Here is a 144179-nt window from a genome sequence, read left to right as displayed (position 1 = left end):
ACATTTAAACCACATCACATACAAGATTGAATGAATCTCTAACTGATATTTAAACCTAAATGTTAATGTAATGAAGTAGTGAAAGCTTAATATTCCAGGCATGCTTAGTAAAGACCAGAAATGGTTCTCAAAATGGGGTCAGTAACGCATAGCCAGAGGGACTGTGTTTTGTTACAGTGGTCACAAAATCACAACCCACATAAATATATACTAATGCTGGGAATATTTGGGTACACTGTTGGACCAGTCACTTGAGTTGAATAGATTTAATCAAAATCTCAATAACCAAGCAACTCTTAAGTAGTATTATGGATTATAATTGATTATTATTGAAAAAAACAACAACTGGTGTGTAAACTGATGTGTCAAGAGACTAGCAAGATGATTTCACCGTAACTCTGATACTTATAATAATAATTCTTCACTACTTCATCATCATTTGTGAATTAACAGCAGGCTTACCCCAGATTCTGAACAAAGTTGGTCACATCATTTGGAGGCCACTAAATTGAATCACATCGTGATGTATCCTATTGTAGCAGATTCAGTGGTATCATCAAATTTCCATATCGTATCGTGTCTTGTGGAAGCCTGAGGTTTACACACCTGATATGTTCTGTCAGTGGAAAGTTCAGGAATAGAAAACTTTGTGGCTGTAATGAATAAGCAAATTATTATTGTACACATTGAAACAATGAGTCTAATATCTTAGTTGGATTAAGTTCAGATGTGGGCCATGGAATTTATTTTATACTTAAAAGGGCTTCAGCTGGCTGCAAAAAGTTTGAGACTAGAGAAACTATCTTTGTGCTCTCATCCATGCTTCTTCTTCTTCTTCTCTCTCTCTCTCTCTCTCTTTCTCTCTCTCTCTGCAGAGATCTCTATGACGTGCAAGATATAACCCAACCAAATTTGTCTTTATTTCCTTCTCTCCACAGGATTTCCTTGCACTAGCTTCAGTGGCTGGAACACCCAGGAAGCAGGAAGCTGGTTTGTCATTTTTCACTCAGGTTTTTGTCTTGATCTCTAGAAAACCAGGCAGTCAATGATGTGCACCATAACACAGACTTCATTTCATGTATTTTTTAATATTTGCGGATGATGCATGAGATGAGATGAGATGAGATGAGATGCTTCTCTTCTAATCAACACATGGGAAATGTGATGCTGTGCTGTGGAGGCGGCTCAAAGGGAATCACTGTAGCGCCCTGTGCCGGTGGGCGTGGCTAAGCCAATGGAGTTCCGTTTCAGCCAAGCGGCAGGCGCCAGTCAGCAGAGCGATACTCGGACACGGTAAGGGTAGCGCTTGTCTTTTTCAGGTTTTAACACTATTAACATGAGAAATCAGTGCTTTTGGATCAGTGTGGGTTTGTGTGGGACCTTTGTGAGATGTAGGGCTAAGCTTCGTGACTACAGCAGCGTCAGGGATGTCGAGGGTGAGATTTAAGCTCACATAGGCGACTTCTTCTTCTTTATTTAGAATTACAGTTCTCAATTACAGGCGAATAGAACAGAAAGGATGTTTATGTTTATGGTCACGTGGTCACCCTCTGAAACATGGTGTGCTTCCAGTCAGAATGAATGAACACATTATGGGTATTGAGCTTTTTTTTTTTTTTCCTGGAGATTGTGGCTATTAATGTAACTGCTCAGAGAAATAGATGGCATGGTGCTCTCTGGAATATAGTATGAAGTCTGTTCTAATTGTATTTCAAGGCAAAGATCACTGTATATAGGCTACATCATAAATGATTAATATCACTGTCATATTTTAGCAGATTAATTCAGGCCCCAGTACTATTTCCAGAGGTGCTTATAGTCAGTCATTAAAATCAAACGCGTGAAATCTTTTTTCTTCTCCTTTAATTCGCTATTTATATTTGCTTTGCCTGCTGTCAGTCTCTAGTGCTGCCTTTTTAAGCTACAAGGATGAGGACACTCGTCCAATTATTTTCCAATTACTGAGGAATACCGGGAGACCACGAGACTCTTATGCCATAGTGACGTCAGCAACTTTGATCCGTCACCGACCGATTTCCCTCTTCATCACCGTCCGTGTCGCCACATGACGTCATACCGCATATGAGGAGGTTACAGTCAGAGCTGGGAGAGAACTATATCCTGCTAACACTGGCAGAGTTTGTCACGATTTGCTTAAGACCCCTGATTTGCTTGTGAGATTCACCAATCAGAATGCAATTCACTGCTAGTTTCAGATTAGATTGAGGCATGCACAGATCCCAAAAAACTGATATCAAGGCTCGGAGTAGTGGATGATACTTGGTACTGATCTGATCCTGACATCTTTACAGTAACCAAGCTGACTTTCTGCATGGTTTTGTTGCCAAGTTATGCAAAACATAAGAGGAGTGATGACAGCAGGCTTTAAGCCAATTTGTTTCCAGAGTTCTGTGTTAGATGTGTGTCAGTCAGCACCTCAGACATGCAGCTTAAATTATGTCAGTGGATCAGTGAATATGTCAAATCCAATCTGCCTGCCACCATTCCACCATTTCAAGCTAGTATCAGACTTGGTATTGGATCGATGCATTCTTAATTAGACTGACAGCTTAGAAACTCAGAAACATTGGCTGCCTGACAACACTATTTCAGCATCATGGATTAACATTTAATAAGGCTGAGCCCCGATTTTAGGTAACCTGTCCTAAAAACTTCTCAAATTTGACAGAATATTGATATAAAAGACCCTTACCTGTGACTTTAAAGCTGCAAAATCATTGATCAGAGTAAAAATTCAAAATGACCATGATTGTTGTTCAAGGTAGGTGTAATCTGTTAAGTGACTAATTTCATAATCTACAATCATTGATGCTCTGTTGAACCCAAACTTTGTCCAACTTGTGATCTTCTAAAATAAAAAAAATGCTTTCTTATTTATTTCTTATTTAATGGTGCTGGTGGGAATCCTGTGATGCATATTGCTTCATATATTGCTTTTTTTTTTTTTTTTGACAGTCATTTATATTCAGTACAGCATTTGGTTTAAGGCTAACCTGTCCTTCCCATTGCTTCCCAGTAGGAAAGGCTGGTTCTTGAAGGACATTATCACTCTAAGCCATGGGAAAGGATTACTACAAGATCCTGGGCATTCAGTCTGGTGCCAATGAGGAGGAGATCAAAAAGGCCTACAGGAGGATGGCCCTCAAGTTCCATCCAGATAAAAACAAGGATCCTAATGCAGAAGAAAAATTCAAAGAAATAGCAGAGGCATATGAAGTCCTGAGTGACCCAAAGAAGAAGGCTATTTATGACCAGTATGGAGAGGATGGTAAGTGGCACAAGATTTGTAAAAAAGGTTTATGTGGGTTTGAAAGACATTTATCATCCTGGTTTTTTGGAGGTCTAAGCAGCAGTAATAATATTATATATCTTTTTTTTTTTTTTTTTTTTTTTTAAATGTTATACATATTATTTTAAAGCATTTGAGGCCTGCATATAAAGGCAAGAGATCTATGATATATACATATATGCGTATGTCCTGTGGCCTACAATGCTGTGTCTTTCCCTGGTTGTATACATACTAGGCCTCCTGCCAGAATGACTCATCTATTTTTAGAGAGCTATATATTCTTGCTTTTCAGATGTGTACTGTGAGTTTTAGATCTGGTAGGCATACAATGATGTTTGTTCTACTGGATCCTATATGGTATATACTATTACATCAAGCTGTGAGAAATTTGCAGACTGTTCCTTTTTTTGTTGTTGTTGTTCTTGTATAGTCTTCAAAGTTTCCCAGACATTCCTCAGGCATTGAGTATTTAGTATGTAGCGGCAGATAACATCCCACAGTTTGATATTACATAGCTCTCTGGGGACCCAGCATTAGATTTGAGACTCTTCAGCTCTGCATATCATTGCAACTGAAGGGACATTAAATGAGACACTGTGCTAAATGCAACCACCCATAAACAGCAACCTGAAATACAATTTAATTAGATTAATTTCTAAACAGATATAGATGTTTCAATGCTTTGTTTGTCTCTTCTTTTTTTTATTTGGCCTGAGGAGTCTGTTCCAAGGTAATGTCAAGGAGGATGCATATCCACTAACTGAATTAAATGTTTTTAATTTAAGAAAAATAAAAGAAAAGCTCAAGAGTTACAGAGGATGGAAAAAAAAGAAAGCTCAAGAGTTACAGAGGATGGAAGTTAGAGGATATTAACTGTGTGGACCTTACAGAAGCTATATTATTTGTAATACAAACATGTAATGCCATCTATAAAGGTGAAAGGACATAACACTGCTCAGACCAGGGGGAGCTTCCATGCTAACGTGATGTAGTTGTATTCTGTTTCCTCTGATTCAGGTTACATTTTGACATGTAAGTGCACAATGACCACTTTATGCTCACTAAAGGATAAGAATAGAAGTAAGGTAGGCTGTTTATGACAGATAATGTCTGTGTACTGTACCCATCTGTCCAAATGTGTGTTGTCTTTTCTCAGTATCCAAAATAGAAAGAGAGTGACACACACTCTTGGCAGGCTCCTTGCTGGAGAAGTATGAGCAGTTGCAACCAAATCAAATTTAGTTGCAGAGTTAACTGACATTTGCTAATTGGTGCTCTGAAATAGCTTGTCTACAAAATTATCATCTATAAGATGTGCATATACCCCGCTTTACAGAGCACAAGTATGTTATATAGCCAAAAATATATTTGTGTTAAGAAAAAAAGCCAAGTGAGTATTTTTTTGTCTTGTAAAATTTCTAAACCTATAAACACATGGACAAAATTTTAACTCTATGCCTCAAATCACTGTTCATACTGAGAAATTCAACAACATGGGGTGTGTTATTAATACTCAGATGATGTAGAACTCCTGAAAAATGAAGTGTGGAAAGATTGACATTTTTGCACTCAGTGGTTACAGTGGTCTATGCAGCAGTAGGTGAGAAACCATCAGAGGCTGCTGCAGACTGAATTTTTCTTAAGGGCTGACACATTATTTGAGAACAAAAATATTTGTCTTTTACTCACTATGGCTGATATGAGTTCTCAGAACCAGTATAGGTGTTTTGCAGGATACAGTGGTTTGCCGTATTAGTGAATAACATTGGACCAAAGATTGAACCCTTTGATACCCAGTTAATGAAATGTTACTGGCTCATTGCCTATGCATTCCCTTCAAGGGATGGCAATTTATTTATATATTATAATATATACAGACAAATAATGTACATAAGATATAGACGGGTGACAAATTAAAGGAAAAAAAAAACAAAACAAAAAGTGTCTTACTAAGGTGTCAGTCTATGACGAGCCACCAGAGCAGCTTCAATGCTTCAACCTACATTCTACAAGTCTCTGGAATTGGAGGGATGAACACTACTCTTCCAAAAGATTTTCCATCACTGTTTAACATGTCTCTCAGAAATCTCTTAATTGAGATCTGGTGACTGTGAAGACCATAGCAAATGATTTATATCATTTTTATACTAATCAATGCATTCATTGAGCCCTCATGCCCTGTGGATGGAGTCATCCTAGTAGAGACCACTCCCATTAGGATAGAAATATTTCATCATAAGGGTTAATAAGAATAACTTTGTATTGATTTGCAGTGACCCTTCGTAAAATATGTGATCAAAACGCCCCATAGCATAACAGTGTGTTAAAGAGTGCTTAGAAGACATCTGAAGACATCTGAGGTACTTGACTAGTTTTGAGGAAGACGAACATTCAAATTTTGTTTGTCTCTCTGAAGTGTTAGAATAACTCCTAAGATCCTAAAGAAGATAATCAAACAGCTCATATGCAGAATAGGAGTGAGAAATTGTATTTGGGTAAACAAATCTAAAACCATATTTATATTTCTAGACACAGAGACGCTTTTATTTCCAAACATCTAAACATATTATTATTATTATTATTATTATTATTATATCTTCTCAGGACTCAAAAGTGGAGGAACTGGCTCATCTAGTGGACCAGGGACTACATATCACTACACCTTCCATGGAGATCCACACGCCACATTTGCATCTTTCTTTGGTGGCTCTAACCCCTTTGATATTTTCTTTGGCTCTGGACGTCATTGGAACACCAGCAATGGTGCTGGAGACCATGATATGGACATTGACATGGATGGAGATGATGACCCATTCAGCTCCTTCAGCCACTTTGGCTTCAATGGTCTCAATGGGTTCCATCGTGGGGTAGGTCGAAGACCTCGTAATGAATCTTTGCACAGCAGCAGCAACACCAGGAGGAAGGTACAGGATCCTCCTGTGGTACACGAGCTGCGGGTATCTCTGGAGGAAATCTTCCATGGATGTACTAAACGCATGCGCATTACTCGCCGCCGCCTCAACCCAGATGGAAGAACAATGCGGACAGAAGACAAGATCCTTAATATTGTCATCAAGAGAGGCTGGAAAGAAGGGACCAAGATCACCTTCCCTAAGGAGGGCGATGAGACACCTGAGAACATTCCGGCCGATATTGTGTTTGTGCTCAAAGACAAGGGGCATCCGCACTTCAAGAGGGATGGCTCCAACATCATATACTCTGCCAACGTCAGTCTTAAGGAGGTGAGTACTTTTTTTTCACTTTCTTGCAGACGTATCAAAGGTGACTTTGATGCAGTTCCCTTGAGGTCTTACTTTTTTCAACAGAAAGTGTTTTTGTTTTACAGTAATGAAAAAATGTGTTTTAAGACATTTTCTGAGCCACATTTCAAATAATATTAGTATAGACCAAACAGATAAGTGTAATTGTGCATAGTCAATGAATCAGTGAAAGTCAATGAAGGGATTTTATAAAAGGAGAACATTAGGGGCCTAAACATAACCTTGTTGGGCTTCATAATCACACTTTTTCTGGCTCTGAGGAATTTCCACCAGTAATGGTCTGCCAAGTGAGATCTAAATCATGCAAGACCGTCTATTAAAATATGAGTTGATAGTGCCAAACGCTGTATACAAGTAGATAACTGACCTGATTCTGTAAGAAGATAGTTCCAGAAACATAGAAAACTCATCAGGCTGGTTATTTCTACTTAAAAAAGAACATAGCCTTTGGACTTTCTCCAAAATTGTAGATAAAAAGGTGTGTTGGAGAGGAAAACTTTGAGAGGTCAGAAAGGTAGCTTCTTAAGCAGAGGCTTAACAACAACTAGTTCAAGAAACTTGCACAGGCAGCCAAGCTCACTGACCATTTTAGTAAAGTGTTTGTGAAGGCTCCATAACCACTGATAATCATAACTTATACTGCTAGCAAGTTATAAATTTGACTTGAGTAGTACTCAAGTAGTTGGTCTAGAGTAGAGTACTAAGGGTTTAAGTATTAAGTATTAAGTGCTTGTTATACCAAACAGGACCGAAGTCATTAAAATGTTACTGGATTATGACACCTCTTGTCTGATTATCATTAGAAGACTTAGGAGCACAGCTACTTCTAGCAGCCTTCTGCTCTCTATTTTTGTATTGAAATAGTCTAAAAACCTTTGCTACCAGGTATCTTCTGTTGTTCTGATCCAGCACACTGGATGTTTTTGCTAGGACCAAGTTTAATTTAGACCAGATGTGTGTGAAAACTGGACAAAAACTGCAATATTTCACCAGATCTTTGACCATTCATAATGAGCCAACTGTTCATATTGCTAACAGTCCTATTTAAGGTGGTAAGGATCTGCAAACAAGATGGCATGAGTAAGTTAGTGAAGACCAAAAAAGGTGTTGAGCAGCACCCTGTCACCCAAAACAGACTGGTTTCTTTCCCATAATATATTATGTATCTGGGATGTTCATCTGTAAACACATACGCTGATACTTTTAGTACTACACTGTCTAGCTAAGATAATGCTCCTTTCAGTCCATTGTATGTTATCAAGTGTATTTTCAATACATAGAATTTGGGTATATGCGGTGAAAATAGTGCAGAGAAGGTTTCGCATGTTGATGATAAATTTATTCAATCCATACAAATTTTTGCCATACTCTCTGAGTGTGATATTGGCTTTTTTTTAAATTGCATGCTCGCTTTAATATTTTATTTGACAGACTCAAATGTGGATTACAAGACACACACTCTGAAATGTATTCATCCTCCAAATGCATCATCTTATATTTGCTCCAACCTTTTACAGTTAAAGGAGCTTGTGAGTGTCTTCAAAACATAACTCATTCGATGGGATTTACACTGTAGTGTGAAAAGAAATCTGTATTTAAACTTTGATTTACACGTGTCTGATAGGATGCAAAACATATACTAATTACCCAATTTATGAATTATACCACAAAAATCTCGCAAAGAGTGTATTCAAAAAGCATTTCCAACATTCCTTAGGCTCCTGTGCATTCAGATACAATGAGCTTGGTTGTTTGATCAGTTGGCTTCTGTGACTTGTTGAGGCCCAGACGTAGATTAGACAGATTTACTGTGGTCTTATTACTGGCGACTGTCTCCTCATTTTTCTCCTCTTATAGGATGAAATGGAAGGCTTAGCTCACAGCATGCCAGTTGTGTCCAGATTAAGTATTGACCTTGTTAACCTCACTAAATTTATGTAGAGTGTGGAGACTAAGGACATCCTAGACATAGTTTTAACCAAACAGGACAGTGCATGTGAAATAGTATTTTCACAAACAATCACCATTTAGTGAAGTTCAAGCTCTCCCCTATGAACACATTAGAAGTTTTTTCCTCAATAATTTGATTTCAGGAACAAGCACAGATAATCTATTCCTGTCCTGTGCTGTGGTGCCTCAGATAAAACTTGATGTATGAGGGCTTGAAAGCTCCATGCTTTAGAATGGTGCTAAATGGAGTCAGCTTTTCTGCCTGGTCAGGACCCTTACTTAGTTTATCCTCTCCCACTAAAGTGTGAGCACAGAAGAATGTCATGTTGCAGTGTCATGCGCCACAGCACACTGTCCTCGCTCTGAGAAGGTCTAGCCAGCAAACCAAGCGGATATAATTGTCATGCAAGTGTGTAACAGTCGTGCATTGTGTATTTTTGGCAGCTGGTTTAATTGTAAGGGCTACTTTGAAAGAAAAAATTCAGGGTAAGATATTTGTGAGCAAAGGTACCAGGTAGACACGAATAGGGTTTCTGGATAGTTATATATTGTTAGCTTGCTGAAGAGGTTCTGCTTGGAACGTTCGTTGAAAGGAAACACTCTGCCTTTGGGTTTTACATAGAAGCTTTGATATTCCCTGTAGTGTGACTCAGTGAAGCTTTTTTAGTGCATTGAAGACATGCCTTCAGACTGTTTAACTCTTAACTAACTCCTAATTAATCATCAAATCTTGGTGAAAAATAATAAGAAAATGGGTAATACATTCTTACTAAAAATAGGTGGTCTAACTCATCACTAACACTTTCAGCCTCTCACTTAATTATTTCAAAATAGCTTTAATGGAATCTTGAGTCACCACAGAGTGTTTCAGAGCATCACCATAATCACTTGTAATGCTAAAAGAAGTGGGTGTTTTTCCTCACCTGGCTGTCTGAAAGCTTTATCATTTCAGCAGTCAAGGGAAATACAATTATGTCTCCACTTCACTCATGACAGCAGGGTTCCTGTGCCAGCAAATTCAAACTCATTTCAAGGAAATGTCTCAAGGGCCTGCAAGCCTATAAGAACATAGCCTACTTTTCTCAAAATAGACCAGACTGCATTTAGTTTAGTAGCATGTCTTGAGCAGTTCAATTGTCCATTACTTCATAGCCGGGGTGCCATGAAAACATGTTTTCATTTTCTGGATCCTCTAATCTGGGACAGCGTTTAATATCTTTTCTGGAGGATGGCATTAGATATGCCTCTGCTCCTCATCGTACTCATTAGAGGCCCACATTGAAACTTGATGAGAAGTTAACATAGCTCTAATATCACAGAGGCAATAAATTGGTCTGCCATCTGTCTCATGGTGTCTCATGGGAATGCCAACTTGCCCGTAAATCTTAGTCAGCCAGTTTATGATAATCACATTTGCAGATAAAGAGGCGAGTTTACCCCTCAGAGTCCCAGCTAATTATTCAGCTTATCATTCAGTAGCTACTGTGAATTATTCAGTAAATATAGTGAAACTTATAAGAGTGTTAAATGGAGTTAGGAGAGTACTCGACAGATCGCATGGTTTTAGGGGTTAAAATCTTTCCAGAAATTTGGTCTACATTTAAGGAGCGTATTGAGTGTACTCAAGAGCTTTGTTTTGAGTAAACTTCAGAGCCTCCTTGGTAACTTGGCACGAATGACCATGTATCACCAAGATAAGTTTAGGCCGAATGTGATCCTTAGTGAACACAGATGAAGACTCATATCATATTAAAGATTGCTTAGTCTTAATTAAACTGTATTTATGTTGATTTGTTTTAGGGAGCTATCCCATAGTTGCTATTTGGCCCTTTATGTCAAAACTTACCTCCTCAGCCATTGTTCCACATTAGGACAGTCATGAAAATGCAAGGCATGCTGGCAAGGCCAAATGTTTGTGTGAGCTTCAGCCATGGCCTGTTTAACACGAATTCCCCTTTGCTGCTGCCCTGAAAGAAAGCGCTGATGTCATTGCTAACACATCTCCTTATCTCTTGGGACAGCTGCTCCGTAGTTCATTCAGGCTGTGTTGCTCCTCTATAATCTGAAATGAGTAATATTTATAGAAAGCCCATTCCTGAAAAGCTGAATTTAAGTTTCCGAATGTACCCTTAAGAACCTGCAACAGAAAGGTAATGGAGAGGTCTGAGGTTTGACAAAATGTGCTGGGTCTTGGATTTAAACTGTGAAAATCTAAGAACAAGCCCTTTAATTTGAGTTCATTTTGTATATGCCAAACAAAGATTAGTGGAAATGGCTGGTTCCCAACTCTAGAAGATTCTTTGTAGTCATGGAAGGATTTGACCTCTCTGACAAACCTGCCAAGTATTTACAACCTCAACTGATTCTTCAGTTGCTCCATTAGGACTGCAAAATGAGAACAGCAGCTAAAATTAACTTTGCACCACTGACCCCCCTCTACTATAGCATCCGGCACACTCACTCAGATACCAGACTGTCACTAATTCACATTTACGCAACCCTCGAATGTTTCAAAGATTAAAACAATACATTCTTTACAGATGAGTCACCATAAAGCATGGTCTCTGAATTCTGGCCTTTTTTGTTGGTTCAGAACGTGCTTTTTATGAGCCTGCTTTCACAGACTTGGGGACAAATTTTGTGGACATAAATGGTTGAGGACAGATGAGGACAAAGCAATTGAAGAAGTTCATAAATCAGTTCCAGGCATCAAATGAACATGTGTTCATTACCAGTGACAGCTGGTCGTGATATTATATGGGAGCCTAATATCTATCAGTAGCTTGAGAATGAAACTATTAGGGGGTAAGTGATGCATTATATCACAAGGTCTCATTGATGGCATTATGTGGGACAAACTATTACACACACTTAAAGGCAGGTAGGCAGCTGCATTAGTGATTTCTAATTTATTGTTTCTAATCCATATTGCCCTGCTGCTGTGATTCCAAACATGGCAAACTGAAAAGTTGTAACCCTTTAATTCAAATCAAAAAACACTAAATTTACGGTTCTGTTGCCTGTCGTCCTTTCTTGTCATTTTTAACTTTGATTAGACGACTACTTTCAGTTTCTCCTCCAAAGGCATTTTGGGGAAAATAAAAGTAAATAATCCACCTCATCTACCTTCATTACACCCATGACTGTATTTCACATGCTCCTTCTCAGACATATGGACGAATTTTCCTGATTATGTATCAGCATCATAAGTATCATATAATCCATCAAGTATAATCAAATACTTATAAATGATGAGAGATTTAGTACATGTAGTACATTAGTACATTTAGTATATTTTACTCATGAAGAGAGTGACTTTATGTATATGATTTTACAAGAATATCTCTGTGTGAAGAATACTTGTGTATGTGATTCATGAAACCTAAAACAAACTGGTGTGACCTTGCAGGTGGACTGTGCTTTTGGGAAAAACAATAAGCACACAGTTCTCATTCATAAACTGTATCTTTTTCAGTCCAGATGGGAGGGTGTTTTTCACTTTACCAGATGACTGAAGTGCATTGGTGAAGTTGTGATGAAGGTTAACTTTTTAAAAAAAAATAAATTGACTGAACTCTCACCACAGTTAAAACTAAGATAAAGGGACAGTGAAATAATTGTGGTGAAAAGGAGGTGTGTGATTAAAAGAAAAAAGAAAACTCCATCTCATGAGATCATTGTTTTAGAAATGTACAAAAGCATGAGCCACGACTATGTAAATCAGATGATCATCTCGGCTTTGTTGGTTGATTCAATAATGTCTGATTTTTGGCATCTGAAACCCTTTGACTTTTGAAAGTTATTTTTTTTATTCTGAACTGAAGAGTTTTGCCACGATAGTCACTACTGATGATGTGTTAGGAATGTGCCAGGGAAGCAGGCTGGAAAAATAAAATATCAGTTCAAATGGAGAGCAAATCTAGGCTGCATAAATCTTCAGTTTGGGCTAGAAAGAAATCAGCCCCACCCTCGCTTCGTCATACCGTTCTGTGCATTTTTCTTATGAAGATTTGTGGTGCTGTTGTGCAAACTCAAAGTGCCTCAAAGTGCCTAAAAACTCTCTTGTAGCAGAAAACTTTCTGACTGTCACAAAATGCTGACACTGCAGACTCCTTCCATAAATACCAATTCAGTGTCTCTTCCCTGAAAGGGTCACCATATCAATGATAATGTTTTTCTTTGTTAGATAACATGTATTTGTGTGTAATCTGATTATTATTATGCTTAGAGCAGGTTAATCTGTCGAGGTCTGCCATACAAGGTCCTGTGAATGAGTTATTATGAAGTTGGTAAGAATGGGAGCATTAAAATAAACCTTCTAACCAATCAAAATACAGAATTCAACAATGTGGTGGTATAAAAAAAAGACAGTACATACATAGTTATTTTTACTGTAAGTAGGAATGTATATTATGGTGGTTTTAAAATTATTGGGATCATTTTTTGCTAATGTTATAACATTTGTCTAACAAGATTCCCTCTAAATTTTCCTTTGCCAGGCCCTGTGTGGTTGCACGGTGAACATTCCTACCCTAGAGAACAAGGTTATTACGCTGCCCTGCAACGACATCATTAAACCAGGAATCATAAAGAGACTTCGGGGTGAGGGTTTGCCTTTACCTAAGAGTCCATCCCAGCGCGGGGACATGATAGTGGAATTCAAGGTGCGCTTTCCGGACAGGATACCTCCTCAGTCCAAAGAAATCATCAAACAGCACTTACCCCAGTCTTAAAGCCATTTAATCGGATTTATCATCATTTCTATTTTAAGATAAACATTACCTTTCACAAACATTAATAACGATCCAGATGAATGGAAAATGTGCAAGAAGGACCGCAAGTCAACTTCATATTTTGTTACCCTTTTTATCATATTTTGCCCTTTTGAGAGCAGGTGGAAAAAATGACTTTCTGAAGAAAAAAAGAAGATTTTCTAAGCAGTTTGCTACCTTGAAGCCTATGGCTTTCATCCATGACCTTTTTCATATTCTACACAATTTTTTCACTCCATTACTTTGAGGCAAAAGGGAAAGAATAAATTCCTACTATATTTAAAGAAAGCTTAATGTGGATGATGGATGCTATGCTTGTTTCGCAGACAGTACTGCTTATTTGTTTTACCTCTTACATGTTTTCCCTTCTTTAGTCTAGTTTAAATTTGAATTTTGGATAAAGCAGAATTTAGGACAACCCTTTAGGTCCTTTAGAGTGATGGGCTGCCTTTAGCACCAGCAAGTTCGATAGAAACCATTTGATACATTTTTACTCTCAGAACCAACCCAGCAGTCTAAAGGTGCTTTGTTCTCTGTGACCAGATTATTAGGTGCTGTCGCTCATTGCAAGTCTTTAATGGTGTGATCACAGAATCTTGAGTGCCTTAATATGGCTCCAACTAGCTAGATTTTAGCGCCAGGTGATGTAATGAAAAGACCAGTGTTTTCACCTCAACCAAGGCCTATTATGGTACTGTATACACCACTGAATAAGCAATTATTATTATGTCATTGCCTGCTCTGGCAGTCCTTTAGAGCCCTGTTTTTATTTGCTCATGTGCTGATTTCATGTACTGTGATTGGTAGATTTTGACTTTGACATTCTGTTGATTGTGTTACACTATTTAAACATTATTTCAGGAGTCCCTTATAAGCATTTATAAAGGCTTTATTACTCTGACCCCATGCCAGACATTTCTTTAAAATACATCCCTGATAGACTTTGTTAGACAATCATAAAGCTTTCATGGTAGGTTAAAGAAAGATTTGAAAGTGAACATTAAGCAGTGTACAGAGTTGAAATTAACTTGTTAAGGATTCATTGTAGCTGTATATAAAAGCTTCCTTGAAACTCACAAGAGCACTTTCAGAAAACTGTGAAGTCAGAAGATGATGTTTAAGGTTAAGGTAAGTTGTAAACATGTATCACATACTGTATGTATACTGTTCAGTGCACACAACTGTGGTTAAAAAAATATTAGTTGCAAATAAGTATATGCACATGATAAAGTGGATGGAGACATTTTTTAAGTTTTAGTATGACTGATGACACTTTACTATTTTAGATGTGCACAATTTATAGCTACAGTTTTCTCTTGTTACAGCAAAGATTTCTATACATTTGTATCCCTCTAAAGGAATTTTTGATGTATTGCCTTTTAGCAATATAGCCAACATTTGAGTGACAGTGTTTTTTTTTTTTCTATGAACAATCAAGCGTGAACCCACATGTCTCTCTTATAGAATCAGAACTTATTCTCAAACAACATGAAACATTTGAAATGTGCCAAGAATTTTGGGCCTGCCAAAGAACGCACAGTTACCACAGAAGGCTCCTGGCATGAGTTTACCTCTTCATGTCTGACACTAGGATTCTTGCTTGATATGTTTTATTTTAGGTCATTTTTACACCTATGTTATTTATGTATTCTTTAATGTAATGATGTTGCATTGAACATTTGGCCGCTGTCTTTATACTCTATTAAAGTAAATCCAGCTTGCTAACTGGGATGGTAAAAGGGCTTAGCAAGTGAAACTCAGTACGAGTGAAACAGTGTGTTAGTGTACTGTGATTTTAAACAGTGTTGAGGCCTTTTGGACTGATGCTTTGGCAGGGCTGAAGCTTGTTCTGAATGTGCTGTTTTTTATTTTTAGTAGTAAGGCTAAACTATGTACCTTTTTGTTGTAAAGGCAAGAAATAAACCACAAATCATGACTTTATGGGCTTTTTTTGTTAATTTTCCCCATGTTTTTTTTGTAACACTTGCTTACATTACAGTAAGTACATAGTATTTTATAGGTAAGTAACTGCAAGTCTGATACATGTTTATCATTAGATTTTAAATACATAGAAATTTCTGTAAAATCTACCAGATGTGTACAGCGAAATTTGGTGCTACAATGCAGTTATTATGTACAGTACTAATGAGTACTAAGGTGCATATTTTTCAAGTACACATATGTACAAGGGTGAGTCAAATGAGAACCTTATGTGCCGCATAAATTGAGAAACAGTACATTAAATTTCGGGCTGCAAAAGTAAAAATGTACTAATGGCCCATTGTTCTCAATAGCCCCTTCTACTGTTACCTTAAACCTGATACAATTTTGTGATCCCTAATTGTAATAAACAATGCAAAATAAAAAAAGGTTTCATTTGACTCACCCTCATGATTACATCAAAATATAAATAATTAATACTGCTCGAAACATTATAAAGTCATTCAGATTTCACCTGAAGGGTAAATCAAAAAATTTATTCAGATATAGAAATATGGAGCGCTGCTGTATACCTTACATTTTTAACATTACTTTTTCATATGTACTTACATTTCCAACATAGAATATATTCATTATTTTCATTATTCTAATACCATTATTATGGTATTAGAAAATACCATTTTTATTTACCAATTAAAGTAATTATTTATTATTACTTGCACTTCAGCTTCAACCCTCCTAACCACCAGGGGCAGTGAAAATAACCTGGATACCTTCTTCCTGAAACTTTCCAGCAAAGTCAAAAAGTGATGTATGACACAGTGTTTGCAATAACTCTCTGACAGCCAACTTTCTCCTTCTTCTTTTCGCCTCATACGCATGCATGCCTGGCTGGCATATTTATACCCAAACACCACAGAATAAACAGCTCACGTGTTGCAAACACCTACATGCTGAGGCCCAGAGCACAATCTGACTCACTTTCTAAACAAATTAGCTAATAAGACATGGCTCAACTGAAACTGATGATTCAGGAGCTGAGATCTCACATCGCAGAGGTTAACGGCCTCCTGATAGTCCAATTACTCGTCATTCCCCCTGTTGCTCATTGGAGAAGCGCAAGGATGTTACACCTACAGAAACCCCTGCATCTCTGTTGGAATTAGATATGTATGACTGAAACTCTACAGAAAATATTGAGCTTTTTTAGAGAAGGAGGAGAAGAAGAATATAATAGAATTTATGCCAAAATTTCACAGACGGTCGTTCGTCAAATCCAGTTAGATGTCAGTCACAGTGTGTGACAAATTCACATAAATGCTTTGTTTCCCTTCATTAGACATAGTGGGATAACTGACAAATTAGCAGTGTCACTGTATTAATTACCTCTTCTATATCTGACACAAAAAATATCTTCTATATCTGTCATAAAAATGTACTGTACACCTTTAAAGTCTGCAACAGACTACAATGAAAGACTGAAACTTCAGTTGTTGAGAGCAAAACAGGAATATTGTCTTAAATTACTAACTGACATTCTTTCTAACTTCATTTTCAGGGTTATATAAAAGCAAATAGATCTTGCAATATTTCTGATAGTGTTTTAAAATAGTCAGAAAATATTTGTAATGATTTAAAATAGAAGTAGCTAGAAAAATGTCATATCGAGTCAAACATCTAGAGGATCACATCTAGATGTTCACATTCATCCCTTCAATCTCTTATTGAATGTCCATTGTTAAAAGCACTATATACATAAATTGCATTGAAATGAACCCATTAAATATTAAACTATGCATATAATAATAAGTTTTATGGCAACCTGTATAATCTTTTAACAATGTATGTTTGCATTCTTAAAGGTCTTATAACATACTTAATGTCATATCTTTCACTAGCAACCTGAGAATCGTGAGATTATATGAATTTCCAAGAGCAAATTTCCCGTGAGTGAAAATAAGTGAGAAAACACACCAGGAAGAACCCGAAGGCGAATTCTGAGCTAAGAAGAATTCCAATAACCTTGACCAATATGGTTGTGGCAGAAAGCCTTGGTTTTGCCTCTGAAGAGGAGACCTCCAGCACAGTTCTGGGTATAGTCCAATTATTCAAGGTTGTTCACTCTATGGCTGTCAACACTCGAGAAAATTCCTACCTTGCAGTGAAAGTGCAGCGTTGGAATCTCCTGGTGAACAGACACCTTATTTAAAACTGGATGACAGTTTGCAGTATTACACCATTATGTGGCTGAGGGCACAGTGTTGCCAGGATTTCAATGCTATATGACATTCGGGACTGCAATTTCACTGAATTATTTGACATGTCTGTTATAGAAGAGTTCACATGTCAGCTTTTAATTAAATCATATTCATTCTAGCTGTTGAAATCTGAATGCACAGCTGCACACTGGTGCACATGCTCTGCTCTACTTGTCTTGGGCATAATCTGTACTAGCTAGGTTAAAGAAGTTCATTAATCAGTATCTTGTGAACATATTAGAGAGCAAAAAGACATGCATGGTGATACTGAACCCTCATTTATGCAAGGTTTGCAAGTGGATATAAAGTGTATAGCAAGGTTTTCTTTGGTTACGTTCAACTGAAACCAGGACCCTGGAGGATCTTTGTGTGGATGCAGTAACCACTTGAATCTGCTTATTTACTCTGGCATATTTTGCTAATTTTTTTATTTATTTATTTATTTTTTACAGTAATTGAGTCTAAAACGTTGTTTAGAGAACATTCAAAATTTAATTCCATTTAACCTAAAACTCAGGTTACATTTTAAGTTCACTACACTCAAATAAATCACTTGTACTTAAAAAACTATTTAACTATTAAACTATTAAACTACAAAACTATTTAAAAGCATTTTGTTTGATTAACTCAAATATTGTCAAGCTAGGACTTAAACGTGTTATTGTTTACTTAAAACTTTTCAGGAAACTGATTACCTCAATTTTATTGAGTAAAATTAACAGCATTTGTACAATCACAAACATGTGGACGTAAATCAAGCAAACTTTCAATATAAGCAGAAATGGGCATTTTATTTTTACAATTCAATAACCATAGGATTCTGATCTTAGTCTTAACTCTTAGAACACAGCATGTTCATGTAATATTAACTGGATTCCATTACCAGACCTGAAAACCATGTACTCTATGCTTATACACCAGTCCAGTGTGTGGTTCAGTCTCATCATGTTGCACTGTGTGTTAAATATTTTCAATTCTATTTTATTTGTATAGCACTTTTCACAGCTTTTTGAGCAAGCCAGAGGTGCCCGTGGCAAGGACAAATCTCCCTGAGATGACATGAGGAAGAAGAAGCCTTGAGAGGAACCAGACTGAAAAGGGAACCCATCTTTTTCTGGGTAAATCATTAGACTACTACAACTAAAAAACTAAAAAATACACTATATGGACAAATGTATATGGAAACATGACCTTTACACCCATATATGGCTCTTCCCCAAACTGTTGCCATAAAGTTTGGAGCACACAACTGTATAGAATGTCTTTGTATGTTGCAGCATTAAGAATTTCCCTTCACTGGAACTAAGAGGCCCAAACCTGTTCCAGCATGACAATGCCCATGTGCACAAAGCGAGCTGCATGAAGACATGGTTTGTGAAGGTTGGAGTGGAAGAACTTGAACAGCCTGCACAAAGCCTCAGCCTTTGTGATGAATTGGAATGCATTATTAAAACATTAAAAGGTTATTAAAAGGTTATTAAAACACCAAAGGGGGACTAAATCTATAATGGGATGTTCAAAAAGTACATATGATGGGTGTGATGGTCAGGTGTCCACATGCTTTTTGGCTATATAATGTATTTCAAGTGTGATAGTTTCATTCCCAACAATGATCAAGAAGCTGAAACCACTCAATCAGTCAAACAGAAAAAGGAATGAATATCCTGCTTTTAAATCCAATAAAAATCAATTATTTATATATTCGTTTGAATTATTAAATGGAATATATTCAGTTACTCATATTATGTGAAATGCATATTAAGTGAAATGAATAGGAAAGGTATGTAGATATGAGAGTGAAGAATAGGAGTCCTGGGAGGTTGAGGGGTTAAATGAGTCAAGACCTATGAAAATATCCTATTTAAAATAAACAATATACGTTCCTCAAGGAAACATTAAATATTAATACCAGTAAACATTAATTAATATTCACTCTTGGTAAAAGCTGATCCTGGTCATACAGCAGGATATTTACAGATGCAGCATGTTATAAATATGATTGGATTGTTAATCTTTTACCTGACATATAAACTTAAACAGTTCTCTCAAATGTTCCAGCAGAGATTTTCCCCTTGTGTGGGATGGATGACTAAGACAGTGAGTTTGCCTGACCACATAAGGCAAGTGGGCCTCTGTAAGCTGCTGTGTCACAGCTCTCTTGTTGTAGTTATGAGAATGACAGTGTGTCTGTGTGTTTGGATGGAGAGCTGTGTGATTGTACATTTACCTCTGTTGTGATATGCAACATTATGTTCTAAATATGGCTGTGTGATCTAGAAGCAAAGAGGCCGTTCACCACACAGTTAAAATGGCTTTAAATAATATATTTTAAGAGTTTAAAATTGATCTTTTGCCGCTTTCAACAACTTAAATAGATTTTTTTGTGCACTTGAAGCAAAACAAATTGATCTTTTTGAATTCATGACTATTTCATTTCATTAACTGCCCAATATTAGTGACCTGATAGGTTGCCGGTGCTTATAAAACCGTGACCTGTTGACTCCAGAATTATTGGCACCCTTCATGAAAATAAGTAAGTTTTATTGTATAAAATAAACAATCCAAATTTTCAATTTAAACAACTTACTCTTCCTTACAAATTACTATCAAAACTTCCTTTTTAAAGAAAACAATATTTTCTCTCATAATGAAATGAAGGTTTTGGTGGTGGTCCCATAACCACATACATTTTCTATTATCATAGCAGTTACTGAATAATATGATTTAGGATGAAAAAAATTAAAAATGCAAACTTTTTTTTGTCTGTGTTAAAAATAAGTGTAACACCTGTAAAACAACAACAACAACATTAACAACAACAACTGTACAACACCCCAAATATTTAAAGTATCACCTACTTTGTGTTAATTTGATACATATCACATAATTTGATATGAATTTAGCTTGATTTCTATAATTGAATTCTATAATATATATATATAAAGCTGACTATTTAAAGTTGGCTGTTTACATTGTCTTTTTATTTAAAGTTGACTTTTTATTTAAAGTTGACTTCTTTATAAAAGTTGTGTTCTTTTAAAAGTTGACTTTTTCTTTAAAGTTGACTATGTTTTTAGGTTAACCATTTATTTTTAGGTGTCTTGCCCATCCTAGGCAGATACAGCATGGATAAATATGGATTTGAGAGAACAGGAGGCTTAGGTGTGTATGTAGTAGCTGTTGTGGCGCTGCTCAGCGCCCCCTGCTGGCGGGTTTCTTTCACATCAGGTACATTTTGTCACTCAATCCGTGAGGAATATTGATGTTTCTTGTCCACCGTGATGCACACAAGTCTGTACAGGGGACTGCATAATCCTTTAAGACAGGGTTAGTGTCTAAAACTACAAACCAAAAACTACACAGGATGGTATAAAACAACACAAAGCAGACTGGATGTAATGTCTAAAGACCTGAGTAGACTTAGGCCTAGCACATGCTCTCCATAAGAACTTCTCATTTAATTATCCTGATCCAGCAAGTCCATAGTATTAAATGAAAAGGAAGTAGACAAAGGTCCATTACAAACTGCCTCTCAGCTTTAAAAATCCATTACATCCATGAAAAATTCATGAAACTGGATACACTGAATTAAAGTGACAAATAATATTGCAGGTAAAGTGATGTTATGTAAGTAATAAAACACAGCAGGGCAAGCTGTTATGGAAAAATAATCAGTGATGGGGTGGTGAGATACATCCTGATGCAAAGTTAGAGTGTTACAAAGTGCTGATACAGGAGACTCCTTCCAACACTAAAATAATCATCTCACAGAAAACTTCACCAATTACACAATTATCCAAAAAAAAAAAAAAAAAAAATCAACATTTACAGATGTTTAAATCTGTTTATGTGGAGCATCTGCCATACAAGGTCCTGTGTAAATTGTCACTATAATATATTAGAACGAGTGCGTTATTAAAAATCCTGTGATTTGTCTTGCATTCAGAACTACTGTCAGAGCTACTGTTACAGAAAATTAATCAACACCCCCTGACCAATCAGAATCAAGAAAGAGTGCTGTTGTAAGATGCAGATAAGTTATATTATATTTTTAACCTTTCCTGGTTGGATGAAAATGGTTGTAGCTTCACGGTTCATTCCTTTCTAGATAACAGCTATGTTTCTGAATCCTTTCAGTCTGGCACTGGGACCACATTTATATGTGTCTGAAATGACAAGGACTCTACTACATCCCTGCCACCACCTTCTCTACAGCATGTATTCATGACGTAAAACTGTGGATGAATATCAGTTTCCTAAAACTCAACACCAGCAAGTTTTTAAATTATTTTTTAAAAGTTATAATTAAATTTAAACCATTCTCTGTAGCGCAAAATAACCTCTGACCCCTCCCATTTTGAGTCTCATATCAGCACGCACCAAAATTGCCTTTTCACCATCTTAGCAATATTGTTCGCCTCCAGTACTTGCTGAGCACAAAAAAAAAGCTGAAACCTTGGTCCAAAATTTTACAACCACTGGATCAGTGTCATTCCCTTTAGACTGGACTTTGAGCTAAAACCTTGCAGTAGCTAAAATATATACATACAATTAAAAATCTAGATAACAAGGTGGACAGCACAAGTAGTGTTCAGTTTAATTCCAAAAAGTGTGTTCACCTGACCAAAATACTACTGACCAGATTGAGGAAAAACAACATTTAACTGGCATGCCATCACTGCAGTTTCATTTATTACGCTAAAACAGAAAGCACTTGCAAATAATTAACAGCAAACCTGCCACATAATTGGAACAGGGTTGCTGGTTTTAGGTCCATCTCCAAATATCCTAGGCATAACCTCTCCCAAATTTAGCCCTCTCCAATTCCTAGTGCCCACAAGTAAACCTATTTTAAGATGTGCACCGAGTGAACTTGTACTGTACATTCATATAAGAACATGGATTATGAAGCATGTGCGAGATCATGCTTTCTACTGCTACAAATTCTCAGTTATCTAACTACAAATTTATTCATTTGTCTATTTAATTTACTCTCTTGGCTGACCCTGTCCATTTTAAACATAATCTATCATGGCATAGTAAAAGGTCATTAATCATGATCATGCTTGAAGATCTTTGATGGGAGATAAAAGATGGAAAAATATGATGGACTAAAATTACCTATGGATCATTAAGTTGTAATTCAGCCCTAAGGATTTCATCATTTGTTTAATAACCATTTAAACAAATTAATTACAATGTATTAATTGTGGTAGAACACAATATACACATACTCTGTAGACATGTGACAGTTGGGGCCATTTTGTGAACTTTATTTATTTTTTTAACATTTTCAAACTTGTAATACATATGCTACATTCATAAAAAATGAAGTAATTAGCAATTACTTTCCCCCATTTTGTAATCTTTCAACAGGCTAGCATCCTGTTGCTAAAGCTGCTTGTAGAGATCGTGAAGTTAAGAATGAATGAAGCCGGTCTAACAGGTGTATTTATTCATTTCAACTGGCCCCCACCAACAGTACAGTAGGATCAAGATTCTGCAGTAATAATCCTTTCACAAACCAGAGCAAAATACAAGCAGCTACATGCTTTTTTTTTTTCCAACAGGGAGAAGAGAGAAGAGGAGGAGGATAATATATAAAAAAGGAAAAAACATCAAAGAAGCACAAAGTCCTAAAAATGTGGAATTTATCAGTTGGGTTTCATTTTTGTACATGGTGGCCTGCACTGAAGAGATCAGCCATGTGGTCACATTTATCCAAATTATCCGTAAAGGTCATCATCGTTGTCCTCGTTGAAGATGTTCCCTCCACTGCCACCTGCAGAACCTTGGCTTGGTCCACCTCCTGCCTGATTACTAGAAGGGAATCTAAGAGAGGACAAAAGAGAGGTCTGCTAATTAACTAGAACAGCGCCATATTAATCAGACTGCAGCTAAATATTTCAAGGGAAGAACTAAAAAGCACTTAATATCATTGCCTGTTCCTATACCAATTACTTTCTATACTCATGACCCCCACTATGAAATGATTTACTGTTTCCAATATAGTGACGTGTTCTTGCTATGAAAGGGTTTTACCTGAAGCTGCCGAAGCCTCTGCTTTGCTGCAGGGTCTGTGCAAACATCTCGTATTTGCGGATGTCGTTGTCGCTGACGGAGCGACGGGCGAAACGCATGGCCTCCTCAAAGTGGTCCTTCCTGATCTCAGGCACTGGGTCGTCCTCCTCCACCTCCTGAATATAAAGACAGAAAAATGCGCGTAACTGCTAAAAGCCCAAGCAGCTCACTGAATTGAAGTCACGGTTTAAAAATAAATAAATAAATAAATAAAAAATAAAAAAAGTGACCCACCATGGCTGATGGGTTTGTCTGCCTCTCACGTTCCCTCCTGATCTCATTCTCAATGGACTCACGAATAGCCAGTTTGCAGGCTCTCTGGCAAATTTCTGTTAAGTCAGCGCCGGAGAAGCCATTGGTCATCTTGGCCAGGAAGTCCAGGTCTACATCCTGGAGTCAGAGAATGCATGGTTACAAAAACATACATGCAAAGACTCACAACCTGACTATGCTTTTAAGACTATACTTTTAAGTGACTGCACAGTCACTGCTACATTCAGCATAACATCTTTTAATCGCTTGTATTTTTAAAATCACGCATGATGACTAAAGCTCTGAATAATCCTTGTTGTTTTCTTAACCTTGGCGATTGGAGACTTCCTGAGGTTAGCTTTAAGGATGGCCATGCGGGATTTCTCATCGGGCAGTGGGATATAGATAAGCTGGTCCAGACGACCAGGCCTGAGGATGGCAGGGTCGATGATATCCGGTCTGTTGGTGGCGCCGATGATGAAGACATTCTTCTTGCTGGACATGCCATCCATCTCTGTCAGGATCTGGTTAATGACACGGTCGGCTGCTCCACCGCCATCACCCACGCTTCCACCACGGGCTTTAGCAATGGAGTCCAGCTCATCAAAGAAGAGCACACAGGGGGCAGCTTGACGAGCCTGGGGAAGAAATAATATACGATAATATAAATATAATATATATTTTATACAAGATAAATCACTCCACCATTCACTAAGGATAAAGGAATCTAGGAAAACCTGAATATCGTGTCAGGAAAAACATTTACTCTCTAGATGCAAGTCTCTCTCACCTTATCAAAGATCTCACGAACATTAGCTTCAGACTCTCCAAACCACATGGTTAGCAGTTCAGGGCCTTTGATGGAAATGAAGTTGGCCTGGCACTCATTGGCAATGGCCTTGGCCAGGAGGGTTTTACCACAACCTGGCGGCCCATAGAACAACACACCCTTGGATGGAGTCATACCAAATTTCAGGAATTTGTCTGGATGCTCCACTGGGTACTGAAAGGAACAAGAGATACGTTAACACTCACAGACAATGCAGACAAGGCTACAAGTCTTATGAGTCCCAAGAACCTGCATGGAGTACGAGGTAAGTTGGAGGTACACTGGATTACCTGCACCAGTTCCTGCAGTTCTCTCTTGACATCATCCAGTCCACCAATGTCCTCCCAGGTGATGTTGGGCACCTCAACCACAGTCTCACGCAGAGCTGATGGGTTGCTCTGGCTCAGGGCCCACTGCAAAGCAACAGCAAGGACTTAATTGGAGCTTCCATATTATTAAACCCAATTTTTAATGGGCTAGATGATCATTTCTTGATCATAGTACAGATTACAGTACACACTCAATTGTAAAAAACAGTCTTCATACCCTAAAGTCATCCATGGTGACAGCCAGGGAGTTCATGACCTCTGCGTCGATTGTCTCATCCTCCAGGTCAATGAGGTCCATCTTCTTGCGGATGGCCTGCAGTGCAGCCTCTGAGCAGAGGGCAGCCAAATCAGCACCCACATGACCATGGGTCTCGTTGGCAACCTGAATACCGCACATCATTGATTAGCAGTGAAATAGAAGTTGCACAACTGGCTGGTTTTTACCACAAAAAAAAAAATGAAATCAAGCTCTTGGCTTAGATAAACTCCTTTAAAAGCATTCTGGTGCATCAAAGTCATATTAAAAATGGAATTCTCTGTACCTGTCTTACTACTAAATCCAAACGACTACCCAAAATATTCACTCTGATAGGACAAGACACAAACCTGCTCCAGGTCAACATCATCAGCCAGCTTCATGTTCTTAGTGTGGATCTGCAGGATTTCCAGTCTTCCTGTAGCATCAGGAATGCCGATGTCCACCTCTCTGTCAAAGCGCCCTGTAAGAGGAGTGAATAAATCGTTGACATCCTATAATAAAATTACAGTGTTCTAAATAAAAAAGGCTATTCGAACTTGAAATCATTGTAACGTCAGGTTTGTAACTTTAGTCACACTTAACTTCAGTAACTTCATTCCTTTAAAACACTCAACAATTTATTTGAACGACAGGGCTTGGAATTCAGTCAGAGAGGCATGAACATAACACAGGATTGGCGATGGCATGAGGGGAGTATCATCAAGTTACACAGAACTATCGACAACTTAAATGATAATTATTTCCTTTAGACTCCTTTTATAGAAAATATCCAAGCCTAGAGATCAACAATTAACCATAATAAATGTAAAATATCAACAAATCACATCCAACATTTACTTTGTAAATTACTAACTATAGCCCATCCCGTATAATGTAAAATTTGTCAGCCTCCGGTTACCTCATCCATCAGTGCAAAGGCACCACCATAAGACTATTAAGCAGAAATTATTTGGGTGGTGGTCCATGGCACACAAGTTGATTCAATTCAATTCAGTTTTATTTGTATAGCGCTTTTAACAAAGGACACTGTTGAAGAAATTATCTTTAAAAATCTTCTAGCAAGCTCACCGAATCTCCTGAGAGCTGGGTCAATGCTGTTGGGTCTGTTGGTGGCAGCCATGACGATGACGTGAGCCCGCTGCTTCAGTCCGTCCATCAGGGTGAGCAGCTGAGACACGATGCGCCTCTCTACTTCACCGTGAGTCTGAGGAGACAGGGACAGATCAGATTACTGCACCACAGAAACATCCACTGCTCAATACAGGAGCACAAAACCCAGCCCTTTATAGCAACTCAAAGCCAAAAGGCCATGAAATTGTAACAAAAAGTACACATTAAATAAAATATAAATCCAACATTAATGTTAATTTGCTTATCCATATACCACTAGTGAAAGGAAGTCAATAGTCCAGAAATTTATTTCATCACCAATGAGGGCAATAACTATAACAATGAGGGCAATAACGTTACAGTGTCTCACCTTCTCTCTCTTGGGTGCAATAGCATCCAGTTCATCAATGAAGATGATGGCAGGAGCGTTCTTCTCAGCTTCTTCAAAAGCTTTACGCAGGTTGCTCTCAGACTCACCAGCCAGTTTACTCATGATTTCAGGGCCTATAGAGGTGAGAACATAGGAACATAGCAATATCTACAAAGATTAAGTTCCTTTAAATTAGGACTTCAAGGTTCATAAATATTTTACCATTGATCAGGAAGAAGAATGCTCCAGTTTCGTTTGCAACAGCACGAGCGATCAGAGTTTTTCCAGTTCCAGGGGGTCCGTACAGAAGAATACCACGGGGAGGCTGAGCCACAAAATAAATCAATTAATAAATCACTCAAACCTGAGATCAAAACTATGTCTTAAAATGCTCGATGACTTACTTTCACACCGATGGCCTTGAAGAGTGCTGGGTGCCTGAGTGGCAGCTCCACCATTTCTTTGATCTGAGCCAGCTGCTTCCTCACACCTCCAATGTCATCGTAGCCTACTTCATTCAGAGATTCTTCCTCATCCTGTTGACACAAATCACATTTATGTTTAATGCGGCTTTTATACATTTTCAAATATCATCTCAAATACACTATCAAATTCCATCACTGCCAACACCTTACAATACATAACGCCCTAAGAAAGCAAAGAATGCCCCAGGAAAAAAAGTTTTCAAAAAAGAAGTAGGGCCTAGCAGTGTGGCTTTATGGCAACGAGGAGGCCCAAAAGATCCAGAGGGTTTAAAAACTGATGCCAGATTGTTTTGTTTTTGGTAGACATTTTTATTTTGCTTAGTACTAAAGTAATGAGGCAGTATAACAGACATGACTAGATAAACCACAAAACACGCTGACAGAGTTTACCTGTGATTGCTTTTATATATATATATATATATATATATATATATATATATATATATATATATATATATATATATATAAAAAAAAAAAAAAGTGTATGTGCAGACCTTTGAACCAGTGCCTACTGAGATTTATGATCTTGTAGGTGTGTAACCAGTTGCTTTGAACAAAAGCCTTCATCCACAAGGCTGCTTTCTGAATTATGATGTTAAATAGTGAAAAAATTCATTTGTGCTTAAGATGGGTATTAGTTAGAGATTCTGATTGGATGGCCCTAGACTACTGCCATTAAAATACTGGTACCTACTTTGTACTTTCAGTACAATTAATGCGTTCATGCAGCGCTACAAAATCTACTGTGCTATTATTACTCTGACATGTTGCAACGGTACCAAAAAAAAAAAAAAAAAAAAAAGGATGTTCCTGCACAGCATAATGACCTTAGGGATAATTTGTCATTTCCACTTAATGCAAAATGTTCCAAGTTCTAGACAGTCAAGTACCTGGGGTGCAGCCTAAAAATAGAGCAGCAGTATCAGCATTACAGCAGTCTTCAAGCACGAGAATGCCCACACAACAACTGCAACTGACCAGCATCGTCACAGCATTTTTTTTGGACCTATTACACAATAATATTGCCCAACCTGCATATGTATTAATGGTAATATCGACAACAGGAACCTATCAAATGCCTTTTGTTCTAATTAAATGTTAGAATACATGGCTCCCTGCATCTTTCCTAGAGACCACAGGCTTTGGTTCCAGTACACATGGCTCTAATTATCAGCAAAGATTAGCTGGATCTGTGCAGGGAGCTATGTTTCGAAAACTACGGTCAAGAAGCTATGCTTTAATGTGGTGTGGATGTGCAGATCCTGAACTTGTACACTACCCTTACCTCACGCTTAATAGGTTCTCCTTCACAGTGAATGACAGTGTCAGGAGCCACTATACAGTAAGGGCTTGGGTCAGTCTCCACCACTTTAAACTCAACAGCACGCATGCCTCCTCTCACCAGGAAGATATCGCCTATTGGGGGGGAAATCAGCAAAATCAGACCATCACAAAACATGCAATTATGTGTGTTCTATTAAGACAACAAAATTTATTTCTTTAAATGTATAAAATAAAAACAAACATATCTAACATTTACCTTTACGGATTGGCCGGTAAGCCTCTAGGAAGTAAGGCTTCAGGTACACCTCAAATAAGTTGCCAGTGATTCCCTCCACTGTGTCATCAATGGGCAGAACATGGATGCGTTTCCCATACTTCACATCTGGACATGGCTGAATGCTAACAAAAGAAATCATAAAAAAAGGTTAAAGTCCTGGGATGTTTAGCCACAAAGGATATCTTTACATATACGTCCTGATCGCAAGACTAAGGGCTTCAACTGTAGTATTGAAAAACACTAAAACTTACTGAAGAATATTTAACAACAGTGTTACCTGATGACATCTCCGAGGCGAACCCTGAGGTTATTGCGCACCACCCTGTTCATGCGCACTTTCTCGTCAGAGCAGCTATCGTCAGACAGTACGATGCAAACGGTCTCCCTCCTTTTCTTGCCCTTCAGCAGCACAGTGTCTCCCCTGAAAAGCTGAAGCTCGTCCATCTTGGCCTGCAATTGTGACACATTGCATCAATATCAGAGGCCCGGTTAACACTTCGGACGAACATCCATCTCTGGTGATCTGATCACAAGTGGAAAAGGCTTGCTGTTTACATTCTTCACTTTCATCCAGTCTCCAGTGACTGACTGATCAGATTTCGTGACAAAGCATTCCTTTATTTTGTCTGTTAAGGTGGGCAGTAACTTCAGTAAATTTTGGAATAAATCATACTTGCAAGTAGGGTTTTTTAGGGGATTTTTTTTTTTACTCTTAAGGAAATCTGTAAAGGCAAAATGCACTTTTACTTCATTACTTTCAGACAAGATACATTATTGCTACGTGGCTGAATCCCAAATGACGTTCTATTGGGAATATAGCTCAGGTTCGGCAACACCATCATAGGATACCATAGTGAGTGAGCTTATATTATTGAGTGAAATTTTAAGCCATTTGGGATTCTGCCTAACTAGGTGTTTGAGGTGCTTAAAATAAATATTTCTCCATGAAGCTAGCAGATTACCATGAGCAAACAAACTACTATATTAAATTGCTATTAGTATAATTACATCCTTGTAGTTTTTCATATTAGTGAAGTAGCACTACAGCCTTTGTTTGTTCTGTGTGGTGGTAAAAAAAAATTTCAAAAAGGCTCATTAATATTCAAACTGATTTAAATACTAAACATTTTAATTCTATAACAAGCAATGCATTTCTAGAGTACCGGTAGGAAAGGATCTAATAAAAGGATTGTCACACTGTCAATAATTTTCCGTTTAGTGGACAAGTAGCACTTTTAGTGGAGAAAGGTTTTTGGTTGCATCAGGGTGCACTAGTGGTAATGTTACATAACCAAGCTTCTCCAAGAAGCATCTGACACACATGCACTTTGCGCTGTACACCTGTGACTGGATCACCCAAGACAGGTGTTAATACCAGGTCTGAATGGTGTAGAATTTAAAACCAAAACAGAAGATTGAGTTGGACAAGGGCATACCTGAGAGAGGGAGACCACACTATTATCTTCATTGATGGATTCATCAACAATCAACCTGTTGGGTCTGTTCTTTTGTTTTAGAATGGCAGTAGAAAGATCATCATTTTTAGATCTGTGGGGAAGAAAAGGTGGAGGATAAAATAATATTCACATACTAGCCAACAAACAAGGATATAAATGAACAAGTTCAAATATATGAACAGATCAGAACTTGGCATGATCAACATATTTCACTGAAACCGAAAATGAAAGACACGACTATTTATATATATTAAAAATAATAATAAAGAAAAAGAAGAAAAAAAAAACCGAGACAGTTTCATTTGTCAATTCAGTCAAATTCACAAACTTATGTTTTTCATTTGAAACGAAAACCGCTGTGTGAAATCCACATGTGGCACGAACAGCTGCTTTATGGAGATCGTGTTCGTCTCTAGACGTTTCTACTCGCGAAATCCGAATCTTTTCAGTGAATCAGATCCTTTGGCTCGGTTCACCGACAAGAGCCGACTTCCAAACGGATCATTATCATATTATCGCCTTAACCGGAAAGTTTGCGGTATTATGACCATTGATTGTTGTTCTTTGCCTAATTATTGCTGTTGCTCTACAGTCAGATCATTCTCTACCTTTCATTAAATATTACCACTTTGCATTGCCTTTTATAAAGATCCATCGTATGATCCTCTTTGTCATGCTGTCTCATTCACACAGCTGAAACTCAAACATACATCTATCCGTTTACAGTAACCAACCTCTCAGATGTTGAAGTAATTATTGATTAAATTACACTGCAAGAGTACACATTTGGAAACAAAAACAGCTTATACACGTCTAGGAGAACGGCTTCTGTACAAACTCCCGATGAGTCGTTCAGGAGGGAGTCGACTCTTTTAAGCGAGCGTTGAGAGTCGACTCGTTAGTGAACGACACATGAGTAGTTTGTACAGAAGCCGAGCTCCTACACACCGGGCTGAGTGGCGCAGTAAACCTGCTCGGCCGACATGTACACCGCCGCAATAATCACCAACACACTCGCTATTGGGCTGGCTAATAAAGAAACAGACCTGTAATGTGTGGAAAAACGTGTTAGCTTGTGCTCTACCACACAGACTTTACTAGACATATTCAGTACCGGACCTAGAGGTTTCGAGGCCGTTCTGTGTGAGCAACACTGTCAACAGCTAGCAAGTGTTAGCATTAGCTTTAACGATATCGAGCCAATTCAGAACGCAGGAATTAGTAATAAATAACGTGATATCAGGGCAATATGAAAGTGTAAATCCTATTACAAGATGGCCATCTATACTGAACACTAGCTATGAGCTACTTTGTCTCTACAAGCTGTATTAGTTACACTAGCCGTGTCTGATGTCCGAATGACACAGCAAATGCTTCGGCTTTAACCTAAAGCGAGCTACAGCAGCTAACAATAACCACAGTGAGGCAGAAAAACAGTGAGGTTTAGTTTGAAAATAAAGCAGGTTAAGCTGTTTCAGTGAACGGAATTATTGCGGTAATTTATGCAATAAACTTGACGCTAAGGTTCAGCTTTTAACGCGGATCTAGCCAAGCGAGCTCCTTGTTGGTTTGTTGAATTAAAATAATAAAAAACGCGTTCACGCGAGCGAGCTAGTGAAGGTACAAAAACACAGCTAGTCAGTGTAAATCAAATATATTTATAAGAAATAATCTAAATTTATGTTCTGTTGTTAGCACATTTGGAGAGACGGTCAAACAATGACTTCTCGGTTGACATAAACATGCTTAATGCCGGTAGGCCAAAGCCTTACCCAGAGAATGACTCAGTATGGTCTGCTAGCTAAAAAAAGCTAATCAAGCTAGCGCATTAACGGGCCGTCTTGGCTAGCAGGCTGTGTTTACAGAGAAAAGCGGGGTCGCAAGCATGAAAAATGAAAACGATTATCTATATATAAAGCTCAGTTAGAGGCCATATTATATGCAAATCAGCTAGCTGTTTTAACTGATCAGTCCTCGCCATCACCAGCTCCGCTAGCTAGCTCCGGGTTAGAGGCTAAACTGCGACGGTTGCTAACGAACTTGCTAAATAACTCTTAATATACGCACACAATGACAAACTGCCTTAGTTTTACTTACTCTCCGCCCGAAGCCATCCTCCCTATGAGACGCTATAAATAATATGTAGAAAAATTAGCTTCTTAAAGCGCCAACTCTAAGCTGACCAACAGCACTTTGCCCCTACACTGAATTTCAAAACGTCAGCTTAGCTTGCTAACATCATCTGCGGAAAGTCATTTACACGCCCACCGATTGATGAGCCAATCAGAGACCGGGAGTAAGGGTCAAGTGGAAAAATCAGCCAATCAGTGGACGCCGATTACAGCGCTAAGCCATCACTGGGCCAAGTGAAGAGTAAGATAGAGTAATTCCTGTATGGAAGGCTGACGGCTTCAGGGTCGGGTTTTAAACATGTAAACATCACCGCTGCTGTAACTCCAACGACCTAGCACGAGAAATATATCTATATAGTACCGGAAATATGCGGATTTAAATGCAGCTCATGCACTTTTTTTTTTTTTTTAGCTAATCTGTTGTTTTCAGCTCACCATTAATCGACTGAACCTTTTGAAGCTGCCTGTTTTTGTACGTCTTCGTTTCTTCATAGAAAGTACACTATATGAATGTGTGGACACCTGACCATCACACCCATATATGGCTCTTCCCCAAACTGTTGCCACAAAGTTTGAAGCTCACAATTGTATTGGATGACTTTGTATGCTGTAGTTTTACAAACTTCCCTTCACTGGAACTAAGAGGCCCAAACCTGTTCCAGCATGACAATGCCCCTGTGCACAAAGCAATCTCCATGAAGACATGGTTTGTGAAGGTTGGAGTGGAAGAACTTGGGTGTCCTGCACAGAGCCCTGACCTCAACAGCACTGATCACTTTTAGGATGAACTGGAACACCGACTGCACTCCAGGCCCCTTCATTTAACATCAGTGCCTGATCTCACTAATGCTCTTGTGGCTGAATGTGCAAATCCGCACAGCCACACTCCAAAATCTAGTGGGAAGCCTTCCCAGAAGAGTGGAGCTTATTATAACAGTAAAAGGGACTAAATCTGGAATGGGATGTTCATCAAGCATATATGGGTGTGATGGTCAGGTGTCCAATGTCAAATGGCTCCCTTTACCAAACTTACACTGGCTATTGAAGTTATTTCATAATAAAGGCACATTGTACACATATGATAAATAGTAACAAATAATCTTTAAACAGAGAATGAAGCATGCACAGATTCTACTTTTTCCATATATCAAAGTTATTGAGATATCAAAGATATCAAAGTTCTGGGTATCAGGTGATGCCCAAAACTAAATTCCTATCTGCTTAGTAACAGAGTAAGCCATTATAAACTCTTATGATGATACATTCTCTGGCAATATAGCATGATCTTTATTCTAACCCCAAAAACATGTATTTCAAAGTATTTACAATTTTGAAAATAATCTCAAATAATCTTAAAAATGTTTATTTTCTAGGTATACATTGTATACAATTCCACATGTCGAGGAAAAAAAAGGGCAGCAGGTGGTGCAGCAAGTAGCGCTGATGCCTTGTAGTGCCCGAATCCAGGGTTTGATCCTGAGCCCCTGAGTCTGTGTGGTTTTGCATGTTATTCCCACATACCCATAAGTTACATTTATGTACTCCAGTTTCCTGCCACCTACCCAAATATTGCTGGTAGGTGGCTCAGCTGTGCGTGTGTGATGTCCTGTGATGGATGACCAGGATAATCAAGATAATCAAGCAAAAGTCATTATGTAAATGCTCAGAGGAGAATGATGCAATGTTACTAAGCTGTTACAAAACTATTCTGTATAAATTCCTCCATTTTCCTCTTCAGGCTGCTCTGGTCAAAAGATGTTGGATCCTCATTCCATGTTTGCAGATACAAAGGCAGATCTCTGAAATACAGATCAAAAAGTAGTAACGCATTGCCTAACACGTACATACAGTACATACATGCAAAAAATGACGGATTCATTAGCTTACATTGGTGTTGATGATTGTGTGGAATTAAGGATTTGCGTCCACATGGCCGCTGCCTCCTGCTTGCGGTCCAGCCTCCACATCATCTCCACCAGCCACATTTCAATGTTTCTGCATCCTGGTAAAATAAGAACCAAGGCATAATTTGGTTGAGAACATTATTCCTAGTGATGATGTAATTCAAAAGCAGAAGAGCTGAATTTGCAGTAGTAGATCAATGTTAGATCAAACATTAAGATTATTTAATAAAAATATGCACATTTATATTAAGGGGAATGTTAAGCCACAAATATATAATGTAAGAAATTTTCTATTGAATTATTATGACTTATTCATGTATAAACAATAAAGTTACATAACCTGCTTATCACAAAATGAAAGTGAATGTAACATCAGTGGAATGACAGGTGATTCAGTGGCGGAAGAAGTATCTTTTTGCTCACCTGGCGTGGCCTGAAGACTGAGCTGAAAGTCCCTTAAAGCCTCCTTCAACTGGTCTCTCTCTACAAAACACACAGCTCTAAATGCAAGCACCTTTCCTTTCAGAGCTTCCAGGAACATCACTGTGTGATCAGCAGCTCCTCTCTCAGCTCCTCGATCTTTCACTGCAAGGAACATATTTATTTTTAAAAAAGTGACTGCAATGTTATTAGAAGAAATCCAAGGAAACAGATTCATCAGTCACATTACATACTATACACACAGGATACATGTTATAAGAAACAGATGATTTAGATCACTATTTATTGGGCACTCATAAAACTGAGATTGTCTGATAAGCTGTGTGAGAGTTTATTTCATACTGTAAGATAAGGAAATATTCTGCTTACCTTTCTGTTTAATGCATACTTTCACCAACTGATTGATAGCTCTGCAAAGTGGATACACAAAATGCATCATGAGTAAGAGAATCGAAACAAATGACTTGAAAACTCATCCCATTCAGACAGCTTCAAGATATGCTTTACCTAGTAAAATTGGTCAATGCTTCTTTTGTATCTTTGAGCTGGAAATGCGCCTGCCCTTGGAGGGAGTAAGCAGCTCCAGACCAGAGCACACACTCCAGCTTCTCCTCCAGAGCATCAGCTTCCAACATCGGAGGTACGAGTTCTCTGGAAGCTGCCGATGGCGTAATCAACAATTTGTCTGGGAGGATGTCAACAGTTTTAGCAATGACCTCATCACAAATGGCAAGGGCATCCCAAACACGTTTGGCTTTTAAAAGGGCAAAGGCTGCTTCAAGGTAGATCACTGGAATTCTTGGAAATGACAAGCCATCATCCACAGGTATCTGCATTGTATCAGATATGCAAGCCATTTTATATATATATATATATATATATATATATATATATATATATATATATATATATATATACACACACAGTATATACATACACACACATATATATATATATATATATATATATATATATATATATATATATATATATATCATATTCAGAAAATCATAACCTCTCTGAAATAATTAACTTACTTGTTTTGAGTCTGACTGTAAAGAAGCCAAGAGGTCGAGATAATATTCAGCTCCTTCTGAAGTCCTGATGAAAAATTATACATACATATTTGAGAATAACAATTTTTTTTTTTTAAAAGTTCACGAGAACACAGAACTGTGCGTACTCATTTCTGAGAAATTTAAAGAAGGATTCCTTCCCACCCTCTGGTCTTAATTTTAGTGCACTTGCCTGTCATTTAGCACACATCTATGCCCCAGAGTGTGTAATATATGAAGAGGAGATGGAATTTGGCAGATGAAGCCGATTTGTTTACTACCAAGCAGTATATCAGGAGATATCAATGGCACTGATGTACTTGATGGATCACTCTCAGCATGCAACATTACAGCCTGTAAAAAGCATAAATAAATAAATACAAACCACAGGTTTATTTTTATACTGAATTCAGAAATATAACAAGGAATGTATTAAAAAATAATCAAAAAAGAGCCAAAAGAACCAAAGTCACTTGTATAGATTATAGTACATCTGTAGTAAGATCACTTACAGAGTGCAGGAGATACAAGGCCTCTATTTCTGCATTAGTGTTACCCAGCTGTCTGTATACTAGTGAGCTCTGATAAAGGGCCCTGTGGCAATGAAAATCCACTTCCAAGGCCTTTCTGTAACACTGAAGGGCACTCTGGGGCTGTTGCTGAAAACACACATAAATATTTCTACCCAGATGTTTCACAAATGTTAAGCAAATCTATGAAAAGATGGCAAACAAAGACGTTCAAGTTGTATAATTGCAATATTCTGAACAGCACTATTCAAACGCAGTGTCCAGTTGTCATGGTAACAAGGAAGGATTTGTGGCTGATATAAATCCTTAACTGGCTAACCAGCAATGCTTGCTAAAATAAATGTATCACAGATAACACTTTTTTGTTGTACTAATTAGCACTGTACTGTATCATGTATTCACAAAATAAAATCTCCCACTGCTGTAACCAGAAGCTAGATAACATCCCTCCAGGGGAGACTGTATACAGATGAGAGTAGAGAACTTTGTGGAGATTTGGCAGTGCAGTAACTTCTTACCAACTTGGCATAGCAAATGCCTGTGAGCATGTGAACATGAGCCAAGAGAGCTCTGGGTGAGGGCTGAGTGCTGGCTTCCTGCAAAGCCACGAGAGCCTCCATATATTTCTCTTCCTTCATCTGCTCCACTCCTAAGGCACATATACATTATTACATACCCATATGAACAGCTTACAATTTCATCTCAGATTTTCAGTATGGCCACACAGCGCTTAGTCAACATACCATTAGAAATAAAAGTGCACACATGCAAAAGCTCCTTGAGGTCCTTGGTTGCTAAAGCAGTGAGCAGGGAGGCGTCTTCTTCGATAGAGAAGGTAAGGTTTCGGGTTTCTGCAAGCAGATCCCCTGATGGTGTGCTCTGTTTGTGGAAGAAGAAGCAAGATGGTTAAAATATTGCAAAAAAACAACTAAACTTAAACTAATGTATAAAAAAAAATCTCTGTCCTAGGTAAGGTTAATCATAATTATAATAAGTATAAAGAAATACAGCCTAGTCCATAGGTAACTAGAGAGGGATACAATTTTTGTCATTTTTACCCATCATTTGAAATGATGACATGTAAAGTCACATTCCTTTCAATCATCATAATTCCACACAATCATCATCACATCATGTGTGGAACACATGGCAGGATATTTAAGGGTTATTGATAAATTTAGGGATGACAATTTCCTGAAACACCCCACCATGTAGCTACATTCACTGGTCATTCTATTAGATCCACCTACCATTTACTCCATTACCATTTAGGGACAGTTTCCCCCTTAAAGAATAGAGAAAAAAAGAAAACTATCCAGGATTGTTAACATGGCAGAGAAATTTATAGGGAAACCACAGAGACAGCTATCTGAGATTAATGTGGTTTTTAACCACAGCAGGTTTTCAGCGAGCCTTCCTATTCCCTTTTCAGTGAATTTGACAATCTTCTCTCCGGGAGGCGATATAGGGAACGTATAGCTCAAAAGAATATTTTTAGGAATGCTTTTATTCCACAAGCTGTTGCTTTGATGCATTCTCAAGTCAGATTTTTTAAAACAATATATGTATTCATACCCTAATAGCTCACTGCACCTAATGACGAGCTTAAAGCGCCTTTATTTTTTTATTTTTTAAAATGTTCTTATGTTTTTTATATCTCACATTTTCTGTTCAGACTACTGAATCATGTCTCCATGTGTGTGGGTGTATGTAAGTGGTCTTTTTGGGGTAGTTGTTTTGTTTTTGGCATAGTTGTAAAGCCAACCAGAAAAGGTACAATAAAGTTATTAATCAGTTTGTAGGCTATTGTCTGAAGTATTTTAAATGTTAGATATGAATAAAGTGATGTATATGTTATAATGGCTAATGGGCATACAATCTTATTAAACAGTGACCTTTTAACACTGTCCACTGCCATGTGACTGGCAATGTCTTTCTTTCTTGCACTAATGCCATAAGATGGTCATCTTTAACATTACATACTTTGTGATTAACCTGCAGAAGCAAATGCAGGATTCCTTCATAGCGGCGTTCGGAGAGCCAGACTGCCCACTGAATCAGCAGAAGTTTATGGATCCACGGCTCATATACCGTACCACCGAAAGTCTTCAGCACAACTTGCCATAATTGAACCAAATCATAACTGGGCACCTGCTTATGTACAGCCTCTAATGCTAAAAAACACAGGAAAGAACACAACAAAGTATTCAGAAACATAACTCCCATCTGCACATTATTTTCCTACTACAATAAATATGAGGCTTTACCTCTTACTAGGATATTGGTGATGCAATCCTTTGTCTCGTCTGGTGTGCCGCAACTCAGCGAAAATAGCAAAGCATTGTATGTAACGGCGATCTCAAGCTTAAGGTGCCCTGTTTGGGCTGGCACACCTGTTGGAGGAATAAAATAATATGTCCGGTTTTAGACATGCTTAGTATGGTAGTGTTAGTGTGATTAAAGAGTGTGGCCACATGGGTGGCAAAGAGGGAGCAGCTGCCACCCTTGAAGTAAGGTTTGGCAGCCTAATTTTGACCTCAGATTACATCTCTGTGTAGTTTACTACTCCTTTGCAATTTGTGCAGACATAATGAATCAACTCTAACTCACACTGATTTAAATCATTGTATTACTGTAGGTATTTTGTGCAAATTCCTTGTGTATTAAGAACTAAAGGTAACTATTGTCAATTTAATAGCAGCTTATTGTCATTAGGTGACCATTATGTTAACACTGTATTAACACTGCATTGATCAAGAAACAAGTCAGACATTTTGTAAATACAATCTTACAGTCCTTCATGTGCTATGGGAATGATCCTACTTCCCACTTCTGAAGTGGTAATTACGAGTATGTCGTGTTCACATGCTTCGTCGTTCGGAAAGAACATGAAACATAGACGACGCCAGGTTCATTCACACATATTTATGTCTTTCTTTTACTTTTAGTTTGACACCATGACACATATTACTCAGTGAGCTAGCTTGCTGACGATGAAATTTTGGTCAAATACAAGCTACATTGGTCAAATACAAGCTATTTTCACGGTACAGAAAATGGATGCTGATATGGTACATACATGAATATGACCAAAACAGCAAGTGCTAACAATTAGCTGCATTTAGAAAAATGAACAAAACCTGTCATTCAGTACAGAAACTGGACTCTCCTCCCATCTCGGAAACTCGGGTATCAGAATTATCAAAATTATTTCCGAGTTTCCCAGTCGTAATTACCAACCTGAAGGGCCATTCTTGTGCAACTTCCTAGTGGGAAACTCGTCTTGACAATAATTCCGGTAGCACGTGAAGGCAGCATATATCTCCCTACAGGAGATAACATGATGGCTATTTTCTCTTACACAACACTGAAGAGTATAAAATATAACTCGCACCTTGAACTTTTTGTTGCAGTTTGAGACACTCAGTATAACAGTGTTTTCTTATGTCCCGAAGAGGCTGTCGGCGAGTTTCATATTCCTGAAATTAAACAACATTATAGAGCTCCTTATGAAATTAAGACTCCAACTAGCAAGTAAATAAAGGTAATTGTCTACGGCGGAATCCAAAATGGCTCCCTAACAGACACCCAGTGCACTCTATAAGGTGGAGAAGCCATTGTTTTATGATCACTGTAGTGCGCTGATGTAGGGAGTCTGGAGCAATTTGAGATTCACCCTAATGCAGTTAGCTGAAAGAGCTAATGATACCTTCCACTTTTTAGCGATGTTATTATTCTCCTCGACCCATCTGTCAACCAGATTCGGAGGCATATCTTAGCAGAATTAACATAAACCAACCACAGACTGTTATGTTAAAATGCGAGAGGAACTGAAATCATTTTAGCTCCTGATTTGAACTTTCCCTCCACTCCCAGTGTAAACAGGATGCTGTGGTTACTGTTCCGCGTCCCCCGCCTGAGCTCTACCACGCATGCGTTAACGGTTTACGACTCGAGGCAACCCATCGCGCATGCGCAAAGTCATCACGCGGTTATGACATACAGACGCGAAACACTGCAATATGAGCTTTATCCTCGCACAAACTGCATGCTGTTTACAAGTCTATTATTATGAATAATATCGAGTATGGTGGTATAAACGCCCTCCTTTTTTGCTTCCTTGAAAAACACATAAAATTAACGGATTTAAATATTTTTTCTAACACTTGCTTAATTTGGATTTTTAAAAAGTTTAACATTAACATAATAAGCCTTACAGTTAATTATTTTCCCTTTATGATCACAAGAAAACTGTGCAGCAACAAACATAAAAATAACATCAAAAACAACAACAATAATAGCAAAATAAAGACAATAAATCAACTATGAGTAATTAAGAGAACAAAAATAACTCAATAGATACATAAAATATATAAATGTTAAAAACAAAACAAAAACCCAAAAACAAACAAACAAACAAAAAACATGAAAAGGATCAATTTTCAGGGGACACTTTCAATAATTTGGGAATGTTTCAAATCAAGGATGGTCTTTAAAAAGCCTGCATTTATGAATATATTTTGTTAAAAAACAGCTTTCTTATTATTTTCCCTTCCTTATTTCTTCTTTTATCTCCCCCCAGCAAGTACTGTCCGCAGGAAAGTGCTGGGCATTCAAGGGTGACAAGGGTTTTGTCACCATCCCTCTGGCGCATCCTTTATGCATCACTCATGTGAGCCTGGAACATCTGCCCAAAGAGCTCTCAGCTGACACAGACATCAACGATGCTCCCAAAGAGCATTACTCCAGCAAATGCACACACATATTGGTGTTATACATGGATAAATAGACAGATGAATAGATAAAACCAAACTTGTATCTAATGAAAGATCAGAGCACTCAACAAAAAATCAGTAGAACATGGTGAAATGATTTTATTAGCATGATGAGATTTTAACACCACATATGGCTTTAAAACGAGTATATTGGGCAGGTAACATTGCCGCCTTACAGCTACAGCGTCCGTGGTTTAATCCTGAGCTTGGGTTACTTCTCTGTGTGGAGTTTTGCAATTTCTCCATGTGTCTGTAGAATTTACTCTGGGCTCTCCGGTTTCCTCCTGCTTCCCGAAAAATGTATCCTTAGGTGAATTGGCTAGTAGCTACACTAAAAGAATGTATGTTTGCATGGTGCCTTATGATGGACTGGAGTCCCATTCAGGGTGCATTCCTGCCTCACACCCAGTGTTCCCGGGATCCACCGCAACCCTGACCAGGATAAAGAGTGAGGATACTGTCCTAGGCTGCAGATTATACTGGAGTGCATTTGGGCTGCTGTGACCTGAACTGGGTTTTCAGGGAATTATGAACACACAACACTGACTGATGACTGATGCCTAGCATTACATATAAGCACATACAGTATACATGCCCAAAAAATTTAGGATTAGGTGCCAGTCATGCAAAATTCCACCAGTGGGTGGCTGTAACGCTCATAAAGAGTAACCTGCATTTAAACCAAAGAAGAAGAATCTGTTCAGGAAGTAGGTCCTGAGCAATGGACTGTATCAGTGGTCCTGATCCAGATCAATGACTCTACAGTACTGTGCAAAAGTCTTAGGCACATGCAAAGAAATGCTGTAGAGCAAAGATGCCTTCAAAAAATAATGAAACTAAATGTTTCTACATTTAAAATAATACTATAAAGAGCAGTAAACAGTAATAAATGAAACAAATTCAATATTAGGTGTGACGATCCTTTGCTAAATAGTAGTCTCATGTATAACTGGTGCAGTTTTATAAGGAAATGAGCTGTAAGTTTTACTGAGAATCTTGCAGAATCAGCCACAGCTCTTCTGGAGACTTTGACTGTCGACTCGCTTCTTATTTTTACAGCAAAACCCAGCAGCCTTCATTATGGCTTTTGTCTGAAAAGTGGTCTGTTACATAATACGCTGCTTTCTTTACTGACATACAAACATTTTTCTGTAACATTAAATTTTGTGCTGGAAAACTAATATTTGGAAATGTAAAATGTTTTTGTAATAAAAATCTATAACAAAGTTTGTACTAAAAAAAATAGGGTGCCTAAGACTTTTGCACAGTACTATATATACTCATATATACATGATCCTGATCCATGCCCCCATCCCTTATTTTGAACAGGTTATGCATTAGAACACACTGATTACTAAACTATACAATTTATAACTTTAAAATAGAATAAGACATTATTATTATATTTAGTATTATTATAATTATTATTATAATTAGTAAAGGGCCTTATAATAATGATTAAAAATAACCATAAATTAAACTTATTGATAAATAATATACAGCATCAGAAATTAATAGTAAGCAGTACTATTTCAAATAATCCATAATATTAGATGAGGGATGTCTTGTTCTGTTATTGGCCGCCAGTTATCTGTTGAACAAATGCAATGGCACAAATATCAGAGTTCTCTTTGCTAATCTTGTGATTAGGGGTGTACTTTATCAAAATAGACCACTGATATAGAGAGAAGAGATTTTTATTTTTCACCACGTTTTTTCTCCAAATTAAAGAAGTAAGACGAGATCTTCTCACCTAGCTCAATCCATTTGGCTCGGGATCTTATGAATGCGCCTTTCTCCTTCTCAGTAAATAATGCCTCTAATTCTGTTGGCAGAGTATGTAAACTTTTCTCTGGTTTGGTGAGCTTAATATAGAATTATTATAGAATTTCCTTTAGGATGATGAAATAGTTAGAATGCTTCATTTTCAAAACATGTTTACTATATATATATATATATATATATATATATATATATATATATATATATATATATTTATTCACCAGAAAACTGGTGATGTTCAAACATAACCACTCTTTACAACCGTGGTGAGCAGAAAAGCATCTCAGAAAGCACATTGAGGTGAATGGGCTACAGCAGAAGAAGTCCACATGGGGTTCCAGTTCTGTCTGCCAAGAACAGGAATCTGAGGCTACAGTCAACACAGACTCACTGAAACTGGACTGTTCAAGATTGAAGAAACACACACACACACACACACACACACACACACACATATATCCCCTGGTCTGAGCAGGTGTACAGGTATAAAATTTCAGACATTTCAAACATCTTTTTAGATAGTTCTGAACAGAACAGAGGTCTCTTTTTGTATTTTCTTTTTTCCCCTTCAAAATTATCTTCACCATTTGAGGGTGAAGATAATTTTGAAGGGAAAAATGCAAAAAGATTGTGTTAAAATAACTTACACAGTGTCCTCACACATTTAGGGCTCAAAATAGCACTCATTCATGTGCTGTTTATTTTCCCAGTTGGATCATTTTATGAAGGGTGTCAATAATTCTGGAGCTGGGAAACACTGCGCCATCATCTCCGGTCCATATGACTCTCTCCACATGACCGAGTGAATGTGTGTGTGTGTGTGTGTGTGCGTGCGTGCGCGCGCGTGTGTGTGTGTGTGCCGCAGCATAAACTCCCATCCAGCGTCATCTTCTCCCTTTTTCCCCCCTCGAGTGCAGAAGCGGAGGAGCGCAGATCCCCAGCCCAGGCGTCTCACACCGGACAGCCCTTCGCCACAATGGTACGGTCATTTTACTGCGGGAAACGGACACGGCGAATAGACTTTCTATAGAACTGAGCTAGAAATGCGTGCTGTTTAGCTGTGTCACGCTTTGATCCACCGCTCCTGCTGTCTGGTCTATTATTTATTATTTGATTTATTCCAATGACGCAATGACAACCTGCTAGGGAGACTGGTTTAATCTTATTTAGGTCGGTGCTGAGTTTCATGGCCATCGCACCGCGTCCTGTGACGCAGATAGACTACATCTCAGGAGAAAGCTTTCTGGAGTTTTCTAGAATCGTTTATTAATCTGTCATTACATGTGGCGATTCATGGTAAATAAGGCCCCGAGAGGACGACTGTTACCCCAGCTGAATGGCTCCTTTCGGATTGATTGCGCTGTTATTTTTGTGATATGGCCTTCTACCCACATTAAGCGGCATAACGTTACTTAGCGGCGTTATAAATAACGCGTTCACGCCCACGGCTCACTGCGGCGCGCGCGTTCGAGTTTCATTGGCACACAGCCCGCGAGGACTCAGTGATGGGCAACTCGCAAACGAGTCTTTCTTTCTGAACGACTCTTTAAAATGAATCGATTCTTAAGCATAAAGAACAGAATATTCTGGAACCTTGGGTGTCAGAAGGGGGGCGGGGGGGGGGGGGGGCAAGAATTAGAGCAGCATAGCTAATATTTCGTTTTTATTTCTATAATGCTATGGCCAAGAGCTCACTTTTGGAAGATTAACAAAACCTGACGTAAATTTGAGGGGTCCAGAATATCAGCAGTTCTTAAAGTAGAGTTAGGGGAGCACAGGGGCGATCAATGGAGCATAGTCATCAGGGACACAGGAAGATGATTTACACTGGGAGTGCTGGAATTTTAAGCACTATGTATATATGATGATGATGATGATTTGATGATGATTTATGATTATTATTATTATTTTAGCACAATTCCTGAAATGTGGGGTGCAGCACCCATAGTACCCCCACTTTGTGTCACTGATGGCCATGTTTTTTTTCCCCCCATCTTCTATTATGTTACGGCCAAGATCCATTTTTTTGAAGCTTAGCAACATGGGCAAATGAACAAAACCTGACAAAGTTTAGAGGTCCAGAATATTTTAGAACCATGGTTCTTAAAATGGGGTCCACAGACCCCTAAGGATCACTGCAGGATAGGTTTTTAAACCTATTTATTAATTTTTAATTTTCTATAATGTTCTGGTCGAGATCCCCCTTTATTGAAGAGTAACAAAGTAGGCAGCTGGATCAACCCTGACAAAGTTGAAGCATCCAGAATTGTTTATAGTCTAGGGCCAGTGGAGAATAGCTATGTTTTTTTTTGTTTTGTTTTTTTTTACATTTAAATTTCTGTAACATTGTGGCTGAGATCCCCTTTTTGAATATGAACAAAACCTGGCATAAAGAGGGGTCAAGAACTGCCTATACTCTAGAACCTCTTTCTTTTTTTTTTTTTTTTTTTTTTTTTTTAAGAAAAGTAAGAAAACACATTACAGTAAGTTTTTATATCATTTGAGTTATTATTAAGGTATTATACTTGTAATTATCTAGTCATTAGTTGATAAACAAGTAGCCTATAAACAATGTCAACTTAAGAGTTACTGCAATTTTAAGAAATCTTGGAAAAGTGCCCGTAATACTATGTAAAATGTTTTGATTCTACATTTTACCACAGCGTAACTGGTTTTGCGGTCATGAATAAAGAGACCTAATGAATCCAATAAATACATATAATGATATATACAATGGATATTAAAAATACTGTGGCTTTGACTGATCTGTTCCAAAATGTTGATCTTCTGAAGCAATTCCTTTGTTGACTCGTGATGGAAGGTGACTTTTTTCTTCATCTTCAGCTGTCTAACAGAGGCCAACAGGTTTTGTGCCAAAATAGACTGGTATATGGAGCTATCCATGTGTCCCTTTCTCTTGACTAGAGCTCCAGTATCAGCTGAAAAGAAGCAAAAGCTCCAAAATGTGATGCTTCCACCACCATGCTTCACTGTGGATATGGGGTTCTTTGAGTGATAAGCTGTCTTGTTTTTGTACCAAACATCTTTTAGAATTAGGCCCAAAATGTTCTACCTTGGTCTCATCAGACCTTAATACATTTTGCAATATGGTTAGGCAAAATTTAGGCTGGCTTGGACTTTTGTTTTGGTGAGAAAGGACTGCTATGTATTTTTAATTTTCTATAACGTTCTGGCCTACCCCATATCCTGGACGTGAAGAATATGAGAGATTGTTGTAACATGCAGGGAGTAACCAGCACTTGCCAGATATTCTTGCATTTTTTTAATGTTGCTGTAGCTCTCAGCCTCCCTGATAGCTTGTCAGGGATAGTTTCATGTCGTCCTTATATCAATTTTAGAGGGACATCCTCTTCTTGGTAATATATCTGTGGTGCCCCATTTTCTCCACTTGTTAATGATGGCCTTTGCGGTGTTCTAATGTACCCCTCTCCTGATCGATGTCTTTCAACAGTGAGATCCTGTACATGCTTTGTAAGCTCTTTGTAGACCATGGCTTCAGCAGTTGGCTGAAACCAAGAACTCTGTTTCCTAAAGAAACAGCTGATCTTTAATAGGCGTTAATCAGAATAACTTCACTGATTACAGGCGTACAATGATTACTTTTGAACATGAGTTTGACTGTGATTGGTTTATGCTGAGCACAGTCACATGCCCCATTATAAAAAGGTGTGCACACTGAAGCAACCAGGTCATTGTACGTTTTTTCTTTTTCTTGTTTTTCACCAAAATTTTCTTGGTTGCTGTATCAGGTTAAAGGTGAAAAAAAGTTCTGACATGATTTATCTTGGTTTAATTTTTTACATCAGAAAAACCTACCAATATTAACAGGGATGTATAGACTTTGTATACTCACTGTATTGGCCCTAATGTGTCTAGTATTTGAATAGTTGGTTTATTTTCATAAAATATATATCTGTGGTGCAAAACATTTAAGAATACCGGACCTAGCCTGCACACTAAAAAAACAAAATAAGATAAACCTGTTTTCCTGAAGCCGTGAATATAGGTTAGTGTAGGGGTAGGTGCTCAATATTGTAGCCTGTAGGCCTGCAGTGTTTTTAGATTTACTTTAATTAAGAGTTTGGGAATATCGAATCACAACAGTTAGTCTTAATGCCCATCACTACCTGGGTGTCTCAAGGAGGGGGTGATTGGTATGGAGTGACAGTAATGAAGTGTGTATATGTGTTGGGTGTGTGTTTGTGTTGCTTCAGGAGTGAAAGTGTTCTTATCAGACAAACAAGTAATTGGCACAAGTGGTAAGAGTGTGGCAAAGGAAGATAGCAGGGCACAAAATGGCAGACTGCCAAAATAGTGCACTATGTAGTCAATAGCATGTGGTTTGACTAAATTGTGCTGATACTGACCCTTTTGGACCTTAGTTATATCTAGTTTCAGTGTGTTCATTTGCATAATATGTTAGGTTTTTGCTACCAGGTCAAAACATGCATTACAACCTTCAACATTCTGGAGTTTGTGCCCAGAAGAGTGTACAAAAAGGAGATACTACTGAGAGGCTGATTCAGTTTAACATTACTATCTCTACTTACTTACTAGCACTAGCTCTAGCTGCAGGTAGCATTGCCATCTCACAGGACCTCCAGTGTGTGAATGTGTGTGTGTGTATGCATGGTGCCCTGCGATGAACTGGTGTCCCATTTAGGGTGTGATAAAGTGGTTACTGTAGAATGAAAAATGTTACTGAAGTAAATGTCAGGAAAAATACGATAAAAACAGACATCATATGAATAAGTTTGGAGTTACAATGCAATGCAAAGTTACATTTTACATTCAGAAAAGGGGATAGCTTTTGAACTGATATCATTGTGATTTAGTTATTGTGATTTGATTATTTACCATTCATGTCTGAAGATACGCTAATTGATGATATTTTTTTTTGTTTGTTTGTGATAATGAAGGAACATTTTGCTTAGATATTACATTTAAGATTAAGATTAAGATATTACATTTAAGATTTTTGCACTTTATTTGTTTTTATTATCTAAAAAGTAGAATTGGTAATCATGTTGAGTTCCTGTCATTGTCATGAGTTCCTTCAACGGTCACATGGAAAGCAATTATCTTTTAATATTCCAAAAATCGATGTGCTCTCTTTCTCTCAGGTGAACTTCACAGTAGACCAGATCCGTGAGATCATGGACAAAAAGTCCAACATTAGGAACATGTCCGTGATCGCCCATGTGGACCATGGCAAATCCACTCTCACTGACTCTCTAGTGTGCAAGGCAGGTATCATTGCCTCTGCACGAGCTGGTGAGACCAGGTTCACGGACACGAGGAAGGATGAACAGGAGAGGTGCATCACCATCAAGTCAACGTAGGTATTCATAGTTGTGGCTTAAAGATCCACAGCATCCAGCGACTTTACCACATCTCAGTGTAATCTATTGACACTGTAAAAAAAGAAGTCTCTCACCATGTGTACAAAATTGGCAAAAGGATTCCAAACTGAATCCTCTCCCAGATGTCATAAATATCTACTATTCCTACTTCTTCAGAAACAATCATGTACTGGCAGCTAATAAATTGTTCATTAACAGCTTCCATATTTATATTTAAATATGGAAGCTGTTAATGAATATTTAACATCCAAGTCATTAAACAAAAGTAGCGCAAGTCTATACATTTTAAAAGGACCTGTGTATTATCTTCAATGCAGAGCTATCTCTCTGTACTACGAGCTCAGCGACAATGACTTGGCCTTCATCAAGCAGTGCAAGGACGGATCTGGTTTTCTCATAAACCTGATTGACTCTCCAGGTCACGTGGACTTCTCGTCCGAGGTGACGGCAGCTCTGAGAGTTACTGATGGAGCTCTCGTAGTAGTAGACTGTGTATCAGGTATGATGGTGCTGGACTTCAGCAGGTCAAATTGAAAGGGTCATTTGCAGTTTTGACTTCGGAAATTCCCTGAAAATCTCAAAAAAAAAAAAAAAAAAAAAAAAAAAAAAAAATTCCCTGGCTCACTGACTGTTTTTTATGTACGATAAGAAAGATTAACTGCAGTCAAGTGGAAATTGCTGGAATATCAATATTATTTAAGAATGTAATAAAAAACAGTCTCGTAATGTAAGATCTAAAAACTCTCCAAAATTCTAAACAGCATTTCCTCCAAATGTGAAAAAGTCAATCTGTGCTTGGTAGCTTCCATGTAACATATCTTGAATGGCGAAGCAATAAAACGATTAAAGCCATTACATTTTGTCCTTCTGGGATGTTAGTTCTTCATATTATAACTGTAATTATGTGTATTCTCCAGGTGTGTGTGTGCAGACCGAGACCGTTTTGAGGCAGGCTATTGCCGAACGCATCAAACCAGTCTTGATGATGAACAAGATGGACCGTGCCTTGCTTGAGCTGCAGCTGGATCCGGATGAGCTGTTCCAGACCTTCCAGCGCATCGTAGAGAACGTCAATGTCATCATCTCCACTTATGGCGAAGGAGAACATGGACCAATGGGCAACATTATGGTAGTCAGCCAGTTTAATCTGGATTTAAGCATTCCTTGTTCTCATCAGCTGTCATCAGTTCTCATCAGTTTTATTTTGCTATTTTGCTTTTGGTGTCTTTTTCATATCTTGTGCATCTACTACTCTTTGTAAAGAATCCTTGGGATTTAGAACGACACTACATATATTATTCTTATTTACTCAAGTTAATTTGTGCGTACACGTTTTAACATATCTTGTTTTTCAACTAATTCCAGGTGGACCCTGTTGTTGGTACAGTTGGATTTGGTTCAGGCCTCCATGGTTGGGCTTTTACCCTGAAGCAGTTTGCTGAGATGTACGTAGCCAAATTTGCTGCCAAAGGTGAAAAGAAAAAAGGAGATGTACCACCTGAAGAGCGCTGCAAAAAGGTGGAGGAGATGATGAAGAAACTCTGGGGAGACAAGTAAGTGAAGCAAACGTATCTGTTCTGTTCTTTTTAATATTTGGACAGTAGAAAGGGATCCAAGGATGAAATTATCCAAAAAGAACTCAAAGAATTGAGATGTAATAGTAGAAGTAATATTCTGTAAGAGATGTATAAAATAAATGAAGAAAAGTTTAAGATCCAGGGTGTCAGGGTTGGGGATTTTAAATATATTAATCTTTCTATGATATTGTTTTTGATTCCTCAGGTATTTTGATCCTTCCTGTGGAAAATTCAGCAAAACAGCAACCAGTGCAGAGGGGAAAAAACTCCCACGCACATTCTGCCAACTTGTGCTGGATCCAATTTTTAAGGTGCACATTAAAAGAATCAAAAAATTATATCATAAAGAAGCTTAGATAGCAGTAGAGACATCTGGCATTGGACACTGTGATGCTTTTGGCAAACACAGCCTTAAAATGTACTTACAGCCTTACAACGAGGACTCACTTTTCTGGCCACTGACTTACTGCATGAAAAAAATGCTTCAGCTTTCTTTATCAGACAAACTGATATTTAAAGTACTACAATACCTATATACAATGCAGGTTAGAAAATATAAAACAAGATAGCTGTTGACATAGACAGACAAAAATTCCCATGGTTTTATCTTGTTGACTGGGAAGAAACAGTGCCACAAAAGATACCTAAAGTTCACTTTAAAATCTAATACAGTTGTTTTAAATATTGTTTGGAAAGGTGTTCGATGCCATCATGAACTTCAAGAAGGAGGAGACCCAGAAATTGATTGAAAAACTGAACATTAAGCTTGATGCTGAAGATAAGGAGAAAGAAGGAAAACCACTGCTTAAGGTGAGATCATTTATGAATACTTACATAATAAGTTGAATATTTTCACCTGTATAGGTATGTTTTCAGTGTGCTTTCCTGCCATGTACAGGCTGTGATGCGCCGCTGGTTGCCTGCAGGTGATGCATTGCTCCAGATGATTACCATCCATCTACCTTCACCGGTCACGGCCCAGAGATATCGCTGCGAGCTGCTGTATGAAGGCCCAGGAGATGATGAATCAGCCATGGGTAAGTAGGAAATCACTATAACGACAAATGTAAAGTTATAAACTCACAATGATAACTGACAACCAAATTTGGAGCAACTGGTAACCATTTTTTTCTGCCATGAACTCCTTAGGTATCAAGAACTGTGATCCTAAAGCTCCACTGATGATGTATGTCTCCAAAATGGTACCAACTAGCGACAAGGGCAGATTCTATGCTTTTGGTCGTGTTTTCTCTGGTGTTGTTGCCACGGGGCAGAAGGTGCGCATTATGGGCCCAAACTATACCCCAGGAAAGAAGGAGGACTTGTACTTGAAACCCATTCAAAGGTTTGTTTCCAGGTTATATATCAAATTATCCACCCAAAAAACAGACTTTTGGCTCCCAAGTGACGCAACAGAAAAGTGTTTGGCCTATCGTTGAGAGATCGTGAGTTTGAATCCTGATGATGGGAATGTAGGGTCTAAAAATGGCCATGCTCTCTGGGTCAGAGAGATAGCGTACTCTCTTTCCCTTTTCAGTCAGGGACACTAAGCTGTTGCAGGCATTTGTGAGCTCAGGTATGTGGAAGAGGGCAGATAGCGCTTTCCTCTGAAGGTGTTACACTGCCCTGTGTTGTAGCACGAGCAGCAGTTAGGAAAAAAAAAATGTGGTGGCTGACTTCATGTGTCTCGAAAGGAAGCACATGTTAGCCTCCCCAGATGATCACTGCCATGTGATGTGGAGAGCTGGCTGGTGGGTGGGAATTAGCAGATGACCAGGAGCAGGAGAAGATAGCGTGATAACTTTTACCAGTGATCTTTTTGACTGCAGAACCATCCTGATGATGGGCCGATATGTTGAGCCCATTGAAGATGTGCCATGCGGGAACATTGTTGGACTGGTTGGAGTTGATCAGTTTTTGGTGAAGACTGGTACCATTACCACCTATGAGCAATCTCACAACATGCGAGTGATGAAGTTCAGCGTTAGTCCTGTAGTGAGAGTGGCCGTGGAGGCCAAGAACCCAGCTGACCTTCCAAAGCTGGTAGAAGGTCTTAAACGTCTGGCCAAGTCTGACCCTATGGTTCAGGTGAGTTTTGAGAAGTTTTGAATTTGAATCCTGGTGAGACTGGGAGTCTGAGAACAAAATTAGCCCTGGTTTTTAGGTGGGGTGGATTGCAGTCTTTTCCCCTGTTGATCACAGTGACAATAGCCCTCTTATAACCACATTTAACTGTCCAATGATGTTGTAGCAGAGGTTCAAAAAACTGAGGAAACATGTTAGTTTCCACCCCCTGGAGAGGTAGATGTTGTAGAACAGGTGAGAACTAGCCCTTAAAAACTAACCGACCAAAAAAAAAAAAAAAAAAAGACCTGGGCCAGTATGGCCATTCTCGAAACAGAAACTATGGCAGTTCTACAGCTTATGTTTCTTTATGTCCTCCAGTGTATCATTGAAGAGTCTGGTGAGCACATTGTGGCTGGCGCAGGAGAGCTACATCTGGAAATTTGCTTAAAAGATCTTGAGGAAGATCATGCCTGTATCCCCCTGAAGGTAACGTGACAAGAATGCAAATATTATACAAATAAACAGACATAAAATCTGTACCTCATCTGACTACTAATGTACTATTGATGTATTATATCCTGGCTTCACTTTTATACTACCTCCCTAACCTAATCCTAAAGCTCAACACCATTACATCTATCTGTAGCACCAACATACTTTCATATCAGATAATGATAACTGACTGTTGGCTGGCTTTCCTTCCAGAAATCAGACCCAGTGGTGTCATATCGTGAAACAGTGAGCGACGATTCTGACCAAGTGTGCTTGTCCAAATCTCCTAACAAGCACAACCGTCTGTACATGAAGGCTCGTCCCTTCCCAGACGGCTTGGCTGAGGATGTTGATAAGGGAGAAGTGACAGCTAGGCAAGAACTTAAACAGAGAGCTCGCTACCTGGCTGAAAAGTATGAGTGGGAGGTCACAGAGGCTCGTAAGATATGGTGCTTTGGACCAGATGGTAGCGGACCTAACATTCTTGTGGACATAACGAAGGGAGTACAATATCTGAATGAGATCAAGGATAGCGTGGTGGCTGGTTTCCAGTGGGCAACCAAGGAGGTGAGTTAAGCCCAGAAACAACATCTGCAGATGATATGGGGATGGATTCACAGAATACAAATGGTGCCAGTGCAATTTATATAGTAAACAGTCAGACAATACTTCATATCTCAGGCCCCTTAGTATTAGTATTATTACAGTTAGGACAATTTGCATTTCTTTGTATTTCTTTAGGGGGCACTTTGCGAGGAGAACATGAGGGGAGTGCGATTTGACATCCACGATGTCACCCTGCATGCTGATGCGATACACAGAGGAGGTGGCCAGATCATCCCTACAGCCCGTAGAGTCCTGTACGCCTCTGTGTTGACCGCACAACCACGATTAATGGAGCCCATTTACCTGGTGGAGATTCAGGTAAATTCAACATGTAATGGCTGCTAGCAAGAACTCTTATCTAACTATTACTAATAATTTTAACATTTAATAATAGTGAAATCACATCCTTGAAAGGGTAGCACTTCTTCTTAACAATTGCTAACAGCTAGACTATCAACATTTTAATACCATCATACCTTAAAGTATCAATTAAAATTTGTCATGTCAAACTAATTTCAACCAAAAATACAAGCACATTACAATGCAACTTAATATAAACAAAATATCTATCAGTAACAATGTTTTAACATTCAAATCCTAGATAAAGACAGCAAAATGCTGCACGTTTCCGGTAATACTGAGCACTTCTGTAAAAATGAGTTCGTTCTCTATCATTCTTAAAAGAATGACTGTTTCACTTGGCAGAAATGACCGGTTTTCATGAGACACGACGCTTAAACAGCTCACCCACTTCACATACACACAATTAGTAAGCCAAATTAGTGAGCCAAAATCCTTCTCGATTTTGAAAAGAAGCGAAATGAAAAGTGGTGAAATTATTACTTAAACACTCCAGAAAACACTCAAACATTTGCTCACCCATGTTCCCTGTAGTGTCCGGAGCAAGTTGTCGGTGGTATCTATGGTGTCCTGAACAGGAAAAGAGGCCACGTCTTTGAGGAGTCTCAAGTGGCAGGAACACCTATATTTGTTGTGAAGGCATATCTTCCTGTAAACGAATCATTTGGTATGTTTATCTTAAAAATAAATATACATTTATATTAATTAATTAATTAATATACATTATACATTAAATGCAGTATCCCATAGATTTTAAATGGGTTTGTAAAGTGCTTCTCTTGCAAACCCTTTATCTAAAATATCATGGTTGATTCCTCTGCAGGTTTCACAGCAGATCTGAGGTCCAACACAGGTGGCCAGGCCTTCCCTCAGTGCGTGTTTGACCACTGGCAGATCCTTCCAGGAGACCCATATGATGCCAACAGCAGGCCCTCGCAGGTCGTAGCCGAGACCCGCAAGCGTAAAGGCCTGAAGGAGGGCATCCCGGCTTTAGATAACTTCCTGGACAAACTGTAATTTCTCTAAGACTAAAGGCTAAAAGAGCATTTAGTGGTTTGTTAGACCTCATTCTTTCAGTGTTGCATATCTACAAGCATAAGTATATGGAAATATACATGTACATTAATATTAATAAGTGTTACTTGAGATTTCCACACTGTTGATGTTCACAGCAAATAAAAACTGAGCACCTTAACGCTGTGTCAAGTGTCTGAAGGCTGAGGCTGAATTTTGCTTTACATTTTTTTAAATATTAAAAAAGAAACACAACAGCATGTAGGTATTCAGATAGACATAATAGACATCATTTACTGCCTTTTGCTGCATATGTTTAAATGGCACAATTTGAGTCAAAAATAAGCATTTGGAGTACAATCATTGTAAATCAGTACATAATATCATAAATAACTATATGGACTTGCACCCATCTGTTTCTTCATCCACACCATCCAAGACTTACAAGACTTAAGTACTAATATCAGTTACTATAATCTCTAATACAATAACCATATAAGCAGTCATTTAATTAGTTACAAAGGCGCAAATCTTGTAAAAATGAACAAAAGTTTACTAGATATAAAAATGTTGTTACATAAAACGGGGCTGAAGCCTGTGGATTGCAGAGCTAAACCCTCAAATGCTTCAAATTAAATAAAATAATATATGGCTTATAGGGTAGAATTTAGTCAGTTTTGGACATTAATATACTTTAGAATGAGATTAATTCAGATATCTATGAATTGCTATTAAAAGAACATCCTGAATATTTTCACATTTTCAAACCAATAGGTATTTAATGCTTTCCAAACATTGTATCATCTTACATTCTAAAACCAGATTTTTTTTGTTCAGACTTGTAAATCAGGTGGCACAATTCCCCTAATATTACCACTGGCTTAGATTCAAAATCTTGGACACTAAGGATTATGTTGGAAAATCAGAAGGTTTACATAGCAAAGGTGGAACTGCTTTGTACTCAAGAGCTTCCTGGCATTTGAATGGGGAGCATCTTAAACATATATAAACAACTAGGCAAATAACTTGCTACAGTTGTGCTTATTGTACAGTTTCTATTAAATTTTACAGTTTGGTGATTCAATTTTTTTTAAGTGAAATGTTACTGCTGATGTTTTGGTGGACATCCACATCTACAGCACATACAAGCAAATTTCAGTGTGCTTCAATTCTTTTAAAGCTACACCTGACCTAGCGAATCATTTAAATTAATTATGTAAAAGAATTTTCATAAAATTAACACATTGTGAAAAATCTGCCCCCTTAGTGTTCAGATTGGCACACTATCGCTTGTTTGACTAAAGTTCAGCATTTTGGTCAAGCTACAATGCAGTGCCCTAAAAAAGTGATCATGTGCTTTATTACATATTTGAAAGTATACATAATTTAATCTGTAAGAAGACATAGGATCTGTCAACATTGTTGTTATTCTCTACGAGAGCGACAGCATGTAGGCATTATATAAAGTGAATTGTACGTTAAATCCAAGTGAATTAAAAATGGTAGACGAAACCACGACCAGCTATTACATTGGAGCTGGTGCCACAAATTGCTGTATTTATTGAGACCTGGGCTGTTAGTCCTTCATATGTTGGGGTACACCTCAGAACAAGCCCAAATTCCAACTAAATGAAAGCTGAATTCAGAAAACCCACATCAACAGCATAAAGGTGGATAACAATTAGCAATTTGGTGGCAAGCGTCATGTTGGAGTTTAACCCAACCAGGAAACCTGTTTCACAGTGTACCCCCTGTGGGCTATGAGCCTGTTTTGACTATTTTGACTTTCAGGTCTAAGCATTGCTGTGAAACCAGCGTCTGCAGCACCTTTTTAAAAATGCAAATGTTGAAGTGATACAAAACAGCAAAACAGTACAGAAGTTTCACAAAACTCAGGACCCAAGAAAAAAAAAAAAAAAAAAAAAAAAACATATAAAAGATGTCGTTGCATCATGGCTTGATTATGTCTCCACCAACCTGAACGGCCCAAAATAAATGACTCTAAAAATGCAGCTACTAACTGCAGCATGAAATTGTGACCCATACATTATGCAGTAAAACAGGTTCATTTAGACAGATACTGATTTGCATGTTATACCACTCAATACAAAACAAATTATGTACACTCCTGATTTTTTTCAAATATAAAGGTCATCGTTGAGGTTTTGAGGTGATTATTCAAAAAACATGTGGTTTAAATAGTAAAAAGAGGAAAAAGTTCACATACAAATACACGCCGGTCCACAAACTAGTCCCAATGTGCCTAAAGTTCCAAGTCGCTCTGCTCAATGTATTGTTTGTTGAGTTCTCCCAGGCAAGAAGGCAATGGGTATCAGTCACTGTTAAAATTAATTCCTCAGAAATTGAGAGACACACTCCTGGGTTTCTGAAAACAACTAGATGCAATCAACCTTATTATCCATGTGCATATCAGCTACCATATTAGTAAATAATATTAAATTGCAATTAAAGTCAGATATATCAGTTTTTCAGAAGCACGGTCCGTAGCAGTTTGATGATTGGGGAGACTGAAACCATGACTCAATCTAGTGAGATAATGTCTGAAAGAGTTGAGGATCCTCCGGTGATGACACCCGTTTCATGGCTGGAGCTACCTCGATGTGAAGTTGAATCGTATTGGACAGATGAGGCCATGAGACTGGAGCTGCTGGTGCCACTCTGAATGCTGCTGGACAGATTCTCCAGGAACACAGGGGTCCGGTAATGCTAAAAGAGAACAGCAAGCATGATAGACCTAGTGTTTCTGTCTAATAATCAAATCACGATTCCTATAAAAGGAAAGATTTAAAGATTTCACATTTCGTCTGTTTTGAAATTTAACTCTAATGGTTGTCAGTCAATAATGACAAAAACCTGATACAGACTCTATATATGCAAAATTTTTTGAATAATATTAGTGAAAAATAATACAATGTAGCAATTAAACTATTTAACCAATTAAATAAGAACAGTTCTTACTAGTGGACTTACGGATTCTAATAGATTTGAAACACATACCTGAGAATCTGCTTGAAGTAACGAAAATAAGTCAAGACCTGTATGAGGGAAAAATAAAGCTATAGTGAGCCAACAGTTTCCAACAAACTGCTACACTTGGAAATATATCTGACTGGATCACAGAGACAACAGCATACCTTGCATATCGGTGGGAATCGTGGACAGTGTTGAATGGTGGAATGGAACTGCATAGTCTGCAATGGAAGAAGTCAAGTACGAAGTGTCCAGCGGCTGGACATTTGGCACCCGAACCGTTGATGGCTGATAGGTCAAAACCCTAAGAAATGAGGGGAAAAAATTATAGACACCCTCTTCCTGCTTCTTCTTCTTATTATTATGCAAAATCATATTTAGTTTCATCATACAAATCAAATATTATGTGCTTGAAAAATCTACGTTTAAAGAGCAACAACCTTTTGAGTTACCGACCACTGGACTCATTGGTAATTATGTCTGGGTGGGAAACACCATATTATTTGTTTGATGTGATGTAAATTTTGGTCATTTTCTTAGTTCAAAATACTCAAGAGTCAAATTGAGAGATTCTTAATTCCTGGGAGCTGATCACTTCTTACACACAAAACCTGTTGTGTTTATGCCCTCAACAAAAATTAACAGCAACAAACCCTTTGGCTGTTCTGCATAACACAGCTTGTGTTCTCTCTATCTTGCAAATTCATTTTATTAACTCACTCTGCATGCATTTAAATGGAAGGTGTCTGCGCTCAGTACTCCTGGAATTATGGTTATAACTGGTGACACTTTCATAAACACAAATTTCGTTCTGCTCCAGGCTCCAGTGAATGAAACATTTTACAGATATTGACTGAACTGCTATGAAAATTCACTGCTACGGTTTACATAAACGTACATTAAATTTTTTTTGGTGTTATTATTATTATTATATAATTCCTGCTGAATCATACAATGGGTATATAATAGATATATAATGGGTATCTTGTTACTATTCAGTATTTGTTAGCTTTTTTGGACATTCACAATGGGGACTGCATCTCTTTTTGGACTTAGCACAGCAATAAATAAAAATATTTCTGTTTTACATCTAAGAAGGGTGAAAACTACAACTAACCCTTTGCTGCTATGCACCTCCTCGGGTTTGGACATGTAGACACAGCGCTTTTTCAGGGGAGGGTCTGGCTCTGCTTCTTCATCTGATGAGCTTTCAAGTGTCAGGTCAATCACATCAGCTTTTTTCGTACTGCTGGGCTCTGAGTGAGAAACAACCGCGCTCGGACGCACAGGGGCAGCGCCTGAAAAATAAAACAGATAGAGGTTAACCTAGTGATCAAAGATTATGCTAGAACATAGAGAATTAAATCAGAAAATAAGAAAAGGGAAAGGCAAGAAACAGAGTTAGCAGTCGGGCCAAATAGTAAAAAATAATTGATAAATAAAGAGTACAAAGTATTATAGTCAGATTTAATTCTCTATGTTCTAGCATAATCTTTGATCACTAGATTAACCTCTAAACCACTAGGTTAAGTAGGATCGCCTACTTGCTTTTTTCCCCCTTTCTCCTCTCAGTATAAATCTGTAACAGCCAACCATAAAACAAAACACAAAAGTAAATGACAAGATCATGATTATTAACTCTTGTAAAAGAAATCCTGCTTGACTCTATTTATTTGTCAGGTATAAATAGATTCAATATGCTTTCATAAACTTATTTCATAAAATTTCTAGTTGCTGATTTTCAATGCCAGCCAAGAACACACAGGACTAACTGGAAACTACACTTTTATTAATGCAATTAATAAAATGACTTTACATACTGCCTCTAAAGACGTTACTGGTAATTGCTATTGCCTCAGAATACAAAATTCAAAAACAAAGAACGTAAACAATGGTTAAACTATACCTGTTAATAGATTAGATGTTTGAAGAACTGGTGTTTTAAACCATCTGGTTACATAAAACATGTGTAAACAGGTAAATAAGAAGCTCATTTCTGAAAGAACTTACACTCAATTTTGGGTAAACATGGAGATGACACTTTCAACGTCTCCTTCTTTGGTCTCATTGGGCACCAGGTCCCGTCTTCTTGGAACTTGATTTCGTCCACATCTGTGCAGTCATTTAATATTTCCATAAAGAGCCTAATAAAGAGTGCATAAATTAAATAGTAAAATTAAATAAGCTGAAACGATCTCAAGTGAGGTGTAAACATTATATTGCCAGGCGAGGTATAATGGAGAGTTACTTACCCATCTATGATCAGACTCTCATATGCAGCTTTCTTGTCACACACAGGGCAGATCCAGGTGGGCTTCTTCTCATTCATTTGCAGGTATAGTGCAGCATCGAAACACTGGAGATGAGAGCAGGTCACTGCTCGACAGGGCACTGTTAGCCGCATTTTTCCAAGCTGAGTGAACCCGGAATAGATTTAGTAAAAGACACATGTGACAAGACACTTTTAAACGTACTATAAATAAAACGTTTTCAGGGCTTACTGGGCACATGAGTGAGACTCGCAAGCTGGTTGTGGCTATTTCACTGTCGGGGTCTGCTGTGAGCTTTTCTTTTACTGACATAGAAAAGGAAAATATATCATCATCATAAATAATTAAATCATTTTAATCAATAATCATACAGCTACAAGAGAACAATGTTTATACATAACAACAACAGAAATCCAAACTAGTTCTTTCATGATTATTATTTTTTTGAAACCAAAGACTACTGAAGATTTCCAACAGAAGAAGCAGATCTCACTGAGTGCTCTTGAGTGGTCAGGGTTTCTGATTCCCTTCATTCTTAATCTCTGTAGTAACAACGGTGAGGTCAGCTGCCGTACCAAATACACAGACATGGAGTATGTCTGGAAAATAAAGGCAGATGTGTTACAAGACTGGTAAAATGTTATTGGCATGGTGAGAATAGTGCTAAAGCTGAGGGGAAACTAACCTTTCCAATTTCAGGTGCCCATGTGACTGATATTTGATTGGGGACGGCAGATGATAATCTGACGAGAGAGGTGATGTTCAAAGGTCTGCCTGGTCTCTTCTGCTCTACACCATTCTTAGGAGGCGGTGCATAGCCCTGGTACAAAAATAAGCACCTTATAAACACTTTTGCACATAATATGTAATACCATGTCATCCTCATCAAACATTACAGTAAAAAAACTATTTGGATATTAAATGTCTTACACTGCAACAGTATGTTGAAATTCACAACCATGTAATTACTCACTGGGAGAGGAAAGAGCTTCCCATTGACTTTGATGCAAAGACTATTGGGATAGTTGTCCTCTTGAGGGCAGCTAGTCTCTGAAAGGCAGAATCTAACAACGAACACAAACAGTTATTCCCCTGTTACTTGATAAATTTATTCAGAGCTAGTAACAATGAGCAATATTATACCCGACAACTTACCGGAGTTGTATTTGAACCATATAATCTCTTCTGCCACCAGGAAGAAAATCCCTTTCAACAATGAATAAAAGAGAATGAGAAACACATGCTGTATAACACATCAGGACAAAAGATTTATTCAAATCAGGTCCTTACCGTGAAATGCAAACTTCACGCACTTGCTGTGGAGTCAAGGCAAAAATAAAGTATTTTTCTTGATGAAATCTCTGAACTGTACTGGCTCCTGCATGTAAAATATAAGGAAAAACACATTTTGTGAATTCTAATACATCTTGCATACAGTGAACACATTTTGTTTTTAAATTACTCCAAGAATTAACCTGAGTTAATGTTCTTTAACCATTGTATATAAAACCTTAAGTTTTATAGTGATTGAAAAACTCTTTTATATATAGTCTTTTATATAAGTAATGAATGCACTGGATGTATATAAAAGAATAATCTAAATAACCAAAAATTATATCTTCTTAACCAGTAGTAAATCCAAACATCTGTTAGTTGAAAAACATTTGCAAATGTTGATGAGCTATGCAAAATCTGCTCCAGTTCTTACCAAAAAAAAAAAAAAAAAAAGCCAACCACAACTACCTAAACTTGATGGTTTGATCAAAACGTCCAACACGTCGTAAAATGGAAGGGACTTCATCTGGACGTCCGGGTGGACGGGAGGCATGAGCGGTGTCGGCTGCTGCATGTTCATCCTGGGCTTTGAGTCATGAAACACTGCTGGTTTAATGGGCACCACGTGCTGTTGAGCTGAGTCTGACGGACTAGCACCAAGAGAAAGGTCCGGACTCACAACTGTAGATCTCTCTTCAGACTGTAGGTACGAATTTATGCTTGACTTTAGAGCAGACAATTCTGCAAGACTGTCTAATGTCCTCGGGTATCTCCGGCGATACAGGTCCTTGATTCTGAGCTGCACGGCAGGGCTACAGTCACTCTTTAGCAAATGCAAAGCCCTCAGCAGGAGTTCATGCTTGCGACCACTCTTGTTCCTTCCGGCAAAACCTAGCAGTACCTGGAGCTCCGAGACGCGGAAACTTGATATCATATTCTGAGAAACAAAACACAAAGCGCATGCAAATCAATGTGACAAAGCCAGATGGAAAAAAGAGGGGAAATGTCAGTTCCTGTAACATGTCTGTACACAGTGAAACTGAAAGTCAGGACTAAAAGGAGGATGGACACTGGACATTCAATATCTGATTACCAGCACCGTGAATTTAAACCAACACTGATTAATTTACAGTTTAAGGCTATTAAAAAAAATAGTTGTTTTAATTTTGATGTTAAATCAAAGTGTGTTGCACTTTAAACATGGCTTCAGAAATCAGTGAATAAATCTTAACCTAGATTCATTGTAACTTTATCAGTCTAAACAAGTACACAACGATTCTTTCTGACCGAAAACTAGAAATCTAAGAGACAGACATTAATTAAATCCAGGTTTAAGCTCAACCTGTGTATCTGCAACATAATTTTAAAGACTTCAAGTAAACAGGCTCAACTGACCCTTCGGTATTTATGGTCCATGCTTCAATTACTTATTCTTTTTTCTTATTAAAAAAAAAAAAAAAAAAGATCCCAATCTAAACATATAACATCTAAAATGTTAATGTTAATATTTCAAAGACCAATGGAATAACCACTGAAACATTGCAAAAACCACACATGAATTTTTTTAAAATTATTTTAAAACCTAACTGGAAGCATGTTAGTCAGAAAAAAGCCTTAGCTTATTGATCTATATAAATATACATGGTTAGATTTAAAGAAAAAAAAAGAAAAAAAAGAGATTTGAAATAATGGCAAGGAAGATCTTTTGTCAGATTTCTGAACATGTCAAGTTGATTCTAATGTGATATTAGACACAGAACTCACTTTAAGCAGAAAAACATACAGGCTATAAGCAGGAAGGTTAACCTTGATAATAATAATAATAATAATAATAATAATAATAACACCACTGTTAGCTAGACACTGTACAAGTTAGATAGCTACAGCCAACATTTGCCTTTATTATGGTCTCGTATTTACTTCTAGAGTAACATGCGTTAAAAAAAAACATAAGTTAACTTACTATATAAAGCTTGCGATAGACAGTTACACATCTCTGAAGAAATAGTGTTAGTTAGCTATCGAGCTAAATGACAATGCTAACAGACAATAACAAAAGATTAACCACAACATTCACGTACACAGACTAAGTTGTACAGCTTTTCTTGAATGTTAAAATCTATTTAACATTAACTGACATACTTCCCACTCAATGCATAATGAGAAGTGAGCACTAATATCCCAAACGCAGACTGATAAAGACAGGTAGCTGAAGCCCAAGCACCTTGATAGCTAGCGAAGCAGCTGGTAGCTAGCAGGCTAGATGGCTAGTGCTAGCAGTTTAGAACAGGTCCGGGCTTCAGAGTGTCGCCTCTCTGGCCTACGACTGGGAAAAACATATCGACGCTCTTTTGACTACAAAACGAAAAGAACCGACTGTTTAGTTTTTTTTTTAAGAAATAAAACGATAACATCTAAAGCCTAGCAAAAAACTTTTTAAACTCCGACAAGTGCAAAGCAGCGGCCAGCTATCATAACACTTTCTCCTACCCGTAACTCCTCAATATCCGCCATTTTCTGGCTGTGTTCATCCTGGCCGAGCGAGATGTTGACCCACGTGACCTGGTCAAGGCTGAGCTCTTTAATGACCAGGGCCGAGCTACAAACCGCCCGTGACTCCTTATGGAAGTGCACTAAAGTAATAACTTCTGTACCTTACATCCTAAACCACCTCCATTCCACCTTTAAAGGAAAGTCCATACTGAAACACACTAAGTATATTTATATTGAAATATTTGTGATGCGGTAGGGCAGTGGTAGCTCAGTGGTTAAGAGGTTGGACTATTTTAGCACAACCAAGCTGCCACTGTTGGGCCCTTGATCAAGGCCCTTAACCCTCAACTGCTCAGTTATGAAAAAAAAGGGGGATAAATGTAAGCTGTTCTGGATAAGGGTGTCTGCCAAATACCATAAATGATGTGGTTGGTCCTGTATTTTCATTATTCTTGTGAGAAGTTAGAGGTTGTGTCACAGGGGGAACATTGCTAGCGCAGTTGCAATGGTATTTAACTGGAGAAAAAAAATTCACTGAAAACCCTAAACAATAAAAATCTGACTTTTCTCTTAATGGCTTCACACCTTTTTAAAGTGATGTTCAATGCCATAGTAATGAGAAATCCAACGCAGAAGTAGTGGAGAGAGTAAGCGTCCAGAACAAAATGCAGCACAGATACTCAACTTGGCTGGTTAGTGATCTATGAGATGACAAGCATGATGGTGTTGATGGCATTATTAGCATGAAAGTTGAAGCTTAGGAACCTGATTGGCTTGCACACAGTGTATGGATGAGGAGGTGAGACAACTGGACAGACTAAAGGACTAAAGCGCTGCTGCACAAGTGTCTTTAGGGAGAGATGAATTCCCTCTATCAGCAGGTAGTCGAACAGCATTGTAACACTGGTAATGTAGGAAACCATGGTGAAAAGCCAAACAGAAAATAGACCAGCTTGTCAATGAAAGGATTTAAAATCTTTTGCACAATTGAAAATCAAATATTGTTTCTAAATATTAATATGCAAGTCAGTAAGGAGGAGTTTTACCTTTAAAACCCTATAATCAGTTGACCACAGGTTTCTAATGGGGTTGAGGTCCAGAGCGTAAGATGGTCATAAATAAACATTGATTTTGTGTTCCTGCAACCATTTCTCTGTCTAGTTTTGGCCAAGTTGTAACCTCCTGGCAGAGTAGCCACAAAATAGCCACAAAGCATCAATGATATATGTTCATATGTAAAATTGCTTTTCAGCTGTTCAGTATATATTTTAAAAAAAAGGGCTCTGATTGAATGTAATGGTGTTATCAACTGCTTATGAACGGTTTTAAATATTTTTCCATTACTAACTTCACCAAGTCAACAACAATCTGTCATATTTATATTGAAAGCGCTTTGGTTTTCACAGTGTGGATGAATGATAGTGATTTTACATGTGTGCAACCTCATATTTTTACAATTTTACATTTTAAAAAGAAAATTGCTTAAAATTGCAAGTAACATTTCTGTTTTTTTTTTTTGTTTGTTTGTTTCTAGCACCAGGGACAAGGACCCATAGTTTCTAAAGGCCAGAGTTTTAGTTTGAAAAACAGTGGACAAAACTATGGCCCTAACCTAGTTGGTAAATCACATGTGCCAAACCAAATACGGCTCACTGACTCATTTGTTTTGGCCCATGTGAATATGAAAAAAAAAAAAAACACCTGCAGTGCTATCTGTCCTATCCTATCCATGTTTTCACACTATCTAAAATTCTCACTGTAGTGTATCGACTGTGAGAGCTGTCTGTTAGCTGTTCTTTTTCCTAGAAACATCCTATTCTAATTTTAGAGCCTAGGTTATTGGTGTTAATCTATAGATTATATTATATGGCCAAAAGTATGTAGACACCTGACCTTCACACCTATATATAGGTCTTCCCCAAACTGTTGCCACAAAGTTGGAAGCTCACAATTGTCTAGAATGTCTTTGTATGCTGTAGTTTTAAGATTTCCCTTTACTAGAACTAAGGCGTCCAAACCTGTTTCAGCATGACGTTGCCCCTGTGCACAAAGTGAGGTCCATAAATACATGAAGGTCGGTGTGGAAGAATTCGAGTGGCCTGCACAGATCCCCACAGCCACGCTCCAAAATCTAGTGGAAAGCCTTCCCAGAAGAGTAGAGGTGGTTATAGGAGCAATGGTGGACTAAATCTGGAATGGGATGTTCAAAAAGCACCGTTGGCCACATAGTGTATGTTAAATAGCACCTGCATAACTGTACCAGTAAATTACAGTGCAATGTTTGGTACAAAGCAACGTTTTTTCAGAAACCGTTTGGGCTTGATTATTTAGATAATATCATTTTGATACCATAAACTATATACAAACATTTAAATGAATTAAGTAAATTATTAAAAATTATTATTAATTAAAAATGATTATTAAAAACAATCTCACATTCCAACATGTAGCCTAATGCCTGTCCGGCTTCTTTGCAAACACTACATTTGTCCAGCAGAGGGAAGTATAAGAAAGTGTGTGTGAGACCCACAAGCTTCTCTACTTGCGCTTCTCTGCTTAGACATTCCAATTAGCTTTCCTTAAAAGAGATGTCAAGTCAGTACAATCAAAACATTTACATGTAAAAAAAGAAAGAAAGAAAAAAAAAAACCTATGTTTTTCTCCACTAGCCAATTTAAAAGAATTCAGAGGTCTGCATCTTTAAGGAAAGGAATATTTATACCTCAGACCTTGCATAAACCAACTGCTTCTCAATGTTTAAACAAGATATAAAACCATTTTTGTAAGGCAATTTTATCATTACATGTACATTAACGGTTACTCAAGAACTGGGCTTCTGTTTTTGCCCACTTTCTTGCATGTTTATAAGTGCAAAACTCTCCCTTCATAACCTCTGTCTGTTTATCAGCACTGGGCCCAACATTGTTTTTGTAGTGGTCAAAGGGCAAAATCCCTCATCCATCATTGTACAATGAACTTGAGATGTTTGCTGGTGGTGTTAGAAACAAGATCTCGACCTACCGCACAGGTTACAAGAAAGAGAGTTCAACTTGTACTTAAAAAAAGTGTAATAATAATAAATGTAATAATTAAAAAAGAACTCCTTCCATTTACAATAGATTACTATTAGATTAGCTTATTTGTGGAAATTATACCTAAAATACAATTCCTAAGAGTGGATTTTAATGATCAAACAACAATAAAAATGCCTGGACCCCATCTTAAAATGATGAGTTTAATCTTTCCCACTTCACTGACACTGAACAATATGAACTATATGAAATAAAATCCTGTATTAATGTCATCAGTTCCCAAAAGATAGATCATTTCATAGATCATGACGTACAGGATGTTACACATGACATTACACAGTCCTGTTACACAGACATTACAACATAAAGACCCACTGTAATACATAAAGCTTAAAAGACAAATAGGCACTAATTCCATTCTCTATTGCTAGAAAAAGATGATTAACGAGCTAGTTTAATCTTTGGAAAATTAACGTTTACTATGCCACAAGAGTGAAAGTCTGTTTTAGGGCAAAAGCAAAGGATTTTTGAATATCTCTGTAAATGTATTTATAATAACATGTCTGTTTTCTTTATTACATGAATAATTTAATAAGCAATATCTGTTCAACATGATTACTACTTACAAACCTATCACCCAGGTTTCAGCTCGATTATCCAATCAAATTCGCTGTACATTGTATTCTTTAATGTGTTAATTGCTGTATTAATCATTTGAATTAATAATTTTAATGCTATTATCCATTGCAACCTTGTTGCTCTGTCTTTTTAAAGTCATTATTCAATAAAGTGATCTTAAATGATGTAATTCAGTAAGTCATGTTACTAATGACGTTAATGCAATAATAAGAATCATTAGTTTCAAATATTAATACAAGACAATTAGCGATATATTTTTATTAAAAAAAAATTTAAATAAATAAAAACAAGTGAGTTTTGTAATTTCTCTTGAATGTTAAATTAGGAATTGATAGCATTTTATATCATTTACTAAAAAAAAAAAGAATGAATTCACTTCAGACAAGCTTTTAAACACTATTCAGAGATTTCCCAAGTTTTGGTTGCAAAAAGTCCAGTCCATGTTGAATAAAACAGCTCATACTGCATGCAAATTGGCAGCCTGAGGTAGAAATATTACTTTCTGAAGGTGAAGCACATTCTTTTACTATGTTTTGTTGAAAAAACAGAAAAGAATGGGTTAATTTCTGAAGAGTTTCAGGTTCTATATGAACTCATGGAACTCAAGTGCCTCCTAATGCAAGCAACAATTGCAAGGCCCAAAAGCCATATAGTGATTTGTGGCATTTCTTTATTGAGAAAACCACAGATGTGAAAGATTGCAAATCCTATTAAGGTTCAAAAGCATTAAAGCTAGTGATGAAGCTCAGGACAGAAACAAATCCCACTGTGCAATGGAAAGTGTATATTGTGCGTAATGGAACTTTGAAACATTACCATGCAGGTTAGTGGATGCTGCTCTAACCATTAAACAGTGCCAGTGTGCTTTCTCATAAATATCTGTAAGCTTTTTAAAAGAAATAAAGTATCAGTGTATTGTATCATACTGTATTATACTGTATTGCATTGTATTGTACTGTATTGTATTGTACAGCATTATTGTAGACTACATTTATTATTTTTACATTTTTTATTCACAGCTTCAGCTTTTTGCCATAGGGATAAAATCTCTGTCATAGAGAGAAATCTCAAGTGTTTTTGGTATTGCAAAACTATGTATCCTAACAAAACATCAGCAATTGAAGACAAAAAGCCAAATGGTGATTTGACATGTTAAGAAATATTGCGTTCAGTGGGCAGGTTTTTATGAGACTTTATTCAGATAATCCTCCTTTGTTTAATGTAATATAAAAGAATGTTCAAAAGGCATATAATGTGATCATGTGATCATTCAGATGTAATTAACACATCATCTGCCCCATAATTTGAGATTAGCCCAGCCTATTACACAATTATTTAATTTCACTGAAAATCTCTATCAGCACAATGTTGGTTTATATCTATGTAATTCATGTATGTTTCATACATCATTTTACAGAGCTAATAATAAGTTATGGATAAGATATACTGTAGCTACATAAATTTAATTTCAATGCATCCCTAAAATGTAGTCTATGTTTAAACAATCTTGTTCAAACACCATTTTGGTCTATATTTTATCAAAATGTAGGGCCATATGTTTAATTTATAACATAATTAATTAAATTTATAACACATGTACCCTCCTAATGCACAGCATTCACTGTTGTCATATTTTAATTATATACATTAAACATGTAACAGTTAGTATGATACTGCATCTCTGCTTTCAGTAAAGTATTATTTTTTAGTTTGAGAATTACAAATTGAATTTTTTTGATAGATGATAAAATCTATACTTGTACTTGTACTGCACTCAGATTTTCAGATCTGACTGTAAGCGACTAACAGTGAAGTGCCTGAAAGTGTAAAAACTGACCTCTGGTTGTCTTCTTTTTTCAAGTTATGGTACAATGATTGATAAGGGCACCCACTATAGCCATTTAGGTCCACAGCCTGGCCAAAGTGCCAATGGCAACTAATTACACAACCTCTCCTACCTGAAAAATCTGCTAAAGAAACACACACACCTGAGGCTTTGCCTTTATTAACCTTGACTCCTGTTATTGGCAGCATTTTGACAGAAACAAGACCCCAATTATTGTTAGAATCAAAGCTGCTGCTGCTAAGCTCAGGAGTGAGTGTATAGAAATCCGTGGCCTTAAAGTGGCTTGTTAGGCCGCTTAGTGCTAACTCTGCCGGGACTCTGTCAAATACCTGTCTCTTCTGGCATTGTTATTCGAACATAAAATCGAAAGTAAAGTCAAATATGGTGGTTGTTGCATCGGGCATTTTTGTTCAGTATCAGCAACAACAAAGTATTAGTGGTGATTTTGTGGTGCATTTGGTTCACAAAGTTCATTTATTGTTAGCGTTGACACATTGAAAGTTTGAAGTGAAGTGCATTATCAGTCACTAATTAAATTAATGATAGATACAGTTGACTTTACTTTGACTGACTTAACAGTTTTCTGTTAAACTCATCTGTTCAGCAGCTTTCTTTATGGAAATTTTTGGAAATGGCATTAAAACCCAATATAGAATTACATAGAAATAAGCACACATACTGAAAGTTTAGGAACCATATTACTTAAAATTGATAGTCAAGTAGCAAAGTTTACATACTCTAAGGATGAAATAAATAAGACATTTCAGAGTGTGATATACTGTACACATACTATAATAGATTCAATAGGTTTACTGTATGTATTCAAGTTTTAAAATAGCTTTATTGGCCATTTGTAACAAGTGCACTGGAATTCTTATTTGTTTTAACATACTGGGTTAGAGACTGTACAATACAGACAGTACAACACAAAATGTAGTTCAAATAAGTCAAGATTCAAGTATCATATATATAAACTCTACGAAATAACAATATAAATCAAATGTTAAATAAGGTAATGTCTTATACCGAGAAGCAGCATAATTAGTAAACAGTGTGTGCAATATTAAGTGTAGCAGCATAAGTGTGCAGTATAATGTGCAAAATGGAGCTGTATAACACAACAGTATACATGTAGTGCTGTTTATGTGTTCTTCGTGTATGTACAGTATTTAGCACTGTTAGTCACTGTGTCACTCATCCTCTCATCTGACATTGTTTCATATTAAGTGTAGGACCATGATTCTAGGGGAACTATACTTTGTTCCTAACATCACATCTTTCTGTGATGAGAGGAATAACAATAAAGCGTACTAAACTTGAATAACTCATATGCCCACCCTTTGTCTTTAAAACCTTCGTATCCTCTGAACAACTTTTTCTAAAGAAATTATACAATAATGCTATATTCTTGTGTTCTCCATTCAGAATACATGGGAGATGCAAACCACTTGACTGTATTGATAGTTAAATGGTTTTAACTATGTGTGTAATAGCTATATTTAACAGATCTCGTTTTCTTATTCAAATATTTACTTCTATGTCCAAATGAGATTTTGAAATGTTTGACAAGTATCAAAGTAAATATGTTATGTATGTTTATATGTACACTTCAGCTTGTACTCTAATATTGGAACTATACTATAAATATTAGAGAGATAATGAGCAATGAGCTTTTTATTATATGTTATTTGCAGTACCTACTGTAAAGCTCTTTGGTAAGAGAACATGCTATATACCTCACATACTGTATGTTTCAATATTTCAGGATATTGAGTCTTAGAGCAATCTAATCACATAGCCAAAACATCACCAAATATATATTTTTTATTTCAAATCTTAGCATGTTTTAAATTGATTGGTTAGAAGTGGACTGTAGGCTGCTGATCAAACCACTATTATGTGGTGGAACCACATCCCATTGTGATGTGGGAAAAGCAGTGACCATGAACAAGGGCCTCTATTTGTAAGGCAAAACAGACACATAAGCAAAGCTTAACATGGGGGCAGCTGTGTTTGTTATGATGTCAGCATGTCTGTAGCAATGCATTCATCACCTAGCTTCGTACCTATGGTCTGGCTTTGTGTGCTTTGGTGAATCTGCATTTTAAATGTTTCATGTCATCCAGACAATGGCAAGTACTGACCTAGTCTAGGTTTCGGATGCCTGGTCTGAAAAAATACACTGACCTCAAGTAAGACATTGTGAAGTGTTTGTTGATTTTATCAGTGCTTCAAATTGATAGATATTTGTCAACTTATAATCAGGGGCTTTATTTTTGGTTATAATGACAAGTACTTTCTGATACATTGCATATAAAAGGCAGCCTGAAGCAATCGCGCAACATTTTTTTTTTTGTCCAATAGGCATAGAGGCACATCATTAAAAAAGACTTAACTATTAACATTCCATACGGACAGAAGCCCTTATGGTGAGGTAAGTTCGATTTATGAATGGTCGATGAAGAGACAAGAGACAATTTATAGTGAATGTGAAGAGATCAATGCCTTTGACTACATATTCTGTTACTATGGTATTTGTCACCATAGCAATTGAAGACGATCATGGTGATGGAGTAAAGAAAAAAACAAAAGAAGAAGGCTTATTATTCATCTTAAAGTGTGTGTGCGTGTATATATATATATATATATATATATATATATATATATATATATATATATATATATATATATATATTTATATATATATATATATATATATATATATATATATATATATACACACAAACCTAGATGCCTACATGAACTATTATTAATTATTGAGTAATACAGCGAAATTATAGGAAAGGTAGGTATTTACGAGAGTGAGGTGTGTAATACTGGACCTGCCAGTGGGGTTAAATGATCAATAAACCTAATAACAGATGATAAGCACATAAAATGGGAACGTTATATATTGGAAAATTGCAGATTTACAAAAAATTGGTCTGATGCACAAACTATACAAATCAAAATATTTGTTTCTTTCTTCCTGAAAAAAACAGGAAGGTTTTTTTTCCAGAGGAAGAAGAAACATCAGAAGCCACAAATTGCTCATGTCCAATAATAATGTTGAAATTTCATGTTTCCCCAGAAAAAAAACAGCAATTACAACCATTATTCTGACCTCTCATACAGAAGGTCCTAGAGATTATTCAGTGTATATAATGAACACACTAATTTTAGAAGTCAGGTCACGGACTGTGACCTAGATAGCCACCAGAAGAAAATAATTCCTTCACTTCATTGTAACTTCAAGTTAATAACATCAACACACATCTCTTCCCCCTTCTCCACTCAGACATCTTTCATGCTCAGTGTCAATGGGGCAAATGGATCAAGCGCATATCATCAATGCTTGTTTGGGTCCTTCAATCTGATAAACTATATATATATATAAATATACATAAATAAATATATATATGTATATATATATAGTCAGTGTGTTGACTATATACATCAGTGTGTTGACTGAGACAACACATATCATGCAGATGAACACAGACTTGAGGCATGTCACCATTTTGATTAGTCAGATTGGTCAATGTGAGGATGTCATTATAGCCAATATATCAGCTTAGTATTGAATCAGATGTCACCCAGAATCTGATGTCAGTATCATATCAAACATGGAAAAAGTGTCATTGGTGTATCTGCAAAAATGTCCAATGGCTATACATATTTCACATAGATTTCACACAATGAATGTTGGCTGATTTTTATTTTTTTCCCAAAAGGACTAAACCATGTATCTAGAAATAGAGTCACTCTATTCAACACTTGGTACATGTTTGTAGGGTTGTAGAAATAGTAGACAGTGTGTGCTGTGAGAAATTAGTGGCCTTTTGTGAAGCAGATACTTCTCTTGGGTTTCACCTTACAATAAATATTTGCATATGGACGTCGCAATGATGTTGCTTAGCACACAATAAGATAAAAGCCATGCCAGCTGTGGATGTTATCACCTCTTAAGAGCTAAATGTCTGGGGCCCAAATTATTAACCCTAACCTTAACCTCAGGTACCAAAAGGAAACCAAAAGGAAGCTCTTTTACCAAAAGGAAGCTCTGTTAGATTTTCAAATAAAACCTATCCTGCCAAAAATGTCCCCACAAGGTCAAAACTGTCATATATTCCTGTCCTTGTGGGAGCATTTGCCCCACACATTTTTACATATTTTTAAATACATTTTCCTTCACAAATGACAAAAAAATTTAAATATTTCTGAAGACAGGCCAAAAACATGCAACACATGGTCTTTAGACTGATATACACCATACTCATTAACTAATATGTAACATACATGCACACACACATATACAAATAACACACACACATATATATATATATATATATATATATATATATATATATATATATATATATATATATATATATATAAATGTACAAATAATGTACTGATAAAGTACCTTGAAATGGAATTTAATTGCTCTAGTGGTCACCTCTAGTGGTCAATAGCAGTACTTCAGGGCTGCTTGTCAATATACTTTACCTGTTAACAAACGGAGAAAAAAAAAAAGAATCCAGACTTAAAGAGCATAATTAAAAAGATGAAAGGATTTTTCAATTCATAAAGACTTGTTAATGGATATAAAAATCTAGCTTAGAGATTTTTGTTGCCATTATAGAATAGGGCGCGTTCCCCAGGGACAAGGTTATACAGCAACAGATGTATCAGAAATTTTAAAAACTTACTTCAACTTTCTATCATCTTAAAAATGTAAGTGTTTAGTACATTCTTGTACATCAATTTTACAACCAACTGCCTCATTTTAGTTTACCCTTAATAATGCATTTTTTTTTACAAGCCACAATACTCTTATGTCTTTGCCCTTTAAATGGTAAATGTAGTAAACTAAAGAATTTAGTGTATGGACCATGATGAATTGTGCTCTCGGGTTGCCTTTGAAGTGTTGCTTCCTTTTGCCATTACAATAAATCTCATTGGTGACTTCATCTGACCGTGCGCCCAAGGCAGGGCCAATGGCATGTAAAAGTGACTTGATCCAGGCTGGCTTACTTCTAACCTTTTCTTAGGAAAGTTTTTTTTTTTTTAAGGTATATGGAAGACATACGAACAAAAGTTTAGGATATAAGAGAAATGTGTGTGGTCCACAGACTAATTTGTTTAGGCCCATCAGGTGACAATGGCACGTTTTCCTCTTTGTTCAACTCTGCTTTACAGACACAGATCAAGAATATTTAAAAGCTTCTGACAGCTTCCTGAGAATTTTAGAGGCAAGAAAACATATTGTAACAGCAAAGGTAATTTTTTGAGACTGTTATACACACTGACGTAGTATTATAGAACCTTTAAAGGTTCCCCCGTAACAAATGAAGAGCCCTTAAGGGTTCTAAGTGTACAGCACAAAACAGAATATGCAATAAAATTGTGGGATTCTTTCTGTGATTTTCTTGCTCTAACACAGAAAGCAACATAAATATCAAGCCACTCATGCAGAATTTTATTAATCCAATCCTTATATATCACCACATATTACCTCCCATTACCATTATTTTCTAGCACTTAATACTGCCTGGGTCTTAATCACTGGAAGTCCCGGTAAACAAAACAATGCTATATGTTGCATCCATAATGAACTCAGAGGCCAATTAATTGCTATGGCTGGCTTATTGCAGCACAGATATATGCTGAAGTTGCTAATTGGTATTGACGGAACATGATCCAGTCTTTTCAGATCAGCTGAGCTAATCACCCCTGACAGCTATGAGGTGATTTTGGTGTAGAATTTTACTCCTGGGGTGAAAGTTCATCATCTAATCGATGGCTATAAGAAAACAGAGAGAGGAGACAAAACATTTGTGGTACTTTTTATTAAGGATTCAGGGATTAATATATACAGACATAAATTTATACAGTATATACAATTAAAACATATATATAATTTAGAAGGAAAACCATTGTACCTTTCAGAATATACATAGAATAATAAAATAAATATAAAATGAAATAAAATTGTATTATTTCTACATAGTTGTGTTTTAAGGAGCACTAGCAGAATTATTGTATCTAACAAATTCACAGTTTACTTGTAAATGTGCATTAAGATTAGCAGCTCTAAAATGACCCCAGGCATGAGTAATCTGACCCTGAATCACATGATCACTTTAATGCACTGGAGGTCTATTTGGGATGCATGATGGATGTACTGAGCTACAACCTGAGGTCACTTAGCTATCAGATCCTATACACCAAGCTATAAATGAATACTGATGGTCTCACTTGCCTCTTATCTTTAATTAATTGATATCTAGGTGATGCGTTAATGGTGTTTTATAATAGAAAAATAAAGAATTAAGGTTGCAGCGTTATATATTCTTGGTATTTTCATGACTACTGGAGTGGACTGTAACTTGGTGAATGGTGCTGATGTTGTAAAAATGGGTAGGGTTACAAATAATACATTATCAAAAGGTTAGTGGTTAGTCAATCAAATCACCTTGCTCATATTTTTTATGAACTGAGGGCCAGATGTACATAGGTCAGGAGGCACAGCTGAACTTCTGGTGATGTATTGACATTGATGAATGTGTTCCTGATGTATGTGCTATGACCAGGGTTTCCAGTTCTGCTACAAAAGCAGCCAAACTGACATGCAATATTAAAAGATGCAGCTTCCCTGGATAGTTTTTTAAGTGCAACCTAAAAGGTTCTCTTATTACACATTTTCACTTCAAAATTAGCTCAAATTTTTGAAAAAAGAATGCACATATTTAGTTTTACAGTTTGCTATATCATCGTGTGTGGTATTCTAAGAAAATATTTACAGATTATACAGTATAAAACACTGTAAACTTACTAAAACACTGTGACCATATTGTAAACACACGATAAAACATACAGCGTCAATAATGCTACTGTAAAACTAGGCACCAAAAGCACTGAAGCAGCAAAGGACCATTTCATTTTCTTTTCATTTTACCCATTATATTGTCTTTTCCATTTTGATTAAAATTAAGCAAAGCTTCAGTTATTTTAGTGAAGCACAGTAAGTGTAACAAGTGTAAACTGGAAGTAAAATTAGGCAGTGCTAGGTAATGTTACCCTATCTAGGTAGCCAGTGTTTGCTAGCAAGCCTGATATTTTAAATAGATAACCCACATAGCTTTCTTTCTTTCTTTCTTTTTTACTGTGATATTCAGGACTTTGAACCACTGTCACTGTTCTCATTATTCTTCCCTCCATATCCTCCCCAGTTTGCTCATCTGCCATTTCCAATCCACTAGTTAGATCTCCCCTATCACACAACAGATACCAGCCTGGGAGGGCGAAGGCTATCACGTGCTTTCTCTAAGACACGTGAAGCAAGCTTCCAAATCTTTTCAAACTGCTGCTCATGCTGCATCACAGGGCAACGTAACATACTTGGAGGAAAGTTCTAGCCACCCTCCTCTGTATACACGAGCTCTCAGACACCCACGATTGGCTAGTGTCTCTGTGATTGACAGGAGAGAGTGAGTACGATATCTCTCCCACTCAGAGAGCACAGCCCTTGGCTCCTGGCTCAGTGTTCATTTTAACAAATTCTCATTGTGTAATTTAAAATCTTATGCCTGTATAATCATACTCTATTAAGATTCATTTTTATTTCAGTATTTATTGTTATTAACATTTAAATATTATAAATAGAGCAATATTCTAACACATTCTTCCAGAATGTTTTTTTGTGAACGGGGATGAAATGATTGCTTTAGTACACACATTTTTGTCAGATTCTTTTGACAGGATTGACTTTGTTTTGCCATAAAAGAGTTAAAACAACAGTATAGCTGTCAAATTGTCCCTTTGGTGTTATCAGTAAGATGCTGTTATCAATATGTATTCATGAAAAAAACAGTTTTGCACTATTTTTAAAAACAGTACAATGTGCCATTATTGTAAAGAAATATTAATGAAAGAATGTTGTAAATTTGATTTACAGTAACTCTGCTTCCAGGAAGATATAGTATATTATTAGGTATATTTTTACAGTGTATTTACTGTGTGTTATTGGAACTGTTGGATGATGAATAAAATAAATAATATATATGATATAACTCATAAAACATATTCTTGACTATTTATACATTATAAACTTTTTCTCACAGCCCGCCAGAGCAGAGATTGATATCACTGCCACCTTGGTGCTTTAGTGCTTTAGTTAGGAGTAAACTCTCTTCTAGAAGATAATGTGCTAATTGTAAACTCTACAAACACAGCACCAAAGCAAGAAAAATCTCCTCCTCTGCCTGTCCTCAACATGGATTGATGGCCTCCTTACTTTATAGTAGCTATATTGATTGTGACGGTGCTCGTCAGTGGTGCATAAAATTAACACTGTGTTATAGGGCATGGATTTCTGTCAGGGTCTGACAAGATAACCCATTATCGGGCCGACGCTGCTAATTTGTTTTTGTTTATTCCGAAACGTAATGTAACACTGCTTGAGCCCTCCTCTTCCACCCATCTTCCCCCATGATAACTCTATTACCTGCAAAACTCAGGCAAGATCATTGACAGCCACTAATCTTGGCCCGGCTCCTAATTACATCAGGTTCTCAACCCTTAATTAACCAATCTTTACTCCATTTTAGCTGCTTAATGCTGCACACACGCCTGGCATCATTAGTTTAATTACCAGTGTTTGCAGAGTAGGATTTTGACCTTTGTCCTGACAAGTCATCTCTTTCCCCCCTTTGCTTTTCCCTTTTCAGTAGTAATTGCTGATTTTCCTGCCTTAATGCTCAACACATGTGCTTATGTTTTGACCATTTGCCATTTCCAGGTGATCAAATTGTGATTTTTGAATGTAATGAGATAAAAAACAGGATTTTATTGTTTATTAAGCTTACTAAACAAATGAGGCTGTGTGCACCTGGGTTAAATAAGAAATATGTATAATTTCCACCATAAGTCTTTAAAAACATCACATTTTTAAAAGTTTTTAAGCATTACAAAGCATGGTGCTGTGTTTAGCTGCCTAGTTTTGCTAATGTTCCTCTCCAGCCGAAGTTATTTACATAGCCAGGCTAGCCAGGTTTGCTAACAAATGAATGTTAGGTATGCTAGGTATTACATAACGTAATTAGTATTCATCCTAACAAGCAAACTAAATTAGGTTATTGTGTAAACCAGCAGCAAGTCTGATAGTTAGATATCATTATTGTGTAAACTAGGAGCCAGGGTTGGTAGCATACTAGCTAACAGCTAAAGTAGGCGGCTAAACCTGGCACTGTGCTAAAAATTGCAAGTAGTTAGCTTAGCTAATTTTTTTGTGGTGTTTAAAAGTAAATATAACTGTAACCCTGACCAAGGTAAAGCTGTTACTGAAGAAGAATGAATGAATAAATTAATGAAAAAGTGCAAATAGCTGTATTGTGTGGTCAATGCTGTTTTTATTCCAATATAAAAAGACAATATAATACACTAGACCTGTGGATAAATTGAGTGGAGATTTTCACATTATGGTCACATAATAGAAACATTGAAGTTACTTTCATACCTCTATTTCAACTTGCTAAGACTTTTTACATTTTGAATCGTGTCAAAAAAATAATTCATTGCCTTTACAGGCATTGGTTTAGTATTAAGATAAGGAATAATGAACATGGGATTGATTATCTGGCATTATAAGGTGCCCTAAATTATAGCGGTGTGTAATTAATTGATACTTATATTACAGTGCTATTAAATGCTTGATTCTGATTGATCAGAAGGTGTTGGACAGTACTGCAACTACAACGGAAATCATAGTTGCACTTTGTTGCACTTACGTTCTAATATGGTTTCTATAACAACATACAATGGAACATGCTACACATAAGTGAATTAAGAACATGAAATCATCTGTGAGGAGGATTATGTAGCATTGTTGGAAGGAGTCTCCAGTGTCAGTGCTTTGTAACAGTGAGAGGTATTGCTGCAATTTTAAGTTTTCAGCCATGGGAAAGTCTTTAGGACGGTGAGCTTTCCGCTTTCTTGGTAACATGACAAGCTGCATTTTCTTTCTTATTAACTTCAAGAGAGAAAAGAAAACGAGGCAGGGGAGCAAACAGCTGTTTATAGCTGTTCTAATATAAGTGGTAAATAGTATGTTTTAAGATGAATATAACCATTCACTTACACTTCAAAATCATTTTATTATATTTTTATTCTTTTCAAGTAATGACTATAACACTCGGTTGCTTGGTAAAGTTGAAAGTAGTACTTTATTTCTAATTATGCTACAAGTTAATGGCAAAACAAACAAACAAAATCTTTCACCTGTTTTTTTTTTTGTACTTTTTTAACCCCTGAGCACCACAATCCAGCTTTCCCATAATGCACTGGATTATCCAAATAAAATAAAAAGAGGAATAAAAGAAATGTTTTGAAGCTTCATACACAGCGAAAAAGAATCTAAAATCTACCATCATAGCATTGTGTACATATTTAACAAAGTAAACATAGTTTTGTAAGCACATGAGTGAACCTTTTTTTTTCTTTTTAACATTCAACCAAATGATTTTATCTTTGTTAACAAGCTTTCTGATGGTGAACAGTTTCTTTAGAAAAAGCTTTGGTTTTACAAGAATCACACTGACTCATGTTCTCGTTTCACAGTCGACAAATACTCCAGAGTTGCACAGACATCTCTGCAGTTTAGAGATGAGATGTGAAGTGGCAGCTATGTGGAAAGTTTTAAACTGTGCCATTGCTGAGGAATAAAAATAAGAGAACGTCTGTTAGAGCACATCACATTGTGACAGCTGTGTGTCGACTGTGCCCCATTCAGTGTTCCACATATTTCCTTCAGTTTTTGTTTCTATACAACGATTTTAAAAATATGGTCATGATCTAATGTGATGTTGTGCTAAATTCAGGACACATTTTTACATTCTTACGGTTATCATTTGTCAACCAAGGCCTGAACCGAACATATAATCATGTTTTACTCAAAATATTTTCTGAGCTATTTTCACAGCAAAATGTATATTCAATTAAAGGTGGCAAAACTAATGTGAGGATCAATGTAAAAATTATATTTAGTTGCAGATGATGTAATTGCAATCTTCAGTCTTTAGTAAAATTTTAGTAAAATTTAAAGTTTCTAAAGCACTTTTAAGCATTCAGATTTCAAGTCCCAAAAGTCTCAAAGTCTTTCCAAAAAGATAAACAAGCTTTTTGGGTTTGCTGGGTTTTTGTGGGGCCAGAATTACTGCAGCCATTTGCAAGCATATAAAACCTAGCTAATGCAAAATCCAACCAAATTTAATGCAAAGTATACTGGAATTATAGAGATCAAGGCCAGTGTTGTTTCATTTCATATGAAAGAAGTCGTTAGACAGCCATTGCTGTCCTTGCATTTAGGCTTAATCTTGACCATCTTAACATTTCATACAACATGGCCCAGGTGAATCATTTTAACTTCGTGTTATGTGACCAGTCATACCACCTGCATTTGGAAACCACACCTTTGTCATCTTTAAAGCCAACGTAATGTTGTGTATGCAAACAGTGATTCAGGTAAACACTGGAATTTAACAATTATAAGAACTCTGCCAAAACCACTGTGCATATATAGACACTTAAAATCCAAATAACATTGTTGTTACTGGTTGTAGCTTTTCTTATGAAGCTGTAGCAACAGCATTTGGCGCAGAATAAAACCATTTGTGGTACATCAATGATTCAGATCATTCATATCGTTTACAAACCCGTCACTATTAAATAGCTCAGAATAGACTGTGTACGTATAATAAAATCCTTCTGGCATTTCTTTTTCCACACATAAAAATGCCACAGACAAAATTCAACAAGCAATGCAAATTACACTGTGTCAAAGCCCTGCATTGTTCGCAGACCTGTCTTTCTATATGTATCATGTTTGATGTAGAGCCTTAAACGTTACACTTAAAAACGGGTGATTGTGGTCATGTTTGTTGGCACAGTCTACAACAAATGAGGTAGATGCGTATTAATATAATTCCCTTCTTTGGTATAATAATAATACAAAATAGGAAAAAAAAAAAATCCAGTGATCTGTTGAAACAAAAGCTTTGATTTTCAAGTGGCTTCACAAGAAATAGAAATGAAATAAAATGAGGTATACCTTGTAATTCATAATCTATTACACGTATGTACAGGTACAATTGTGAGGTATCTGGCTGCATTTAAAATAAACTTTTCTTTCTTTCTTTCTTTTTTTTAAATTGAACCATGGAGCTGCTGCAACGATGCAGCCCAGGACTAAAAAAACAGTAAAAATGAAAATTATTATAATAATAAATAGAATTTGAAATTATATGCTTTACAAACTTCTGAAAAAGAATAACAAAAAAAAAAAAAAAGAATATCCTCAAATTCTCCTTAAAGACAAAAATAAAAATGGAGCAAAAGCAAAGGTAACAAGAAAAGAAATCAGAAATCAGACTCAACTCACAATAAAAGATATATTCTCATCAACTACTGTTTGGGGTGAGTTTTTTTTTTTTTTACTAACCACATATGTATACGTTTTCCTCATATCAGGGAGTTGCATTGAAGTGCTCAGCCATTTTTCATAATTAGTTCCTAACTACACAATCCCGACACACATGACATGATGACTAATGTAGCTATGAGAAACCTATATTGACAAGAATGACCATTTTTAATTATATAAAATTGCATTTAATGAACACTTATGAACCTTTGTATTAAACTGAGGCAGAGGAGGTGTGAAAGTGTTTGTCAGCTGAGGTAACAGAATATTACCAAATACTACTGTATCTGTTTCAGATATAACTGACACTTATGATTGTCCCAATATTTGGATTATGAGGCGTTCAAGGGGATATTCATGTCCATTCATGTCTAATCTATTTCCTTTTTTTTTTAACTCCAAAGAAAGAAGTTAAAGCTAGAATATGACACAGAAAGTACATTTATCTCCCTGACTATCTGATGTGTTAAGCGGAATGTGCTTTGTCTACCACTGATATATTCATTTGTACTTTAGTTTGATAATCCTTACCATTGCATATTTTATTTCTGCGCAGGCATCATCTAAACATGATGATACTGGGAGAATATGCATGTGCACAATATCACAATGTTATTCATATGCTCTTTGGTATTTTGGTATTAAAGCTAGTCTGAGTCACATGGAAAGATAAAAGAATGATAAAGAAGGACAAGGTGTATTTTCATGTTTAACAGCAGATAAATCTTCGTTCAAGCGTTCTGTCCATGGAATATCATCTCCCTTGTCCTTTTTGTTATCTTACAACTTCTTGTCTTCTTGGCACTGTTTTCTGGTAAGCCTTCCAAAGAAGTGTTACTCAATAGTGAGTCCTCAAAGCCTGCACCATATGTATGTATGCTGAACATGCTTCATATATGCTGCCAGGATGACACAGTCACGTTTGATTCTCTTTCTCATGGAAGTACTGTTTAGGAGATTGACTTTGCATGGATCGGAGGAGGATGTGTAGAAAAGAAAGAGTGGGAAGTCACCATCAGAGGATACAAAAAAACATACAGTCTGGAGAGTTTAGCAGCCTGCCTTGCGTCTTTTGGGGAAAGGGAGCAGGGTTTGGTAGGGGTTGGCGGCTTAAGGCGAGGCAGCCGGTCCGTGCGAGGAGGAAGAGGAGGAAGAGGAGGAGGAGGAAGAGGACGGCTTGCTGTGGCTCATGAGACTGGGGCTGCTGCTCTTTCCCTGAGAGCTGGCATGAAGAGGAGCTCGCTGGCTAGCTGGCATCACAGAGATGGCCGGCTTACGGGCAAACAGGATCCCTGGAGGCAGTACGATAAAGCGTCATCAAGTTGCTTTCATTTCAAATTTTCAAATTCACATTTACTTATAAATTTACATTTATACATGTCATTGTTCGGTAAATTTCTAACATTTATTTGACCCCAAAAACCTATTCAATTATCATTAAATAGCCTTTAACTTCACCTCAACTGGCAGATCTAATTATAATAATTTTTTAAAAATACTTTTTAATTGTAATAAATCTCTTTCAACAATTAATGTAAGTCATGTAAGCTTCAGCTCAAGTGTCAGATCTAAAGTTAATAAATATAAGATTAATAAAAATCCTCATTTTCAATTCTTATTGTCAATTCTTTTCAAGTAAAGTGGTAGATTAATGTAATGTGACTATTTTTTACTTTTAAATATCTGTTAATAATCTACCATAACTAACCATAATCCCTAACCCCAGGCTTAACCTTTCCCTCATTTCATATGAACTGAGTTGTGTAAATTATGAAATTATGTCTGAAGCCATGTTGACAAAAATATATAACTAAATTAAAATAAAACTTCTACTATCAGTAAGAATATCTTCTTTTTATATTTTTTTGGATTATTTTTAGCTTGCACATAAGTATATTTTTACTTTTAATTGCGTAAAGTTTGGACACAGTGTAATTTTTCTGTACTTTTTCAAACCTTTTGACAAATTTTTGAATTTTGACAAAATCGTTTACTTTCCAGAATAATCAGACAAAATAGTCGCATCGTAAAATATATTGGAGTAGCCTCTGCTGCCTTCTATCATTTGCTACATTTTGACGTCCATTACTTCCACAATGGGTTGGACAGCATGACATTTGATGAGAAACAGTAATTGATTCGCAAAGAAAGAACATTTAGCTGTGGTCTTTGGCTTCAATTGAAAAAAGCCCACTTTAACTCGATGTCCTTTCTGGCAAAAGTTTCCCAGCACTTACAGAGTGCACTCCAATGGGCCATCTCCAGGTAATTACAGTCACTTGTTTGCAAGGCACAAGCACTGTATCCACCTTAAGCAGGGGCTTCTTCCTTTCAGGCACGAAAGACAATAAGCCCCATCGACCTGGCAGCAGCTGGACGCCAATTTCTAGATATTTAACTTTTTTAACTCTATTGGACTTGCCACTTCATTACGATAGATTTTATAGCAAAGACATCAAATTGTGTGGAGGACTAAACGCACGGGGGTGCTGCTATAACTTATTGAATTTCCTGCCCGCAATTACATCAGCAAACGGCCGCTCTATTTACCTGTGTAGACAACTCCATTTATTTCTATTGACATGTTGATGCTGCTAATGCCGTTGGTAGACAGGTTCAATGCAGTCTCTTGTCTGTCATCTGTCAAGAGAGGAGCTGGAGAGAGCAAGGGTGAGAAAAACTCAATATGAGCATTTATAAAAGGAACACAAGAAGCAAGAGGAGCGCGCCGCCAACTATTGGCGATAACTCATGAGTGACAGGATAAGGAGCAGTTTATTAAAAGAGTTCAGAGGGAAGGAGGGGGAGGAAAAAAATACTCAAAAGCATGTCACATCCATTTGAACTTTTCAGTTATCTCAGGAAAAGGTACTACACTGCGGGTCTATATTATAAAACACAGCCCCTTTTGAACGCTGTCTTACTTTGCCCACTCATTAACAACATTAAAACATCCATTATGTTTCTGATTGCAACCCTGACCGAAGCTAAATTATTTGTTCCGTCATTTTTTTGGACGCTGCAGCTACATTAAAGCAGGTTTTAATGTCTATCATTTCTCTCTCGTGTGTCATTATGGGGGACTCCTAAATGTATTTTCAGACATGGTTTGAGCAAATAACATTTAACAATAATCTTTAAATTGCAGAGTGTTTGACTGCATTACATCAAGCTCTACACTGTGCTATAGAATTACATTCTATTTTCCCCATCATACGGTATATAAATCGCAGTCTGTCATAATGATACAAAAGGAACAGTTGTGCAGAAATAACGTATTACTCATGAGAGAGAAAGATGCCGCAATCTCATCACAGACTCTGTCATTATGAAATGAGTTGCAGTCAAATCTTCCTTGTAGCTAGACATCAGCATTTAGCTGTTAGTATTTGACTTGATTTTGTGTAAACGTCTAAAAAACAATGTCGAATTAACTGTTTTGTGCGTTGTAATATTATGTCATTATTATCATTTCACTTCACGATTCGCTATCCTTTAGTCTGTGGAGTCAAAGAAGTAATTCATGCACCACAGCAACTCAGTAGAGGAAAATGTTAGATGAATAATATTACAGTAAACCTATGTACGTATATTTTCTGTTAGAAACAGCTACTTTATTTTAAACTCCTTTGTTCCCTCCAGCTAATGACTCATTCCAAATACAGCATGTGACTTAAAAGGAGATTACATTCAAAACGTATATTTAAACATTTTACTCATTCACTGAATGGTGCTGTAACATTTATAGGCCTATATCTAAAAAAATCTATAAACAGATAAACATTTCCCCCTTTTTCTTTTTTTCAAGATTTCCTCTCAGCTAAGTCATAACTGATATCCGTCTCTAGCTACATCACAGGGGTGTCAAACTCAATTTCAGCCAGGGCCACGTTAGCATTTTTGTAAGTGGTTGAGAGGCCAGAAACTAAGGCGACTATGCTTTTTAACATATTATTATGAGTGTATCTACTCTCTAATTATGGTCATGAGTCAGGTTACCATATTTATTTTTGTTTCATAATGATGACATGAATTGTATTAATTCATACCACAGCTTTTTTACTGTAGCAGTAAGGATGAAATTATACAGGCGTATCTTTGCTAAGAACATACGCGTCCTCAATCTCCCACATGTCTTCTCTTCAGTCGCCATTATTTCCTTTTTTTCCCCATTTTTGTAGATCACTACACTGGGTGATACATGTCCGTATTTGGAGTCAATCATTATATTAAAGGCTGTTAACACCGCATGCGGCTCTGAAGCACTTTTCGACACTTGTCAAATGCAGCACATATGCATTCATTTTAAAAAATGTTTCAATCCACAAGAGCTTTGTAAGATGGTTTTAAAACCCGAATCCACTCACCCTGTTTAGTTTGTTTTACTCTTCATCTCTATTTAAGTCCACAAGGTGTACAATAATAATATTTTTGATCATTATGGATAATCAGTATAAACAGAAATATGTTGTTTATTAACTGTCCAACTGTCTTCGGTCTGGTTTTTAAGTGAACCGTATTGCAAATACAACTGACAACATCCACTGTCCCTGTCCCTCATGTATCAATGACACTGTTGTTCTACACACACTGTTTGCATGTTAACTGTCTTGATAATTGTGCTGTCAAGCTGGTTGCAAGAATAGAACCTCCAGTGTGATTTCTATTTGATGCAGCTCCCATGTGAAAATGCTGGGTAGTAGTGTACAACAAGCCAATTCAATATTTTTTTGCAAGTTCACATGGGCTGAATGGAATGAGGGTGTGTTGGAGGTCCCCTACATTTAAAGATTTTTCATGTCTCTCTTTTTAAAGATTCAATAGCTTTAAAAGCTCTATTATGCATCCAGCAGGTGGGGAAAACTGAGATATGATTTGATTTTCATCTTTAAGTTTTGAGTCCACATCATATATGTTACACATAGAGTACTTTACAATTAATATAATTATTGTGATATATGTACATTTGATTTTCATGCATTTTCACTATCATCTTTAAAGAAAATTTAAATTTTATATATATTTTATATATAATTTAATTTAATATGTAATAATATGTAATAATAATTCTTTCCATACTGAACTAGACATTCCTTCCACACACCCATACACACACACACATACACACCTATGTTGTTGAGCTTGATATTCATCGGCAGCTGGCTGGCCATGGCGAAGAGGTTATGCTGAAGCGCGTGCTGCATAATCCTCTGCTGCTCCTCAGCCATCAGCATCACCTTCTTCTCTGGGGGCTCTCCAGCCTCCAGCTTCTCTCTGAGCTGCTCAAGGGCAGCCGCCTGCACAACCGCTGCAGCCTGGGCGGCCTGGGCAGCTTGGGCGGCCTGTGCAGCTGCAGCTGTGCCATGGTGCCCACCCAGGGGCATCGGGATGCCCACCCGGTTAGTCAGGCAGCTGGAAAGTATGGAGTCTTCTGTGGAACAGAGTGAAAAGCTATAGTCAAATCTACTGAAGACTTGGGTTTGTCAGGGTTTAAAGAATTCAAAAGATAAGTGACAGAAATACAGATATGCAATATCAAAACTTGATTACTTCATAATTCTATAAATAAATAAAGAAATACACCAAAATGTGTTTCCTGTCTTGAGGGTCAATAAGAAAATCAAAGGGTGCCAGTCTGCGTGAGCATCTTAGGGTTATTAGATTTTTACAGGCAAGTAAATTCAAAAATGTTCAACAATCATACCTCTTGTACAAGTACAAAAGAAACATACACGTTCTGATTCCTTTAAAGAAGGAGAATAAAATGTTTAAAGATGCAAGCACATTAAATGTTGCCTTATTAATAGAAATTGCTAATTGTATGTATTTTCTTACAATGTTACACTGGATAAAATATTATATATTGTCTATTATGTAAATCTGTTTGAAGCATGTAGTATGTAATATGCAACACGCGGTTACATAAAGTGTTTGCTCTGTAAAAAGAAGTAGTATCATGTGGTCATGGGAGTCAAACACAAAAATCATGCTCTGTTCTATTTTAACCCTTGTGGTGACAAGCCTATAAATACTGACAGAGCTTAAAAAAAAAGCCTTTGATCCTTTGAGGAATCTGTGCGTGTTTGTGTCTTTTTCCATATGGCCACATTACTGAATCACGTCTTTCTGCCTTCAAATGCTCCCACCGGTGCAATGCGGAAACTGGCAGCTTGGGCAAGAGGAAGTACTGCAAGCTGTTTCCTGTCTGTACTGATGACCACCCAGGCCACAAGGCACAACAAGCGTGAGTACAAGAAGGACACTACTGCTGGGAAGAAATTAGTTTTCCTTAATTAATTTTTGATAGGATTCAATTGCAACATGGACCAAATTACATTTTATTAAGAAGCATATATAAATAGACACCTAAGCCACACGTGGGTTTACAAGATATTTTTTTCTTTGCAGTGCTCATAACCAGCCAGAACTAACTGAATTTAATTGTTTCATAAGAGACACTCGAGTCTAATTAATTTATTTACACTAATAAACAGTGAAAATCCACTGTTGTAAATATTTAGATTGTAAAACATAATTGGCATGTAAAGCATGATTCTATTATATTTGATAAAAATAGATTAGAGCTGCAAAATTCATATTAAATAAAGCACTCATAAAGCCTCCTGGGACATCATTTGCTGCCATTGACAGTAAATAATTAAAAGAGTTTTTTTTAAATGAATGTAATCAGTGTATTTTGCCTTGCACCAGCTGTAAACAATCTTCTACTGTAGAGATTACAACATGCCATGTATGAGAAACATTTCACTTTCTTTTTAGTACAAATGGTTGTTCTGTGAATTTATGCTATGTACAATAGTGCTAATTTATTTTTTTTAGTAAGCCATGAAATGTTAACTTTATTTTTTGTATAATTTGTGTATCATTTTTTAAAATTTATAATTTGTAATACTGTTTAGTTAATTTTTGTCCTTATTTTTAATTGAATTCTTCTTCTTCTTCTTTTTACCTAATATTCTCTATTGCATTGGCTATATAAATCCTAAATTCATGATTTTTTTCTTTTTCTGCAAGAACACCCATGTAACATATTTGTTCAGTACAAAGGCAACTCTCACCTTTCTTGATGACGGGTGTGTGGGCCATTTGGCCTCCGTTGGGGGTTCCTATGCTGATGTGGGAGATGGGGAGTTTGGGTGAGGGCAGCAGGGTGGGGGTTCCCACAGGCGAGTAGTTGAAAAGGGCTGAGCCGTAACTCTGTCTGCGGCCCTCGCGCCGGTTGCTGTCGATGGCTGCCTGCAGCTCCCCAGGTGAGCTCAGCCCCCGCTTTTCACATTCATATGGGTAGAGGTACTTCATATACCTGAGCAGAACAGGAAGATGCAATAGTAATGCTTTGGAAGATCATCTGAAAGGACAGCTTTTATTCTATGAGGGGAGTTCATGATCAGGTGAATCTAATGACATTTGAGTTCCTAGAATATTCCTCATGTTTGTTTATATTAGGCTATATTGGAATATAATGAAATTTGTTGATGTAACGCTGATGTAATGCTTTTTGAGATGGTCAGAATTACAGAGTATGAACAAGCTCTAATTCACCCAGTCACTATTTATTACAGTATATAGACTGTTCTGTATAAAGAGCAGTGAGGGAGAAAATGGGCAGAATTAAAAGAATTTACTGGAGAGTCCTCCAGAAACACATCACTTTAACCTGCTATTTTATAAATATATCTATTTAACATTTTATCTGAATGCTAAAAGTTACATGGTGAATAAAAAAAAAAACAAGGATTAAAGGTGATTTTCGGTATTAAACACGCAAGTGCCTGTTTTTTACTTATATTTATACACAAAGTAAATTCTGAGGTGGAAGAAATCACTTCATATTGTGGTATTAGGGAGGAAGTAGTGTACATTTTTGTACACTGAATTTAAGGGAATAATATAGTAAACTGACCAAGGAGGATGATTTGTCCACTGGAAATTTGGAAATGGCTGACACACAAGTATTACCACATATAGTAAATAGGGAAGTAATTCAGACATATCCCTGGACACATATTTTAATAAAAAACTACAATAATTTGCGTATTATTATTATTATTGCTATTATTATTATCAATTAAATATGAAGAGTGGCTAGAGTACAAATTAAAATGGAAAATGCTGAAAAAGTATGAACCTTTGGTCATGATATCTTTGTCTCTGTGTTATTTTATCCCCTCAAATAATGTCAGATATACACCTCTCTGTACTGTAATGGCAGATAATTGAATCAGACTCTATGTTCAAGAACTGACTCGTGGTCATCAGTAGATAGAAGATGTAGGAGGTTATCACACTCACTGGGTCCGGAGAGTGAAAGCTGCACTGGTAATCGAGGTAGGGAGGTTTAGACCTCTGGTAATCTCACGCCATATTTTCTTATTGATGACTTCCACTAAGCCACCTTTTTCGGTGACAAGCTTGTAGAGAGTGTAGAGATCCAACACCTGCTTGGCCATGATAGGAATCCGATTCACTGGAGTCCCTACAGGAGTGGGACACACACACACAGACACACAATATCCAGAATCAATGCCATTAACTCCGGCTTATCGATGGGTCTTTCTGCCGCTTACGAGGCCAATCAGTCTGGCATAAGTAAAATGTCCGACAGCCTCGTTCTCCTACTTGAAAAAAAAATCACTTTTACCGCTCAATCAAAAGTCTCCACTGTCTGGAGGAAATGTATTGCCAAATGCATTTCTGATAAAAAAAAATTTCAGGACTTGACAAGACATCAATCACCTTTATCCGTATTTATCACTTATTACACATATACTCCTAAGTAAAGAATAAAAAACTTTGGGATATGTTGTTATAAGAAAATAATCAACGATGGGGGCTGTTATGTGGCCCGATGTGGAGTTACTTCCATCCTGAAGTTGATTAATTTTCAGATAACAGCAAGCTCTGAAGTGTTTTATCACTCTTATACCACAGCAATTTGCCAACATTAAAAATCTTCTATTATATACAAAATGACCATCATACTTTTTATTCATTTATAGTTACTTCCTGTTATCATTTACGTTATAACAGCTACAAACAGTTACACACCAGCCCCTTTTTTGCTTTCTCTTGCAGTTAGTAAGACAAAAAAAATGCAACTTGTCACGTCACAGAAGACTGTAACATCCTTGTCATGTTACATCCTGAAGACTTTTCCATGTCAGAAAACTTAAAGTTACAGCTTTACTTCTTAGTTACAAAGTGTTGACACTGGAGACTCCTTCCAAAAATGCTAAACATCTCCTCACAGAAAACCTCAGGTTTTAAATGTTTATGTAGACCATCTGCCATACAAGACCTTGTGTTAGTTAGTACTATAGAAACAATAACATATTCGAACTGTCAATTAATTAGCACCTTCTGACCAATCAGAATAAAGCATTCAACAGTGCTGTGGTAAATGTAATTTAGTCTTCATCTGAACCAGAGCTGACAAAGTGACAGACAGTAATACTCTTGATGATATCCTGTACAACCTAATAATAATAATTAAACGTACATTTCAATGGTGTTTTGTGGCTTTTTAGCAAACCAGGTCAATGACTTTGACATCACCGACCTGGAGAGCAAATTCTAATCCTAGTCTCTGCTAAAGAAGAATAATGTTGCTTCAATCAAGAAAACAAGCGAAAAAAGAAAATGCTTTGTAAATCTTGCCTGTCTAACACAGCTATACATTTTACCTCCTGATTTCCCGAATACAAAAATCCCCTGTGATAATTTGTGCTCACGATTTAATGCCAGGTCATAAAACAGCGAAGAAGAGCAGTCCTTTGTGTGAATTGGAGAGCGGCTGACCTCCAGATAATTAACCTGTATTTTGCTGATAGAGTTCCATTGTGCCCATCGGATTTACCATAATAGCAATCAATACTCTGAGAAATATAGTGCAAACAACAGCAAGCACAGCTTTGGCTATGAAAAGACAGTGGAGAGTAGAGGAATGGTCTACGGTGGTAAAAACACATCAATTAAGCCTTATAATTACGGCTTCATTTTGCCTCTCTGGCATGTGAACTAAGAGACACTATTTAAGTAAATGATTTATCTGTGCTTGTGCACTGAACAATGATGGAATTACATTTAAAGTAGTAGCACCATCTAAAACAATCAATTGCTATTTCTAACTTCTAACTTCGCCCTGAACTGTCCATAGATCACGTGCAAACAACTTTTCTGTGTTATGCGTTCATGCATTTTTCTTTCTTTTTTATTGATTCAAAATTAAACAGAGGTGAATGTTATGCCAAGTCAGAGATTAGTCCACGTCTGTGTGCTATGTTAATGGATAATACTTTCCTCAAAGTTACATTCATACTGTATTTATATATACTTTAATTATACAGTATTAATTCATAAGTAGTTGCTTTAACGTAGTCTAAAAGCTGAGCATATCAGCCCTGAGGATTAATTCAAACCTCTAACTTAAGAGTAAGTTTACAATTAAAAGAAAAGAATATCAAACTCATTCTCTTCTCTTCATCTAGTCCTAGTCCACAGCACCCAAAGATAATCGTTAAAACAATTATTTATCCACAAACACAAAAGACTAATGTAAACGAGTATAGGGCAATAAATAAAAACGGCCTTGACAAAAGCCAGCATCAGGCTGAATCTAAACCCAGACAAGCCCCTTTACAATGAGATTTATGGGCACTCGATGGCCGAGGTGATGCATGCGGGCTCTCTGATTCCCTGAAAGAGATACAGCGAATAAAAGCCGCAATGAGCTTTTGTCAGGCCAAGCAACCCAATGTGGCTATGCATCATAATGACAGTGAATGATTACATGAAAAAAAAAACATGTTCAGCCTGAACACCATCCCCCACCAACCTCCTGTTAATTGCTCCCGCACTAAAAATGTGGAATTGACGAAGCGGTGAAGGGTTTTAGCTATAGTGGTGTGGTGGGAGCCGGTCATCTCCTCAGCTTTCTTCATCTGTAATGCGTTTTCTTCACACACTTCAGTGAGGTAATGGAAAGGGGAGATGCTTCTATGCTTACACTCACTCCCAAAAAACCCAGCATGAGAAACCACCTTGATTCACGTATATAAAACAGGAAATTGAGGAAACCGAAGGAGCTCATGAACTGAACAAGTCCCACGTGACTTAAAAAACAGACAGAGAGGTTTGTCTGCATCCTGAACAGTAGGGCTGAAATAAAAACGAAATCACATGCCAAAGATTTGGTAGCTAGTTAGCAGTCGTTAAAAGTATGCCACACTGAAACATATTGTCACATATTTCCTTTTGAAAAACTCTGTGCTGTCAAATAAACATACAGACACAATATTGATATTATGGCAGGACTCTAACCACATTCATTTACCTTTGACACGAACTGTCCTTTGTCCAGCCAGACAAGGTTATGAGCTAATGTGGGTGTTGTATTACAGACAAATTCAATTTGAAAGAAGGTCAGAGCATGTGGTTAAATTTTTTTTTACAGCTAAAAAAGAATAAACATGTACACATGCAAAACAGGTGTCCATAAATTCATGCTGAGGAATGAAACAAGTAGAATAAAAATGATGCTTAAGTGATGTATGCGTATTGTGTCAACATTTTACATGATTAAAAGTTGAAAGGTATTCACAATTTAATGTACTCAATAATTGAAATGTTAAAAATAAATGATTTTAACTGAAATCAGAAGATATTACATGTGTTTTTCCACCACATGCTCTCTCAATTTATAACCGCTTGGATGATTCAATTTGTATGAAAATATACAGGTTAAGGTTATGGTTTTGGTCACAGCTTAATACATATAAAACTAAACAAAATCCAACTACATGACACTTTTTTTACTTCAGTTTTTTCAATTAAGTAACTTTAATGTATGAAGGGTAAGTCATACTAATATGTTTTATGTTTATACCACAGCTCTGTTGAATTCTCTGATCGATTTTCTGTAACAGCAGCTCTGACAGTAGCGCTGGCTGAAATTCAGCTCACAATTTTATATCAATGCGCTTTTTCTAATATGTTATTGTTTCTACAGTAACAACTTACACAAGGACTTGTATGGCAGATGCTTTACACAAACCAATTAAAATGAACTTAAGGCTTCCAATAGTCCATTATTGGAATAAATACTTAATAATCACACTTTTATCTCATTTCCATTTACATGTTGCATAGATTTTTTTAAAATTTTCATTCTTCAGGTAGAAACTCAACAGGCACATTTAAACCTTTGAATAATATACTTTTATATTTCCTGAAAAAGAATGTATTTGTGAACATTTCCTGAGGAATTTTGACTTTATGACATTTTAGCCATAAAACTATAAAAAAGGAAGGTTATGTAGTCCATGTATAGACATTTCCTCAGATGATGTAATGATTCTTCTTGAAAGATTCATTGTTTCCTGGGATTCTATTACTTACTGACATTATGTTTACTGGTTATTTTCTTTAAATGACCTTTTTCCACATTTCGACTCCTCTCAGGCCAATACAATGTCACACGCTGGTCCACAGGTCTTAAAGCCTGAATTTGCAGAGGTTTATCTTAATATCTCGAGTACTTTTGAATATGTGATATTTTAGCCATTAGCCATGTAAAATGTACAAATAAATAGTGTATTATGTGAAATTCTAACCACAGGGTGGATCACAGTGAAACAAAACAAAAACAATTGATTTTTTTTAATGGATTTTTGTGATACGCACAATAGCACATTTAATTCTCTATTATCTCATTTGCATATACATTTTTAAAAGAGGACTTTCATATATTTATCAGTTTACATTTCATTCTGATATAATTCTCTAAAGAAAAAATACTCTGCCTATTAGGATGTAATTTAGAATGCATTTTAGATCTTTTATTTACATTCCCAGCAGCATGGCACTTCCACTTGAGCAATTCAACTATATATTTTGAAAATACTATGCCCTGAATGGCTCTGAGGAAGGAAGGAAATTAGGGGTGAACTTTGACAAACACGGGAAAACCATGGACTTTCCTGATTTTTCCCGTGCCCCAGTTTTAGGAATCACTCTCTCAACTTTCAAGTCGTTTCTTACTCTCCTGTGTTGGCATTCAGGTAATGCAAAAGGTGTAAAACATTGACTCAACATAAAGTGCTGAGGCGGCCCTGGCTCTGGTCAATTTATTGTTAGTGCCCGATAGAAATCATGAATCACTTTGGGTATTTAGCAGCATACAATGGGCTATAACACCTGCATTGTTCCTATTGCTTAAAGATCAGAAGCTGTAAAAGCGTTCATCGCTCCAAGTTGGTGTCATGACTGACGTGTGCATTCTTCAGGGTTTAATCCTTGTGAGATACCTTGCGAGGATTTATGTGTGCTGTTCAAACACCTTATTCATCCACTTTTCTCCATAATGTCAGCGTAATCAAGACAGAGTGTTAATCTAAGTAGATGACTAACTACAGTACTGCACAAAAAAAAATTACGTCATACCTATATTTTTATATTCAACCTTTGTAACGTGGGATGTTTAACGGAAAATTCCACCCTGAATAACTTGCATGTCCATCCATCCATCCATCCATCCATTCTCTGTACCGATTATCCTACACAGGGTAGCCCTTACTTAATCTCTACCTAAACAGAGTGATGCAGCAGCGCTTTAATATATCAGCCTGTCCAGCTGTGTCACCTCCTCATCTGTACACTCTGCTGAAACATATCAGCTTCCAAAGCTTGCATTTTCATGCTAAAATCACTGTCAACAACATCACACTTGTCAACTCATACACCACTAACTAGTCAAGCCAAATCTCTGCTGCTTGCAGTCTAGGACTTCGAGTCCAATGTTAGCTGTTTCCACTACTTCATTAATAAGACATTGAAAGTGGCTGGAAAATGATGAGTGAGAAAATAAACTCTTGCTCTTTTGTTATGTTTGATATCACTGAAAATGTTTTCTTCTACTGCACTTCATTGCCTGTGATGTCACTACAGCACACAACTTCTCATTTAATAAGGAAAATACAGCAACAGCCAACAAATTAGCATCTGTTTGTATGTTTCAATATTAACATATTTATTGTATTGCATAGTTGACTCTTCCTTTAATGCTAAAACATTTGCCATGAGTTCTCTCTGGAGGATAAGTGAGTGTGTGTGCCTCCTATAATCATCACTTAAACACAGATCTGTTTGTGTTAGGCTGCCAGCCATTTTGATTTGAAAACAGATACGGCCATCTCAATCCACACAAGGCCGCATGACAAACGAATCGTGTGTGGCAGGTTATGATTGATGATGGCAGGGGCTAAGAGACACTAGGAAGGCGAATGACCTTTGAGCTCGGGCCAGGTCTATAGGGGCCGATAGAGTAAGTTGACTTTCAAGCCGAACACAGCAGGGGAGCCTGCGAATGGCACTGATTTTTGATGTGAACCCGACAACCTGAAGCTGAGGAGATTTCTTTTCAAAGGTTTTCATTTTCATACGCAATCTGGCAGTTTTGTAGGGCCATCATTCCAAACTAATGAAAAAAATCTGAACAAAGAAGAAGACTGGATCTCACACAGAGGTTTTCCTGGATAGCTTGAATTTGAAGCAAATTAAGTGAATAGTTCACTGTTCACTTGAATGGTTACTCAAGGGTTCTTCGGAGGGCCAATAGTTTTAGTTCTCTAAAAGTGTTCTACATGGAATCTAAAAAAAAAAAAGAAAACCCATTGAGAGTGACAGTAAAGAACCCTTTAAGTTAGACTGAACCACTGTCATGAGACATGAGACATAGGAATAAAATATTCTTTTTCTTTTTTTTCTTCACAGCATAGAATATTTGTTTAAAAAAAGGTTCCACCTAGCACCCATTAAATGCACATCAGAAACATACTTGTTTAAATTGGCCTATTCTTAGTTCTAAACATACTTTTCATGATTAGTAGTACTTATTATGTTTATAGTGAATTCAAAAATGATTGGGCTTTAGTTCTTTAAAGTTCTTTATCATAATACTTTATTTTGACCTTTGAATATATTTTATATAAAGCACTTATACAAAAACAAGCACAGTTACCTAAAAATCCTCAGCAAAAGGCTCAAAGAACCCTTCTGATTAAGAGTGTAATGATTTTGAATTCTGACTGTTCTGAGCAAATGAGAATTCGATCAGCTGACCAATTAATACCTATTAAAAAAATAAATAAAAATTTAGCTGTCAAATGGATATTTATTCTTTGCCAGAATTGCTTGTTGTTGTTTTTTTTTAAATCAGCCAAATGATATTATGACCTGTAACTGATTTTCTTTTCTAGACTCTTTTCTATTACTTAAATTGTTCAAAGAAATCTGTATTTATTAAAGCAATCTTTTCATTTCAGAAAAACTGTAAAAAATTATTTTTATTCTATTGTCAATGTTATAAAATGTAAAAAAAAAAAAACTCATTTAACAAAGAAATAAAAAAGTTAATAAATTTTACCAACAATAAATAATAAAATAAAAGTGAATTTTAATATACAGGTATAAGGTGTTAAACTTAATAATACCTGCTCTGTCAACCTGTAAAACACTTTTGGCCAGTATTTTGTTATAGAAATTACAGAAATACTTTACAGTGTACTGTTTGTTATAGCTATTTCTGCAGTAAACACAGTGCTTGCTATATCTCTGCTGTAAATGTCATTAAAGAAAAAACTAAATTGAATTGAATACTCCAGTCTGCCTCATCCTACTCAACTTAATCTCCAATCTAATCTCAATCCACCTAATCTCTATCTGCTGCATTGTAGACTATTTATCCTGAGACACAATCAGCTCCCTCAACACACTATACAACCAGGGATTAAATTAGAGGTTGGCTCAAGAGAGCTGAGCTCTTCCATCTTTGGTTTATTTGAACAGCATGTGCAGTACTATAATTTGATGGAAATGTAAACCATAGCATAATATAATTGTGATAATAATAGTGATTAATTATGTCATACAGATGCCAAAAATAGCATACACTTTAACAAACTGAAAACTTCCATTGCTGAATTCAAATCTTCTTATAACCCACCTGTACATGCTGGCATTTGAGCATGATTGCTAAGTCTTTGGTGCAATTTTTTTGCACTTTGGTCAATGCAAGATGTTTTAAATGCGTATTATAAATAAATGCTACTTACTAACTTACTTACAAATGATATTTAATGAACTTGAGCCCTTAGGTCAGAAACCGATTCCAAAAATGTGCTAGAATCTAACATCCATTAAATCAATATTGAAAACTCTTATATAATACACATAAACTGAACTAAACAGAGCAGTTCCCACATTGTTAGCACTCATGAAAAAAAGCTCCTCCACTTCTTAAATGACCATGTAACCCCTGACTATTATGCACATCATAACAAGCAGCAATACAATGACACCTTCATGCTTATGCTACCTAATACCTTACACACTACACTGGTGTGTTATGCTGCACTGAGCAAGTCAGATATTTAGATAAAGTTTCACAAGATGTATTTTGATCTAGATGTACAGCCTATACAATACTAATACATCATGAGATCACATTGTTTGTCTTGCCTTCCAAACAACAAAACCACAGCTCTTGAGATACACGAGTCAACTCCTAACAAGCCTCTGCTCAAAGAGTTGATTCCTTCATGAACAATACATTTGGCAAACCAAATAATTCTACTCGGTGCCATATATTTGTGTTGCTTTTTCAAGAGGTAAAAGTATCACCAAAAAAAAAAAAAAAAGTTATTTCGTGTGCTTTTTAAAACTCTGAAATAAACACATTTACAAATCTGCCATTCTGGAAATGTCACTGAGTGAAAATGCAAATTGTTCCTGAACTCTCTCACATCTTCCAGCTAATTTGGTTAATGCTAATTATTGATCATCTGCAACCTCAAGAGCCAGCAAAAACACAAACAGAAAACAGGATGAGGAAATACAGTTGTTATTGTTTCCTTGTGACTTCTTTCAGTACTTTTCCCCCCAGATTTTTAACATATCCAGACTTGCTATATTCTACATTATTTTTTAAAAGATAAATAATTATATTATGAAATGCCTTTGGGAGGATTTGTTAGAAAAGAAAAACAAGGAAATGTCACCACAAATAGAACAAGTTTAGAGCATAGGGTCCATTTTCCAAAATATTTTCTGAATTTTCATACTTTTCCAGACAGCACATGCATCCTGATATAAAAGGGTTAATCCCTCGGTTGTGTGTTCTGTAGATTTTTAAGAATTCAGTGTTGGTATCTTACTGGGAGACGATATTTTGATTTGCAATATAAATGTCTCAATTGTTGTACACTTTATCTTAAAACTGGTCTTTGATACAGCCAAAAAAGCAACACAATTGCTTTACGGGGTGCTGGGTGTGTCTTTATTTTTGCATTTCTGGCTTTCAGTCGGCTTCCCATTTGCGTGCATTATTGGTGGTTTTGCTTACCCAGGATTACCTGCTTAATAAATGGAGTAGCCTAGTGTTTACTCCCAGGGTGACACGAGAGTGTAAGGGAACCTGAATCTGGTCCCTGTGTGTGGAAAGCTATTAATAGCCTTAGCCAGAGGGGGCTAGATAACAGTTGTGACAACACCATACAACACCAACTTATCCCTGATAACAGTGCTCAGTAGATCACTGATTATAGCAAATTCCTGATACAGGGCTTTAAATAAGAAGCTAAATACAGCTTCAGGTTATATTTCCACTATGATGTTGTGGATTTTCCTGTGCAAGGTTAGCTGAGCTGAAACCAAATCAATCTAATTTTCTTAGGTTTAAAATTGTGACTTTAGAGAGATAGTCACAGATAATGCTGGGAAGAGAAACTCACGCTGATTTCTTTTGACCAACACTGATTTAATACATAGATAGTACTTTCTAAATAATGAGTACATTCAAAGTTACGTTCTTTTGAAATTATTTTTGTAGCACTAGACTACAGGTTTGTTCTATTTCCTTTCAGATTTGTGAAAATGCAATTAACAAAATGATATTCAAATTTAAGATTGTTTTTTTTAAAAAGTTATGATTGAAGATAAATGAATAAATATATGGAATATATATTGCAGGTCAACAAACACTTAGTATACACTGCATATATTAATTATACTCAGGAATATTTTGCAGTGTAACTAACACTGGCTGTAGTTATAAATTTGATTATCGCAGCTAATCATGTTCTGTCACATATAGCTGAATTTAGCTTTCCTAAGTGTGGCCTTTGCTAAGAGTAGCAGGAAATCTTAGCCAACTAGCATAACACATTTTTATGTTGCCCAACGTATAACAAAGTGGTTGATGACATGTTTGTTTTGTGTATACTTCAGAATCTTAGTGAATACAAAGTCATACCATGTTAAGTTTATCCAAGACATATTTCTTAACCAGCTAATGTCATGAATATAAATAATCATTGTTTGAATCTTTTGGCTTCACACTCTAATGCTAATTACACTGAAATGTTGTCACTTCATAACATTTCTAATAGAAAACAGAGCAGTGTGGTATGCTATCTGCATATCTATTAATATTTCTGAAAATTTACAGAAACATCCAATGTCACTAATGCACAAGGAAATTCTTTATAATCATTATTCCTCCAGCAACACAGTCACAACAATGAAGTATCTATTAAGTCACATTAAAAGATACAAAGGTGAGGTTAAGGTAAGGGTTGAGGTGGGTTTAGTGTTCGTACCTTTTCTTACAACTTTTGCATGAAATCAAAATCCAACAAAACCCAACCGGACCATCCTTATTAGTTCAAATATGTAGGAATTTCTCATGATATAAACGACAAATAAAACACAATGAAGACTGCAGTTAGAGGAAAATAATCAACAATGGAGTAGTGGGATACGGCCCCATAACAAGACTTACTGTTACCACCCTGACGTTGATTATTTTCCTATAGTATCATGTCCCAAAGTGTTTTATATCTTTTATACCACAGCGACTACATTATCTAATTAATTAAATAATCGTACATCAAAATTTTATCCATTTATAGTTGCATTTAATGTTGTGGAACGTCCATGAAACAAGTTAGTTCCTGTTATCATTATTGGATTCAAAGTAGAGTTCAGATAAGTGAAGAAATATCTACGTGGTAACACATTAAAAGCTGTAATTTGATATATCTACTCTGGAACACAAAAGATCTTTCATGACTGCCCATAGATATGTCAAATGTTCTGCTCAAAGCCTGACAGCATGGGAATAGGACCAACAATGTCAATCAGAGCACCAGAGACAACATATTTCGGAGGCTTTGCTTGCAGTAGAGCATGTTTGTACTGTTGACACACCTTCAATATAACATTTATCTCCCTGCCACATGTCACTGCCAGAGTACACACAGGCCTTAATTCAGACAAGCCACAGAGAATGGACAGGGGTGGACTCGACATGGGAATGTGGAATTACATGTCAATAGCGAACATCGTTCATGATAAAGGCCCAGCAGTTGGCATTCAGTCTTGCCAAGCTCATGTGATAAGCAGGTAACTCAAACAGGATAGTGAATCGAAAAACAAATCTGCCCTTGTTTAATAAAAGGCCAATGATATGATTCAGCAGCGTCAACCATTACAACTTACAAGTCAGCTTAATACCAAACGACAATGCGGTAACTTACTGTAAATGGGTTTCAGCATGATTCAGTCACATACATTAATCATTCAGCCATGATGTTCCTTGGAGACTCAAAAATCAATAATATTAATGGGCTTATATTGAATATTTAATCCTTGATATTCAACAATTGAAGCAGAAATGAGGATGAAGTAACCTGGAAGTGATAATGCTTTGTATATACTCAGTACATTTATAAAGAGGAGAATTATATTATTATTTTGCTATTCAGATAAGAACGAGCAAAATCAGGATAGTGGTTAATGTTAAATTACGGTAATGGTCTCAAGTGATTTGGAAGTGCTTTACAACTTATATTTTGCTAAAAAGAGCTGTAGGTGTAGACACTATGTATGAACAACTTAATAATAAAATGGCCACAGTTTCCATGTCAGGATTAACACTAACGTACAAATAGGCAACACAATCTAGGGTTGTCATGATACTATCATTTTAACTGATGCCAATTATATTATCTCAAAACATTTTAATTTATTTTATGAAAAATAAACATAAAAAAATCTGTCACCTTAAATGGATTACACAATTTCCTATTTCTGTTCTGTTGCATGTTGATTATTTATAAGAGTTAAATTCACATATGTTGCTAAATAAAATTTTTCAACTGTATGTTTTAGATATAATAAACAGCACCAATTAATAATTTTACATAATGGTCCAGGTCTAGTAATTATTGGAAGTTAAATGAATTGAATTGTTTGCCACATTGTTGTACTGATAAAATATTTTAATTTTCAATACTGTGTGCAACACTAATCCACCTGAATAAACATTTTTTTAAATAATTTTGTTGTTTTTTTTGTTTAGTTTTGAACACCTAGTTTCTATAGACACGCATATTTTGTCTTTCTGCATGACCTGATGTGTAAAGATCTGATCCACTCCCACATATTTATGGCATGGCATCACTAGACAGAGCGACTCCTAACTGCCTGTCTCTCTCGGATTAGCCAGTGGCGAAACAAAAACAGCGTAAGCCATAATAAAACCAAGTGCTGCATTCCTGTCATCAGAAATTTTACCAAACCAGTTGTTTCTCATTCATCTATTCTACAGATTTTCATACAACACTAATTTGGACATTATTAAAGTATGATAACTATAAAACATAAGTAAAAGGCAGCCTGCAGTAACAGATTTCTGAGTCTAGTTATTTATTTTTCCCAGGAATATAATGAAGGAACATCACCACCACTTGCCATATCTATTAGCACCCTCTTGTTATATGTATTAACTAGTTAGGATTTGTTAAAGTTACATAATTATTTCAGCATACATCATGTCACAGTTCCAGTGCATACATTTAGAAATCTTATGTCGCAAGTTATTTCAGATATGAATTACACCAGAGGTACTCTAATTCAGCCTAAGAAGGTCATTAGCATGAAGTGGTAGGAATGATGCAGACAGGAGGCTAACTCTTTAAATTGACAGGGATACAAAGCTGTCATTAATGGATTAAGTATTGGGCTTCTTACTGCTCACCCCCCACCCGTTCACCTGAAGGAATTTGCAGGACTCTTTGTCTGAGGGCACTTACTAAATGCTCACAGATCGTGTGCTGAGCACTTTTCTGGTGAGCATGTCCCAACTGATTCATGTAGCCATCTAAATTTTTATGACGTCTGTCCAGAGGTTGTGTCAGAGATGTAAAGAGGAGGGGGAATCTGAATGCAGCCTGAAGTAAAGCTGAGTTACTATTACCATCCCAAAGTTGTTTTCAAATAACGGTACATCCTGAAGTGTTTTAGTCCTCTTATACCATACCAGTAGTCGATGATTACAATTTTTAGTTCATTAATGAATGTCATCTTTTTTTTTACATTTAGTTTCGGTTATTACTTACATCACTTATTCTATCACCAGCCTCTCTTTCTTCTCTCTCTCGAAATTAATAATAATAAAAAAAAAAAAACACCCACAGCTTGTCATTTTACTGAGAACGCAAACTCCTCTGTCCTGAAGACTTTCCCATTGTGGGACTCCTTCCATAAAGGTTAAATAAATGTCTCCTTACAGAAAACTTCACCTTTGGTAAATGACAACACTTTTTAAAAAATGTGTTTGAGCTGTTACTATGGAAACAATAATGTATTAGAACAAGCACATTAATATATAAACCTGTGGTTTGAATTACAGTTGACCCTACTCTCAGAGCTGCTGTTATAGACAATTAATCAATACCTACTGACCAAATAAGACTCAAGAATTCAAGAGAGCTTTATTATAAAAAAAAAAACAAAACAGTTAATCCATACATAAATGCACACTTGCACATTTTATTCCTTCAGTGTAATCTGAACTTTAACCTTTATATATTGTTTTTTCACTCCTAGGATGCCACCTTTCTCATACAATATGCCTTAAACTTCATCTATTTCTCCCATAAAGTGTTTGAAGGTAATGCTCACTGAAGCTACTGTCTGAGGAAAAAAAAACATTCTGACAATGTAGTAATTAATTTGGCCATAGCAAGAAAATAGCAGGATGTTATCCTCCCTGCCTGGCAAGGTCTTTCCTTCTGGGCCATTTTTACGTAATCTGGGTACAATTATAAAAGCAACAGTGGCAACTCATTGTGTCTGATAGCATCATGAGTGAGCGGTGAGACGATAATGGCAACATTGTTTTATAGATCTCAAACCGAGGCTTAAGCAGGAAACACAGACTTGGTCTCACAATATCATCCTTATATTCCTAGTTTTTCATTAACCTCGAGTATTGTTCATTCTAGCTACAAGAATGAGCTCTTACCACTTTTACAACTCTTTGTTTTAATACAGGACGGTATTGATAGTAGATAGCAGAGTATAAAACACAGTGAATTTTGCCACTTATATGAGACAACATTTTAGACCACAATATAATATGGCGGTATTTTAGCAAAAACTGTAACAAACAGAAAAAACAACAAAAGGCTTTTTAAAGCACATCACAGCTGGTACAAAATAGTAAAGATCATATTTCACTGTTTTGTGTTTGATACACTGGTTATATGTTTATAGAGCTTTTCTTGCTCAGAGAGACATAGATACAGGTCTTACCTCTTTTCTGCATGAAGCTGAAGAGATCATCGAGAAATTCTTTTCTTTTTACATCATCATCAAGTTCATACAACTGTAACAAGAAGAAAAAAAAACATAAGACTTGTGAATGCACATCACAGATGGACAAAATAGTAAAGATCATGTTTCACTGTTTTGTGTGTGATACACTTGTTATTTGTATATAGAGTTTTTCATGTGATGGTTAATAATTTGTACAGGGAATTTTTGTGATAGAGGAACTCTCTGTTGTAAGATTCTACGTAGAACCTTCAAGAGCTCCCCGGAAGCACAAACTGAAGTAGACTTTACATGCTGATTAAATCTTTTTTTTTTTTTTTTTCCAAGACTGTACCTGTAACCTCTGAACTAGGAGTGTGACACAGTGATACGATCTGTATCTCTGTCTATTTAGTGCTCCAAGTATTTGTATCTGTACCTAGAAGTGGGTGTGGCCTAACCAGAAACCTTTTTTTAAATTAACTAAGAACCCTACCAGATTCATGACTTATAATCCCAATTGAATCCATTTTAGTTCCAGATTCTAACACTACAAAATGTGGGAAAAGAAGGTGAATACTTATGTAAGGCTCTGTATACTGTACATATGGCTTTTAAGTAGATGTTAAATTGTGAATTAACAATGCAACAGATTGTCAGTGTACTGCGTCTTAATCTGATTTCATATTAAATTATTTGTACAAAAGACCTATTATCGAAATTGTGAGACGTTGCTTAACCTCTTATATTTCCACCCCATGACACTAAAGACTTTTTACACGACTTTCCCTCAGTATCGGCATGTCCATTATGTCCCCCAATTCTGCCCTATTCACCAAACGGCTGCCGAGTCGAAAGGTTTTTTTTTTAAAAGCTGCATCCTGAAAGAGTGGACTGTAACCTGATGGAAATACGCTGCTCAACCTTCGCTTTCAATAAGTCCCAGTCCATGTTACCGGGAGTGCAGGTCGATAGATGAAAACAGAAGGATGACCTTTGAAAACAGCAGGGCACATGGAATGAGGCCCCAGAGATAATAACTGATCATTTAGAAGTGTATTAGCTGTCACCAATCTTAAAGGACCAATGCAATCAATGCCTCGGAGAAAAATGTCTTCGAGAGGTACCTTTCAAAGGTGAGGAGAAATAATCAAAGAATGGGTCTTTTTTGGAATATGTAAGCAAAGTGCAATACATCTTTGCAGAAAGATATCTATTCATCAAGCTTTTGTCTATTTATCTAGCTTTCATGCAGAATACAATAGAGTTTGTCAGTAATCTGTGTCTGAAAAATCTCTGGTACACAGTGTACCAGCCAAAATTGTTGACAAGCAGAACAAAATCAGTGAAGCGCAAGACGCTGTATGCTAACTTGAAAATCCTGCATGTCTTGTTGCCAGTGAATAAAGACATTTTTGTAGAAATACTGATAGAAATGCAAGTCTGGTCACAAAGGTTTACAATTATAATATATACAATTTAATTGCCTTTAATTACACACTGCACTAAAAACAAACAAACAAACAAAAAAATCTATGTACAAACAATATACCCAAGCATCTTATTGTTTATCTTGTGAATAAGAAAAAAAATATCTGCATGACTTGTATGACGTGACTCATATGAGCTGAACGAAGCTGTAAGAGCCAACGTAGTGAGTTATACATTATTTAGGATGGAGGTGATGTTACAGTGACTCCGTTTTTGAGGACAGCAGTTGGCCAGAGATGAAGTAATTATGCCACAGGCTTTCAATCCGTGTGTCATAATATGTTAGACCCCAATACCCAGATCATTGCTTTAAATATTAACCAGTGGAACATATTGTACATTAGGCTTCTGCTTCCTCTTTCCAGTATTTCATCATGTTTATGTTAAACCTGTTTAGAGCAATCGGTGTGCATGAGCAGCAAAAAAGCACACACAAACTACAAGTAAGGTTTTTTTTTTTAAAGAAGATATACTACTTTATACATAACCTTTTTATGGTTTTATTTATATATATATATATATATATATATATATATATATATATATATATATATATATGTATGTATATATATATATATATATATATATATATATATATATATATATATATATATATATATATATATAAAGAAGGTGTATCATGCAGGCAGAATTCCTGTAATATTACACTGATATTATAAAAACTGAGGAAAAGTTAAAAGTAATAAGATGTATGTTCTTTATACAACAAGTCAGAAAAGGTCGAGTTTATAGTCAGTGTCTTACCAATACCAATAAACAACCCTGTCAAATTTAAAATGTACACAGAACACAACAGGGGCGTTTGTATAAGTTACGCTTGAAGGCAGCAAGCCTGATGGCTGATCCAGTCCGAGTGTGCCCCACTGTGTCTCGGCATATGTGTGTTTAGAAACTACAAGGCTTTTAAATTATTCCTCCCAGTATTCATTGTCATGGGCAGCTCACTGTGTCAGTCTCCTTCAGCTCAAAACTAAGTGGTCGTGCTCAGACTTGACCTTGAATGGCTGCTGTTCTGTGCATGTGCTGGCAGAAAATGTGCATGGAAAGGAAATTAGAGCATTCAGAATGTACGGGTTATTTATTTGTAGTAAAATATTAACTTAAGTAGGATTTAGGTGGAGCATGTTCTACAGTTTTGAAGGTGCTAGCAAATTTGGGAGTATTATCTATCATCTACTCATGTTCACCTTCAGTGATGTGAAATACTGTATATGAGCAATTTTTTTTTTACACTTGTATTTTTTTTTTTATTGCACATGTAAATCTCACTACATGCTCATATGAGTTCTTTCATTCTCTGCAGCATTTCAGTAGAGGGAGCTCTTTACAATACAATAATACATTTTTTTTTTTCAAAACTGATTTACACAACCAACACTATCATCAGCCAGATATCTAACAGGAGTAGAACAAGTTTTTTTTTTTTTTTTTTTTTACAATACCCCAATCTTGGGGCCTGCACAAGTTCATAGTTCAGGCTTCATATCTAACATATAAGAGACTGAGAAAAGTAACTGGGTGACATTCTTGTGCCCAGATTTGTTTTTGCCTGTCAAAAACACCTCAAAGCTATAAAGCTGATATGACTTTGAACTAAGTTCAAGTAAACCTTCAGGCAGCTAGAGCCCATCCTGGAACATATCAAAATGGAGCCTGGTCACTCAACACAGAGGGGATTGTTAACCTAAAAAGTTGGAAATGCCTTCAATTCCAGCAAAGACCACCCCAGTTTGGACAAGTACCAACATGCAGACTTGTCCAAATGTTCATCCCTAGGCACTTTTAGGACCATAAAGTCTCCAAAGTCACAGTTATACAGTTTAACACAGTGCTATTTACCATCACTGTTGTTGTTCTGCCTTAGTAACTGTACATATAGTTAACAAAAATGATAATCATCATTATTCTATTTGGCTGTTCATATCATTATTATGGAACAAACTATAACAGGCATTTCTCATATAAAATAATCTAATCTGATCTAAATAAAGTACTTCCCAAAAATTATACAATTTATGTCTTGACCTTAATGATAACAACACTACTTTTGCCCACTGCTTCTTCTGAAAACCTCTGTACTCATTTTTTCTCATTTCTACCATCATTACTGTAATTGGCCCATAATAATGCAGCTTCCTATCTATGCTTTTTTTAAACCATTATAAATGCTCTTATCTTTGTCTCTATCACTCTCTTTGAAGTAGCTGAATGATCTGCACTGCATGCCTCTGGGCTGTAATGTAACTTTAAGCATTTAAAATTCTTGGTACTTCAGGTTGAACGGTATTGGCTTTTTCCTGAAAAACACTCTAAAGTGTTTAATCTGGACTGGAAATCTGTGAGAAAATTCAATGTCATATAATGTTAACACCTTTAGACCTAATTATTCCAGATACAAAAATACTTCTTGTGTGTCTTTTCCCAAGTCATATTCTCTTCACAGCATTTCATCATTACATTTCAATATTATATTGGACGCAGGATCTGAAGGGATTAATATATTATCATAATACTTATTCAGAAAAGACCATTGAGTTGTATTTCATCAGTATATTTATACTGACCACAAGACTGACAAAAAAAATCAACATTTATTGAGGTAAAATTCTGATCTATACTGTATCAAAAACATCAATAACCTAAAAAGTCATGCCTGATATTAGCCACCGTCTCATGATTTTGTGATCCACAACATTCCAAAGGTGGTCTGTGAGGTTAAAGGTCACAAAAGATCTTTCCTATCACAGGCTTTCTATTGAGCAACAGTGATTACACTGGAATTCATACGAGAATCTTTATGAATTTGCAAACACAAGAGCTTACATTTCTGAACGAGTGTTTCCATCATACTCATAGGGTTTCTCAGGGGTTCTTTGGATGGTTAACTTTTCTAGCTTTCTAAAGATGTTCTAATCAGAAGGTTTTTTGAAACAGAAACCCTCTTTTGTTGTGTACTACACAGCATATTTATGGCTTCCCCAAGAAAGACAAACTGAAGAACCATTCATTTTGGATATTACAGTAGATTCAATATTTTATTTTCTCTAAGAGACTATAATCGTAATGACCCTTGCCTTTTCCTCTTATGACATCAGAGGTGTTACTGTCACCTTTTATCTTGTAGTGATCTATGAGTTTTCCTAAAAGTGACCTGATTAGGCTTAGTATCATCATGACCTTATTAACTAAAAATGCTGCACGTGGCCTTTTATATACCTACACTGCACAAGTTGTTTGACTTAAAACCTGTAATTATATTTTCCTCATTCCTAAAAAAAGAATTTTATCTATTTTTTCCTCCATCCATGCAATTTTACAAAACCGTTCCAGTCAGTCCTCTTCACCCTGATTGCTAATAAGCATCATTTGTGAACAGCAGCCAAGAGGAAAAAAGCCATGACAGCAGAATCAATATCACAGCCATACTTTCCGAATGCGCTTCGTGTGGGGCGCTCCGTATATGTGTGTGTGTGTGTGTGTATGTGTGTGTGTGGTGTGTGTCTCACTGAGAGAGATCTTCTGGGAAACTGCTGGGCTAGGCATGTGTGTGTGTGTGTGTGTGTGTGTGTGTGTGAAGCACTGGTGTAAGGGGGCAAGAGTTAATTAGAGAACAACACGCCTGGTCATGCTGGCACCGCTCCAACTGGCTGAAAGCCAACTCTACTCCAATTCTTACACACATTTACACACACACACACTCATACACACACCTTGCTACTAGTACTGTGCTGACATAATGAGATATCTACACAAATATGAAGTGCTTGGCTCGGCTCCTCCTGATAGGATTTGCCCACGTACTTCAGCTGATGGACTGGATTAAGTGGCAGTGAGCTGACCATGTATTGGCAGGTCTAAGTGTTATTTTACTGGTGCTTCACACCATGTGCTGTTTTCTATTTTCACACTAGAGGGGCCGGGTATTTACTTACAAAGACTGCAACTAAATAGCTTTAATTTTTATAGCAAAATTTTACAATAACCTCCCTTAATGCAAATTTATAATAAATGACATTAATATTGTTCTGCATTCTGCAGTTTTCAGATTTGTTGTTGTGTATAGGCTAATATTACCTAGTTCAAGGGTTAGCCGGAGTACAATGTATGCTAGTGCTAGTTTTAAATCTGAATTTTAATTAGATGTGAGCTGAAGCTAAGTACATTTTTATGGTTAAAGTTATAGCAGCTTGTAATATTTGCAGTGGTGTACTGGCAACCTAGTTTCCACTTTTTAACAGTTAAGTAATATAATTACCTCACAAGGAAGTGTTGACTCTGCATATAACAGAATTATAACCTTAACCTCATATGGCTATACAATTTGACACAGATCCAAGTTTGTACATGTCCTAAAATAGATTTATATACATGCCAAAGTTATGGGTTCAACCATGTGGCACGAGACTGCAAGATCAGATTGCAACACAACAAAACCACTTGTCAACATGTTAAAAAAACAGGTTTATAATATTATTGTCAGCTGGAAGGCTTTAACAGGGCTGATGCTCTACATCCAACATGAATCACTGTAAAATGACCACCAAATATTTTTTTTCTCGGATTTAGTGTTTTATGTCATGAAGTATCCCTTGATACAGAGACGCTGTCTTCTGTCTGCTGGTGAAATCTGATCTCCTTTAACCCTGCATGGTGCTTCAGAATAAAACACAGCACTGATTTATGCCTTTTTTATAGCCATTGTTCATCTTTCATTTTTTATACCTTCGCAAACAGTACCTATCATGGTCCAAATGCAAAATGAATGAAATAAATTAGTGGGAGCTGGTAAGAATGAAACAAATGATCATGCTAACTGGAATCCATAATTTTCCATTTTAATGTATTTCATTAACACTTTATTCATGTGTACTGAGCTACAAAGTCAGTTGTCAAAGCTCTAATGTAAGTGAGCCTGTAAGTGTCATAACACAACATTATGTCAACAAAAATCTATATCACTTAACTCAGGCGTTGTCAGCTTAGTATCAACATTGACAAAGTGGTCTTTATGACAGCTGAGACCTACTAGAATAAGCCTGTAAAAATGTTTAGGTAGGTTTATATCAGTTGTCATGACAGTCTTATGTAGCCTTACGAACACTGCCTTTAAATAAAGTATTAGCCAGGTTACTGTAATAATCATCATAACATCCTGGTTTGCTAAACACTGAAGACAACCTGACTTTTTTTTTACCATGTTAGTTTGTGTTCATGGTTATATTTTGCACGATTAATCAGTATCAGTCACGTAGAAGACACAGTGTTTCTACATGAGTGTTAAACGCTTATCTATTATGAATAGTTTGTTAGAAGAACACACAAGAATGAGAACAAACAGGTCCATCTCCTTCGTTTCATATGACGTGAGATATTTGTGAGTGTGAGACCAAAACGTTATCTCCAAATACTTCCACTTAACCATGCATTTTTACCCTGTCTCTAGTCCTATACTGATACACATATGGTTCTCATAAACAGACTTTATGTTTAGCTGTGTTAAGGTTTAATGTAAATCAGATTCCAGAGGTTAGCCCCCAGTTTAACCTCGTTCATTAAAAAAAAAAGAAGAAGAAGGAAAAAAAAATAAAGTGGATAATTTGACAAAAACGAGACACTTTAATAGCATGTCCCTGTAGTGTAATTTAAGGATTAGACCTTAAACTGCACAGCACTTTCATTTTGCTGTTTAATTAAGGCAAGAAAAAAAAAAGGAAATCTGTCAGGGCCACTCAGGCGGTACTGCGTGTATTATATCCTGTCTGATTGCAGACCATTAATTTATGTTTGCTATAATTCAGCATTATAACATGGAATGATACATCCAGGACATTACAATACGTTCCTGTATTCCTTAAAGCAATAAAGCTGCTTTTTGTGTACTAGTTTCCACATTGACCTCAGCTAATGTTCAACTACTGTTGTGAATTTCAGAGTACATGGTTATAGCTAAAAATCTGACCTTTGATTAATAATTTTTGTAGTTACACTCTTAAAGTTTAAACTGTTGTACCAGCTAATGTAATGAATCAATTCACATGAAGGCCACATACAGTGTGTGGACTTCAACCTTTAAACACTGCCTTACATAGGTGTCTCTTGCAATTCCATTACATATTATCTTGAATTTTAATAAACTATCAACCATGTCTGTTTCAAAATCAAGAAAAAAAATCTGAAAACGGACATTTTTATGATGGGCGTGGGAGAGTTGTATGCCCCTTATCAACTTTGCCCTTTGAGGAGCTATAAGACCTGCACAGACAGGTGCTAAACGCAGACATCTATCATGCTCTAGTATTAGACGGGGTTAATTATCCGTTCTTCTTACTAAAGCAAAAAAGGAACAAGCATGCGTACACCATAAAGCCATGAACTTTACTGAACCAATTAGACATTACACTCATGAGAGGCTAGAAAACCAGAATAGCAGAGAGTTATTATGTAATTTACCTAGAAAAAAAATACAAAGAAAATGGTCATAATCAAAATTCCCAGTTATTGTAGATAACTGTATTGAAGACACTCTAAACTTAAATATATTGAGGACAATATGCCTGTCCTCAACTTCTGTTCCATTTCTGTCTCAAATTTACTGTCACAAGATTCAGGCATGTGGGTGGATCTAAGAACCACACAGAAATAGAAGAAAAGACACTCACTGCTCATCAACTCAGACTGCAATCTAAAACTTTAATTTACTTTCATCTTTAATCATTTGAATGTGAGCTAACAGATCACATACTATGTCTGGAAAGGTTAAAGGTTAGCAAACATCTAACCTCACCCACACACCATTATTTCACCCCCTATTATTACCAGCCTTCAAACTTCTCCAGTACAGCCTCAGCTCCCTTAATCTTCACCACTTCAAAGCCACACGCCCTCTGGCCTTATAGTACATACTCAACGCCACGGCAATTCATTTTTGCCAAATCTCTCTACCTTATTGTCTCTTTTTGCCTTTTATCATGGTAGATTTCTTGCCTGTTGTCTTTGCCACTTTTCTCATGTCAGCTCTCTCCCCTTCCTCAGAATTAATGACCCAAATTTATCGTAGGGTCTTGTGAAACTAAGCTTACAACATATAGGTTCACATGCCTTCAATTACCTATAGACAGAGAAATCTCTTCTTCATAGACAAGAGAACATATTTCATGCTATTTCTTCTCTCATTTGGTAGATGGCACTGGGCTTAATTTGAGTCAAAGGGAGGCCTCTCTTGAATCAGACACACCTTCTCAAATGTATAAGCAGACCTAGGCAGCCTAGACACTTTTACATATGCTTTGGGGGGTATATATAATGGATGGGGGTTGTCGTATCTATAGCGGAAAAACTGAAAAAAATCAGTGAAAGGTTTGATGGTGATGGGAAGTGAAAATATGGACGCAACATGTACAAGCTAAATACATTGCTACAAATTAACTCAAGGCGATCTTTACAGTCAGACTATACTACAAAATTGCATAAGGAAATTTAATGTAAAGTGAGATGTCTATTTGAATATGTATACATAGTAAGCCTGGCTTCCATAGGACTTTCTTGTGAGCTTTAGAGGTCATTTCTTTTGAAAAATAAATACATGCAAAAAGGGTCGCTGAACCTCCTTGGCCAAAAAAACATACACTGCCCTTGCATACTCTAGAGTAGTATTTAAAAACAATAATGGCTTTACCTTCTTAAAAAAAAACAAAACAGTGTTTATGATCTATCCTGGGATAATGATTGTACCGACTTTATGATTGCTGTTTTAAAATTACACTTAGATTAGCTTTTAAGTATAGAGGTGTGAGGAAAATAACAGAGTTGTGGAAGAAGGCAGGCCTATAAGAAAATGCAGCGTATCACATTAAAATGCCAATCAATAATCACCTCGTGATATCCTAAATAGGTTCAAAGCACAACTGTAAAGGGAAGTCTGGAACATATGGCATGATGGCAGGGTTGATGTATTGACTCCCCCCTGTTGTCCATCATTAATTTATGGAAAAGTCGATTTATCAGTGCAGATTAAAATGATTTTTTTGGCTGCAGTGTGAGTGAGTAAGTTAGTGATGAGGGCTTCCCTCAACCAGAAATTATTAGGAGAAAAGTAGAGCTCTGTATTCATAATCATGTGGCCTGATGTAGATTTCAAGGTCTTCGTGGGAAATTGCTGTTCCTGGTAGTGGTGGTAGTGGCTCGTGGTGCATGTCTGTGTGTGTCTTGATAACACACAAACAAAGAAGAGGAAGCTGCTTCTACATTCTTTACTCCAGCATGAAGTGGGCATATAAGATATGATTACAAGAACAACAAACAGAAAATAGCGATGCTGTAACCACCTGTGAACTGTATTGTTAATTTTATTCATAAGTGGTTATTGAACCACAGTCAAGTGTGAAAGAATATTGGCTAATCACAGTAGTAATAATTTAATATATACAGGTTCATAAGAATGTAGCCCAGCAGCAAACACGAGAAGTATGATCACGTTACCATAAAAACCCTCAGACTTCACACCCATCAACAGTCTCCAGTGACAACACAAGAACAAAATGTGAAGAATGTCACATTACAAATTTGTCAGCAAGCATCAAATTATTTTCATTCATTTTACAATCAAGATTGTGGGCCTACTGTGTGTATATGTTAGTGTCATTCTGTAATGTGGTCTAAAACAGTGCCTGTACATGAGAAGTAACAAAGTACACAGTACTTAAGTACATTTTTAAACAATCTGTACTTTATCTGAGCATTTTACTTAAGAATTTCAACTTAGGACAAAGATTTAAAAAATCTCTCATTTCTACGCATGTTTCAAAACAGATCATGTAGCATAAGACGAAACAGACAACTACAAACAATAATTTACATATAATGAGAGTAATTACCACGCTAGCTAACATCTGAGAGATTACCAATGTAGCTAGCTTTAGTTAGTGTTTGCCGACATTGCTTCAATCCTTGGAGCACTAATTTATCCTCAGTAACAAAATCTTTCCATTTGTGATTCTTTCTTGATCTTCTTTCTCTACTCAGATTTTAGAGTTCATCTACAATTCAAATTGAGTAAATAATTGAATGCTGTACTTTATCTTATATTTTCACTATGTAAGGAGTATTTCCACTTTTAGTTGAGGGAATGTGTGTACTTTTGCCACCTCTGGCTAAACCATGGTACTTACATAACTGCATGTGTCACTAAAACTATATCAGATATCATATATGGTAAGGAGCTTTAGCTTAGCTACCTGACCAAACTAGCTCTAGGCTAGTGGTGTCGGTAAGTGGTAAGTGGTGTTGGTACTACAATATTGGCAAAGTGTTCATTATATCACATCCAAATGTTGTAAACAGCCTTTTGGACAGTGGTTCATTTCTCTAGCAATAGTATACAGTATACACTATCTAATTATTAAGCTCTTTTTTTCTCTCTGTTACCTTCCCCATTTAGTAGGTGCCTGACCAGACCCCCTCCCCCATCCTGCTGTAATCGTATGATGTTTACCCTCTCAGCCCAAGGCCATGTCTCTAATTATCCCCACATGAAAACTGGAATGTCCAGCACTGTCATTAAAAAGAAGAGCTAACGTCCAAAACCCAGCCAACAGTGTAAACAGGTGTGTTGGTTATGTCCCAAGCCTCGTGTTTTCTCCTTTTTTCTCAATAAAAGTTTGAGCTTTTATTGTTGGGTCAATGGCTAAAAGGGCTAGCTTTCTAAATCCTGCTCAAAATGGTGAATAATTCATGGTGCAGTGTGATAATTATTAGAACCTGGTACAAACCAAGAGTTTGTTTTTTTCCCTAATACCACATATGCTAATTGTTATATATAAATATATCCACAGAAACATTGGTGAAATGTCTACAAATCAATGCACCATTACATTTTAATCACTTTTCTCAGGTAAAAGGCTTTGGACTATGAATTACATGTAGCTATGTTTTGTCATGGAACACAGTAATATATGTATGTGTTGCAGCCTGGGAAAACCCTCACATGGTGTCATTGGGACATTTTCTACTAGTTTCCTGAGTTGAGATACATTTCTCTGTTGTATTTATCTTAAACACAAGTGAAGTTTTAAAGTCTGCTAACCCTCAAAAGTGAAAAGGGGAAAATTGCATTTAAAGATTTCTGCCCAATTCCACTGAAAGGCACCAACACACTATCTAAAACAACTGCTATATATATTTGCATTTAATTTAGCATATAATAAATATAGCCATGAAAACTGTCTATCTTTCTAACCACCATTAATCATAGCCTACAGCCATTTTTACAGCCAAGTTTGTTAAACTGGCTTCTTATCTACTTAAGATAAGTTTTGCAAAGGACCTAGGCAACATTTTATATATATATATATATATATATATATATATATATATATATATATATATATATATATATATATATATAAGCATGTTACAGGCAGATGACAAGAGTATATTATTTATCTTCATACTTTTTGCTACAGAACACACCTTGTTGTCCAGTTACCTATTCTGAATTTCAGTAATAAGATTAAACCACTTATAAAATTATTTTATAGTATAAAAAAGCAAACAGTGTATTGTTCAGTGAATATTATGTGCATTATTACACTGCTGTTCTACTTACAAAAGTACCATAAAGTCAACAAAAGACATTAATCATTATTATATGTAAGACAATTAATCCTCAGCCAAAATTTTACAGAAAATTGTTACAGACCTACCAAATAGACAAACATTGACCAGTTATATAAACATTTTACAGAACATAAGAAATCTATTATAGCACATCAGTTTGCTTCCTTTCCCGATGAACATGCGCAAGGCAAGCTAACATGCCCAGACTGATTCTACAATGTGTGTCAGAGACTAACAAAGCACACAAATGTTTAATGCACAAACATTACAAGGCCCTCAGTCAGCGGAGTGGGGCCGCAGTCAGAGAACAGAGCAAATGCAACCTCAGCAGGAGCGATAAAAGACCACAACAATGAATGCGCTTGTGTACAGCACTGTGGAAGCTGCTCCATAATTCGCTTTTGCTGACGGTTACAAGTTTGATAAAATTCATTGGAGGGTGGAGCCATTATCATTCATGGTGTAGTACTGGTACAACTCATTTTCACGTGACTGAATCCAGTCGATTCAGATGAGGTTTCTATCATGTGTACATGTTGGTGTAACTCTGTCACTCTGTAAATGTGATCTAATTTGAATGAGGTTATGTGTACAGACTAAATCAAGGCAGTTGCATGACAGCATGTCTTACTGAAAAGGACTTTAGCTTACCTGTCTGAGTGAACAAGCTTCATTAGGCCACTGCTATTGTTGTTGTGTTCGTAAAGTATATAAATGACTAACTACCAAGAACACTTATGTTAATCAGTAACTGGAATAAACCATTAGGCATTTGATATTAAGATGCTGCTCCATGCTAGCTGGCTGTAAAAGTACACTGTTTGCACTCAGTGTTTTTTAATTGTCTTGTTTTCCTTACAGACTATTTCCTGTCCTGGATTAATGTTTAGGAGTTAAAGCTAAATGCAAAGCATGTGGTGTCTGGTCAAGTACGGAAAATGTGCAGTTCGTCTTAATAGGCTTCCCAGAATGGTGAGGATGCTAAAATAAGTTACCTAATGCTAAGCTATTAAAGTTTTTTTTTTCAAACCACAATTAATGAAATATGATGCCACACACAAGTTATCTTGTAATGTCAAGGTATAGTACTCCTCTTTTTGGCCTTTAAGGTTTTTCAGTTTTGCTAAATGTACTCAAACAGAGTGATTATCAAAACATTTAGCAAACCTTTAAGCAAACAACCAAGTAAAAACACACACAAAACCATTTGTTGAAGATTTTATGCCCAATGACAAAAAAGTAAAGGTTGATCTAGTTAGCTAGCTAGAACATTAATATTCAATGCATTATTAACAACAAATGTCAGGCAAAATTTATGCATTTTGTAGAAAAGTGTAGAAATCAAGAATTGTTAGCCTGATCATGAGCACTTATACATTTCATTAAATCAATGAAAGGAACTGAAAAGGCTCTGTACTTCAGACACAGGGTCACACTGAAGTTCACAGACATCACAACCTCTGCAACTGCATTTTGTTTTGTAAATTTCAGCACTTAAGTCATGAACTTTAGGAACACTACACCCAAATGACTGCCAAATACTGTACATGGAGAAGAACAATCTCACTTTTTTTCACAAGGTCTGTGGTCCATACTTCTGATTACTCAGGAGTCTTTTTGTTTGAAGTGTGAAGATTAACTGAAAAACCACGTATATATTTCAACATCTACAGTACATCACAAGCGTAATTAGCTTTCGATAATGGCTGTGAAATGAAGAAGTGGGCAGGGAAGTGTCATCACAGCTCTTCACATCACATAGTTTCAAATGGTGTTAAAAGATTGGCATTTTTCTGATTAGTCATTAGCAAATATATGATAGCATAATGGTAGGCTTTCTTTTCAAGCAAGTGCAAAAGCTAAAATGATGCGTCAGGTTCTGTACATTTGTCAACTGCAAAATACTTGTGTAGTATCAGTTAAACGGCTTGTCACTGTTGATGATATTGATGATATCTCAGAAAAACTGTCCAGTGTGTCATAATTTTCACCATATTGACATTATGTTAAGAATAAAACGTGAAAGAGTGCTGTTATAGAAAAATAATCCACAATGAAGTAGTGTGGCGTTAACTCGTGCCTTTTTATTCCTTTTATACCGCAGTAATTTGCCAATTATTATAATAATTTATTAATTAATGAACTACACAGTACACGTTTACCCATTATCATAGTTACATTTAGTGTTGTGTCATGTTGGCAAAACTAGTTCCTTTTATCACTTACAGCCTATAAGCAGTTCCTTCACCAACCTCTCTTTCTCTCTCTCATATTACCAAGAAACCAGAAAGCTCTCTGTCCTGTAGACTTTCCCCCTAGCAGAAATCCCCTTTATCTTTGACTGTTACAAAGTTTTGTAAATCTGTTTTTGCTGAACGTCTCCCACAGCTGTCCCTGTTACTACAGAAATGGTGGGGCTGGCACTAGTGTCAGAAGTGCTGTTATAGAAAATGAATCAACATGTTCTAAACAATCCAAATTAAGAATTCAACAGTGGTATAAATCATCATATTATTCATTGCTAGATAATACTGCCCATTGCTAAACTAATTTTCAACAAAAGGCCCATCTGCCACAGATAAACACACTTTATCAAATGAAATCTTTTCCCTATATATTCCAGTGGCAGATTTGTGGTCTAGGACAGGGAACTTCACCCACAGCAAACACTCCAGTAAGGACAATGTCCAAATGTCTGCCGAGCCCAATGCAGGCACACATGCTCATACAAAGATCAGTTTATTTAGGCTTGATCTACTCAACATGCATGAGTCCATACATTTATGTATAATGTAGTGCAAGCATCTGATTTCAAAGACACATCTTTCAGTTCTATAAATTGCAGCTCATTTTTCAGACTGATCAACTGTTCATGAATATTAAGAACGCTATGTTCGGAGTGGGTGTTTTTCATAGTCAAACTTCTGATTAATTTTCTACCTCGGAAAACCTGACATCAAAGGTTATTCATTGCTGCTTAAACTCAGTGACACAAAAGGTGAGTAATGACATCAAAGCTGTATTTTTGTGTTTGAGGCCTGAAGTACACAGACGCCCACCACCATATAAACCACCACCAACCCCACCACCCACACACTCACATAGCCTGTAACAGAAAAGGGTCTCCATGTGTGCAATAAGCTGCTATCTCCTGCTCTCCTGCATTCTGAAGTGGTATTTAATCATCTTGTACTTGGAAAGTCAAGCCAACTTTGTTACATGATACATCTGGATGTGCAGATGATCAGCTGCACATAGATAAAGAGTAGACAAAAAAAATACACAATAAAAAATTTAAAGGTTAACAAGTTTTTATCTTCCTAGCAAGGCTACAAACTGTTTAAAAATTGCACCGTTTCGCATGCTCACACCTTTCCTTGTCTAATGTGTAACTGTTCCAAATGAGGGACTGGTTTAATGTCCAGTGTTAAAGTAATCATTTATATGCTTATTAATAGAAACAGACCATAAAACCTCATGAAAATTATTTGAAGTACACTGTGACCTCCATAACTTGATTAAAATATTAACCATAAGTCACATTTTGTAAAAGACTCAAAGGCGCAGTAAAGTAGCAAAAAAAGCCATGTCCTCAGCCACAGCTAGTCTGATGTGTGGTATCTTTCCCCTGAAATAACAACTAACCTGTCCTACTTTGCAAACCAGACATTTGAGTAACAAATCGTGGGTCAGCTTAAAAAGGATCTCAGAGAAAAATGCAGCCTCTGTGCATAACAAGGGCATCTCCTCAAGGCGTCTTGGCCCAATTTCAAAGCCAAAGTCAGTCATATAGATGCCAATATATTGCAAATGTTGACCTACATAAAACATTCAAACTATAATTTTCATGTTTTCATGCAGTCCAGTAATTAATCTGCATATCTGAAAAACTCACACCACCAGGAACAGAGTGCAAATATTAACAATCCTTGAAAACTAAAATGGATTTAGAATTGATGTGACTTTTCTAATGTGAATTTCTACACAATAAGATGGGCAAGTGTATTTTATTCTCAGCCTAGGCATGCATAGTTTATTTACAGCCTAGATTTGAACATTTACATTAAGAAAGGAAACTTGGAAAAGATTCACAACCTCTGTATGTGCCACCGGTTAATGCAATTGTAACACCAATAACAGTTAAGCAGAAGCTAATGACCTCGGATTTCATTTTTCATTGCTATTTGAAGGCAGAAATTCTGTTGTTGCACAGATTTAGGAAACTAAAACCATATTATCTTATCCCCCTGCATTGTGTAGTGCACCGATGGAAACGAAATGAGACAGAGATATTGAAAATTTAATATTGAATATTGATATATCGCCGAAAGGTCAGCTTAGTCTTTATCCTGCAATGAAGGCAATTAAAAGTGATTCACTTTGACATTTTGAATTGACATTGTGAATCACACCAGCTCTCATCATGCAGCTGATAACTGATTTCACTATGTTAGAAGGCCTTCCATCCCAGTCTGCCTCAATGTAGAATTAAACCCAACTCTCCTTTACATATATTTTGATAATCAGTGTAGATGTTTGAACTTTGGAGGGGTCGTTGTTTGACGCGGAAGGTTCTTAAACACTTTAACATGTGTGTTTATAGTAGGATAGCTGCACATTCAAATCTCCTCACAGATAATGTCTTCTGCTGCTGTTCACTTGATGGAAACCAGTTAACAGGGTTCTGTCAGCACTGGTCTGTGAGTGGAATTAACTCATGACTTGGGACATGCTCACTTGTGCTAGCTGGGAAATTCCTTAGAGCCGTCTGCCACAGTAGTCTACTTCTAATAAATTTCCATTTCAGGAAGGAAGAAAAAATCTTGTGGTAAGTTTTTAAAGTTTGAACCATAATGACCATCCCTGACCCTGCACTCTGACCCCAGCTTTCTAGCAAGCTGGGATATGCAAAGAAAAGAATTTCACTGTGCTGTAACGTATATGTGACAAATAAAGGCTTCTTGTTCTAAAATGAAATTGTATTATTTTTGTAATACTAATAATTCTGCAAAGTAACTTCCTTAATCTCAAGTCTTTACCATCCAATAAGCAATATTGAGCAATCTTAACCAACATTTTCTACTTCATGTTACCTACTTTGCCTAGAACTTCACAACCCAATGGTACCCAAGGGTGTAAGAGTAAAAATATATATAAAACATATTTCATTTTATAACAACATACACTCAAAGTGTACTCAACTACACCTTTCCTTGTTGCTGGGGCTGTACCCTTATCTTTTGTACCTTTAATGTGTCTTTCACCTGGAGACATGTATATGGTACCATTATAAAAAGACTTAAGGCACATAATTGGACCGTAATTACCTTTTAGAGTAACACTTTAAAGGTATACTATATGCACTTTTTTAAGCAAATGATACACACTAAAGGTACAAAAATGTATCCTTGAGGGAACCACCCCTCAGTGACCGGGAAAGGTACTGTTTAGTACCCTTTTTTCTGAGATTGTAATGACAAGCACCATAGATGTACAATATAACTAAGATGAACTGAAAATGTACCTTTAACAAAGATTTAAGGTACATAATTTAATTTAAAGGTACACTACATGCACCTTTCCAGGTAAATGATACATACTAAAGGTCCAAAAGATGTAGCCTTGAGGGTACCACCCCAGCGACTAGGAAGAGTATTGTTTAGAACCCTTTTTTTTCTTCGAGTACAGCGACAAGCACCATAGATGTACAATATGACTAAAATGACCTGACCTAAATGTCCGATGTACAATAGACAAATGTGTCTAATTATGCATGCAGTAACTCATACCCACCCAAACTATTATTGTTTTTTTAGACATAGAACTAAAACTTGCAAATGTTAGAAGAGAAGAAACTCTAAAAATATCTGGAATGGCTTTCAATATAGAGAAAAATTTCCAAGCAGTATACTTAAATATGTAGAGCAAGATCTAATACACTATGTACTTTTTACAATCAAAATTATTATTGTTTGTCAAAAAGTGATAAGTTTAAATTAAATGTCTGCATTTACAACAAAATGGGAGACCCCCCCTCCCCCACCCGCATCAGCCAAATGGAGGGCATTAAATGGAGCTAACAGGATGAGGCGATGGGAAACTGCACTGTTATAAAGTTCCAAAGCTGGAATTCCAGACCAGCATTTTGGTCAGTTACTACCATCCCCCCCTCAGAGCCACACCCTGACACACAAGTCAAATGCTGCGTGGAAGAGAGGCATAAACTCTAAACTCATCCCACATGCTTGACTGATCCTCAATGAACGCTTGCTCCAGCAATGATAATGAAGGTCTCTAGGTTTAGAATGATTGTCTTTCTGTCTGGAATCTTTATGACGGTGGCATTCATTTCATACCATAAATGTTTGGTATTTAGCATTGTACTGCTTTACGAATCACAATATATTTAACGTATACTAAGTGGAAGTCATTTAAACATCCAAATAGCACGACTCTTACTTAATGGACAAAGGTTTGCATCCCCCATGGTTTAGGAGTGGAAAATAGCAAAATGTGTCTCTGTTTTACAATTTACCTACAAACAAGTATTATTACAAGGTATTAAAATGTCCTTTTTTTGCTTGTCATAATGAAAATTTCCTTGTGTACTTCTGTTTGTGAAGCTTTTACACTAAATTGAATTTGTACTCAATAATCTGGTTTACATTAAAGAACCGTATATAAACTTGATTTTGTATAAACTTTGCCTCTTTTTATATTTAAACTTTTGGAAAGTTCCAAAACCAAAATAGAAGACATACCAGAACACCATATATAATGTCTAAAAGACAATGTGCAACCACTTTACTTTACATTTGTTCAAATACGCTTCGACTGCACCTTATTAGAGCAAAATAAATGGCTAAAATGGGATCAGAGGCCGACTTACTAAGCACTCAACACTGGTTCTTGCTATCTGATGCACCACCGTGGCCAAAGAAGTCGAGTTATTGTCCCACTGCTAACCAGAAATGTTGACGGGGTACTCTTGAGGTCAGAGGATATCTAAGAAAAATAATAAACTGTCTTTTTAACTTTATCCATAACACGGTTTGAGAGTCTAGACTCAACGCTGTCCAGGTTACAATGTTTCCATGTCTTGGTAAACACTACACTACAGTCAAGGAGATACCATCCTTCAGAATATTGAAATATCTTTTCTATTATGGATGGCTGACTTAAAATGACTTCACATTTAGTCACAATGATGTCACAGCAGGACATAAGTATGATTTTTTGTTTAGATCCACAGGGAAAAATCAAGACTGGAAAATGAGAATGAAATATAACAGATGAATATAATAGATGAAACATGAAACGTCATAACTCTTCTTGGCTTCCTAAAGAGGTTCAACTTGGAATGGTTTTCTGATAGGAAAACACTTTTTCTTTACACAGAGAAACAAATAAAGAACACTTAAAGGTTGTAGAATGAACTACTTTTTTTCTACAAGTGTATGCATTAAGGCTGCATTAGTGCAGAAAATAATGGGATGTTTTGAAAAATTGATTTAGCACTTTAGTGTCTTTATTATGTTGGCCACGAAATGTCTTCTGAACGTTCATACTTTTTCAGATGTGGACAGACTTTCCACACCTGCACGAGTAAGTACTGGGGTCTTGTACCTTATAATGTAAAATTCCCATACTGTATAAAATATGAAACATGAACATTAAAATTTGAAGTGTCCTGCTAGTAGTTGTTTACAAATGATTTAGCTGTATACTGCCAGTCAAGTCCAGCACTTTGCAGTGCAACGCCTGTACGGCCTAAATAATATATCTGGCAGGATGAACAGAGAGGACTCAATGTTTTCTTTTGCTACCTCTGCTGACACATCCTGAGACAAAAGGAGCCTGTCATGGTGGGAGGTCCCATCTGCATAAGTGGCCACTCAGGGTTCTGTGTTGTCAGTGTTGGCGACATGCCCGCTGGCCCCCTGACACCTGGCAATAATGACATTAGAGGAAGGTGGAGGAGACAGGACGTCAATGGACAGATTTGTTCAATTTAACCCTTCTGACCCCAGGCTGGCCGGCTCAATCTGTCAGCTGGACCCCTCCCTTTGGCGTTAAGTAGCCTTACAGAGCCAGGAGGAGGAGAAAGAAGGAGACAGAGGTAGAGAATGATGAGAAATGATGGAGATGTTACCAGAACGAAGGTGTATATCAATGCGTCTCTTTAAGCTGGAGGAAATGCAGCGTCACAGCTCTTCACATAAGTGTGAATATTTTTGCTTATTTTATGTTTCCTCTTTAGGGATGTAACAGAATATGAATACATTATTTGTAATTAACAGACAATGCATTCTAAACAGAAACTAATACAAAGCTTAACATTGTTTATTTTTTAAAGAAAACTTGATAGTAAGGTTCACAGGGCATCGGCTGGAGACTAGAGGTTCCTGCAGGACGCAGCAAAAAAGTAGCGTACACGGGCAGTTTTACATTCATGCTGGCATTAGCGAACTTTCAATTATGGAGCTCACAGGACAAACAAAAACAATGGACACACAGGGCTATGCAATGCGTTTACTGTACACTGTTCTCTCATTCCTCCTGGTCAGGGTTGCACTGGTTTAACTTAGGCCATTTTAGTTGTTTTGTTTTAATTTTGGGGATTTAGAACCAATTGTATTATCACCGTCACGTACAAACAAAAATAAGACAGCATTAATGGGATTTAAAAAAAAATCCCGCACAGATCTGTAGGCGCGAGCTGGAACAAACAGTGCATATGGACAGTGCTGGCATTTCTACCTCTGGTTTTTCCAGTGCTTTCCAGTGTTTCTGGGACCAGAGTGGTATAGTTCATTAACAAAACCTGTAGCTTATGCCATGCCCACATTGGGTTTAAATCCAAATACAGATATAGATATGGATATGGATATGGATGCTACACCCCTACTCAGCATATGTAGTGAAGCAAAAGAGAAGCAGACTTGAGACCAAAAAAAAATCCTATCCTCCCAGGAAGCTCTTCTCTCGTTAAAGGTTTCCGAAGGCTTGCTAACAAGACAAGATTACATAAGAAAAAAAAAAAACAGGAAAAATTTAAGATAAGCTATGGCCTGTATTAGCTGAATCAACACAGGATCAGGTGAACACTTGGCTCGCACTACACTATTTCATTCCTTCAGCCTCAGCTGTCTTTTGCTTTAAAGCATAAATCTCACTCTCTGGTCTCAGGCATCTGTAGTGGATCGTCTGCACGCTGCAGCAGTGGTAGCAGCCAGCTGGAGCCAGGCCAACTAAACGCTGCCAGATAAGTCAGAGGGCCACAAGTGTGAGCAAACACGATGGGGGAGAGGTCAAACAAAGTGTTGCATGACGCAGACCTTGGCAAAAGCCTGGGATTTTAAAGGAGGGGGATAACACAAGCTCGCTGAGAACGGAGGCCTATGCAAACAGAGCTGCATGTTGAATAGGCCTTTCTAAGATATCTTTCTAACCTGCTTGATTGATAAATTTGTACTTAACTGGACAGGACTTGTCTCCAGCCTGTTTTAAGCAGAATAATGCAACTTCTTGTCTACAGAAAAAAATATGCATTAAGCTCTAAGTGACAAAAATGCTAATAATGTTACATATGCTACAAAATATTACAAACCTCTTCAGCTTTTCTAATTCCACTCCATCACTATTTAATAATATAACTCAGCCAAGTTCATATATGACTGTGGCATTCACAGAACTTTCCCCAACAAATAATGTTCCTGTAATTGTGCACTTCTGCAGGTTATCAGTTGGCTTAAGTCAATGAGTTTTCGTCATAATTTACAGCTACAATGTGGAAAATACAGGAGGAGACTGGATTAGTCATTAGCTGCTCTTTTCTTTCCAGTTGCTCTCTTGGGTACGAACACAGTCAATCTGAGTGGCAGACCAAAGTTGCAGAAGATTTTTCTCAAAAAAAAAAAAAAAAACCAAAAAAAAACCAAAAAAAAAAAACCAACAACAATCAATTTTCCAAGAGGTTGTGGTCTTCAGCCCTGCAATGTACAATATGCCAATAATGATTTCCTCCATCAGATGATTAGTTCAAATACATAGGTGATTAGTTCAAATATGTCCATCCTGTAGATAGCATCGACTGGCCTGATAGTAACGATTTGAGTGGATTTTCAAATCATTGATTTCAGATGATCCACCTTCGTATTACCAAGATATGTAAATTATTTATTAAATCAGCTAATATTTTTTTAAATGAATAATGCCACATTTGTCACGTTCCATGTCACTAAAAAAATATACACAGATGTCTGGAGTAAGGCTATTGAAGGAAGGTTAATGGTGACTGCCTGGAGAATCAGGACGTTAAATGTAAGCTGTGTGTGAGGATGTGCATATACAGAGGAGGAGCCATTGTGACATATCAACAATCTGGCTCCTGTGTGAAGTCGCCTTTTATGGCCTTTGACAGCAGGACTCGAGATGGTTACCATGCCTGTATGAGCAGACTTATTAGGCGAGGTTATTTGATGCAGTTCTTTCTTGTTTATATAATTGCACAAAGACATTTCCCGTTGTCTAACCTATACCATCGAGTGCAAAGGTTTGCTCGCCCTTAATACAAAATAAAGATGAAGAGATTTAATTTATAGCAACTGTATGTCAATCTCCAGATCCTTATAACAACTAAATTCAAGATTTCATAACTTTAGTGTTATATGCACAAGCTTCACTGTACAATGGAATTTTAGTGCGCACATTCTCACAGGTGCTGCAGTAGAAAATAAAGGATACATAACAACAAATATCGTATTGGCAATGTTTTTAAAATGTGCAAAATATTGTGCAACATTGAAACAAGGTAACAATATGGCAGAAAAATAGGAAATGTAAAAACCAATATCTACAGTGGATATTTGAACTGTTACTACTTAAATTCTATGTTTAAACTTTATTAACAGTGAGTACAAACTTATAAGTGGAAGAATGTAAGAGGAGAAAGCCTCATTATTTTTCTGTACAGAAGTAAACAACTTAATCTGTTCTGACATTCTCTCATCTCTCCTCTCACTGCCAGTTTGTTTCTGTCACAATGTCTATAGCTGCTTTTTTCCAGTGGCTATAGTAAATATTTCTTGCCCATATAAAGTATGTTGCGTTCGAGCGTTTGTGTTTGCCATGTTTGAATTATTTTAAAAAATGCCTTTTTAGGTATCTGAAATTCAATGTAGATAGCAATCTAGTTTTCCAAATACACACACAGCCATTTCTCCTATAATGGCCCCCCACCATCACTGCACGAGTTCTAACTTCATTATGATAACCTAATTTATGTAATAGATGATTATAAATCAACTCATAAATCAGCAGACCCATGGCGACAAGGCATTAAATGACAGGAAATCAGTGGATCCATCTCATCAATTCTCTCCTTGTGTAGCCGAACACAAAAACAATCCACAAGGAGGAAAAATCTACATATCATAACATAAATGTGGGAGACTGCGGCTCGGTCGACAAATGTGTCCCTTGTGCCCACTTTCTGTTACACTACTCAAATTGGAGTGACACACGAAAAAATCAGGATGCCAAATAATTGAAGGAAAGAGGTCAGCAATCCTGGGGAGGGGGTGAAGAAAGGATGAGGCAATGAGGAAGGAGTGGCGAGGAAAAAGGCGGAGAGTGCAGGCTATTAAATTTATGACTCAGACTGCCACATCATCAGTTGGGGATGGGGGTGAGGAGGGGGAGATGGGGGGTTGCCATTTCCTTCCTGCAGGAGGACGGGTCTGACCAGTATTGTGTAAGCAGATGGTGAAGATATCATGGCAATGTATACCTCCACCAGGGCCTCTATTCACGTTCCATCAAAAAAGAAGAACCCTGTGATTGTCATCTAATCCGCTCAGGGCCCACACCCAAATGAAGGCACTTCCCCTTGTTGTTGGTTAAAACACTGCACAGACTCCGGTGCATTAAAAATCAGGTGTTACATAAACAAGACTGGTTTTGGAGAGCTGTAACAGAAAAACTTCAAAAAAACGAATGATCATTGTTTTTTTTTGAATCTTGTATTAGCACTAAAAGCCAGTGTTATCACAGCTTTAGAACTAGCACATCTTGTTTAACCAAAAAGGAGAAGCTTAATTCACTTAAGTACATGGTTTTCCTTTCACGGAGTATGTAACACCTATTCAACGAAAGTGCTGCTCTGCAATAAAGCAGTGAAGTTCGTTAGTATAATGTGTGGACGGGGAAACCATATAAGGCATTACACGTTGACCTTTCGAGCTGAAGTTCACACTATCTGTAGGATATATCTATTATTTATAGATTGAGTAATACACGTGTGGTTATATATTATGAATGTTATGTTCCAGGTAACCACAAAAGCCCATGATCACGTTAAAATGTAATGTTCATGTACTCAACTAACATGGTTGAGTCCTTTTATGAGTCAAATCGTATTTTCGCATATATGTTTGGCTGAGAAAGCTGTTAAATAAGAGTTTTATGGCTCTGGTGTTGAATAATTAAAGATGAGAACATGAGTCCAGGTTATCTGAGAGCGCAACAACATTTCAGCAGTCAAACCATACGGCTGCTGGCTAACATGCGTACTGTAGCCAAACGGAAATATAGGTAGCTCAAATTATAAATGACATTAGCAGTGTGCCCCACCCACCCACAACACTAAACACGGGCAAAATCCTAACATCTCTTTTTAAAAAGTATCTTAACTTATATCATCATTGTAGATTCCCTCCACTCCACCAATGACTGCCGTGCACCACCAGTGATTTTTTTGCCCACCCGCCCCCAACTTCTTTGATCTTTTTAATGATCTCTGACCTAGTATGGAATCTATGAGCTGCGAACGCTGTTTTATGGCGAAGTGGAAGCGGGGGAGGGGGCTTCAAGTAGGTCAAAGGGCATCAGATTCTGCTAATGCTAAACAGAAACAAAGTGTCAGCAAGCCCATGTTAGATTTCACAGAAGCAAATGCTGATTAAAAAGGATCATGTTACTCTGTCATCTTAAAGGCGCAGGAGCGTCCTTGTTTTTTCATTAGTGTTAGATGCAGTTGTGTAATTTTGTTCGGCTGTCTTACACATACTTTACACCTGTCCTTTAATCAAACCATTAATGTGACCGAGTCTCACCTCAGGCCACATAAAAATATACATTCTTGCCCATGCCTAAAAGTACCAGGGCTCTTAATTGTTCAGTGGGGTTCCTCTACAAATGACTTCCTCTCTGCTATCTGTTATAAAGTTTTATTGGTCTGCGATCACCCCCTAAAGAGGGGCCAGCTCAAGTGAACTAGCCTTATGCTCCATCTGATGCCACGAACAACCCCAATCCTGTGTAGAAGTGCTGACTTGCTCTCAAACTATATAGGGCTCCACTGGATTTTTCTCGCTTTTCTGTTTTTTCGCCCTCCCAAAAAGGGTCAATATTGATCCTTCAGCTCCCTTGTAATCCTTTTCCTGCTAAAGGTTTGTCACAGGCATTGAGGGTATAACAGTGGAATTGGGGTACGAAAACAAATCCATTACCTTGTCAAAATTCTATTTAACATCATTAGGCCTCATTCTAGGAGATTTCCTCTGTGGTTAGGACTGGCTGCTTTTTAGAAGCATAATTAATCATGCTTAACTGAAATGTCTAAAATATTTATCCTGGACAGTAGTCAAATTCTTGTAGACTTCTTTTAATTGGGACTGAAGTCATTTACTGACAGACTTTATTGAAGAACTGACAGACCTTGCTCCTTGTTCTCCAATGTATTTTCCTGTTTTTAAGCAGACAGATGGACAAAAATAAAGTGAGGAACTGCCATGGCTTGACTGGCTGAGGATGTACCAGATTAGGAGCTGTATCTGGTTTGTATTGATTTTGTGTGGACTTCAATCTAAATTGACTAATTGCTTCCTTGCCCGTATTCGAGGTCGGTGGCAACCAGAAGTGACTGTTTTACCACTAAGATGTCCACGGATATGGGTTCTAACCCAATTAATCCAAGTGTGTGCTATCATTAGGTCACAGAATCTTGCTAACAGCCAACTAGTTTAGTATATAAGTTAATTTGAATGAGAGAAACATTGATCGCAAAGGTTCAAGACATCCGGTAAGAGAAGTTACCATTAGCTAACCAACCATATAACTAACAGAATCATTGCTATTACTATTATTTTAACTAAATCAGATACTCGGGAGTATAGACTAAATGGACTGGATGAAATCTTTAGTTATTTATTTTTAGTAGCTACCTAGTCTTCTGCCAGAATTGAACATTACAGCTTTTAGCATTCAGTGACCACTTTATAAAGTTTACTAGGTACAGCTACAGGTAATGGCATTGTATCAAACAAATCTACAATATATGACACTTTATGGATCTACAATTATTGACTTTAGTCCAGTTGCCATGTAATATTGTTTCCATGGATTTCGTCTGATCACATATTATTTGAGTGGTTGACTATTTTTAGCGCACTGGTACAAGTGTATCAGGTGGAGCAGGGATACTGGGATTTTTTTGAACCATGTCAGTGGTCCTACAGTGATAGAAGTGGTACAGTTGGGTTGATAAATTGTTTGTAGCAACAGCAGAGATACAGTCAGTAATTATGCACATACAACTTGACCTATATGGTAGATTCATTCATTCATCTTCAGTAAGTGTTTTAATCTGGTCGGGGTTGGGGTGGATCTGGAGTCTATTCCGGTCACACTGGTAGATGTTCCTAATAAAATGGGCAATTAATGTAGCTTCACGGAGGATTTATATTCAAATATATAACATAAAATCATATAAAAGTGTTGATCTTGTCTGTATAGTGTATGGCTTTGGATTTAAAATATCATACATAATGAGACATAATGTCTTGGCACAAACAAGAGTAATTTTGTTTCTAGTTTCTAAAATAAGTTTGCTCACTTTGTTTTTGCAGACGGGATGTATGACATGTATGTTTGCAATGCAACTGTAGTATCAGGTCAGAAGTATTGAACTTTGCAGCCTCTCTGGACATGTAGTTGAGAAATTTTATCCACAGGAAGACTCAACAAACGGAGATGTGGGTATAAGTGTAAGTGTAAAATACATTTCTGACTCTGTTCCTTTCCTGTGTTGTTGTTCAAGTGTGTAAATAATGAGACATTTTCAGCCATCAGAAGGTAACTTTAGTTTTCATTCAAAATGCTTCATTGTTCCCATCAGGCCTGATAAATCATTTGTACAGCTGCGGGAGAGGAATGGGGTGCAGGGGTGAAAATCCGTTAAACAAACAGCCTCCAGCTTCCAGTATAGCCTATTAACCGTGGCCTGTTTCTCTGCTGGGAAATAGCGCTGCCTTCCCCCTGACACACAAGTCTTTTAGCATGTGGGTGTTAGTGTATCCTCGTTTTGAGCTAAACAAAAGTCAATTAGTTCCATGGCAAGAGAATGTTCTAAGGTTTTTAGGGAGAACTGAAACGAGATACGACTTTGCCTGGCAATTGCCTGTGGGACAAAAGTGGAGACTGGGATTGAGAATTCTTTTGTCAAGGTAGGGGGAGTGGTATCACATGGCTGTGGAATCCAGACTCTAATTGACCCCTGAATTCATCAGAGGCCATTAAAAACAAAGCGGGCCCTCTCACCTTCATGCGGGCTGAGAACTAAGTAAGTAAGACATGCTTGAGGCAGATGAGCTGCAGTAATTCATGATGTCTGGGTCCTGGATTTGGATGGTCTCTGAAGGATGACACCTGAGCAACTTGATGTGTCTTTGTAACAATGGAGTTTGAATTAAATAATTAAATGTTACATTAAAACAGCTTTAATAATATCATCATGCAGAGATTAATTCTAACCTATTCATTTATTTATTTATTCTATACTCTATATTTTTCAGGATTTGATGAGGATAAGCAGGAGGAAGGCTGTTGTTAGTTCTCTTGACTGTCACTATGTTAGATGGCTACAACTAGTAAGACTAGTAAAACGTTTCTCATTGTAAAGCAGGGGGTGGGGTGTGAGTGAGACTCAAGTGACAGAAACGGGGAGCGTGACGGGGGATTTTACTAACCTCCTGAATCAGAGACGAGGAGCCACCACCACCACCACGGAAAGGAACACTTGAATTACTCGCCTCGCTTCCAGGCTGGCTGTCTTTTCCTGACTGAACACATGTCAAGGGCACAGTTGAAATCATGGCAAGTGGTGTTTACTCACAGAGCATCCACATTTGAGCCTTACACACAATATATACACAATCATTTCTGTGTAACATCACAGAAAGTCCATTAAAGAGCAGATAAAAAAGAACAATCTCAACATAAAAGTGGTTAAATGCATTTTATATACTTTTATATGGTTATATTGTGTGTAATTGTACCATAAAAATGCATTCTGATGCAAAAATTATGACAGTTGCTTTTCTTTTTCCTCTTCCCCTCAGTTCCTTTTTTTCCATCTCTCTCTTCTCCAGTGCAAAGGGATCAGTTGCTAAACTGAATTAGCAGGCCACTCAATCATCAAAACAAACAGACCTCCTCTGTTAGTGACATTAGCAGCGAGGTAATTCACTTATGTTACACCGGACGGCCCCTGTGCACCACAGTCAATGCTCTGGTAGATATGCATTCAAGGTTAAAATCCACACAATTCACAGTTGATTACACTACATTTGACTATATTCATGCCTTGGATGTTGCAGGCTGTGAAAATGCTAGCATGCAATGTTAATATTCTGACCACTCAGATACCTTCCATTCAGTTAACTATAAGTGTTTTGGCAAAATGTAGATTAGCAAACTCCAAAAATAAATAATATTGACTTAGATAGATTTTGCTCATATTAATGCAGACCAGTCATTAATTGTGACACATAATGACTTCACCAGTTTGGTTTGCTAACAAGAGCATGGACGTGCAAATTTGGACATTTATGAGAACCCGTTATGGATTATTTTGAGATTTTAATCTGTCACAGACCATCCATTGAATGTATGTTCCTAATTTATCCAATTATACAAGCTGAATAAGAGCTGCAGTTCCATTAAAAAATATATCCAGTATGTCCAAGTTTTAGTGGCTGTTAATTAAGATTAAGATTTTGACAACTGAGAACAAATATTTGTTAATTATGGTCAACGTGAACCCATTCCCCCCACATCCCACCCTCCCACTCTTGATGTTGTTCCGGTGCCTACGGCCCCCGCAAACCAATCAGGCTGCTGTAACTCAATAAATTGGTGTGTGTTTGTGTGGGGGTGGCTGAGGAAGCTAATCCTGGAGATGTGAATATCTGATGCTGCCCCTCAGCCTGGATACTCCATGCTTGATTCCTGGCTATCTTATGTTACCATTCCTTCCTGTAATTAACGCTGACATGCAGGGCCATATGGAGCGAGACTGATGACATGCGACCTGAGATCCCTCCTGTATCTCTACTGTAGGCATAGGAATGTTTTTATTTATATCATGGGAAAATCAAGCAATTTAATATGACGTCAGGTAGCTTATTGGCATTTATAAGCTCGGAATGACTGAAAACTACATGAAAATCTGAATTCTGTTAATTTGATTTCAATCATTTGCTTAATTAGTTTATTACTACTAACAGCAAAAGTGTAGCTGTTTGTATGTATCAATAATCACCATCCCATTATACCAAATAAGTCCTCCTACTTATACTTGTTATTTAATGGGAAATGGGCACACATATTTGACATGGATATGGATACTTTTGGATTGAACCACACTGTTTGAAAAGTAATAATAAGGCCATTCTTGGTATTACTAACCCTAACAAAGGAAAAACTATAGGGATTACAGAACTTCACATGCAAATTCAGATATTGATTATCTTCCAGGATAGTAATACTGGGATTATCACAGAGATTTCACTCCAGTAGCTGGAAGAGACTGGTGTGGAATAAAATCCGTTGTGTTGTATGTGCACATTTTATTGTATGTGCATTTGAAGGCCACATACTTTAGCTAACATAAATACATGGCATTAGCAGGCAGTATGGGTGAGACTGTAATAATACATGTCCTACAATGATGACATAAAACCTTCTTCAGGGGTGTTACATGGTTCAAAAATGTTGAGCTATAATTTTGCCATTGTCATTCCATGTAAATACAGCCAAAGGTTAGCTGACGTGCAATCTGGCAACTACATCTTATGTATTTCAAAGCAAACTATTAGGTTGTTGGACCTGTATGTGTATGTTCCCCAAAATATAATGTTTGCAGACTATCAGACAAATGAGCATGGCAACTTTCAAAACTGGCCAAGACTAACCCATAATATCCATAGCACACTGGCTTTATGTAAAAGGCATTCATAAGTCTACTCAAGTCAAAGCAATATATCACCTGACCTCCCACTGCATTTGTATATTACTTTGACTGCTAGTGGCCAAAACACCTCTAACTTTAAATAGTTGCATGCCTAATGACATGTTTTCAGGACCAACACGCAATCAAGCTCCACAACCCTCAATTCAAAGCAACAGATTTGTAATCCCTTGACACCAGGTTAGGGGAAACCACGCAGCTACTGTTAAACTCTGGATAACGATGCCATGTGGCCTTCACACGGCTCAGTATCACACCTCATTCTCAGAATTGGGGTAGGGATCTGCACATGTGTTAGAAAAGCACTCCAGACCATTAACCAGACCAGGGAATGGCAGTAAAGGTTTCAGAAAAGAGTCAAACCATACTGGTACCCTTCAGATCATGCAGACATATTCTGAAGCAACGGTAATGAAGATGGCATTAAAGATTTGTGGATTCAAACGTATAGATTAGTGCCCATGAAAAGTCTTCTGAGTTGGAGTTAATTTTATTTTGTTGGCGTAAACTAAATTCATCAATCGTTTTTTCATAACAAAGATGAAATTGACAAAATTTTGGTCCAGTACTCAAACTCTATGATGACGCATATTGACCTGTTTCCTCAACAACAATAACCAACAAACATCTAATAAAAAAAGAAAGATGTGACAATGTTAGTATACCTTAGGTATGCTGGCTACACTAAAGCTATGTTAACATTAGCTATACTAATTTTAATGATGCATAAACATACCTTCATACTCCTAACTTGTTTAGTACCATTCTGGGCAGTGTTTTTATGTGAAAAAATGTTTTATTCCCTTAGAATTTGTTTTTTTTTTTTCATAGTAGTAGTAGTAGCCTGTTAGCCTAACATAATGTTAGCTATTTACAGACCAATCTCAGTCAAGTTGGCACATTTATTCACTTGTGTCAGGTGAATGGAACATAATAAGTATGAGTAACAAGAGTAAAAAGAGTAATATTAAGTAAACGTGCCCACTTCCCTATGAAGAAGCTGAGACACAAGAAGAGACACAAACGTAGATGTATGATTGCATGTTTTAGCCGACGAATAGCCTTTTTTCATCCATTTTTTTTCTTCTAAAGAGGAAGAAAGGGTCTGGGAAGTCAATGTCTGGGAGTTAATACATTTGTTCTTTGGAAAAATTGAAAAAAGACTAGTTTTTATTGACTAAAAGTCAACAAAATAAAGTCGTTTTAGTAATTCAGGAAAAATTACAATGGAAAAAAATCAGGTAAATTTTCTTTCTAGTTTTTTTGTCAAACTGAACTAAAACTAACAATAACCAACTAAATTAAATATGACTAAAACGCTTATGTGTTATCAACAAAAGTCTAAAAGGACTAAAAAAATTCAAGTTATCTGCCAAACTAACAGTGGCTGCAAACTTAAAATCATGCAATTTCAAATGTAAGCCAGTTTCTGAAATCACAAACAACAATTGCATAAACTGACCAGGCCAGCCCAGTGACTTCAGGCAGTTTCAGCAATACTGGGCTAGCACAAATAAAATCTAACACTCACACAGAGGAAGGCTGTTCAAACAAGCCAGTCAGGCTGTGTTTTTAATGAATAAGGAACCCTTTGCTGACAAAACACAAGTGCTTCAATGGCACATTGTGTCCCCAAAGGCATTTTATTGGCACTCCTTGCTTGAGTTATGGTGAAAAAGTTCCATGCATACTTTCAGTGACAGAGCTTGAATGAAGAGCTGGGCTTTGACAAACACAGCTTTAGAACCAAGTACCCTGACTAGAGGCCAGTCCCCCAGCAACAACCAAGATTTCTTTTGGTGTTTATTAATGAGCTGCTGATCTTAGACCAGTTTTCAAAAAAGCTGGCTCAGAAGTACTCTGAGTGTAGATAATATGGCTTTTGTTTTATAACAAGCTTGCAGCAATTTTTCCTAAAATAGCAGGAATGCTGTTAAATTTTCCAACTGATGGCACATATTCCAAATGAGTGGCTACTGCTTACAGTCAGGACGGCTGGCTGACACTCCACAGGACATTAGCGCTACTGCTGCTGGGTAAAAAAATCATGACCTGCTTGTGATATAAAGGCTTTTGTTCCGTGCATATGTTTCAGGCCACATGCTGTGCAGCTTAATGACTTCTGGACTCTATGGCATGGCCAAAGCTCCACAATCAAACAGAAGGGGTTGCCACAGGGTTGGAGTGGACTCCATTAAAAAATTTCTTGTGAGTTTCTGTAATGTGTGTCCGTGCATGCATATGTCAAAAGTAACCAAACATTAACCAAATATAATCCTTGTATACTTGAACTGGTTATTAAAAAAGTATCACAATACAGAGGATCAGGGGTTATGACTGGCCTAGCCAGCTTCCTCCTTCCACCGATCAACCTCTGGTGTACACAGACAAACGAATACATTTTTTCCCTTTTAAATTGTACTGCAGAATAAAGGATAGGTATTCTGAAACCCCTGCGTGTTATCAATGTTTGTTTAATCACAAAGTCTATTTTGGCTTCCTGCCTAAGAAGGAACTTCTCCTTCCTTTCAGTGATTTCACAATTGCCTCATTTCCCTTTTTTGTCCAAGAAATGTTTAGCTACTATCTTCAGTTCCTCAGAGTGTGAATTAGATCACTGACAGCTGCTTTTATACTGAGTAATCTGTTTCACATCTCAGAAAGGTGTTCATTGAAAGCTACAGCATTTTGGGAATGTTCAGATTGATAGTTAGGCCATTTTATAAGAAGCTAATGAAAATCAGTTTATGAACATTCAGTCACGCTACAAAGACTGTAGCTGTAATAATCCATAAACCTGCATTACTCTTACGGCAAATACTACCTAGATTTTAGAGTTAACACTTTCAGAATTGAAAAGCCAGTCACTAGCCCAGATCTGCCAAAGCAAACAAAAGAGGGAAACACAAACCTCTCTGCAGGCTTCTGTAGTGAAATCATACACCGATGCTGCCTTCCCATCACCCCTTCATCAATTCCCAGCCCCCTCTACAGCCTTGTTATGGGGAAAAAGCCATTCAGTGAGTTTTTAGTGTTTGCAAAACATGGCATCAGGATGACAAGGACAGTGGGGAGATCTAACCTGAGCCCTGAATCCAAAGGTCAGGTTAAACTGAGCAATCAAACAGCTTCCTGTTCATGGAGGGGAAGATGCACATTCTGTTTTACTGGAGCACTTGTTATGTGCAGAACAATTATAATGGGATTTAAAGGTTGACAGGTTAACCCTTGTCACCAAGTTAAAGGGAGGAAAGAACAAATTACGCCATACTGAAAAATCATAAGGCTTACCAGTATTCACTTTTAGCCATGTGCTCACATTGCTATTTTGAATATAAATATATAAATACAAATAAAATAAATCAGGCAATCATAAAAATTGGACTTATAGGCTTATGAGAGGCATTCGGGTGAGTAAATGTGAACATCTGCAGTAGGTGTTCCTCTTTGTGGACACGCACACACACACACACACACACACACACACACGTGCACATTTGTATGGCTGGATTGTGTCGAAGTATGCAGTTTGCTCTCATTTCGTAATGGCTTGGCCGCTAGCCGACACACACGCGCACTGCAAGAGATGGAGATTCCAGCCTTTTTGGTCAAGAGCCAGACTGGAATGTCACCAATTCTGGTTTTCTGCACTCCTGCCAAAACCTCCACACAACTTCTCACCTCTTTTTTCTTCACTCACCTCACTCTTTTTTTTAAACAGTAGATTATGATATGACAGGCACTTCCACTTTTACTTTTGCAGCTTTTTTTCCCAGTGTGTGACTTGCCCTTTGATTCTCTCATGGTTTGAGGTTTTTACTTAAGTGCTGTTTATATATTAAGGTCAAACCATAAAAAAACATAAAAACTATAGCGGTATATGCAGCATATATACTACTAAACAAAATAAACCTTATTATTCATTCACTCTTTATTATTAATTAAGAAAGGAATTAAGTGATGCATGTATTTTGTTTAGAAGTGTTGTCTCTCCTGCTCAAAAGTCAAACAGTGCTTAATCTCGCAAAGCAAAACAGACAAGCTGCCTTTAGTCCCTGTCATAAATGCAAAGATAAGAAACGTGGTTACTGTGTGCAACGAAATGCCCCCCTTCCCTTAAAGCCACATCTTGTTCTTATTTCAGTGTGTCATTTATTGCCTTTAAATTTGGTTTTCTTGTGTAATGTCAAAAACAGGCAGTATACCGGCTCCACTGAGTCTGCCAAATGCCACAGGCATCCTTTCATTGTTTCTGATTGGTGACAATATCTTAAAACTGATCACAAATTGCATCTATTATACTTCTGTTAAATTAAATATGGGTTAGGAGAGGCTGTGCAGTGTATTTAAAAGTATTTAAAGTTATTGCATTTCAAACAGCTATAATTAAGATGCTTGATAAAATGCTTGCTATTTGAGTAATATATTCGATCATTACAAACCTTCCTTCATATTTATTAGGCTAAATTCAAAGTTTAAACCTTGCATTGTATGTTGTATAATTTAATATGTTTTAATATAGTACTCAAAGTAATAAAAGACTTTAGCTTAAACTTATTAGTTTTCCATGGAGAGCTGATTTCACATGTGATGAAGAAGAAGAAGGAGTGAAGGGATCCTATAGCCTCGTGTTCCATTATATGACCCTCAATTAAGGCTAATACTCTTATTTGAATTTCATTTCTACGCTTAAATTACACCGGTGCATACGCTAATGCAGCCCCTAATGTACATTTCTCATTTAGCCCTGGCTGAGGATGATCTATCATAAATAAAGAATGAAAAGTCCATCCAGGCCCACTCTGTATAGATCTGAGTTAGCTTAAGAGCTTGGCCCTTGTTGTATCAATCTAAATTATCCTCAGGGAACACACTTGAGCTATCTTCTGGGGAAGATTAGAGGAGCACTACACCAGCATGATTTCATGGCAGAACTCTGCGATGTTAGTAGTACACGTATCCAACTACATGTATGTAGTGTAAATACCCACAGCCTTCTCTTATCATTTGCAGAATAATTATCAGCAGAAAGGGGCTAATCATTAACAGAGATTAAATACAATGAAACTTTTTGTACAGAATGTAGGCTAATGTACTGTAAATGCAAATGTTTTTGATAAGGTAAAGCAATAGGGACTTGGTTGTAATCATTTAATCACTTTGCCACAAAAAAAAGAACCCTAAAGCTTTCTGAAATGTGAAGGATGCAGGAGGCAAAGCAACCTCCCAGTATAATTCCACAATGTTGAATCAACACAAATGGCACTAAATTTTACAGTATTGACACAGTGCTAATTTAACACACACTTTTATAGTGCTGTGGTGTGTCCAACACTTTAAATGCATAATGCATAACTGGTGCTTTTCTTTTTCTTTTGCTGTGCCACTGTTCCTGCTGTCTTACCTGTTTAAACTGCTCCTCGTATGTCCACTCGTGGTGTTGGGGCTGCGCGTGCGGAGACTCGGGCTGCCGGGCCACCGTGTAGGGAGCCTGAACACTGGAGAGCGCATGCGCGCTTTTCGGCGACTCGGTTTCGCCGGAGTGCGCGGCACGGCGCGGCGCGTAGTGCGCCAGAGGTCCTTCGAAGTCGTCGCCGTCGTTCGCGCTGTCTTCTTCCTCCATGTCTCTCTCGTCTTCGTCGTCGTCGTCCAGGGCGGTGCGCTCGTCGTCCGCGTCCGAGTCGTCGGTGGCGCGCGGGGCTGCAGCCATCCTGTGCGCCGCCAGAGCTCCCCGCACCGACGCGTGGTAGTGGCGGAACGCGAGCTCTTGTTGCTGCTGCTGTTGCTCTAAAACAGCCCTGATGTCCTTGTCCTTGTCGGCTTGGCTTCGCAGCTTCTCCTCGAGCGCCAAGCGGGCCGCCTGCTGCCTCTGCAGGTTCTCCATGACAGCCTCGAGCTTCATGCCCGCGCCGCCGGGGGGTTGATGCGAGTGCGCGCCCGAGATGTGGCCGTGTGCACCGGGAGCCGCCACCAGCAGCGGCAGCGGGCTTGCAGACGAAAAGGCGGCTTGCTGCACAAACAGGGAGCAATCAACAACATCAGGTCCGAACCATAACACTAAAAATACATGTAGGTATACAAAACGTTCCTGTATGCACGCGCAAACCTCAAAATAGCACCGAAGTTAGGACTTCTCTAAAAATAAATAACCCCAATAAAAATGGTGGCCTTTTTGTGGAAATTTATATGTAAAGAAAGGTAGGACTGTCCCAAACAGCAACGTTTGGGCTCTTAGGCAAAAACAGGACAAATTATGGACAGAAAGTTGTGCAAATCTGCAGATCTATGCTTGTATGTGTGCTGAGGCCAATGCCTGAGAGTAAACAGATCTGAAACAGATATAAGACATGTAAAACACTACTAAAACTAATTATTAAAAGTCTCCCAGTGGTCTGATAGGCTATACATTACTGTAGACCTCCGAGCAACGTGACTGTAATCTATCAGACTACTGAAAAAGCACAACAAACTGACAACAAAGTCTAATCAAAGCTCCAGTAAACAACGCAAACCATACTGCACGCTTAGATCATCAGTGTAGGTTGTTTGTTTGTTTGTTTGTTTGTTTGGGTAAAACTAAAAGAGCACATCAGATGCTTACCAAGGCAGATTTAGTTGCTATGCTCGTGTTGTCAACCATGCTTCTTCCCCCGTCAAAGGCAACGAATTGGCTCAGAACTGTCCCTCTTCAGCTGCAAGTCAGACGTCGCTGTAGTCCTGCTTCAACATCGAGCTGCTGCGATCGCGAGGAAACCTGTTGTGGGGGGGAAATAACTCTCTTTCTATATATACATACAGTATATCGGATTTGAGTCGGCAGGACGAGAAGCTTTCTGCAACAAGTGGCAAACTGTAGGTAGAATGACCTCTTGAGGCGAGAGAGATGAGCACCTCCCGCTGCTGAGCGCCTTCCAACACGTCAATGAGTGATAAAGCACTGAGGGCAGGGTCTATAGCACTAACCCAGGACACACACACACACACACACACACACTTCGCCTTTCTGATAAGACACTTTGACCCACACACTGACACTTGATCAAACAAAGTTCATCTATATAAAATGATTCAAAACTTTTAGGGATTTTAGAAACAGTGCTAACACTTTATTATAAGTTCTACAAATAAGTAATACAGCGTGTCCCAGAAGTCTCCCCAGAAGTCTCCCCAGAAGTCTCCCCAGAAGTCTCTATATATAGGGGAAATTAACACTTTTTAGCAAAATGTCGCTTTTTAGCAAATGTATATATATGTGTGTGTCTGTGTGTGTGTATGTATGTATATGTACATACACACACACACACACACACACACACACACACACACACATATATATATATATATATATATATATATATATATATATATATATATATATATATATGTGTGTGTGTATATGTATATATATGTATGTATATATATATAGACACATACATACATACATACACCCATACCGTATATATATTTTTCTGATAGACAAAAGAAGATCGTACTGAAATCATTCTCATGGCTGGATCGGGACGCTGTCGCAAGGTTGCGATGGACTTTAACAGGAAACGTAGCAAGCACATCACACACAACACTGGGAGGCAAAATGGGGAGAGATGACTCCATGTGTTTACGAAGAAATGGCAATCATGTAGAGGATGTTTTGGAAATTAAGCTACATTTTGCTAAAAAGTGTTAATTTCCCCTATATATGGAGACTTTTGGGACACCCTGTTTATTAATACTTAACTAATGCTTTCAGCACAATGGGTAGCATGACCGCCTCACAACTCCAGAGTCCCTGGCTCAGGTTATAGTCTGTGCGGAGTTTTACATGTTCTCCTCACATTCACACGGATTTCCTCAGGGTTCTCTGGTTTCCTCCCACATGCAGGTAGATGGATTGGCTACACTAAATTGCCTGTAGCTGTGAATGAGAGTGAATTCTCCCGGCTTGCGCTCGGTGTTCTGCATCCAGCGCAATCCCCTTTGTCCAGGATAATTGGTTGCTGTGTGAGTTACTGAAGTGGTTACTGAAGAGGAATTAAAAGAATAATGCTTTCATAATGATTAATTAATACATGCGCTCATCCTTCTAGCATTTGGAAATAACAAACCTTAACACTTGATTCTAAACTAAATCTTAATGCATGATATATTACAAATAAAAATTAAATATACAAATGATCCTTTTTACCTGTGCTATGAAACATACTATTTATAACAATATTCTCTGATCACCTCTACACAGCCTTAACAACTACTTTTATTAGCACATGCCACAGTCCTTACCACGTATTTGAACAGATCAACTTCCTGTAAGATCATCATACCCATTTTTATAATATCACACCAATAAAATTATTTATTTGGATCATGTGATCTCAAAGCAACTTGTTAATGATGTTGGCTTCGCATTGCATACTGCAAACTGTCCCCGAAAAATACTTAAATAACTTACTGTGTTGGTTAACTAACAGAATGAGTTAATACTTAACTCTTATCCTTATTAATGGCTATTCATTTTATGACTCAGAGGCTGTTAATGTATACACGTCATTATTTCCTGATGCGCTAAGGAGCAGTACATGTATTAACTCATTATTATAAAAGCATAAGTTAAGTATTAATATATAGCTTATTTGTGGACCTCATAGTAAAAGGTTACCATAAATTATTACTTGTTTTTCCCAACATTCTAGAAAAAAAAACTATTCTTGGTCAACTTTCTTCTCAGCCTTTCAATGTGTAATTTTTATATATTTTTTGTGGCTTTTGTTTGTCACAATTGCAGCTCCAGATCTTTACTGAACTCACAATAACCATGAAAGATTGAAAAACAACATATAAGCAGCTTGCTGAAACCTACAATTAAAGTAGTGAATGAAAAGATCATGCTCATTTTTTTGACAAAAGTAAGAACTGAGCTTTTTTTTTTTTTTTGCACTGGAAATGTTTCATTTGAATTGCAAATTTTGATTGTATCCGCATCACCTTTGTATTGTATAACCTTCTAAAATCACTTTTATTTGACCAATAAATAAAAACTAATAAAAAACTAATAAAAAGCCCTCAGTTGCTTCCATAGGTGACGAGACTGAGGAAAATAATTAGTGATCTGTGGAACATGAAGCTGAATTAAATATACATTGTGATGTTTGTGTTTAGGAGGATGTTTGCAATGTGATTCTGGTGTCAAACTATATTTATCAGAACACAGAAAAAGAAACACTTTGTGGTGAGAGCTGCAACAATGATGATAATCGACACTAAAACCACAGAGCAGGTAATGTGTGAAGAGTGCAGTTTTTAATGCTACTCAAGAGTGCCATCTTCTGTTCCTAACCATTATTCACACTACATTAATGGGTTCTTTGTACAGTGTTATTGTTTTCTAAGGATTCAGGGAGAAGAAAAATCAGTTCTCGACATTAAATGAAATGATATTCAAGTAGAATATTTTTTATTAGAGTAGTGTTTAGCACAAAATGATTCCACACATAGTCATACATATAGCAAGCGAGGGTTTTTCTTTGCTTTTCTTTTCTTTTTAAATCAGGGATTTATAAACCAGCATCACAGCTGTAGCTGCAGCTGTCTTTGAAAATTATTATGTAGTCACAATAACAAGGAATGATTGAAAAACAAAATGTAAGCAGCTTAATTAATTAATATTAAAAAACAAGGTTG

At 37.0% G+C, this 144179-nt stretch overlaps 6 protein-coding genes across 15 annotated transcripts; 2 read left to right on the top strand and 4 right to left on the bottom strand.

The window, feature by feature from the left end:
- Positions 1-1173: 1173 nt before the first annotated feature.
- dnajb5 (DnaJ heat shock protein family (Hsp40) member B5) lies at positions 1174-15254 on the top strand. Of its 4 annotated transcripts, none has more exons than XM_034298898.2 (4): positions 1174-1293; positions 3038-3289; positions 5915-6552; positions 13041-15254. In XM_034298898.2, exons 2-4 carry the CDS (start codon positions 3079-3081, stop codon positions 13272-13274), a joined length of 1083 nt encoding a protein of 360 aa, XP_034154789.1. In that variant the 5' UTR covers positions 1174-1293; positions 3038-3078; the 3' UTR covers positions 13275-15254. The 4 variants fall into 4 exon arrangements, with proteins under 4 accessions (XP_034154789.1, XP_034154790.1, XP_053085142.1 ...); XM_034298899.2 differs by having other exon boundaries at positions 1185-1293; positions 3041-3289; XM_053229167.1 differs by lacking the exon at positions 1174-1293 and adding an exon at positions 1307-2174 and having other exon boundaries at positions 3041-3289.
- Positions 15255-22758: 7504 nt separating this feature from the next.
- Positions 22759-32506, bottom strand: vcp (valosin containing protein). The gene is made up of 17 exons (XM_026931312.3): positions 32343-32506; positions 30225-30336; positions 29066-29238; positions 28768-28910; positions 28513-28643; positions 27147-27278; positions 26965-27067; positions 26743-26876; positions 26331-26466; positions 25610-25722; positions 25221-25385; positions 24965-25087; positions 24636-24848; positions 24175-24483; positions 23828-23983; positions 23555-23709; positions 22759-23344 (listed from the first exon to the last, which is right to left on the bottom strand). Exons 1-17 carry the CDS (start codon positions 32357-32359, stop codon positions 23239-23241), a joined length of 2421 nt encoding a protein of 806 aa, XP_026787113.1. The 5' UTR covers positions 32360-32506; the 3' UTR covers positions 22759-23238.
- A 384-nt stretch (positions 32507-32890) lies between these two features.
- On the bottom strand, positions 32891-40280 carry fancg (FA complementation group G). The gene is made up of 14 exons (XM_026931398.3): positions 40017-40280; positions 39702-39786; positions 38575-38700; positions 38291-38481; positions 37051-37186; positions 36826-36956; positions 36290-36436; positions 35971-36131; positions 35760-35823; positions 35230-35552; positions 35092-35132; positions 34705-34866; positions 34265-34379; positions 32891-34176 (listed from the first exon to the last, which is right to left on the bottom strand). The coding sequence occupies exons 1-14, from the start codon at positions 40077-40079 to the stop codon at positions 34065-34067; spliced, it is 1857 nt and encodes a 618-aa protein (XP_026787199.3). The 5' UTR covers positions 40080-40280; the 3' UTR covers positions 32891-34064.
- A 3372-nt stretch (positions 40281-43652) lies between these two features.
- Positions 43653-54545, top strand: eef2l2 (eukaryotic translation elongation factor 2, like 2). 2 transcript variants are annotated; one of them, XM_026931114.3, is made up of 15 exons: positions 43653-43843; positions 48009-48223; positions 48566-48747; positions 49166-49377; positions 49614-49801; positions 50031-50136; positions 50522-50635; positions 50724-50862; positions 50975-51170; positions 51655-51913; positions 52271-52378; positions 52598-52951; positions 53126-53308; positions 53885-54017; positions 54174-54545. In XM_026931114.3, the coding sequence occupies exons 1-15, from the start codon at positions 43841-43843 to the stop codon at positions 54365-54367; spliced, it is 2586 nt and encodes an 861-aa protein (XP_026786915.1). In that variant the 5' UTR covers positions 43653-43840; the 3' UTR covers positions 54368-54545. The 2 variants fall into 2 exon arrangements, with proteins under 2 accessions (XP_026786915.1, XP_034154866.1); XM_034298975.2 differs by lacking the exons at positions 43653-43843; positions 48566-48747 and having other exon boundaries at positions 48016-48223.
- Positions 54546-54632: 87 nt separating this feature from the next.
- On the bottom strand, positions 54633-63498 carry pias2 (protein inhibitor of activated STAT, 2). Of its 4 annotated transcripts, none has more exons than XM_026931115.3 (14): positions 63391-63498; positions 61369-61837; positions 60916-61003; positions 60781-60831; positions 60599-60689; positions 60311-60445; positions 60119-60224; positions 59857-59930; positions 59608-59768; positions 59366-59499; positions 58473-58653; positions 57520-57659; positions 57383-57420; positions 54633-57091 (listed from the first exon to the last, which is right to left on the bottom strand). In XM_026931115.3, the coding sequence occupies exons 1-14, from the start codon at positions 63412-63414 to the stop codon at positions 56906-56908; spliced, it is 1878 nt and encodes a 625-aa protein (XP_026786916.1). In that variant the 5' UTR covers positions 63415-63498; the 3' UTR covers positions 54633-56905. The 4 variants fall into 4 exon arrangements, with proteins under 4 accessions (XP_026786916.1, XP_026786919.1, XP_026786917.1 ...); XM_026931118.3 differs by having other exon boundaries at positions 63043-63456; XM_026931116.3 differs by having other exon boundaries at positions 63125-63456.
- Positions 63499-79109: 15611 nt separating this feature from the next.
- arid3c (AT rich interactive domain 3C (BRIGHT-like)) lies at positions 79110-141424 on the bottom strand. 3 transcript variants are annotated; one of them, XM_026931378.3, is made up of 9 exons: positions 141103-141424; positions 139906-140511; positions 132220-132312; positions 104066-104138; positions 89705-89888; positions 88471-88715; positions 86520-86822; positions 83942-84046; positions 79110-82683 (listed from the first exon to the last, which is right to left on the bottom strand). In XM_026931378.3, exons 1-9 carry the CDS (start codon positions 141139-141141, stop codon positions 82502-82504), a joined length of 1830 nt encoding a protein of 609 aa, XP_026787179.1. In that variant the 5' UTR covers positions 141142-141424; the 3' UTR covers positions 79110-82501. The 3 variants fall into 3 exon arrangements, with proteins under 3 accessions (XP_026787179.1, XP_034155007.1, XP_026787180.1); XM_034299116.2 differs by having other exon boundaries at positions 86520-86819; XM_026931379.3 differs by lacking the exon at positions 132220-132312.
- Positions 141425-144179: the final 2755 nt, after the last annotated feature.

Source organism: Pangasianodon hypophthalmus, chromosome 24 (assembly GCF_027358585.1).
Source record: "Pangasianodon hypophthalmus isolate fPanHyp1 chromosome 24, fPanHyp1.pri, whole genome shotgun sequence".
NCBI lineage: Eukaryota > Metazoa > Chordata > Actinopteri > Siluriformes > Pangasiidae > Pangasianodon > Pangasianodon hypophthalmus.
This window is presented reverse-complemented; position numbering and strand designations above follow the sequence as displayed.

Excerpts from the sequence above, each read along its gene's own strand:
- pias2 (XM_026931115.3), bottom strand. The coding sequence starts at position 63,414 with ATGGCGGATATTGAGGAGTTACGG. Across the intron at positions 61,838-63,390 it reads CGGATATTGAGGAGTTACGG|AATATGATATCAAGTTTCCG; the intron begins GTAGGAGAAAGT and ends TTTGTTTCTCAG. Across the intron at positions 57,660-58,472 it reads GAGGTGCATAGCAGCAAAGG|GGTTTTGACCTATCAGCCAT; the intron begins GTTAGTTGTAGT and ends CTCATTTCTTAG.
- dnajb5 (XM_034298898.2), top strand. The coding sequence starts at position 3,079 with ATGGGAAAGGATTACTACAAGATCCTGGGCATTCAGTCTGGTGCCAAT. Across the intron at positions 3,290-5,914 it reads TGACCAGTATGGAGAGGATG|GACTCAAAAGTGGAGGAACT; the intron begins GTAAGTGGCACA and ends ATATCTTCTCAG. Across the intron at positions 6,553-13,040 it reads CCAACGTCAGTCTTAAGGAG|GCCCTGTGTGGTTGCACGGT; the intron begins GTGAGTACTTTT and ends TTCCTTTGCCAG.
- vcp (XM_026931312.3), bottom strand. Across the intron at positions 24,849-24,964 it reads AACTGCAGGAACTGGTGCAG|TACCCAGTGGAGCATCCAGA; the intron begins GTAATCCAGTGT and ends TGTTCCTTTCAG. Across the intron at positions 23,984-24,174 it reads GGAAGTCTCCAATCGCCAAG|GATGTAGACCTGGACTTCCT; the intron begins GTTAAGAAAACA and ends CTCTGACTCCAG.
- arid3c (XM_026931378.3), bottom strand. The coding sequence starts at position 141,141 with ATGGTTGACAACACGAGCATAGCAACTAAATCTGCCTTG. Across the intron at positions 88,716-89,704 it reads GCTTTCACTCTCCGGACCCA|GTATATGAAGTACCTCTACC; the intron begins GTGAGTGTGATA and ends TGTTCTGCTCAG. Across the intron at positions 82,684-83,941 it reads AAATGGAGTTGTCTACACAG|GGATCCTGTTTGCCCGTAAG; the intron begins GTAAATAGAGCG and ends TACTGCCTCCAG.
- fancg (XM_026931398.3), bottom strand. The coding sequence starts at position 40,079 with ATGCCTCCGAATCTGGTTGACAGATGGGTCGAGGAGAATAATAACATC. Across the intron at positions 39,787-40,016 it reads ACATCGCTAAAAAGTGGAAG|GAATATGAAACTCGCCGACA; the intron begins GTATCATTAGCT and ends GTTTAATTTCAG. Across the intron at positions 37,187-38,290 it reads TTCTGCAGGTTAATCACAAA|AGCACACCATCAGGGGATCT; the intron begins GTATGTAATGTT and ends TTCCACAAACAG.
- eef2l2 (XM_026931114.3), top strand. Across the intron at positions 48,224-48,565 it reads TGCATCACCATCAAGTCAAC|AGCTATCTCTCTGTACTACG; the intron begins GTAGGTATTCAT and ends TCTTCAATGCAG. Across the intron at positions 53,309-53,884 it reads TTTACCTGGTGGAGATTCAG|TGTCCGGAGCAAGTTGTCGG; the intron begins GTAAATTCAACA and ends TGTTCCCTGTAG.